Source organism: Vigna angularis, chromosome 11 (assembly GCF_016808095.1).
Source record: "Vigna angularis cultivar LongXiaoDou No.4 chromosome 11, ASM1680809v1, whole genome shotgun sequence".
In the NCBI taxonomy this organism is placed as follows: domain Eukaryota; kingdom Viridiplantae; phylum Streptophyta; class Magnoliopsida; order Fabales; family Fabaceae; genus Vigna; species Vigna angularis.
In genome coordinates, this window is record NC_068980.1 from 3,806,322 (window position 1) to 3,915,848 (window position 109,527).

A 109,527-nucleotide genomic window follows, 5' to 3' on the forward strand; every position below is an offset into this window, starting at 1 on the left:
GCCTGGGAAGAGAAACTTGAATTTCTGGAAAACTCTTCCCATTCCTCTGCACACTTCATCTCCTTCCTCAAACTCTCTGACCTCTCAAATTCTCTACCTTCTCTCTAGAACCTCCATTCTTCTCTCTACCATAACTCACGATTCTCCTTCTTCGATCCAGTTTCAGAAACCGTAGAGGAGATCCAGACGTCCTGAGCTTTCCATCAAACCGAACCATTTCCAGTTCTGGTAAGTTCACTTGGACGTTCGTTTCTGGAACCTCTGCAAACTTTGATCCAACTGCATGCATGGGCGTGAACTCAGTTCTTTCGTTTTCTTTTGTAAATTTTAGTTGAAGAGTTTAAGAGGAACGTTGAGAATAGAAAGTCACTTTGGACGAGTAGAAACCACTCATCTTAGAACGCGCACTACAATCCGGGTAAGGGAAGCTTATTAAATTTAATTCGTATGGTTGTCGTGTACTGTATGAACATTTTGTGTGTCGCATGAAGTATGAACTGTGTTATTTGATTGTTGGTATATGATCATAAGTATGAGTTGATATGAGTATTTGAAAATATGAAAAATATATGTATGCTGAGAAATGAGTGAATGTAAGTGAAACTTGAATATGAACTTTTCTATGATAACGTACGTCCGACATTAAACGGTTCTTGACTGTTTGGTGTTCTAGTAAAACTCTTTGAATTGAAATACTTTCATTCGGGAAGATTTCTGGTCGAGGTTGAGCTGTGTCGATTGATGAATCATTATTTTCTGCACTTCACTTAGTTTATTGTACTAGAATTAATCAGGAAATTGTGCTTAATTGTCCAGTATTTTCCCATTTCACTGAATTGTGCTTAATTCTATCAGAAATTCTTATTTTAATTAATTTGAATTATCTGAGGTAATTATTTACATTATTGATTGCAGGAAAAATTTTGGAAATAGAATTTGAGGATATTTAGAGATTAAATGAGAAATGAAAATGAGCACAAGAATTAATTTCTTTTAACACACAAGAAAGAGGCGCATTGGAGGCACGGAGGCACGCTTATTCCATGGAAGTAGAGAACAATTAATTTTTAGTGAAGTGCTTTCCAAATTACATGCCAACAAGGAGCTTGGAAATGCTGCAGCAGAATTTGGTCACGGCATAGAGAAAGAGCAAGCATGTATTGAATGGAAATCAAGGGGACCCACATGGAAGCAAATTCACGGTTTTGAAATGTTGGCATTGAATATTATTGAAAAGAAGCACATATGGATATGGACGTTGAGTGGAGTACCACGGCTGCACCTCATTGTTTACCTTATTGTTCAAGTGAAGAAAATTACACGGTTTGTGGTTGATGGCTTGGCAAAAGTAATGACCACATTTTGGCTTTAAATATGTCATGAAATGCTTAAAGGGTCCCATACTCATTTTATACGTCCAAAGATGGAAGAAAGTGGAAAAAGCTTTCTATAATATTCAACATACTTTGTTGGGGCAGCCATACTCTTTCTTGCAACGAGATTTCCAAAATCCCACAATCAATAAAGAAAAATGAAAGAGGGACCACCTTTGCCACATTCTCTCGTCCACATGCATATACAAAATGCAAGCATCAATTTAAATTGGAGAAGGGGATTCACGAAAGTCAATCATACAAAAAAGAATCTCCTTTCCTAAAGGGCCACCACCACTCACGGTTATGTCTACATGGCATACGGAAATCATTCTGAGAAAGTAGAAAACCATACTGCCCATCATTCTTTTTGGTTTGCACACACAGCAGCCCCACACTTGCGGTATTAAGAGGCAGCAGCAAGGACAATACAGTGGAAGAGCACGGTGAGGGCTGATTTCATTAGGATCTTTCACTCAACCAGCAGAGGCGGCAGCATCACGTCCAGCATGGAGGCAGCCCTTATGCACATCACGCTCCAGCTTCATCAACAAAAATCCAACATTGTGAAACAGCCTCTCATGGAAGCTCACGGCCCCTTTGGAGCAGCCCACATGGATGAAGGTAGCAATGAGGAAGTAACAACACCCAAGGAAGGCACTAGCTTGGCACAAGGGGTTCTGAATTGAAAGCACACAGCAGCTGAAGGCCCTCACAGAAGCAACACACGTTGATGAAGAGCTCCATCCAGCACCCTTGGAGAACATCACGGTCCAGCCACCAAAGAAGCACGATCAACCAGCAGCCAATTGAGAGAAGAAAAGAGAGAGATGTACGGTGAAGCAAAGAAAGACATGGCTGGAAGAGAAAGCTGGAGCACACCACCGTCCAGCAAGCTCACGGCTGATACAAGAAAGCAGTGATGGAGTTCCTCTTTTATTTGGTGCACACGGAGAAGTGAAGTAGACAGCACATCCAGCTGCCTTTGAAAGAAGCAATGGTCCAACATCAAGAGAAGGAGCTGTGAAGGGCTGGAACAGTCACGGTCCATCAAAGGAAATGGCTTCAAGCATCCAAAACAGAAACAAGCACCCGTGAGCAACAATAAAAAAAGAATGTGCAGGATAAATGAGGAAGAAGAGGACAAATATTAGTTGGCAAACTCACGGGTTCAGATTTTTGGTTATAAAACCAGCAGCAGCAGAAGAGAAGGGATACCAGAGATTTTAGGTAGTTAGTTTAGGATAACAGACGGTCTGGAGGAGGCTCTCGCCTCTTCCTCTTTGTTTTCCATTTTCCATTTCAAATAGTAAAATGATGTAGAACTTTATTTCTGAAGCATGTAATCTCTTGGAGCTTTTGATCGGTTTGATTTTTATTCAGTCATTTATTTTAATGTTGAATCTTTGATAAATTTCATTTTCAGTTAAGTGTTTTATTTTTATCTGTTGTATTTTACCGTTCATTATTTTCTGCACTGCTATATTTTGTTATTCTGTTTTACCGTGCGTTTTATTTTCAGATGTTTTCTATTTTTACCGTATTTTACCGTTTAGTTTTTACCGTGTTTAAAATTATTTCAACGTTTTAAATTCAGTTGTATTTAATTTCCAATTTCCAGTCAGTTTTAATTTATTTTACCGCATCAAAATCACAAAACCCCCCCACTTCGTGTAAAAAAATCTGAGACTAAACCACCAAAATTGGTCCTTGAGAGACGACCTAGGATTCACTTCCTAGTCCTGTACTGCATTAATTTTGTTGTATCAAATTTGTATGACCGCGACAGTCGTACCAAATTTTTGGCGCCGCTGCCGGGGATCAGACCCAGATAGAGCTCATAATGAGCAGTGTCGATCACCTTTGTAACTACAGATCTTCCATCTGTGTCGACCTACCGTGTCGATCACCTTTGTTATTACAGATCTTCCATCTGTGTCGACCTACCATGTCGACCACCTTTTTGACTACAGATCATCCATCTGTGTCGACCTACTGTGTCGATCACCCTTGTGACTACAGATCATCCATCTGTGTCGACCTACCGTGTCGATCACCTTTGTGACTACAGATCATCCATCTGTGTCGACCTACTGTGTCGATCACCCTTGTGAATACAGATCATCCATCTGTGTCGACCGACAGTGTCGATTAACCTTGATTAATACAGGTCGTTCATCTATTTGGTAATTGGTTCTATTCTGTTTTGGAACGGAGTAAATTCTTCTGTTTTGTCCTCCACGGTTGTCCTCATTATGAAGGGGGCTAAACGTCGTATTTTTAATAAAGTGGAACATAGAATGAAAATGTATTTAAGAGAATGAATTAAGATGTGCGAACACTATGAGAACTGAAATTGTGATTGTGGATTTGAACGAGCGTTCCAGGGTGGAACGACTCTTGAATAGGTATTGAGATTGTAAAGTATGAATGTGGCAAGCTTAGCTGGCGGGTCATCCTGATATTCCGTGAGTGCTCGTTCTCAAGTAGAGAGGAGTATGTCATGCGTGGGAATGGCAGGAGGTCTTAGTCCATAACTGTAACTTGGACAGAACGGACTAACCTCAGGTGGCTGCTGACGAGTATTCCAGCTATCACACCTGGGTGCATGGACGTCGTAGCTACACAGAATTCATACAGTCCGGACGGTCGTCTAGTATCAGGATTTTTGGATGACATTTACGTATGAATTGAATGAATATGTTGTGAACTTACTTGCAGTATTTAATATATATGAAATGTATGCATTGGCTTGAATTAAATTCAATAAGCTTACCCTGTGTCTCTTTCTTGTGTTGTTGTTCATCCTTGAACCTTCGTCTGGTCTATGCAATGATCATCCGTGTGGATGTGAGCAGATGGAGAGGCGTTACTGGAAGAAACACTGGAAGATGAAAATTTGGAGGACGCCAATCTCGTAGAAGTGGAAGTGAAGGCCGAACAGTAAAGGCGTTCGTTTTTTTTTTTGTTTAGATTAGCGAGCGGCTGTGAGAGAGCGCTCTTGTGTCGATTGTAATAGTCGGACGTTCGGTTTTTGTTTTGTAAACCGTTCGTCCTTATCTTTTTGAGAACGCTCTTTTAGTTATGTACAGCAACGGCCGTTCGGCCTTTTTCGTTAATTGTCGTTTCCCGTGTTTTAAAACTGCCTTGAATTATTAATATATGTGATTATTCTAAGTATATAGTTGATGACTGTATAATTTTGGGATGTTACATTATTGGTATCAGAGCAGTTTTGTTCTCTTAAGGACGCTGTAGGTTATGAGTGCACTGTGTTTTTGCTGTGTGCTTAATATGAGTTTGAATGAGTTTTTCTCTCAACTCTTTGCACGTTATTAACGTTCGTTTTCCGTTGTGTCCAGAAAACGAATGGCACCTAGACTCCCTCCTCCACCCCAACCTAACGAGTCCGATACGTCCAACAGTGCAAGATTGATGGAGGCTATGATTGATAGACTGCAGCAGCAAAATACCACTTTAATGGAGCAGAATGCCACGTTGATGCAACAGAATCAGAATGCCATGCAGAGCTTAGAGGCCGCTCGTGCCAGCTCTGAGACTACACAGCGGCAACTGATGGAGATTCTTGCTGCAACCAGGGGCACGCTGGGGGCGTCCTCTTCTAATGCTGCTCCACATACTGAGTGGAGTTTGGAAAGCTTTCTTCAACACCATCCGGCCAAATTTAGTGGGAAATGCCTTCCTGATGAGGCGGACCAGTGGCTGAGAGACATGGAACGTATCTACAATGCTAAGAGGTGTCCGGATGAAAGCCGCCTAGCTTTTACAGAATATTTGTTGACTGGTGAAGCTAGCCATTGGTGGACGAGTATGAAAGCCATCTTAACGGACGCTCAGAATCCCATCACCTGGGCTGTTTTCAGAGGCAAATTCTACGGAGAGTACTTCCCGGACAGCGTTCGTTACGCTAAGGAAGTAGAGTTTCTTCAGCTGGCGCAAGGGGCGAGGTCTGTGTCGGAGTATACCAATACTTTCAAACATCTTCTGAGGTTTAACACGATGGCCACCAGTGAGGAGTGGCAGTGTAGGAAATTCGAGAACGGACTGCGGAGTGATTTGAAGGTGTTGATTTCCAGCTTGTGCATCCGGTCGTTTCCAGCCATGGTCGAGAGGGCTAAAGTGTTAGAGAAAAATATGGTTGATGCGGAACAACAAAAGAAACAACAGACGTCAAGAGGGCCAATTATGTCGAGACCTACCATGAGTCGGAACAGGACCCCATACTCTCGTCCAGCTCAGTCGAGTGGTTCTCAAGCTATGGTAGTTGCTGGACAAGCAAATCAACCGGGACCGGTCAGATGTTTCCAGTGCGGAGGACCCCATTTCAAGTCAGCTTGTCCTCAACTGACAGGAGTAAAGTATTGCACTCGTTGTAGAAGACATGGCCACCTGGAGAACGAGTGTATTATGGGCGGTCGTGCAGTGATGAGACCGCCGAGCGCTGGAAGGACTCAGCAAGGAAGAGGTGGTCGAGCCCAAGCTGTGGGGCGTGTATATGCAATCATTGGTGCGGAAGCAGCAAGTTCAGGTACACTTATTACCAGCACGTGTTTGCTTTATGGAATGAAATGTTGTGTGCTGTTTGACTCGGGGGCGACACACTCCTTCATCTCGAAGGCGTGCGTTGATAAGCTAGGATTAGCTGAGAGTGAGATGCAGTTCGACTTGGTGGTGTCGACCCCAGCGGCTGGAGAGGTTAGGACATCTACAGTGTGTGTTAAATGTCCTCTAGAGGTTGAAGGGCGTAGATACAAGGTGAACCTCATATGTTTACCTCTCAAGGACTTAGAAGTGATTCTGGGAATGGATTGGCTGACTACCAATCACATTCTCATAGATTGTGGGGCTAAGGAACTAATTTTTCCTGAGGAATATGAAGAAGAGTTGGGTGTGACGCTCAGTCAAATTAAGGAAGATATAATGGAAGGCGCCAGTTGCTTTTTGATCATGACTCACGCGGATAACGAATCTGAAGGTTCTGAACGAACGAATTCTAAGTGGAGAGAAGCACGTTCAGTAGTAGAAGAGTTTCCTGAAGTCTTTCCAGACGAGATACCTGGACTGCCTCCTGTTCGTGAGGTTGAATTTACGATCGACCTGGTGACGACAGCAGCGCCAATATCGGTTCAACCATATAGAATGTCGCCTGCTGAGTTGGTTGAGCTCAAGAAGCAGATAGAAGAATTAATGGACAAGCAGTTCATCAGGCCGAGCGTATCGCCTTGGGGAGCGCCTGTATTGTTAGTGAAGAAGAAGGATGGCAGCTCCAGGCTTTGCATTGACTACCGACAGCTTAATAAGCTTACTATCAAGAACAAGTATCCACTTCCGCGTATTGACGATCTACTGGATCAGTTGCAGGGAGCGAGCGTATTCTCAAAGATTGACTTACGTTCGGGCTATCATCAAATACGTGTGAAGGAAGGTGACATTCAGAAGACAGCCTTTAGGTCTCGTTATGGGCATTATGAGTATGTGGTAATGCCGTTCGGAGTAACGAACACGCCAGCGATCTTCATGGATTACATGAACCGGATATTCCTACCCTACCTGGACAAGTTCGTAGTGGTCTTCATTGATGACATCCTGATTTACTCCAAGAGCCATGAAGAACATGAGGAACATTTGCGGGTCGTGCTTGGAGTGTTGAGGGAGAAGGAATTGTACGCCAAGTTGTCGAAGTGTGAATTTTGGACGAAGAGCGTGCAGTTCTTGGGGCATGTTGTGTCGGCCGAAGGAATTTCTGTGGACCCGGCAAAGATACGAGCGGTTTTGGAGTGGGCGAGTCCTCGTTCGGTTACAGAAGTGCGGAGCTTTGTTGGTCTTGCAGGTTACTATAGGCGTTTTATTGAAGGTTTTGCTAAGATAGTAGCACCCCTAACACAGCTCACACGCAAGGATCACCCGTTCGCTTGGACCGATCGGTGTGAAGAGAGTTTCCAGGAGCTTAAGCGGAAGTTGACGAGCGCTCCAGTTTTAGTAATTCCAGACACTGCCAAACCATTCGAAGTCTACTGCGATGCCTCTCATCAAGGTTTGGGTTGTGTGCTGATGCAAGAGAAACGAGCAGTGGCTTATGCCTCTCGACAACTAAAAATTCACGAGAGGAACTATCCGACACACGACCTAGAGCTGGCAGCGGTCGTTTTTGCTTTGAAAATTTGGAGACATCATCTGTACGGAGCGACCTTTCAGGTTTTCAGTGATCACAAGAGCCTCAAGTACCTCTTCGATCAAAAGGAATTAAACATGAGGCAAAGGAGGTGGCTTGAGTTTCTAAAAGATTATGAGTTTGAGTTGCTCTACCATCCGGGGAAGGCTAACGTAGTAGCTGACGCACTGAGCAGGAAGTCGGTTCATGTTTCAGCTATGATGGTGAAAGAACTCAATCTAGTGGAGAGCTTTAGAGACCTAAGGTTGCAGTTCGAGTTGGAGCCGAACAGTATTAAATGCTGCACCTTGCGGATAACGAGTGATGTGTTCGACCAAATCTGGATGAAACAACGAGAAGATGAAGAGCTAGTGAAGATTTTAAACGCGCTCGGTACGGATCAGGCCAAACATTTCAACGCTGGAACGGATGGCATGTTACGTTACATGGGTCGGACGTGCATTCCTAATGATGGCGAGCTGAAGAGGATTATCTTGGAGGAAGGACATCATAGTCGTCTTAGCATACACCCTGGGATGACTAAGATGTATCAAGACCTTCGACGTTCGTTCTGGTGGCCAGGAATGAAGAGTGATGTCGCTCGTTTTGTGGCATCCTTTTTGACTTGTCAACGTGCCAAAGCCGAATACCAAAGACCGGGTGGCTTACTACAACCTTTGGAGATTCCCGAATGGAAGTGGGACAGCATTTCAATGGACTTCGTGACTCATTTGCCCCGCACGGTCAAGAATCATGACTCAATTTGGGTGATCGTGGATCGACTGACGAAGAGCGCCCATTTCCTGGCAGTGAATTTGAAGATGTCGATGACCAATCTGGCCAAGCTGTACATTCAGGAAATTGTTCGTCTGCATGGAGTGCCGTCGAGCATAATTTCTGACCGAGACACGAGGTTCACATCTCGGTTTTGGCAATCCTTACAAGGTGAGTTGGGAAGCAAGTTGCAGATGAGTTCAGCTTATCACCCTCAGACGGACGGCCAATCGGAAAGGACCATCCAGACGCTTGAAGACTTACTGAGGACGTGTGTCCTAGATCACTTAGGTGTTTGGGATGAAGTCTTGCCACTGGTGGAATTCACGTATAATAATAGCTTTCAGACTAGCATTGGAATGACACCGTTTGAAGCTCTCTATGGTAGAAGGTGTTGAACGCCACTCTGTTGGTTCCAGGAAGGAGAGAACGTGCTAACCGGACCCGAACTTATCCAACAGACGATTGAGAAAGTGAAGTTAATCCAGGAGAGATTGAAGACGTCGAGGAGCAGGCAGAAGTCCTATGCCGACAAGAGAAGAAGACCGTTAGAGTTCCAAGCTGGCGATCACGTATTCCTTAGGCTTAATCCAACCACAGGAGTCGGCAGAGCCATGCGACCAAAGAAGTTGTCCCCGAAGTTTGTTGGACCCTATCAAATACTAAGGAAGATTGGCCCTGTAGCGTACGAGCTTGCTTTACCTCCTCAGTTATCCAACCTTCATCCTGTATTTCACGTCTCCCAACTCAGGAAGTATGTGTCTGATCCCTCGCACATATTGGAACTGGAGGACGTTCGTCTTCGACAAGATCGAACGCTAGAGATGAAGCCGGTTCGCGTTGAAGACGTTCGCACTAAGTTATACAAAGGGAAGGACGTTCGACTGGTAAAAGTGATATGGGACGACAAGACGGGCGACTCTACTTGGGAAGTTGAGGATGCCATGAGAGATTTATACCCTCATCTGATTCCTGGTAAGTCTTCAATTTTCGAGGACGAAAATTTTTGTAGATAGGGGGATTGTCACGCCCCAATAATTACTCCGCTGAGTCACCACTGTGCTCTCATTAATGCACCGTGACACGCACACCCTTCCATTTAAAACGCACTCACACTCACACTGCATGCATGCTGACAAGTGTCACTTTGGAGCGTTCTAAAACATTAGTGGGATCCAAGTGGCAGCCGGCTAGTGGACGTTCGTCCTGCCTGGGAAGAGAAACTTGAATTTCTGGAAAACTCTTCCCATTCCTCTGCACACTTCATCTCCTTCCTCAAACTCTCTGACCTCTCAAATTCTCTACCTTCTCTCTAGAACCTCCATTCTTCTCTCTACCATAACTCACGATTCTCCTTCTTCGATCCAGTTTCAGAAACCGTAGAGGAGATCCAGACGTCCTGAGCTTTCCATCAAACCGAACCATTTCCAGTTCTGGTAAGTTCACTTGGACGTTCGTTTCTGGAACCTCTGCAAACTTTGATCCAACTGCATGCATGGGCGTGAACTCAGTTCTTTCGTTTTCTTTTGTAAATTTTAGTTGAAGAGTTTAAGAGGAACGTTGAGAATAGAAAGTCACTTTGGACGAGTAGAAACCACTCATCTTAGAACGCGCACTACAATCCGGGTAAGGGAAGCTTATTAAATTTAATTCGTATGGTTGTCGTGTACTGTATGAACATTTTGTGTGTCGCATGAAGTATGAACTGTGTTATTTGATTGTTGGTATATGATCATAAGTATGAGTTGATATGAGTATTTGAAAATATGAAAAATATATGTATGCTGAGAAATGAGTGAATGTAAGTGAAACTTGAATATGAACTTTTCTATGATAACGTACGTCCGACATTAAACGGTTCTTGACTGTTTGGTGTTCTAGTAAAACTCTTTGAATTGAAATACTTTCATTCGGGAAGATTTCTGGTCGAGGTTGAGCTGTGTCGATCCTTTACTTAGAGCTCATAATGAGCAGTGTCGATCACCTTTGTAACTACAGATCTTCCATCTGTGTCGACCTACCGTGTCGATCACCTTTGTTATTACAGATCTTCCATCTGTGTCGACCTACCATGTCGACCACCTTTTTGACTACAGATCATCCATCTGTGTCGACCTACTGTGTCGATCACCCTTGTGACTACAGATCATCCATCTGTGTCGACCTACCGTGTCGATCACCTTTGTGACTACAGATCATCCATCTGTGTCGACCTACTGTGTCGATCACCCTTGTGAATACAGATCATCCATCTGTGTCGACCGACAGTGTCGATTAACCTTGATTAATACAGGTCGTCCATCTATTTGGTAATTGGTTCTATTCTGTTTTGGAACGGAGTAAATTCTTCTGTTTTGTCCTCCACGGTTGTCCTCATTATGAAGGGGGCTGAACGTCGTTTTTTTAATAAAGTGGAACATAGAATGAAAATGTATTTAAGAGAATGAATTAAGATGTGCGAACACTATGAGAACTGAAATTGTGATTGTGGATTTGAACGAGCGTTCCAGGGTGGAACGACTCTTGAATAGGTATTGAGATTGTAAAGTATGAATGTGGCAAGCTTAGCTGACGGGTCATCCTGATATTCCGTGAGTGCTCGTTCTCAAGTAGAGAGGAGTATGTCATGCGTGGGAATGGCAGGAGGTCTTAGTCCATAACTGTAACTTGGACAGAACGGACTAACCTCAGGTGGCTGCTGACGAGTATTCCAGCTATCACACCTGGGTGCATGGACGTCGTAGCTACACAGAATTCATACAGTCCGGACGGTCGTCTAGTATCAGGATTTTTGGATGACATTTACGTATGAATTGAATGAATATGTTGTGAACTTACTTGCAGTATTTAATATATATGAAATGTATGCATTGGCTTGAATTAAATTCAATAAGCTTACCCTGTGTCTCTTTCTTGTGTTGTTGTTCATCCTTGAACCTTCGTCTGGTCTATGCAATGATCATCCGTGTGGATGTGAGCAGATGGAGAGGCGTTACTGGAAGAAACACTGGAAGATGAAAATTTGGAGGACGCCAATCTCGTAGAAGTGGAAGTGAAGGCCGAACAGTAAAGGCGTTCGGTTTTTTTTTGTTTAGATTAGCGAGCGGCTGTGAGCGAGCGCTCTTGTGTCGATTGTAATAGTCGGACGTTCGGTTTTTGTTTTGTAAACCGTTCGTCCTTATCTTTTTGAGAACGCTCTTTTAGTTATGTACAGCAACGGCCGTTCGGCCTTTTTCGTTAATTGTCGTTTCCCGTGTTTTAAAACTGCCTTGAATTATTAATATATGTGATTATTCTAAGTATATAGTTGATGACTGTATAATTTTGGGATGTTACATTTACCCTTAAATTATCATTAAAAAATGTTTTATTTTTAAATTAAATAATAAATATTCGTTCAAACATGTTATAATAATCATATAAAACATCTTTCATAACAAATATAAATATTATATTATAATCCATTTATTTGAAAAATATAAAATCGAGTATTCAATAATACAACAAATTTAATAAAAAATCAATTGAAAATATCTCAAATTTTCAAAACTTTAAACTTAATTAAATCATATTTATATTATATATTACTCATATTTTAATTCTTTAGTATTAATATTTATTTTATCATAATTATATTATATATTATTATGATTTCATCTCATCTCATATCACTATATAAAGAATTATCTGTAATTTTTTTGGTTGTTTCTGTCATACATTTCCCTACCCCACATTCATATTCAAGCACACTAAACAAAAAGGAAATTCCAATAAAAACAAAACGAAGAGTTGTGAAGGAAACCACCATCTGACTCTGTATTCAAAGAATTTCTTGACAATCTACTAGTGCAATTATTCTAACAATTCTCTATGCAACATGAGGAAGAAATTAACACAGGGTAAAATACTCTCAGTAAAAGTGGAGAACACAGCAGTTACCAAACATGTCTGCTCTTTTTGTAGGTTTTCCTGAATCTCCTATGTTCATTCAACTCCCACTATCGTAGAACGTTCAAACAAGTTTGTTTTCTGTCCATTCATCAACCACCCCGGCGAATTTAAAGGATAATATCTAAAAAATCAAAGCAGATTAAGTTGACAGGAGAAAATTCTGCAAAATTGATACTCAACTTCACGGCAAAATAGCATTTAATTTGTTTCTAATTGTACAAAAGTGAATGATGTGGTGAGAGAAATTGCATGTTAACTACCCCAATTGACCAACTACAGCATGCATGGGAATTCAGGGGTAAGAGTACACGAAACTAGCTATCTTCAATTAATGACCTTCGATCACACAGGGGCCACTGAACGAAGGAGGCAAGTTGAAACACCAACAACCAAAGCAGCGAACAACGTTGGCAAGAAGAAATCTAGGTCGGACCTGCTCATAACCGCATGTTGGGGCAAACACACGATCTCTGTGGGAAAATCCAAAGGAATTCTCACAAACTGACCACCGACGCCGTTGCAAGGTTGTTTGGATGAGAAGGATGAAGGTGGAGATATAGCCAACAGAAAAGTCACCCCAGGAGCCACCGATGCCACCGTCACGGTGACGATTAAGAGAAGTGTCCACGTAACGGCGTTGAGCAACCGCGAGGGTAGCGTAGACGCCACTTGCCGGAAAAAGGAATGGAAGCAAAGAAGAGACATGGTCGCGGAGATGTGATAAGAAAACTCAGGAACAAGTCTTCGCTGGAAATAGGTTTGGATTTTAGAGAGGGAACACTGTTTTTGTTGGTTACTGATTGGCACTAAACTAACGTTTGACTTTGACTACAATAGAAGGTGATGTGGACGCACGTTTGCATAAGTTCATGTCTAATGACGAAAATGCCTTTGTGAGAATTGTTAAAAGGGTCGTGAAAATAGAAAAAGAAAAAAAAAACTTTTTTTTTATTATTTGTGTTTGGTTTAGCATACGTTGGCCGGAAACTAACGTGAATTGCAGGCCGTGAAGATCATCGTGGCACGGCACGACAGAGGAATTTAATGGAAAGAAAAATGTTTTTTTTTACACTCCAAATAATATTTGACAATTTATTTTTAGAGATACTATAATCATTAAAAAATATTTTTTTGAATTTATGAAAAATAAAAACAAAATAATGAGTATGAAAGGAGAATATATTTTTTAAATATTAAAGTATAGTATCTAATGAAAATTTTAAAACTAATTTGAAAACAGAAAGTGTTCTGTTACACAAGCCACAATGATGGACTTGGGGTAAATTTTAATAATGTTTTATTGTTTATTTATATAAAGGAGTTAAATTGCCAAATTGAGGAATGAAAAAACAATTGATGGGCTATTCCAAATTTCCAAAAGCTTTCTTTACCAAGAAAGGAAATTTCTTTCTGCACTTCCGTAAATTTTCCTTACACTTCTATTATAATAAAATTACATTTTTATCTTTTGAAGATTTTGTAATTAAAAAATTATTTTGGAAAGTAAAAAAAAAAATGATTTCTTATTGTACAGTTTAAGAGTTTTTTTTTTCTTAAAATAAATTCAATTTTTGAATTGTATAATTCAAAAAATAAATGATTTTTCAATTCAGAAACTACCTTTTTTAAACTTTTTGAATTTTTAGAAGTTCTTTTTTGTTTTCAAATTATACAATTCAAGTTTATTTTTTACTTTTAAATCACACAATTTGAAAAAAGACAAAAAATGATTTTTCTATTATATTGAAGGAGAGGAAAAGTTTATGAAAATACAGGAAAAAAAACTATCATGAAGAAAACTACTACTTAACTGTCTTGGACCCTGGTTTGCTTTTAAAATGGTGAAGCTTTCTTTTGTAAATTGATTGCGGAAATGATTAATCATGATTACTTTGATTTTTTATTTTGATTTCTTCTCATTTCATTGGTTTATAAAATCGAAAAAGTTGGATGAGTTTCCCTATAGGCTTCTAAAAAGTTTCTTTAGTTTAAAATGTAATGTTATCTTCATAATTAACGTGTACCTTTGATATTAATGTTGTTTAGAAAAGTTATATGTTTAATAACATGGGACAATTTTAAATCACATAGGTTCCTATTAGTGGGAGGTAATATTCCTTTTTTTTAGCTAAATATTCATAATTAGAATTACAAATTAAAATTTAAAAAAATTTCTTTTAATGTGAACATTTATTGTACAGATTATTGAAGTGAGATTTTAGGGTTCATTTGAAGATCATGATTTCATCTGATGAAATACAAGAATTTGATAGTAATAATAGAGTGAGATACAAATGAGTTATATTAACACAAAATAATAATAATAAGTTACAATTAAATAATTAAGCTAATAATAACGAAAAAAAAGGTAATAACAGGAATAATAATTGCGTGGTGCTGTTTTAATTAAATATTAATATCATTAACGTAAAAAATATAGAAAGTTTATATAAAAAAAAGTGGGTTTTTTACAACAATTTTTTTTATGAAAAAATAGATGTGATATGTCCCTCATATAACATGTTTTATATGGATTTGTCCAAACTAATTGTTTTTATGGACTTGAACTAAGTTTTATTTGTGTAAATATTTAATTTACAGTAAGTCAATAAAAATAAAAAATAAAAATAAAAAATAAAATAAAAATAATATTAATGGTGAGTAAAGAGAGAAAATAAAGAAAAAAATAAAATAAAATTTAAAGGATGTAAATGTATATAATTTATAAACTTTAATTTAGTCCCTTGAGAGTTATATATATATATATATATATATATATATATATATATATATATATATATATATATATATATATATATATATATATATATATATATATATATATATATATATATATATATATATATATATATATATAAAAGATATATGACTAAAAAATATTTTTGAAATATTGATTTTTATTTAAAGTTATGTTTTTAATATGGTAATAATTTGAATCAATATTATGCTAATAGTTATAAGTAATATTTTTGATGATTATTAGAAATAATATTTTGATATAATTTGCTAACTTAGTTTTTGTTTAGAAAAAAAAAAAAGATATGATCCTAAAAATTGATAAAATTTATGACAATAATTATAATGAATGTCTTAGATATTTTTTAATTTTGTTTTCAAATATATTGTAACCAAAAGCATTTTTTTTTCTATTTTGTTCGTTGTAAATTAATTCATAATTAAAATAAGATTATCATAATATTAAAATATATGTATATAAATATGCATCCTGTCATAGAAAAAAGAGAGACAAAGAAAGCGAGAGAGACACTCATAAGTAATAGAGATATAAAAACATAGAAAGAGAGGAAGAGGACATACAGAAGATAAGTTCTCATGCAAAAGGGATTTTCTCAGTGGCAACCAATGAAAAACTAGGGGAGTACCAAAAGTTAAGAAGGTATGTTACCTCCACATTTTTTCTTTTGAGCTGGGGTATTATATTATATTGTAGGCGCTTTTCTTTTACACTTAACCTAGACATTTTCTTACAAGGGCATTACTTTTATTATTCACAAATAACTTATTTTAAATCATAAGGAGAAGGTCTTCCTTTTCGTAATACCTATTTTCAATTTTCTTTTTTAATAAATAAATAAACAATTCCAAAATAAAAATATTTTCTTATGACATATTTTTTTAAATAATAAATCATAAAATAAGGGATAAATGTGTTTTCATGTTTATAAAATTTTCTTTCATTTTTCCTATTGTTAATAAAATACTAAAAAAAAAGTACAAAAATCTTTAAAACAAAAAATATGAACATTGTTAAACAATTTTTTTTAAAGAACTATCTAACCCTAATTTGTTATTCTCAATGAGATTACTTAAGAGCGAGGTCAATCTTTGTTAGACTCATAAAGTAAAAAAATATTTTTTTTTCTTTATAGTTTTATTTTTGGGAAACTTAAATATTTTGAAAACCAGGACAACTTTGTACCGTTAATTAAAGGACTACCTTTAGGCATACACAATAGGGTGTTAATACCTTTCTTATGAGTAACCGATTCCCGAACTCAAAATCCAATTTTCATATATCATGTTTTATTTTATGGTTTTCCACAGTTTTTCTAGAATAAATTATGATAGCGACTTCTAAAATCTTTTTTTATTAAACCCGTTTATTTTTGGATCGTCGTCCCATCGCGATCTCGATTGCGATAGATGGAGACTCCGCTGAGAACGCTAGAAAACCATGCCTCGTTAATTAAACGTGCAAATTCGTTTAGTTTCTCTTTATAATTTCCTTTTCCCTTCATTTGTCTATATGATTGGTCCTTTTTCATTTTGATAATTTATCTATATTCTTGTTTTGTTTAATTATTGGAAAAATTATTACTTTACATATCATGAGTGAGACTCTATACCTAGGTCTAAGTGTAACATAAAATTAGAGAGGTTGTGTAACATTGTCACTTGGAACTACATCCTGTTTGGCTATCATGAGAACCCCAACTAGAGTCTGTTTTCTTCACCTGCAATTTCACACCTAGTTGCGTCTCAAATGTTGTATAAAATGTTGTGGAAAGGACCATAGCTCTAGTGACTTTGATTTTAGGTTTATGAAGACATCCTTGTGAGATTTCATATACAATACTTAAACCTTAAAACATTAGACCTGCCTTTAAAGCACAAAAGAGAAAAAAATGTATGGCTTTTCTATTATTATTTGGCATATACATTATTTTACCTTTTTCGTCGGAACTTTAGGAGGTTCTCTAAAAAAAATCGCGAAAAAATAATTCCTAAAGTTGAGACTAAGAGGAATGTATGTCCCCCCCCTATGGCTATACCTTTAGGGAATAAGATGGTTCGCGACCCTACTCCACATTGTAGGGATACTATACATTCAGTTGGGAGTCTTTGCACTTAATGCGGTCTAACTCATACAAATGTCATGGTTGAAAAGGTTCCTATGACATTTTGTATGGGTTACTACCTGAACAGACATGCGCCGACTGTAGTGTACTCAATAGTATAAGGTGCGACCTTAGACGTAATATATTCTATTACGGTTAATAAAAGTCCTAGCTTTTTCCCGATTATGTAAAACACACACAATATCATGAGAAGGACCTTTATTACTAAGATTTATATGCTGAAGAAGCATGATTTCTTAGTTTTTGCAAGTAGTGTTCGATTGAAATATACTTCTGGCTGGATCCCTCATTTTGCTAAGACTTTATCTATGCCTGATTCCAAAAGCGATATTAAAGTAAAAATAGAAGATTTCTGGGTTGATGCTTTAAAGGATATTGAGGAGGATTCTTAAAATTATGTATATAATGTTCAGTACAGAGTTGAGGATTGTGTGAATCCAGATACAAGAACTATCAAAGTCCCTAAATCAGATTTTGTTGCAATATATAAAAAAAGAATCTTTTCTCTTCTAGATAAGCATAGAAATGATCATGATCAAGACATATTAGAATCGTTTCAGAGATAAATAGATGCATTACCAACATTTTTTTCACCGGTCCTAATGGAAATCACAGGGTTGTTTGATCTCGTAAAGGTTGAAACTTAACATGGAACCCGAAGCTATGCAACAAATTGATTCTGCCATGTTTGGAAGAAAGCCACACCTTAGAGTCTCCAATATGAATATGACAGATTGATGAAATTGGGAAAGTAATTGAAGACCATGAGGAGAGAAGCGTTCAAGAGGAAGTATGGAAATATGGTTATTCTGATGGAGGTGGGTGTACAATTACCCGTTATCACTGCCCTTTCCCAATATTATGACCCTCTACTCATATGTTTTACATTTCAAGATTTCCAATTGGCACTGACTATATAAGAGTTTGAACATATCTTAGGCTTGCCACTAGAAGGTACAACTTTGTACCAACACTTGGAGTATCATACTTCTATTACTACCTTCACTGCCATTATAAATTTACACCCTAGAGAGTTGTAAGACAGGTTGGTAACAAGAAACCACGTGCATGGACTTACTTAAGGGTATTTGGAGCAATACTTACATCATCTGACTAATAGTGAAAAATGTGAAGCCAGATGATGTATGTATTGCTCCAAATACCCTTAAGTAAGTCCCTGCACGTGGTTTCTTGTTACCAACCTGTCTTCCAACTCTCTATGGTGTAATTTCATAATGGCAACGAGGGTAGTAATAGAAGTATGATGCTCCAAGTGTTGGTACGGAGTTGTACCTTGTAGTGGCAAGCCCATGACATGCTCAAACTCTTCTATAGTCGGTGCCAACTGGAAATCTTGAAATGTAAAACATCTGAATGGAGAGTCATAATATTGGGAAAGTGTAGTGATAACGTGTAATTGTACATCCACCTCCATCAAACTGAGCATATTTCCATACTTCTTCCTGAACACTTCTCTCTTCATGGTCTTCGTTTGTTTTCTCAATTTTATGAACCCTGTTGTATTCATATTGGAGACTCTAAGATGTGACTTTTTCTCAACATGACAGAACCAGTTTATTGCATAATTTTGGGTTTCATGTTAAGTTTCAACCTTTACGAGATCAAACAATGTGATCTCCATTTGAAACATTCGATTAAACTTAAATTCCAAATTCTTAGGAATAATAATGATTTAAGGATAAGATATACATTATGAGATAAAATTAAAAAGAAAAAAGTACGTATAAAGTACACACAAAAAATGAAAAGAAAAAATTAATAAAAAAATACAATTGAAGTTTTACTATATTAGAATGAGAAAAATCTTGAGAAGTTCACTATATCATGAATTTGAATGATATACTCACAAAAGGTTTTGAATAAACTAAAGATAGAAGTGATTACATTTATGTACGTTGAGTTTTAATCAATACATTAGTTGAAATTAAATCGTGTAACAAGTTTATATCTAATCATGAAATAAAAATATTATTTATCTATTTTTTTGATAAATGAAATAAATTTATGTTTGGAATACAATCATCATATTATATTTATCACATACAATATTAGAATAAATATTTAATTTCGTATATTATTTACGAGAATGAATTATAAGTTTATTGAGTTTCTGGACAAAAACATATCTTTGTGTATTTTTGTAAATTATCAAAATGGATAGATTTAAAAAAAAATTAAGAAAATAAACCAATAATGTCAAGGTAGCTTGACTTTATTATAAATAAATCTAGAGCTGTCAAAATGGGTCACAACCCGCGAGTCAATCCGGCCCACCACGGGTTTGAACCGGGTTGGGTTAGAAAAAATTGTATTTTTTTTATGCGGGTCAGATTTCAACCCGACTCGTTTAAACCCGGCTCATGCGGGTTGAACCCGTGGTGGGCCGGGTTGGCCCACCAACCCACCTACCTAATTTTATTTTATTAAAAATTAATTTTAATTTTATAAAAATATTCATTATTTTGTTTTTGCTTGAAAAAATTATTTAAGTTTCTTATTTTCAAAATTAATTAAACACCCATGTTGGAAGTGAAATTTGGGAGTGAAATTTGTTTAGATTTGTATTATAGAAAGTTTGTAATTTTTTTTATTTAAAAAAAATTGTAATTAGTGAGCCAACCCGTTTACCCACCAATCCGGGTTCGAATTTTTCTGACTCGCTAATAAATGAGCCGGGTTGGATTGGCTCATTAAGTGACCAACCCGTGGTGGGCCGGGTCGGGTCGGACCGAGTGGCCCGTTTTGACAATTCTAAATAAATCACGTTAAGATAACCTGATTTTAATTTAAAGGAATTTTAAAATTAAAGTTATGCCATCTTAATATGATTTTATTTTAAAAATGTTGTCATTGTGACATAAATTTAATTTAAAAATGATTTACACTAAAATTATTGTCACTTTAATATATACAATTTTTTTCTTAAACAAATTGTGGAAAGATAACTAGACTTATCATATTTATAATCTTTTTATTAAGTTTGTGTCTTTATCTATTTTGAAGATTTTTTAAGTGAATTGTGAAGTATTTTTTTTTATTGATTACTATTATTTTAACATCCAACAAAAATTCAAATACATATTTTATATAAATTATTTTTCCTTTAATACATTTTTTATTTATAAATACAAAAGTTAATATTTTAATGAGTAAAATACCCTTAAAAGTGAGTTGTCAATTTAGTGTAAAAATATATTTTACATTTTTATTTTGGTTTGAAAGTAATTCATAATCTAGTATCCAACTAGCTATTCAGTTTAACATTGAACCTGGAAATCAAAATTGGAAATTAAGTACTTATAGTTTCATTTTATGAAGCCTGTGAATCCATAAAGAAAAAGAGTATCATTAAATTTTTTTCGTTAGGTATTATTATTATTATTATTATTATTATTATTATTATTATTATTATTATTATTATTATTATTATTATTATTATTATTATTATTATTATTATTATTATTATTATTATTATTATTATTATTATTATTATTATTATTATTATTATTATTATTATTATTATTATTATTATTATTATTATTATTATTATTATTATTATTATATTGTAGTCGTATCTACTTAATATTAATTTTTTAACATGGAATTTTTAATATTCTACTGCATATAAGATTAAAATTCCATGCATGCATAACAAAAAAAAAAGTAAAAATGAAATTCAAACAAAAATTACAAGTCATAATATATTTTAAAAGATCAATTCTATAAACGTTTATATAAGTTGTCGAGGGTTTTGTTTGTATGAAAATGGGTTAATTTGTTTTTTAAATTAATTTTTTGGATATTTTTTAAATTACCTAAAAGATTAAGTCGTGATTTATAAGTATGATTTTGTTTCACATTTGTTAGTATAAAATATGAGTTGTGACTTTTGAAGATGAAGTTACGAGAATAAAAGACGATTTTTGTTAGATTACATTTAATTAATCATGTACTTAATTTATAATAAAGGTGAAGTCACTAGGTTGATAAACTTCTTCAGTATAACCAAAGTTGTTAATGACAACTTTAGTTAAAAATAATTACAATTGAAGTTGTTATTGAATGTGACAACTTCTTTGAGAAATAATTACAATTGAAGTCTCAATTGGATTTGACAAGTTTTTTTAAACATAATTACAATTCAATTGTCATTGAGTGTGATGATTCCTGCCAAACTAAGTTAAATTGAACTGGTACATTGATACGACGACAACGTTAGTTGAATTCATTTTGAATTGAAGTCGTCCTTACATGTGACGATTGGTGCAATTAAATTTGAACTCAAATCATGCTTACATGTGACGACTACAATGTCATTAATTTTAGGATTTAGGGTTTTAGTGTAATTATTTTTGCTTTTGGAATTCTTAAGCAAATTTAGTGGCAAACTCTATTCATTGTTTTTAACTCACATGGTATAATTTTTGCATTTTTAACTTTTTACTCATTAATTCACAACTAACAATTAAATTTCCCAACATTTAAAAAAAATAAAAAAATGTTAAATTATGTCTTTGGTTTTCATTTTTTAAGGAAATATCAATTCCTTTTATCCTTTTATTTTTATTTAACTCATTTGGGTCCATATTTTGAAAAAAATTGATGCAATCAAACCATAATTATTAACTACATCAAACAACATCAAGGAAACAATGATTATACATGCATATGTTATCGTAATAGGAATTTGGTGATGTGTTTTTGATTTTTAAAACCTAAAAGGGAATATATGATAAAATAAGATTTTCTCATAATTTTAATTAACGACATTAGGCAATGAAATTAGAAATTTCATTTGTTCAACATCATTCAATGAACTTGGGATTAAAGAGTGAGGAAAGATTAAAACTAGAACTTTTCATCATCTTTGGAAGCTTGTTCATTGAAATCTCACCCCTTTCGTCAATCTTCACAATGGAACCACACATTTTTTCAAATTTCAGTCTCTTTTCTTCTATCTCATCTTCATTGTACCATTTGAAGTAATTGTACTCAGTAAATTCTTCACTTCCCGTCTATTAAAAAAAACACCAACAATGTCACCTTTAATATACTAACAATTACTTCTCTTTTCAAAAACATAAATAGAAAAACTATTGTGTACCAACCTAACCCAATAAATCGGTTAAAGAATGCGATCCAATAAACCTTATCGTCTTGGAATAGCCAAACTACATATATTAAAAAAAATATTCACATATTAATGATAATTATACTAATGATAATTGTGACTCTCACATTTGATATTATTATCATTGTTATTTAGTAAGGTATCAAATTATTATTATTTAATCGATGTATGCCTTAAAAACTATCAGCTTTATAATTATTCATTAATAAATGTACTTTTTAGTAAGGAGAATTTCATGGTTACTAATATTTGAAATTTACGAGATTTCACAGAATTAAATATGTAACTCTATAGAAGGAAAACCTAGATATAGAAACTTCACTTGAATATTTGCCTCCATAAAGTAAAATAAAATAAGCATTTAACTAGAAGCCCGATAACTTTTGATGGTTATCTCCTTGCTTTGTGATGTTTTCTTAGCAAAGCAGCATCTAACTTGAGAAAGAAAGAGAAAAGAAAAAAATAAAATTCTTCTGCTAGTCCTGATGTAAAGGCAAGACTTTTTAGAGAAATGGGAGGGAAAATGAAGTATGTAGTAACAAATTTAAAAAATGTGGAGGTTCACATCAAATACTAAAATAACTAATTGTAAGGAAACGCAACCAAATGAGTTAAATCTGAATGAAAGTTACACAAGAGAGTCAAGAACACTAGTATTAGAGATCACAAACAAGGTGTCCATCTGTATCCTAAAAAATATATCAGTGGCCAATTAATTGATTAAATATTTAAATAATTGAGTAAAATCTTGTTTAGATAAATTGCAATTTTGGTATTATAAAATGTAAGACATTGGCCATTAGATTGCAGTTGTTGGGTAGTGTTTTGTTTTCAGATCATGCCTATAGTGTGCATGGTGCAGCTCAGTCGTGTAGTGCAAATTGCGAGTCCTAGGTGATTGGTCCTTTGCAGATAAGAAACAGTTGAAAAAGTCCAAAATACAGTCCCTTATGGACGTTTGGAAGTGTATCGCAGGTATCCTTATATCCTCTCCGGACACCATCTGTGTCTAGCAACACGCTCTGTCTGGCAACCTTCGTTAGTGACTGCATGTCTGGTTTTCCTTTTCTTAATCTTTGTTTCTTTACTTCTCTTATCTTTTCCTTCTTTAGATTTTCGATTTCTGGTTGTTTAAAACCAATGTTATTTTTTTACTTCCCTAGTTCCCATTGTTATTTTAGTTCCCTAGCTGCTTTTGGTTTTACTATTTTTTAACTCTTTTTGCATTCAGTAATTCTTTTTTCTAAAATTTAGGCATTGCATTTGTTTTTCTCGACTTTATTATACTCTGCATATGTTCAAGTGTGAGGTTTTACTATAAATACTTTTGGATATTAATTATTCAATTTACAAAAAATATTATAATATCAGTGATCTCCCTATCCATTATCCTACTTATGAGGTTGGCTACTTTGCTCCACCATCCGGGAATGACAACCATGCTTTCAAATACTGCGCGCACATTTGAGAACAAAGTGATTTTGCCAATATCCTTTTCTTTTTCAGTTCTCTCAAAATAAAAGGAAAATAAATTATTAATAACCTGATGCAAACAAACTGCATGTAACAGTTGATTCACTTGTTTCCTCACACATAAAAGTTTGTTATTAATGATCATTATGCTTGAGACTAGACACATTAAAAAGATAGAAAAAAAAACAGTGGATTTTTTAATATATCAGAATAAACAAAATAGAACTTGTAATGTTTTCAAATTTAAAATTTGAAGTTAATATCTAAACTCCAAGTTGTTGGAAGTCCCACATCGACTAGATATAAGGTCAAATTATAATATATAAGTGAAATACAAACCTCACCTTTCAAGTCAATTTTGTGGGAATAAGTTAGGTACAAACTCACTTTCTAATATGGTATCAGAACCATGGTTAAAACCTATTCTAGCGCATTCTATGTGAGCATTCTATTCTTCTATTCCACCCGCTATCGGGCCGTTATCGGACCACCCAATTTCTACTATTACGCATGACTCTGATGCAAAGACTCTCCAATGCTGAAATCAATAAGAGAATGAAATCAAATGTGTAAGCAAGTATATTTAGGATTGTGAATTGAGTATCCTTAAAGAATGCTAATTATTTTTATAGGATTAGTCATGCATCATAAACCTATTTTATAGTAAAATAGTACTTACCTGAAAATATAATAATCAGGTAATAAATAATAACAACATAATAAATAATAACTAATGGGTCAAACTACAGAGATTTATAAGTGTTTCTCACGATGTACTATTGTTCATTGTTTGAAGACAAAGCATAAGAAACCCAGGAGCCATGAACATAAAAAGAGAAAAAAAAACACGAGGAGCCTTGATTATTGATCAAGTTTTACCCTAGGTACGATGAAAACAGAAAAGATTAGTTCATGGACGAGTATGAGGCAGGGTCTTCCCAGATCATTTATCGCCGGCAGGTTCAACCAAAAGCAGCCTTCCATCAACAATCTACACCACGCAGGAAACGAGAATAACATATTGAAGTAAACAAAAAAAAAAATCCATCTTGCAGTATGAATTTATTGACAGATCCATTCCTGTTACAGATTCTTTTTATTAGTGGGTGCAGTGATGAAATCAAGAAAGCGAGATAACTAAAAAGAAATCAAAGATACAACTAGACGGCTTAATTTGTTCATGCTTAAGAATTTCCATGTCCTATCCATGAAATTCTCACCCATCACCAAGGCTAGATAAAAAAAATTATACAATCTTGATGTGCATATGTGCAAACATGACAATTAATTATCAAATTAGCGTAAACCACGGATGTATGCAGGAGCATTTGGATTTATAATAAGAATTTGACATGCCCAGGACATTTCCAACAAGAAGTCACAACATAGTTTTCCATGCATAGTAGTAGACTGTGTATATACACACAATATACAAGTTAGAATTATAAACATGATAAATACAACTCTCAGTATTTGAATCTCATTAATGCTTAGAGAGAGCAGTAAGTAACTGTTGAAAAGAACAAATAAAAAACCGAAATCAACATCACGAGAGGATAACTTTTTAGGTGCATTCCAAAACTTGGTGGATGTATCAAAAGGCATTCAATACAACTTTATGTGTAGTACAGTAATGTTTATGTTGACCAACAAAAGCCAACAAGGACACTGAGACAGCTAGACAACTTGTTCATTGAAATACTTTAATATTTCCAATCAGCAATCATTCAGGTATTTAAACAAACACCTTCAATGCGTAGTCACTTGCACCAGAAATATAGTCAATCCAAGTATACAGATAGGGTGCCTGGTATGATATTGGTAAAAGGAAACAACAGTGGATACAGATGAGACAAAATTACCCTGCCATTCATGGCTTTCAGAGCCTTTTCCGCTTCAATTTCAGTGTTGTAGGAGACAAACCCATACCCTTTGGGTCTTTTAGTTCTAGGATCAAACACGAGATTAACTGAATAACACAAATGAACAAGGGGTGAGAAAAATGGGAAAGGGAGTAAAATTGAAACAGAGAAAAGGCCGAACACAAACACAAACAAAGCAAAACACACCACTAGCAAGTTGTCCGAACGGAGCGAACAACTTCTGCAGCTTGTCCTGTGTAATGTAAAAAGATAATCCTGAAAAACAAAATGAAGCAATGGTGAGGATTTGGGCCTTGATTTGATCAAAGAGAGGAAAGAAAGAAGAACCCTAACTGGTGACTATGAGTTTTCTCCCCATTCTCTACAACATTTATCCTTTATTGTTCTACTCATCTCCATTTTATATTTACTTCTTCATTGATTTAAAAAAAAAAAATTGGATTTCAAATCATGAATTGGGTCTTTCAATTAAGTTCGTATGTTAATTAATAATTAAAAAAAAATATTTTAATTAAATCTTTATTATTTAATATCTTTTTTTTATTATCTGATTACCAGTAAGTGGATGAATGTTATCATATTATTTATGATGTGAAGTGAAATTTTGTATTTAACAAAAATAATATTGTGATAGTTAGTTAACATAAAAATGCTATTTTGATTAATGTAAAATAACGAGTCATTTTTATTGATTATATAACGAAATCAATTATCATATTTTCTGATAACTTTGAGATTGCGCTTCTTATGCAGACTCAATGTTTTCAATAAGAAAAAAATGTAGCTCATATTTTTACATTAATTATAAAATAATTTTATAATATTCATATAATTAAAAAAAAACTTAATTGAAAATATTTAAAATTGAATTAAATTAATAATTTTTTATAAAAGTAAATTTTATTCAATAATTAATTAATTGTTCTACATAATCTCGTGTTATGTTTTAAATTACTTTAAAAAAATTATGGTGTAACTTCAGTTTTTATTACTATCACGTGGATAGTTATTATAATCCAAAAATTTAGAGATAACCAAAAAATAAATTACTCTTAGAGATATTGAATTCAGTTATATCATTTAATCCTTAGATAATAGTTAGGTGTGACATATCTGCATAAGATAATCAAGTGTAACTCATGAAATATCGATATTTGCACGTACCACATTATTTATATATAAACAAAATCAAGAAAAATTAAAACATATTAAGACTGACATGATCAATGATGACAAATACTTAAATAGTGTAATATCTGTGCATTCAGAGTTGCAGATGTGACGATCAACTTGAAATCACGGCGTGCTACAAATTGTTCAATATTCAGTATTAATGATCTTTCATAGGCTTCATCCATGACAATAACCCTGAAACAGTTTCAAACAAACAATAATGCGTGAACATGGGTGTAAATTTGTTAATGTTTCCATACCGATATTTGTCTAGATCAAAGTCTTTGAGTGTTTTTCGTTCTGTCATAAAATTTAACACAAGTTTAGAGCATATCACACTCTTCGTAATTAATGTAATTACATTATATGCCCACAACATCATGCAGTATGAAGACACCCTATGCCAATTAAAGAATATATATAATGATATGAAGACACCCTATGCCAATTAAGAATATATATAATGAAAAGAACCTACACAAGCATTGTAATATGATGCATAATATTTACTTGTAATAAATATCTTTTCATGTTACTTGTAGTCGTGTTACCCATATCTTTCGTAGATTATGTAGGTAGACGAGATTAAAGTAAACATAACTAAATGAAAGAATCACAACAAACAAATTTTTCCATTCAACCATCTATAAACTACGGTATACAAATGATAAGATGTAGAACATTTTCTCATGGAAGCTTTTCCATTTCATTAAATATTTTTATGTAGTTCATCTACTTAACTAGTAGCAGAAAGCTAAATGCAAAAAGAAAATGTTAAAGCTTAAGATTGTTGGATCTATCATAGAGGAGGTTATCCGTGGGTTACACAGACACCAATAACATTGGAGTCAACTATATAAGAGATTGACACCACTCTTTACCTAAAATCTTAAGACAATGAGTTAATGGATCTTTCATCTTTATATACTGTTCTACTTTCTCAATTCTGTTCAATATGAAACTTGGACTCACACTTGAATTACCAACAAAAAAGTTATGAGCTTTCGTCTTCAATCAATATGCTACCTTCTTATCTGTCATTAGTTTATAATATAATTATAATTAGATTAAAAACTATAATACAATTTAAATACAACTCCATCTGTATCACCACTAAGGTAAACTTGCACGATGAGTACCTTTTTCAATAAATATATATATATATATATATATATATATTCAACTCTAGGAGGCCCTGAAACCCTCACCCATGCCATCTTTCACCCTCTTCTTAAATTCTCTTGCTTTTGTTTTGGGGTTCATTCAATTCACATGCATAGCCAGAATACTGAACCAATCTTTATAAAAGTATATAACTCTTAAATCTAGCGTTAGATTTCATTTTCGTTGCAGGAAATATCAATTTGCATGGACATATTCAGATCCATTTCTAAGATTTTTTTTTAAATAAACATTTTGTAAGACACAAAAAAATAATGAATTTTTTTAAGTAAAAACTAAATTATGCATAAATTAAATTTTTTAAAGAACATGCACGAACTATCTTTAATAAAATAGCTTAAAGAAAACTCATTTAACTTCTTTTTCTATCCTATAACTATTTATGTAAAATTTTGTTCAAACCATATCTATTAGTTCTACTTTTTTTTGTGTTCAGCTGAATTCAGAAAAAATAACTTCCAATTACATGCAAAACAATTGCTGATATTACATATATTTTATTTAATTTGAATCTTACAAATTTTTTTCATAAAAAGATTTGATGATTTAAAAAAGAAAAAGACTCAAATCTAATGGCATTATTATGAGTACTTTTTTGCTTTCGTGCTTGTTATTACTTTATTTTTGTTTAAAATATATTTAAAAAAAATAAAGATATTTATAAAACAAGCTTGACAACTAGATAACATGAGATTATTTTGATGCATATTTTAATAGAGGATAAGAAATTAGAGAATGTCAATTTTTATATGACCTATGCTTTTTTGGTCTTCATATTTCGAGCATAATACTAATTTAAAATTTGATGCTTTGAGATTAAATTAGAAAACTATAAAGCATATATTGATTATTTATATTAATTAAGAAATTCATATAAAGCTGTTGACAGTTAATTAACGGTTAACACAGATATTCCAAGAGTAGCTGGCAATGCTAAGGCACAGAACAAAGCAAGTACTTTAACGCCACCTATACCCAACATATTTAACATTATTTTATTGGACAAATTTGGAATATAAATTAAATTTTCAGCCTATATGCTATTTGAAAATTACAAAATACAAATCTTTGTAGTTGGCTTTTTCATTAGAATCTTGCAGCTGTTCTCACCAGGCCATTTTTTGAAGTGTATTTATTTATTTATTTATTCAATGAGGAAAGAAATGTACTCAATAAAAGAAATCGTGTTTGAAAAATAAAGCAATATCCTTTTAAAGATGTTATTTTCTATAATTAAGATGTTGTTTTATTTGTCAGTGGCCCATTTGAAATTAATTAAAATCTTTGATTTTTTCATTCAACTTGTATAGAATAGTTGTGAGTTATGTATTTTTATACATAATTAAAAAAATAATTACAATAAAAAATTGGGTGCCACTATAGTCGGGAAGGCTCCGAAGTTGAAGGTTGTAAAAAAGAACTCCAGGTTGTATCCTAATCCTTGTGTTCTGGTCAATAAAAAATTCCCAAACTTTTTATTATAAAATAAATACAACAAAATTAAACATCGCTCTTCTTCTTTCTCTCTCTCTCTCTCTCTCTCTCTCTCTCTCTCTCTCTCTCTCTCTAAAAATCTCCGCGGTCCTTCCGTTGAACTTTGGAGATCCCTCTCCCTCCCATTTTTCCTTTCCATTTCGGATCTGGTACTCTCTCTCTTGCATTTCATTTTCATTTTTTGATTTCTCATTATTTTCTCATTTTTCTTTAATTTTATTTGGGGATTGAATGCAGATACTTGGGAATACGAACTATAGTTTTGAAATCGTGAGAGATTCATCGATCGAAGTTGATGGCGGCTCCACCGGCAAGGGCTCGTGCGGATTACGACTATCTCATAAAGCTTCTCTTGATCGGCGATAGTGGTAGGTTGCTCACCTTCTCGCCTATTTTTTTTTTTTCGTTTTTTCTCGATTTTTTTTCGGTGTTTGTATGTAATGAGAAAACATAAATAACGTTGCAATTCTCTGCGAACAAATGAGGTGATTCTCTGCGTAGCTTTTTCTTTTTAACTGGATTTGTTGAATTGGATTTTCATGATAGTGTATTTAATTTTAGAGATTGTATATTTTCGTGATCTAGCTTGTGCGAGTGTTTGAATCATTGTTTCTGTTACTACGATACGTTCACGATGTTGAGTTGCAAATTCTGTTTGATCGTGGTATGTATTTGTTGGACAAATTCTCTTTATTATTGTATGTAGTCAGGCCTCTCTGTACCTTGACAATTATTTGTTTCATTGCAACATGTACTAAATTTGGACGCGTGTTTGGGTTATTCTACAGAATAGTAGCCTTTTTTCTTCAGCTTCGTGAGAGAGTTTTTTCTTTTTTTTAGTGGTTATTTAGTGGGAAAAAACAGACCGAAAGCGTGGTATCGGAAGTTGCTTTTTAGCTTTGTTTTTTTGCACACTTATAATCTGCTTGCTCCTCATGAACGAAGCGATATGACTTCAGTCGGCGTTTCACACGAACTTTTTTCCTGTGCCTTGATTGCTTACTGCGTTATATATGCAATAGATATAGATCCTTCCACCCTCTCTGTTTAGTTTGTCAGAGGATGAATGAATGGAATAAAAGTAATTGCATAAATAAATGAAAAATAATGTGGACATAGAAATTCCAAGAGGGGTGCACTGTGTACAAATTCCTTAATTTTTTTTTTCACGAACCCTTTTCTGTTATTGGTTTCAGGTGTGGGAAAGAGTTGCCTTCTTCTACGATTCTCCGATGGTTCTTTCACAACTAGTTTCATCACAACCATAGGGTGAGTTTTCACAATTTCGGACTAAAATTGTAGAATCTTGTGTGCCAGAAGTTTCCTTAACATCACTAGGTCTACCCTCCCGGTGCAGCATTGATTTTAAGATAAGAACCATTGAGCAGGATGGAAAACGGATCAAGCTCCAAATTTGGGATACTGCTGGTCAGGAGCGGTTCCGAACAATTACAACTGGTAAGATTTATGATCCTTGTAGATTATAGGTACAAGTGTCATTGAAAAGTAAAGAACCCCAACCATTTTAAGGATAATGTAGTTTAGGAGTTAGAATGTAGTTATACTCTGATTAAAAAAATCAATAGTTGAGATTTTAACAACTACTGTTGTTGTTATTGTGTTATAAATGGGCATGCATTTTATTATAATTTCAACTGTTGATGTGCTCCTCCTCACTTGTTTAAAGCCAAATCCCAAAAAGGATGGGACTGACTATAATGGGAAGTTCAGAGTTCAAATTCTAAGATAATTCTTAAACCAACAATTAAGCCCAAAATAGCATATGCCTAATAACACAAAAGTCTTATTCCACTAATTGAAGTTAGTTACATGGATCACGCAGCACCATTCAATATGCTTAAAGGCGAAATGTTCATATATATTATTTACCATGAGATCTCCCTTAACAATTTTCTCCAGTGTCCTTCTTGGTCTCCCTCTCTTCCTTTCCACAAACTATAAACATGCAATCTACTATCTTTATTGGTGCTTCTACGAATGTATAATTCACCTTAACCGATTTTGCGTCATCTTTTCCTTGACTGGTGCAATCATTTCATATTATCCTTTATTGACATACCACACATCCATCTTAACATTCTCATTTTGGTATTCTCACATTTTTTTTCTTGTTCTCCTTTTAAAGTTTAACAAAAACTATCCATAAATTATATGGAATCTATAAAACTTGTCTGTGGTTGGTAGATACTTTGCTATAAATAATAACCCTCAACCGTTTTCTCCAATTGATCATCCCGCATGTATCTTGTGGGCTACATTTTCATTAATTTCGTAATCATGTTGATGTATTGATCCTGGATATTTAAACATAGATACCTCTGGTATTAGTATTACATCTCTCTCTTTTACTTCCGAGTCATATTCTCCATATCTTGCTAAAATCCTAATTCATATATACTCTATCTTGTGCCTACTTAAATAAATGCTGCGTGTCAAAAGTTTGTAACAAAAGCTGACGTTTAAAGTACTGTTTTACTTAATTTCTCAATCAAAACTTTGTCCTTCTTGGTAAGCACATCAAAGAAACGAATATGTAACTAAGGATTTAAGGCTTAACCTTGATGTAATCTTACTTTCAAGGGAAGTCCTTAGTGTCTCCTCTTGAAATTCTAATAGTCACCTCATTATATTCTAATAGTCACCTCATTATAGAGGTCTTGTATATGGTTCGGATATAAGTCATGCAAACGTCTTCCTTTTCCAAACTCTTTCACAACACTTCTCTTGATCATCCGTAAGCTTTTTCCGAGTTTATAAAAATCATACGTAAGTTTTTCCTTTCCTTCAATTCTCATAAAATGATATTTAGTCTTAAGTTGTAAATTTCCAGTCTCTTTTATTAATTTGTCTATGCTTAATCACCTTTCTTTCATAATTTCATAGTATGAGTATAAGTTTTATATTTATGTAAATTGTGGTTAATAAAACTCTGAAATATATATCTCGTTCTTAAGTATAGGAATCAAAGTGCTTCCTCCACTGACGTTTCATTTTCTTATACCTTACACTCTTATTCATTAAATAACCCAGTGACTTAAATGTTCTCGTACACACTTTCTAACATAATAGGGCCTATCGTCTAGTCAACAACTTTATCACTATTCATCTTCTTAGGGAACACTTGTGTGTTTCCAATCCAAAGAATTTGATAATAAGCCAAATTATGTCTCTACTTTTGGATTTTTAGTCCTTTATTATGAGGTGATTCCTGTCCTGTACATCATTGAAAAACTAATTCTCTCACCTCTTTTTGATATTCTGATCTATGATTAAACTTTCTCCTTTTCATCCTTGATACATCTCACGATACAAATGTCTTGTTTTCCTTTATTTTTGACAAACTTATAGGTCTTATGTTCTCCATATTTTGTACTGAAATATTCGTAAAACACTTCAAAAGCTTTAGATCGTGCTTCATTCACAGCTTCTCTCCCCTCATTTGTATAGTTTTGATACATTTTCCACTTTTCAAAGTTATTGCACTCGTGTAAAGCTTTAAAGCGTATACTTTTGTTTGTTTGGATCCCACCACAGATTTCTTATCTTTTAGACCTAAAACCTTTTGACAGTTTAAATCCTGTAGCATATAACTCTGTAGCTTTTTCTACAACACATTTGATTGATTTCTCGTATGCATGTTTGATGTTAGTCAAAATTCAAGCACTTTTGAACTAGTTTCTTTACCCACATCTGTCTAGAAAACGTGAGAATCTTTGTTCATTTAAATCTGGATGGCTTTAACCATGCGACACATTGGATCTGGGAAATGACCTAGCATGAGCAAAACTCTGTTGTGAGTGACCTAACTCGACCCTCTTCCACTACCGAGCCTGGAATTGGCTACAAAACCATACATAGACAAAATTATTCCATGCCCAAGTCTTAAAATAAAACAGTCTTTTCTTGCTGTTTGGGTTCCACTTTCTTGATTGCCAACCATGTGAAACATGCCAGTAAAATAGTTTTTGGGAACGTGTCCCTGTGGATATCAGTGATTAATGTGAATATGTGATTCAATACTGGGGTACACTTCCAGCTTTTCTGTCGGGTGTGTTAAATTACTCATCCATTTGAATGGGTACTGTTTCATTGCTGTAACTCTAGAATTCTTTTATTCTTTGTTGATTTCCAATGTTTATGCCAGTTTGAGTATCTGTCAATGTGCCAACCCTTTGTTAAATTTCCTATTTTTTCAGCTTACTATCGTGGTGCTATGGGCATATTGCTTGTGTATGACGTTACAGATGAGTCTTCGTTTAACAGTAAGTTCCCTCCTGTTTTTTGGTTCAAAATTTCAAGGTGTCTTTTTCTCTTCAAAGGGTTTCTCATGGAATATGACCCAGCTTATACCAATTTCAGATATCGGGAATTGGATTCGTAACATTGAGCAGCATGCCTCAGACAATGTTAACAAGATACTTGTGGGGAACAAAGCCGACATGGATGAAAGCAAAAGGGTACGCAAACATCTGGAACCTTTCTCCTTCAGTTATTTTGGAACTTCGATGCACCTATTTTGACCAGATCCAACTCAATGGAACTAAAGAAATGATATATTATTATCTTAAAATATACATTTTTCTCACTAGTATGCAAGAGTTGGTTGCTTCATAATGCAGCATGTTTGTTTGAGATTTAACCCACATACCAGTCATCTGAGCATCTGTTTGCCAATCCAAAAGTTTTAACAAATATGTTTCATGGTGTTGTGTTAGAGGAACCGCGTCTTAGACAAGTAGGGAGTAAAACATTTTTTTTTGAGGTTGAGCGCATAAGAGATGACTTCTTATTGACGCCATTAGTATCAGTAACGTCTTCCTGTCCACTCTACTATTTGTCAAATATTAGATTTTTGGATTCATACATATCTGCTTTTATTTCTAGGCTGTGCCTACCTCCAAGGGACAAGCACTGGCCGATGAGTATGGAATCAAATTCTTTGAAACAGTAAGTATTGCACACATTAAAATGTGGAAACTTCCTTAATTTTTGTTACTATCACCTACTGAAAAAAAAAATTCTATTCCAGAGTGCAAAGACAAATCTAAACGTGGAGGAAGTTTTCTTCTCGATTGCAAAAGATATAAAACAAAGGCTTGCTGACACTGACTCTAAGTCAGAGGTATTTGAATTTCTTATTCCTTGAATTCAAAGAAAAATATATTTATATTGATATCTTTTTCTCCATCATGTTGAATGTGTCGCAATATATATTCAATGCAGCCAGCAGGAATTAAAATCAACCAACAGGATCAAGCAACGGCTGGGGAAGTTGCACAAAAGTCAGCTTGCTGTGGTTGAGGAGGCAGCGTTATTGTCCAAGAACAAGAAGGAAGGAGGAAAATACATGTATGATGATGATAAATTGATGATGATTCGTGCTTTGCATTTCACGCTGTCATTCTTTTATAGTTTCTTTCCTAGATGTTATTATATATTAATTCAAAGCTAGATATGATTGTCTTTGCGCCTTGTGTTTGGTTGGGCCACAAATCCAATGATCATTGATATTTTGAATGGTTAATTGCATTTATATTCTTTAAAACGTAATAAATTATATTGACACAATTTCTAGTTTAAATAATTATACCAGTTATTTCATGTTAAATATTACGAAGAAAATATTTTCTTGCTCATTTATATTTTAGGTACTTGTGAATATATATACTCTGAACAAAGTTTTGTATTCCATGAATACAAATTAATGGCGAACTCATTTATGAAATCTAAAGGGGGGATTGATTATTTGCTACATAAGAGTTTCCTGATTTTATTACTTTATTATTTTATCCATCAAGTAATCACCGATATATTTGTCATCAAACAAGAAATTTGTAGAAAAAACTATCTGTATAAGAATATTTTTGTTTTGTTTTGTATTGTAAAAAAGAATATGTTCTATTAGCAACAAAAAAAAAATTTATGCTGCAAATAACTATATGTTTAGCAACAAAGGTATTTTTCTTAAAACCAAGAGTAAGCTGTCAGAACAGTTTATTCAGTCTGTCAGTTCAATAGAGAAATTTTGCTTGTATATTAATTTCTTAAGACCGAAACTAAGTGCTTTTTGTGTTGATTTTCAACATCAACTTCTCATTAAAAAATAAGCACTATTTAATTGGTTATAGGTTGCGTTCCGTTCCTTGAGTCGAGCTAATTATTTTTACCGGGTAATTTGGCATTCAGTTTTTAATTGTGTCTTTATCATAAAAGACCTGTTTATAAGCTTATATATAACCAAAAACAATCAAGTTGGAAGAGCCATTCCATGTTTTTTGTAAAGTATGAAAAATAAAGACAGACATAAGTGTATCCTACCCAAGCTGGATCTCTTAAGTAAACTACCTAAAATTCCAGGTTGAAGATAAAAAGAAGGCTGTATCTTCCTGCACTCCATCAAAGCTTCGGAAATTTTTGATCTGGAATAAAAGTGATTTAGTGTGTTTCAGAAAATAAAAATCCAGAATGATGGGATGCAAATAGAAATTTGATAGGGGTGCAGGAATAAAGAACCTAACAAGAAACATAGTCTTATTCTGACCAAGACTGCTTTCCCTAAAATATGCGAATTAAAAACCCAATTAGTTGTAAAAGGGTTGTGCTTCAAACTTCAATATGTGTGGTTGAAGAGAGAAGTTAGGTGATGACCTATATTTATTAGGTGAGGGGAATCAATCCTCTTAGATTTAACTTTTACATCTTTATCTTTCTCTTCAATTGTAGGTATTATACATGTAAAATTTTATTAAAATGAATTTATTTCAATTTCCCACTCAATTGCAACAATTCACATTCAAATTTCAATTGCTTGTAATATATATAATATGTCCTGATTGTTTTTCTTTATTCAGAATTTAGTGACACATCTTATATGTAAGTGAGCATAGATGCAATTAATAAACTTTTAATTTACTCAAAAGTTACGATATTTTGAAATTAGAAAAACAATAAATAGTTTTTAAAATTAATTTTATTAGTTAGTCTTTTCTAGTAATCACTCATTAACTTTGTAGGTATCTAATGCAACATGTTGTTTGTTACTTTCACAACTTCATGTCAAAGTTTGTTATCAGAAATTAAGATATAAAAAATAATATACAAAGAAATATAATCACAAATTTATTATCTTAAATTTGGATTGAATATAATATAATATCAATTCCTTGTATAACCTCCCTTGGAATCAATAGATAAAGAATGCACAAGTTCTCACCTAATGGATTGACTAATGATTTTTTGTTTTTAAATTTCAGTTATTACTATGATAACATTTCACAATTTTAACTAAAATTTAGGATTTGATGCAGAATCATGACCTTTTAAATACCACAATAATTATAATATATGAAAACAAGTAATATATTTTAACAATATTTCTAAAACACTATATATTTTTTTTCTTGTAACTCTTTTCATCTCATATTATCTCACTTTTTTACTTCTCTTCTTGGGCTGTTGAAAAGGAGGATAATTATATTAGACACTTGCTTATATATTTGGGGTGAATCGTGTTCAGAAATGTTTTTCACAGACATAGTGGAAAAATAGATTATGATACCTAAAACATGACACACTCTACTTTAAAATAAAAAACTATTAGAATAAAAAACTATTAAAAAAAATTCTTCTTTAATTTTTTTCTAAATATTTTAGCTAATAGAGGAATTATTTTTGTAACTATTTTTTAGTATAAATATTATTCTATTTAAATCTTCACGTTTTTCATGATTATTATGATAATTAATTTTCAATTGTATTAATTGTTATTTATAATTAGAAAAGAAATGCGGCAAACACAAAAATTATGTACCTGTGTTACCCTATTATGTTATAATCACATTAGTATTTGTAGTAATCTATGGTCTCCTATGGACAAAAAGATAATTGCCTTGGTGTAATAACAATATAATAACAATACAATTTCACTCCTCGTCAAAGGGTGATTTACTTTTGACCAGTGTATTCAGACTTTATTCCTTCATATTTTACATTTCATAAAATAGGTATTAACATTTCTAAATTCAATTAAACAAGTCTATAAATATTTTGCTACAGTTGAAGATTATTTCCAAACCCTTTACTCTTTTTAAAAAATATATATATATATAAAATAAAATATTAATAATTCTTGATTTATATGGAAAATTGCTTTATCTTTAATTGATGTGGTATTTTTGATATATTTTCTTATGTCCAACTCATGACTTTGATATATATTAAAAAGTCTTATAAATTTATAAGATGACACTCATTTATATATTTTGTAAAATTATATTATATGTTTTACGGAGGTAAGATCTCTGTGATAGCTTAATTATAAATAAGGATCCCTAAAAATAAAAGGATTGTGAATGATTAGATTACAACATTGTTCGGATAAAGCTTAACAAAAACATTTCCCAGACAAAAACGATTACGTGTTTGGGACGTACTCTCAAATGATCTGCATAATTGATACTAATAAATTTCATATAAACACGATACGACTACAAAATGAACTACAAGTAGGTTCATATGCATATAATAAATTACGAAAAAACACACAAGAACTGTGTAAGGAAAAAAAGAATCTGGTTAAGTACAAAATTTCCAATCAAATGAAACAATTGAGAACGGGTGTTCTTAGATTGAGCTTAAGATCATCATCCTCCAATGGCATCAAGTTCAAGTCCAAACACAAATTCAACCTTCCACCATTTTTAGATTTCTTCAGAATGGACAAAGAATCCGAATCTCTCCGATTATTCAACAGACCATCATTAATGGCAGTTCTATGTTTCCTCATGTGCCCTCCCAATGCTTGTCCAATGGCAAACTGAAGCCCACAAATGGGACACGGGTGCATCCGAGGTTGTTGTTTGGTGGTTGGAGTACAAGGTAACTGGTGACGGCACGAAAGATCAGTGATCATGAGCTTTGGTTTCTTGTGACTTGCTCTGTGCCCACCAAGTGCTTGAAAAGAAGAAAACCTTCTATTGCAAGTTTTGCACTTGAAATCACCAATTTCACCATCCCTTATATCTCTACCCTTAGATGTTGCGTTGGCTTCACTCTCACCAACTTTGGTCAATAGCATCAGACAGTTAGCCATGTTGTCTAACTCACCCTCTTCTCTGTCTCTCTTCATGGTGTACCAAAAAAGAATGAGAATATGAGAATTTGAAGACACTACACTCTTAAATATATACTTAACAGAAGTGTGGGAATGTGTGAGGAAGGTGCATGTTATGTTGGTGTGACTGTGATTGATGTTCGGAATTACGCGGAGAGAGTGGCATAACTACCCTTGTTTTTCCTTTGCAATTAAGAATCGATAGACGAAAACATTCTTAATTTGTACAAGGTTGGTTACTTGGTCGTTGGTAGCTAAGTTTGCGTGAACGCGTGTCGAAAGGGGCAAGACCTCTTTTCCTTAATCAAACAGATCATTAGTGAAGTATACACTTATTTGTCTGTGCTGAATAACCAAGAGTGGAGCTGGAACTACTATTCTCATCTATAATATGCAATGTTCCCATTATATTCTCTGTAACTTTTCAACGAAACTAACACCAACTTCGTCACAGTGGTCTTGTTTGGGTCCCAGAGCTTGTTGTTTATTATGATTGCCTCTTTTCTTTTATATTCCAACTTGGTTTTCATGTTAAGAAACTAAACCAAATGCGGTCTGAAATGGAGAAAGAATATATATTCTTTGGAGTGAAATTATGTATCAATTTCAATAATGAAAATTAAGTTTTTCAAATGGAACAAAGAATAATATGAGAGATAGCGTGTGGGCCTAAATTTTTTTGATCAGTATGAAAGGAAGAAAAAGGAAAGTATAATAGTGTGTATATTAAGCAGCAACATATAATAGTGTGTATAATATAGAAAATACTGCATCGGGTTTATCATTTTCTTCATCGGACTATCATCTACTCTCACGTTATATATATATATATATATATATATATATATATATATATATATATATATATATATATAGAGAGAGAGAGAGAGAGAGAGAGATAAATACACCATTGTGATTTTCTTTTTTACATGAGATTTAATTTCTTACTAAAAATCTATTTTATAATATTGATTTAAACTTTAAAATTTATTTCTTAAAACAATGTGAATTTTTTAAATAAATTTGATTTAAATATTCAACAAAGAAAAAAAAGACAGTTAAAATTAATCATCATACATTTAAAATATGGACCTTATAAAATATCTCAAAAAAGAAAGAAATATTTAAAGTTTCTTAAATTTTTACTCTTAAGTAATATATAATTATTGACGTGTATTCTTAATTAAGAATTTAAAAAACTGATGATTTATCATATAATCTCATTATCGATTTCATGGTAGATTTAATATTTTGATTTCAAGTTGGTCATTTTCAATAAAAAATTTAAGAAACGAATAATTTATTTCAGAACGATATTATCAGTCAGTCTCGCAATGAATATCAATGTTTCAATTTCAAATTCAATGTCGTTAAGGTTAATCACCATATAAACTTAAAATTTTATCACAATTTTTACTTTTAAAAAACATCTTAAAGAGTAAAAAGAATATTTAATCTGTGTTGACTCTAAACAATATAAAGTTATTGGTTTTAATAGAATCATAGTGATATTTTCTTTCTATAAATAAACTTTTAATTATAATATAAAAGCATAGACGCACACGAATGTTTCGCGATGGATTTTCGAAAGACTTTATCTACAACAATAAGAAATAAGATTCGTTTGTAGAAGAAACTTACATCACATATATTTTAATGATAACTTTTTTGGTAAACATCCTCATTTAATTTGAACCAACTTTGTTAAACAGCTCTATTAACGAAAATCTCAAATATAAATAAGGAACTCCAAATATTGCTACTGGTAATTAACAATTTTATTTTTATAAATAGTATTAACTCTCGTAATTTTAAAAATTTTCTACCACATCACATTTTTTATTATAATTACACTTCTTTTATTTCCCACCTTATAAATGTTCGTAGATTGTAGAGAGTCCAAAAAATCATTTTGCAATATAAAACAATTAAGGGTGTAGCTGTTAATAGATCGAATGTTTGGAATAAGACAAATTAGAAGGGAAACGTGTGTGACATGTATGCAAACGTAAGACACTGTGCATCAATCTAATCAAACACCGTAGGCGGTGCGCCCGGCCATACTTTTACGCGTGATTTCTTGTAGGATATGTATGGAAAGAAGGAAAAAAACATACAATGATCACAATAAATAAATAAATAATATTTAAATATTTTCATTTAAGAGAAATATATATCTTTTTTATTTTTCTCTATAAGTAAGGACTAAGATAATTTAGTCAAGACAATTTCACTATAGGGACTAATGAATTTAAATCATTGTGTTTAACATCATTTTTAAAATTTTATTTTTTATGATTTAGTCGTAATTAAGATATATAGCTTAGATCCTATAATTTCCATATAATCAGTCCATGTAATTTAGTCTAAAGAATTAAATATTTTCAAACAATTTTAAAAATTTACTCTTAAGAACTAAAATAACTTGGTTCTTATAATTTTAAGTTTTGAAATTTAAAAAAAAATAGAAAAGTCTATTTTATTTTTGAAAAAATATATTTAAACACAATTTTAACAATCAACAAGCGTGTTAAGACATTTTACATTATTGAACTAAATTTGACATAATAATATAGATTTTGTGACTGTTTTGCATTATTTCGTAGGATATAAGTCAACCGATTAATAATGTCTTTCTTAAATTAAAAGACATATATATATATATATATATATATATTCCCTTCTATGTTGGATTTTTGGACAATCTGCGTATGGTGACCGAAAACCTATATTTTACACTATTATTTCAATCATTTTAAACAAGATTTCATCAATTCTAGCAACATCCAATATTAGTACAAGCCAATTATACTATTAATATAATAACAATTTCCCAAGAGAATACCCGTTTCACGATTGTATGCAAAACAAAAATTTCTCCAAAACTAGAAATGTAATTCTAAGTAAGAATATTTACCTAAGTTCTGATTTATTGTCAAAAGAACTTTGGTCCTAATTTTCTCAATTATTCTCAGCATGCACGGGTAAAGTATAAAATAAATTAAGATAAATTAAATAAAATTAAAATAAAATAAAATATTTTATTAAATGTCGAAAAAGTATAAAAATATTGAAAGGTATATGTCCACAATTTTCTTTTTTATAAAGTACTTTTGAGAAAACAAAATTAAAAATATTCTCGAAGAACAATGTTTCTTTAGATTTGTTATAGTTGCAATTTGCAAACAATACAAGAAACTAAAATCTTGGATATTTGAGAAACAATTTCTTTCTCCATAAACGTCCTCTTACGAATAATGTCATGGCTGACGCAACTTGGTTGGAATTGATGAAGTTAGGTATATTCCATGAATTTTCTTTTCAGTTTTTTTTAGCTACTTGTAAGGAATGAGGTGCCACTGTACCTTTTTCCAAGCAAATTTCTTTTCTGAAAAAAAAGAATGACATAAACTGTAGCTTATAGTTTGAGAGTATAAAATAAAAATAAACTAAACAAAATCGACCAAACACTGATGATTGTTATATTGATGTTTACTTCTTTTTTTTCAACGACTAAGATAAGCATTAATGCAAACTCGGAGAAAGGTAAATATATATTTGGTTAATATCAATATTTGTTTATTATACATTTTAAAAGTTAGAGTGAAAACAATGATTTAAAATAAAGTATAATATGAATAATTAATTAAATTAAAACTATATTTATAAGCAAACAAAGTAAAAAAAAATTGTATTATTATTGTAATTTATTTATAATATATATATTAGAAATTATAGACTACGATTATCAAGTTCAAAATTTTTGTTTTAGACTATGGTTTTTAATCATAGCTTGACGTCCAAAATAACGGTTGTTGAAGTGAATAATTAAACTGTGTTGGTGTTATTTGTGTTTGGTGATAGGAGTATTAAAGAATTAGGGTTTGTTGAATGAAGCAATGGTTTTTATAAGTGAGATGTGGGTGATAGGACTTTACCTATGTGAGTGTGTGCTTGTCTACTTCTCCCGACATGTGGGAAGTCTTTGGTTTGAATAGGAAGAGAAAGAGAAACAAATATTCTACACCTTCTTGGATTCACTTTATGGATATATAAGAAACATGTGAATTTATCATTTGATAACTTTTTGGGTTAACAATATACTAATAATGTAAGTGTGAGTTTATATTTCACTTGAAATAGAAATGAAAAAGAATTAATAAATAACATTATAATAAAAATTAGGGTTAAATAAAATTTTAGTTTTAATTCAATTGTCCTACAATTTTAAAAATAATAAATATTGTTATTTTAATTCAATTGTATTACTAATTTTTATTGTCAAACATAAGAATAACGTTTAGTTGTTTTACTATTATGACATAACTTAAATGTATTTCTGAAACACATATACCAAGTTAATTAACGTCACTAGATTAAAAAGAATATATTCATTCATTTTTAAAGTTTAGATCCATAATGTATCAAAATTTTGGATAAAATTCTAAATTTATATTAAAGTTTATGAACTAAAAACATATTTGAACCTAAAATTTATAAATTCATCATTTTAAAGTTTTAAGTTAAAAATAATATTAATTTTAAAATAACACAATCTTGTTTACTTAAGTAAATATCTCATGTTTCTTTATATATGGTAATAATTACAACATCTCATTTTAATAGTATATATACAACTACTAAAAGACATCATCTAAAAAGAAATGAGAGGACAATTTTCTCAGATAGAATATTAGTAAGTGTGATTAATACTTATTAATCATGCTTATTTCTTATATTAAATTTGTATTTATTAATGTATTTGGTGTTTTTTTTTGTAATATTTTTTTTGTTTAGCTCAAGTTAAATATTATTTTGTCTTTTTGTAGAATATTGTGTGGAAAAATGAAGATTTGAGGAGTTTTGGAGTTTGTTGTTAAGATCCTTTTTGCTCAGCTACCGTCTATTCGCTCAATGAAAAATAAATTATAATTTCTTGTGCTATATAATTTCATCTTGTTCATATGTTCTATCTAGATTATAATTGTGTATGATGGAATATCATGATATTAGAAAATATCTAATCATTGGAAAATATATTAGAATTTGTACAAAGATAGAACAACCGTGTGATTTAGGATCTAAGGATAGACTCAATCATTTGGTCATTCTAAACACCTAATCTTAATGCAAATTGTATGTTAACTCGACTAATGGAATAACAATTTGACATATTGATTTAGAACTAGTTGCTAAAGGATTATGGCTAATATGCTTTAGGTGTGAATGTATGGAGGAGATTAAGATATATTGTATAGAGTTTCTGCATAATTTAATATGTGAAATTCAATCCTCATGAAGCCTTAATTAAATTAAATCATAAATTTACAATTTAATTGGTAAATAGGCATAATTAGACAAACAAACATAAATCCATTAAGAAAACGATGCTTGAAACTTCAATTTAATATTTGCAATGAATTGGTACACTTGTCAAATTGTTAATTTTTTGTGTCGTTGTTGGTGATTTGTTCGTTGTGTTTAGTCCAAATTGTGTTGTTTACCAATTTCAACTTTTCATTCAATTGTATATCCATTTTGTGTTTAGTTGTGTTTTGTAAAACTTTGTTATCTCTTTTCATATAACTTTGCAATTTCATGGATTATTTGTTTTCTATTTTGAAATTATTCAATTTGTGAATGTGAGAAATTATTCAATTTGTGAATGTGGCGGCATTTTTGTGAGTTTTTCAACTTTTGCTTGAATATGACTCAAATATCTTTGAGTGTTTGAGAGAATGTGTTAGAATTTGAGAGATATTTTGGAAGTTGTCTTTGATATGGAATTAACTTATGCATGATTCTTTGAATGCATGCATACACAGGGTTATGGATGAAAAAAACATTTGTTTTTTATTGTACTAAGCTTCTTGGTGAAATAGCCTACCTTTGTGCATATAGGAGTATTCATTTGTGACCCTTTTGAGTCTGGTTGAATTTTTCTTCTACCCTGAACCTTTGAACTATTATCTTACCTAATCCCTTGGAAGAAGAAAACAAATATTATGCTTTGAATATGTGTTTGGTTGACATAAGTTTTGGGAAAAATTGATTAAGAGAATTAGGAGAAAAATTCTGAAAAATAAATTAATCATTTATGTTTTTATCTTTCTATGCCCTTGCAAAAAAAAAAAGGAAAGAAAGAAGAAAGTAAAATGCAAAATAGTTAAAAAGGGGCATATATTGAAATTAAAGGTTGAGAAATAAAAGGAGTATTGTTAATTGGATTGTATAAACGTAGGGGTTATCATCTTACTACTCACGAGATTAATCTTTTATACCTAGGATAAAAACCTCCTACCATTTTCTCCCTATCTCATTATCTTCAAATGAGTTTAATGGTTAGTGGTATATTAGGATATCAAACTTTCAAAATTTTCGTATGTTAAAGCACATACTATAACACATCATCAGCAATTTCCCTTGAATTGGTTCCAACAATCTCAATTCCACAACATAACTTATAAGAAACACATACGAAAAGTTGTATTAAATTGTGTTACTCTCACTTAAAGAGACCATCTTATTCGCTTAACAAGTATCATGTGCAAGTATACTCGCTTAATCAATGAACAACTCGCCCGACAAGCTCAACACTAGAGCTCCCAAACTTAAAACACAAACATAATTCGTCCATTCGAATCTCACTCGCCTAGCGACTGAAAAATAAGGATATTTTGATCTTAAACTCGCCCAGCGACCATAGACTCGCCTAACAAAGGTAAAGTCAGTGAGTTCACTGACTTTGTTTTCGCACGACGAGAAAACTCCCTCATCGACAACAAAGCTAGTAGCTCTCTGACTTTAAGCTCGCCCAACACGATTATGCTTGTCCAACGAGTCTGCATAATTATTCAAAAGAAACAGTTCTGCAGAATTATGACTTGTCAGTCTTTGCAACACAATCTAATACTCATTCCAGATGCACAACCAACCAAAATTCTTAACTTATATATAATCAAATCATAAAATCCAATACAAATATAAAATAGATCATTCAATCATTTCAAAGATTCAAAACACATAATTCAATGACCAATTCCAACATTTATAATCCAACTTAATAGGTCAAAAATCATCTAACAAAATCACCATACAAGCGTACAAACATAGATTACAACTTGCTCATAAACTAAAATTGGACTAACTAGTTTCCCTTACCTTACAGATGACGAAATCACTCTAACAAGCTTAAAATAATACCAAATGCACAAGAATCTCTATCTACTCTTACTAACAAGAAACAAGATCAGGATACACCATTAGAACCACTAATTAGTAGAGAGTCTTATAGAAGACTCAAATGTCACATGCATCCACAACAGACTCACATACAAAAAAAGATAAAACAGACCAAAAAAGAGAAGTAAAAAATGAACTTACTCTATATGAAAAACTGATTGGTTCAAATTAAAGAGCTCGTCACAATGATCAATCCTACAGTCTCAATTCTTCAATAAGATGAATACTACGAGAATTCCGGGAAAAAAGTCAAATAACTATAAAAAATAGTTTCTAGAGAGATAATGTGTTTTAAAATTATGAAACTCCTTCATAACAAAATTATTTATATTAAAACTCTTTAATATTAAAATAATCAAGTTTTATTATTTTAAACCACTCTCACTTTTAAAATGCAATTTTCTAATTTTTTTTACCATATTCATAATCTACCTATTTATATAAGCATCTCAAATTACTTCCTAGTATATAATACATTTAAGGTATTCAATATCTCTAACTTCTATATATTCTAGCAATTTAAAATATCAAAATACAATTAATATAAATTTACATCAATTCACTATATCTATAACTAATTTCAACTAAAAATCAATTTACTAAACATCAATTTCTACTAAAATTTTGTTTAAATCATTCTTAACTGATGACTCTCCTTACTTGTAAACAAATAATAATTATAAAAAGTCAAATAATAAAAAAAAACACACACATGTAAAATATTATAAAACAATTGTAAAGTTTAATTAAAGAGTAAAAAACACATTTCTAAATTAAAGTTTACAGTAAAAATGACAATCTATAGTACACAGATTCTCAAAATCTGCTGAAAAGCAAAGATGGAAGAAAATTTGCGATACTAAGTTAAAACTTGAATGGAGATTTTCAATAATGTTTTTTTAAAATAAGACAAACAAAATTGTGGTTGAAGATAGAAATTTTAATTTAATTTTTTATAAACTCAACAAAATGAAAGTAATTAGTGAGAGTCCCGATTGTCACGCTCAATCAATAAATTTGATGACACCTTTCTTTCTCCATATTTGACTCTCTTATATCTTTGCCACATAAGTCCTTCTTTTTCCTATTTATTGCCAAGTGTTCAACTAATTCATTAGTTAATTTTTCTTTTTTTTAATTTTTTGTTTAATAGACCCAAAAGCATTGAGTCTGGCATAGTTGATTTATTGTTATTAAAGGTGAGATAAAATTATTGGTTGTGTCTGCATGAGTTGTCGCTAATGCTTTTAACTTTATTGTTGAAATATGTCACAGTGGTCCTCCCCTTTCATTACGAGAGTATTCAGACTCGGTTTAACCTAATTGGACCTCACTATTTTCAGTTTTTTTTTCTTTATGTATATACTATACTTATATAAATTGTATTTTTTAATTAAATTGTATAAATTAAACTAATGAAATCCAGCATAATTATATTTTAATATTTTTTTAAATAAATTAATTTTTTGAAGCCTTTATTTTCAACTCCATCTATTAAAAAAAATCTAAATTGCAAACCAACTCATCTGAAGTAGTTTTAACTGCTGTATTGGTATAACCTTAATTATGTGAAAATGTTATACATGATTTGAAATAGATGAAAATAAACAAAAGGTATTTTTAAAAATAAAATATTAATTATGAAAAGAATCAAAAGTGTTGCACCCGTGATCTTGGTTTTCTGTGTGCCGCACACAGGTCTTAATCTGTGCATGCTGTACACAGTTTTTCATTTTGTTACATTCTACAAACGGTTGTTGATTTCTCTTACAATTAATATCCTGACACACAAGGTGGTCCTTTTTATTTATTCCTTTCTGAAATGGTTTCTTGTATTTATTTAGCATAATAAAATTTTGCACACAGAACAATGTTATGAACAGTTGTGGGCTCCACAAATTTGTTTACTCAAAAAAATTCAAATAATAATTCTGTATTCTCTTGTCTATTATTATCCAGGTGTCCAAAAAGTAGAAAGTAAATTTTTACCGTTATAATTTAGAATATTCTCTTATATGTTAATTTGATTTAAGAATAGTTTAAGAAAGCTAAATTAGGAGAATTATCTTCGTAAACTCTTTGACAATAAGTATTGAGAGTAAGACAAATAGTGACGTGATATAATTAAAAAAGTAATATATTAATAATTTATAATATGATAATAAATTATAATGGAATAACTTTTAAATGAGCTTACTGAAAAAGTATTTGAGATAATTATTGTGTTAAAAAAACAGTTTTTAAATAAAATATACTTTTGAAATTGGAAAAAAGGAACTACAAAAAACATCATAAATTACAAATTTTCACACCAGCACAACTTTTCAATTTGGTATATAAGTTTAATAATTGTATTTATTTTTTATTTTGCTTGTCACATGTCTATAAAAAGGGTTTTATATGGATTTTATGTGACAAAAGAATGGTATGTTAATACTCTGACTTGATAATATATCATTTTGACTGAAGTGTTGATTTTTTTTTATCTTATCCTGATCTCATAATAGATAATTTTGTTTAAGTGTTAGATGTTTATGGTTCAATGAACCACGTATATATTACATATTAGTTATATCTATTAAAGTTATAATATGTTATACATATGTTACAATATAGTTAGTTATATCTATTAAAGTTATAATATGTTATCTATGTTAATCACTCCTATTTTCAACATAACATTATTCAATTCTTTTATGTGGATTTGAAGAAAAATATATGTTGAAGGCACAATACTACATAGACCACACTTATTTTAGGACTTACTTATGTAGTCATGAAATCATATTCTATTATTCTTTTATAATCATTTTTAAAATTTGTCTCATTTTAATTTATATGTTCCTAATTAAGCAACTTGTACAGAGATAGAACTAATACTCCAACCAATGTATGGTTCACTCCATGCAACAACTTAATCTCAACATCAAAAAAAGCTAAATTTGTACATACAATAAACTAATTATAGAAAAATTATACTAAACAAAATATTCTAATAACAAATAATACAAATAACACATAATAATTCAAATAATAAAAAAATCTTGTTATATACAATTTTTTTTAAAACATGAAAGTAAGTGAAGAAATGATAAAAAAATCTTGTTATATACAATTTTTTTTTAAACATGAAAGTAAGTGAAGAAATGAATGTAAATTTTGAAGTATTATTGAATGAGAATGTAAATAACATCAATATGGATAAAAACACAGTTACACACAAGGACAGCAAAGATGCAGGTGGTCACTGTAGTGCAAGTAGCCAAACATAAACATGAATTAAGGGTTTACAATCAGCAAAAAGAGAAAAATAAATGAAAGAAGAAGAAAATGAAAAGATAAAAGAAACAAACCTGAACGAAGACAATGAAAATGATATCAAGCTAAAGAAAAAAGAAGAAGAGAAGAGAAACTCGTCTTTCGTTAAAAAGAAAGAAAAGTTTGTCCTTTTATAATGACAGGAGAACCATAGTAAAAACGAAAAAGTTTAAACTATTTATAACGATATAAACTATAATTTCAATTTAACCATAACTTTTTTTTATCAATAATTTAAAATATAATTGCTTTAATATAAGTTATGTTTTTTTAAATAATCATAGTTTATCTAATAATTTCATAGTGAAATGAGTATAAACGGCAATTGTTTTTTATTTAGTATCATACATTGTTTTGTTAAATATTATAATCAAAGTCTTGTTCATTCATCAACAATAAGTATTGTTAGTGAATAAATGTTTTTATCTTCAAATGGTGTATCTGTTATTAACAAAATTGTAGGTATTTTTCTTTTACAAGAGTATAAAACACAACGAATTTTGTATTTTGTCCACCATATATAAGGACTACTAATGTATTGTATTAAGGACACTTATAGAAATATCATTGTATGATTTTTCTTAAACTCTAAATGCTACTTTGTTTTTTTATTAGAATATATATATATATATATATATATATATATATATATGAAAAAAATGAAAAAAATATACAAAATACTCTCAACTTGCATCCTTCTAAATCATAGCATGGTAAAAATAATAATAATAATATATTACAAAACCGTTCCAACTAATTAAATATGTAATATATTAAGTCATTTCCACAGACATGTACTATGTAGTAAGAATCTGAGTGCTAAGCATGACTTGTTTACCTATCTATATTTTTCTGAACATCATACAATATTTAAATATTCATAACAACTTTTTATTTATAAGTACAGTCAAATTTTTTTATAGGAATAAAATGATTTATTTTGAACAATTTAAAAATAATTATAATAATTTGAATTAAGTCTAATTTAAGAAATCAAGCATGACAAATCTGAATTTTTTTTATCTCTTACTAATTTTAGAGTTTAATAAATAATATACTATTTTTAAAAAGCCTACCTTTCACTCTAGCATAGATGATCTACATCCATGATCTAATATATAAGGAAGTACATTTTGTTCTTCATCCTCACTAAAGTGCACAATATCTTTTATAATATAAGTTATTTTCTAATAGTCATTAAACGATCACTAACTTAAACCGTCTCCAACTTTATATGATTCTTCCTAGTTTTCAAATCCCATGATAAATGTTTTTTTCTTTTTATCTATCTATGCTTTTCTTTTAGTGCATTGACAACCATTGCCATAATATATAATGAACAACATTGTAACCTTTTACTGTATATCTTCACTCATGGTTGATATGAGAAAGTGCATATATCTTAGTTTCTTTCTCACTAAAAAATCAAATAGACTATCTTTAATAATTATATATTCAATTTTAATAATTCTTTAAATATGTGAAAGATGTTCATCTTCTGTGTAGAGATCAAAAGTAAATACTCAGAGTTGTAAATTTACTACAACTTTAAAGTACAGGTCAATATTTTAACTTTCTAAGATAAACCTAAACCCTAATCACATTGATTAACATGAAAACACACTGTTATGACAAACTTATAGAATATAAAATATGAAATATGAAATATGAAATATAAAATATAAAATATGAAACATAAAATATAAACTATAAACTATAAAATATAAAATAAATAACAAATAATAAAAAATGAAAAATGAAAAATATAAAATATAAAAAATTATATTACATATGTTTTATTTTTAATTTGAAAATAATTTTAAATGAAAAAAATCCTAATCTAAAATTATTATTGCAGTTAAAAGGCAGAATTACACACTAGGGGACTAGGAAAAGTTACAAATAAAAAATATCTAATTTAGTAACATAACAATAACATCATTTATTCCCATGATCAAAATGGTAACATTATATATTATCTACTTTCATAATCAAAATAATTTCTTTTAGTTAATAACATTGTTAATTTGAAAATTATTTTAAATGAGAAAAAATAATTATCCTAATCTAAAATTATTATTGTAGTTAAAAGGCAGAAATTTAGGAACATAACAATAAAAATCAACAATAACATTATATAGAATCTTAAAAAATTTAATTAACTAATTAATAAATTAAATTTTCTCAAAATTTAACTCCTCCCATACCCTAAACTTTCAATTACCATTCAAGACGTTCAATTACCATTCAAGACGCGTCAACGCAAGAAGTTTACACGTAACAAGCAGGATAGTTTTGGAAATTAGAAATACTGTGTGTGAGATGTAAGAGGGTACATACGCCGATCAAAATGCAATATAATTCCCTCTGCTGTTGGCATTAGCAAAGCACACACACCACGCTTCAATGGCGTGGGAACCCTCTCTGCCAATGCTAAACCCATACCAAGATCGGCCGCAAAACATTGTCAACGCTCTTCGAAACCCTCAGAAGACTCGCAAACCCATCCTTTCACCGGAACTGCAGAATGGTAGTTCCTCAAAGTTTAATCTTCCTGAGGGTTGGATTGTGGAGGAAAGACCCCGTCGCTCTAACCCTACGCATGTCGATAGGGTATACTTTCATCTTTTCATTCATCAATCATCGTTTATTCATGCATGCATGCATACTATATCACTCTCATGTACTCACAATGTTACTGCTAAGTTTTGCATCCACTCAAACCAGCACATCTAAAGGGGAATGACACAGTTCAAGAAGGATTTTTTTATCTTTTTTCTTACTGTAAATATCTCTTTTCATAGTCTTTGTTGCTGCAGATGATGCTATCGACTGAGACACTCATACTGTGTTTTGTGGTTGATACAAAATCATGTTGTTTTGACACTTGCGCACTTTATGTGTGTGTATGAAAATACTTTTTGTGCTTTTATAAAAAGTTAATTCCTTGAGTGAATATTAAACTATGAAAAATTAGTTTTTGACCCTAGATTGGGGATTAATCTGAAGTTTTCTCCTTCCTGGATTGCTATTTTGTGTAAATATTTTCTTTGATTAAAACATGGTGGTATATAGTTGGTAAAAAGAATCATGAAGATCAAAGTGTGTGGTTAAGATCTTCAAGTTTATGTGTAAGAAGAAAAAAAAATCTATTTGGGGAGAAATCAATTCCTTAAATTTACACGGATTACTTAGAGTTCACAGAAAAAAATTATGATTTTAAGTCTCTTATTGACCATGTATGACAATCAACACACTGAAGATAGGAAAACTATTTGTTTTCTTTTTCTTTTTTTTCTATGTGATTCTTTTCTTCACTAAGCACATTTGATGTTTAGAACTGAGTATCTTCCCATTTTTGCAAGGATTTGATTTTAATGTCTTTTTTCTTTTATTATTTTGTTTGATCAGTATTACTATGAGCCGCATACCACAAAGCAGTTTCGTTCTTTGTCATCTGTTCATAAATATCTAGCAGGAGAACCTGTTACTCGTAGTAGAAAAGGGAAATCCAAGAAGGTAGACACTGTGAGTTCTAATTTTATATTTTATACACAATTTTGTTGTAAATGTGCATTTAATCAGTTTGAAAATAAAATAGAGAAATTCCTGTAACACTGACAGTTTTCTCCTCTTATTAGCAAGGCTTTAGGAGTGATCCTGAACATCTTTTTGGTATCATATTCCAGTTTGGTTACCTCACACAAGTGTGATTGTGCCACTCTTTCTATCTTTTTGGGTTGATGCAGAAGTATGAGTGTCAAATGGGATGGATATTATACACAACTGTGATTCACAGTCTCATGTTAGCCTAATTAAAGTGTCTACATTCAAGGTTTATGGTTGGATATGAGGATTATGTAGAATCTTATTTAACAATTTTCTTTTTCAACTTACTTCCCTTTGATGTAATTGATCAATATTTGACAATAATGATTTTCTGTGAAGGGTTAAACTATGCTATTCTTTTGAAGTTGAAGTTGTTGATATCTTTGTTGTATGGCTAAACTAGCCTCCACTAATCTATGAAAAAATGCCTAGATCTCTAATTATGATTGCATATACATATTCCATCCCTTTCTTTTGAACTTCTAATTGCTCATGTGCTGCTTTTGGTTTGAAACTACAACATACTTCTTTTGGCAATTTTATCTTCTATTAGGGTATGACACCTGTCCCACTATCCCATACTGCTGTTTGCTCTTTCACTGTACCAAAATAAATGTAAAAACCTCTGGAGGTGTAAGGCTGTATGATCCAGATTAGTGGCTTAAAGTTCTCTTACTGTTTTTGATCTAAAGCTAATACTTTTCTGCAGAATCTTACTGAGTCTGGGGAAGCACAGCAATCTAGTTCCATGAGAGCTGTTTCTGATTTCTTATTAGAAGAAAATACAAGCTCAACAGCACCGAAGGTGAACAAAAAAGACAAATAACAAGTTATCTTTTGCTTGACAATTAGTGGTGTGGTGGTTTCAACATACTAAATTTAATTCATGGTTCCTGTTCAGTCCCCAATGAAATCAGGAGCTCGAGAGAAAAGAGTTTGTGGTACAAGATATGACGGAGAATCTGTCTACAGACCCTCTTCATTAACAAAAGAAGAGTTGTCATGGAAATACTACATTCCCTCTAGGGTGAGTTTCAAAACTACAAAGACTTTGATTAAAAAAAAAGAACATGTTTTTAATGCAGCTAACTGAATGTCTTGTGAAGAAATCTATGAAGCTGGATTATCAGAAGAAAACCATCTCAGAAAGCAGCGGAACCTCTGAGCATAACCTAACTTCATCACCACCAGCAAAAGTAAGCTGGGTTTTGTCTGGTCGCACAGGAAACTGGAACCCTAAGGTTGATGGTTCTCCTGTGCCACCATCAGAACAGGTCAACTGGTCCGAAGTATTCGAACAATCCATCCGCCGTAATGATGGACCCAACAACTGAAGTAAGTTTCAAATAAATCAATACTTTTTTTCATATGTGTTCATATGATTTTCAAAGTTTTCAAAAGTACTGAAAGAGTTGTTTTTCACTCCACTTTGCAGGGTTCAGAGCTGATATATTAATGAGAATATACTGCCACCATAGAGTGCCGAGAATGAGATTATCTGTGGAACCTTATCTTAAACTATATGCAGACATTATTCTATTTCAACCATGTAGTTTGTACCATGCTGTTGTTATTAGATTGCTTAGCAACTTCTAAACTGTGTAATGTTGTAGTTCTTGCATCTTTATTCTCTTCAATTGTACTGTATAGTAACTGGTCTATCCTATATGCATGTGTTGGTATTAATAACTTTTTCAAGAATAGATCACGTTTTTTTCTGCATTCCTTTACTATCTAAACAAAAGTTTTTTCTTTTTTTTCAAATTTCATTTCAATAATATCCGCTTACACATGGATTAATTCAACATTTCTGAGATTATATTTTTGTAAATATGTAGATTTTTATAATTAAATTTACAGAAGTTTGTAGTTATTTTTTAGAATTAAGTGGGAGGAAATATTTTTAATCAGTACCACATTGCCTTTGCAACTTTTTTTCTCCAGTCGATCCAAAGAATCATTTTTCATAGTGTTTTCTTTAAGCTTTCCTTTGGCAATTCACTCTGATATCTGAAACTCATGAGATCAGAGTCACTTAAGAGATCAATGTTAACTTATATTATAGAAATGTTAACTCGTTTTTACATTCATTAAACACATTATTTATTATTTTTTCATTATAAAAAACACTTCTCCATTATCATTTGTTATGTAGTGAGAGTTTCTGTAACACATTTGAATAATAGAGAAAAAATACAAAAAATTTACTAAAGAAATTCCTAAAAGAATATATGTTATACGTTGCCACCGGTTTTTCATCAAAATCATTTACTGATAAAAAAAATCATCACCTTTTATGAATAAATAAAGAAAATGTTTTATATATATTGAAGGAAAATAACAATATATTGTTTATTAGAAGTCTTCTCTTCCATCATGTTGGACTCCTCTTCTTGTGCATTCTCTTCTGTCAATACTCTTTTCTCATCTCTCAAGGTACTATCTAGTTATATATATATATATATATATATATATATATATATATATATATATATATATATATATATATATATATATTATTTATCACTAATACAGTTAAGTTTTGTTGGTTATCTTAGATATTTAGAATCATATGCAGTGTATCATACTAAATATGATATATGATATTTTGTTATTTGTCTGGACTGTTAATTGTTAGCTTCAAAGATTTGTATTTTTTTGTTATGGATATGCATATATATATATATATATATATATATATATATATATATATATATATATATATATATATATATATATATATATATATATATATATATATGTATGTATGTATTATGGATTGATCTTGTGCATTATATAAATTAGCATATCCATGTTATTATATGTAAAAGAGTCCCAAGAAGAAATGGGGTTTTGTCAGACTATATTAGATTCCTGAAATCCCAATTCATTCAAAATAATCAAAATATTATTATTTTTAGATTAAGTGGGAAAATGTCAAATTCTTTTAAAATTGCGTGATAAAAAGAAATACAGAAGATTTTATCAAAATATGATTTTTTTTATGATTATTAAAATATTACTTTGGACTTATTTTTATAAAAAAAAATCAAGTATTTTTATTCAATAAAATATAAAATATAAAATGTAAATTTAGTTTTCAAAAACATTTTTTAAACATTAAAATTATATTATACAAAATTAGATGGAGGATACAGATGACAATGCAGCCTATCGATCCCATCTTGATCCGTAAAAAGTGAATTGATTTATCCCATCTCCATAAAAAAATATGGACTAATTTTCTAGTTTGTTTCGCATAACATTTTCTGTGTATAAAAATTTTAATAACTTTATTTTTATTTAATTAAATTAGTAGAAATAATAATTTATATAGCTTATTTTTCTTAAAATAGTTATATTCATAATTTTATATTTTATAATTTTAAATACAAGTCTATTAAAAATAAAAATGGATTTGAAATGAATTTAAACAAGAAAAAAAAATGTGAATGAGAAAACTTTTAGACTAAACACAACGAATTATTTTTTGGAGCTTGTCATTAGCTAGTATAAGTTACGAAATATGTAAGAACGGACTTAAGCATGTGAACAAATTAAAATATTTCATAATCATTTTATTTTAAGTATGTGGATATGTATTAATGTATGATTAGCCCTAAGATCCTTATACATTTGGTTACTATAGTAGTTATTCAATATTACACTTTTTAGTACTAATTGAATTCTGATTTATTTGAGGTGAAAATATATATAAGAATGCTTTAAATAACAATTTTTAGCTGAGTGTGTGGAGCTAAAGAATGAGAGGTACAAAGGGTTCAAACTCTATACAACCTAGTTAAGATACTGAAGAAAGGAAGGAAGGAAGGTTTGTAATTTGTTTGGATTTATAATTATATAGATATTTATATACTTGTAAACTTTTTCTTGCTGATGAAAAAAACCTAATAACTTATTTAAGCCCAACATAATTCAAAAGAAACATATTTTAAAGAAAAAAAAAAGACATTCTTTCCCTATAATTTTATAATAATAAAAATAATAATGATAATATTTTTACTAACTTATAATATTAATATCTGATGATTAATAATTGAACATCACCCATATACATTTTATGTTTATCAATAAATATTAGTTTGTGTGTTATAAGAAATATATCATGTAAGAACAAGTGAATGACTATTAATAAAAGTTAATCTGAACTGAATATGAACATTAAGTCATTGGGCCCTAGCCTGATCTACTCAATGATTTCATATTTTGAGACAATATATCAATTTAATAAACCAACCATACTCATTGTCATAAAATCAACATACTTTTGAATTAAAGATTTTCTTTTATTATTTAATGTGACATTATTGTACTGTAGTACATATTATAAATTTATTTAGGACACCTATTGAAATAAATTAAATAAATATATAAATAAATTTCAGCAACAAACTTAATAATAAACTAAAACAAAAAAAAGTTTTTCAATCTCTGATAAGTTTCATAGAGACTCTTCTAAGTTGCATTGTTTCAGTCAAATCTACTTATATCGATCTCTTTTATATTGTATAATCATGAGTACTCAAAATTTAAAAGTGTTTGATAAGTTTCATTACCTTGTTTCACAGTCAAAAGGTTTTGCAAGAATCTGTTCATCATAGTTTTCAACTAACAGTAATCATCATATCCCTTTATTCCAGTAAAAATAACTATGTCCAGAGAAGGATTTAGATGTGAATTTACCACTCACTCACCTTATCCTCAGTCACAATTTGGTAACCCTGCAATTTCCCTGTCATGCACCATCAAATCATTTGCAGTCTAGAAATTGAGGAGGTGCCACTATACCATAAGATATGCTTTCTTAGAAACTACAATAGTTTAGTAAATTCATTTGAGCAACCAAAAGAAAATCAAAGACAAAATTTATGAAGGCAATCTTCCAGTCAAGTAGTGAGACAAACTGTCTCTTAGTGCAACTCCCTTCTCATCTACAGCTCCACAAACCAATTGATGGTAACCAGAGTCATGATCATGAGATAAAGACAGTTCATCTTGCACTTCATCGTTCAAATCAATAACAATGTTGTGAAGTACACAACAAACAAGAATAATCCTTGGCAAACGGTGTTTGTCTGGTCTCCACATCATTCCATGAATGATTCTCCACATCTCCTTCAGCCTTGTCAGTGCTCTTTGTGCCACCACTCTTGTTGCTAAGTGCTGCTTGTTAAACTGTGCTTTTGGTTCTGAGAGTTCTTTCCCTTCATAGGGGACAACAAGGTAAGGTAACAGAGGATAACCTGAATCACCAATTATATATTCTCTTATTTCTGATTCTCCAGAGAGCTGTAATTTGCTTCCATTCAACCTCTCACCCTTTTCACAAAGTTTGTTGAAATTTGAACTCTCAAATATCAACCAGTCCTCCATTTTACCAGGCCAGCCAGTGACTATGTCCCTGAACTTCATGTCAGGATCCACTATTGCTTGCAAGACCATACTATGATTCTTTTTGTGATCAAGCCACACATTACAGGAAGGTTCAGATGCAGGTAAACACATTGTGATGTGAGTAGCATCAATTACACCACAGCAATTGGGGAGACCTCGCATTTTCTCAAATTTGGATTTTATTGCATTCATTTCCATTTCTGTTGAAGGCCATCGCAAGTGGTGAATACCCCTTTCTTCCATGGATTCCACAAACCTCCAGGTGACTTGTGAAACAGTTGAGTGGTTTAGTCCAAATGAATCACCAATTGTGACAAGTGATTCACCTGATCCCAGTCTTCTCAGTGCCACTGCTACTTGTTCACATAAAGACAATGGTTTGCCATTTGTAAAGACGAAATGTGCATTTTTCGTCATCATGTCATCCTTAACAAGAGAACATATGTACTCAAATGTCTTTCTGGAGATCTTGAAAACAGACTGGAAGTTATCCAAACATTTTGATGGAGACTGCGGAAGACCTGCCAATTAACATGAGTTATATATATATATATATATATATATATATATATATATTCTTAAACTGAATGTTCATAATGTATGCTTTTGTATATGATGAATTTCCTTCGCTATACTGAAAGGACAAGGGTCAGGGAGGGATCCAATGCTAAGTGAGAAAAATCACAATCCTTCAGGTTGTTGGAAAAATCAGTGAGATTCCTTTGTTAAGAGGAGCAAAAACTCAACAAAGAAAATGAAAAAACTATACATTATGTTTTTTATTACTGAGACAAGATGCCAGATAAACAGCTACACATTTATTTTATAGTTAAGCAATAGACTAACTTAGAAGTAATTTACTTTAGTGTATATAATACCAAACTGATGCATATCAGTTGAACACGGAAATCACATAGAAATGACTAATGATTTACTGCATCTGGTTCATGCATGAACGTAAATATAATACAGTTAACAAAAAACATGTAGAGTAAGAAAATTATTATCTGAGGTGTAGGACAATAATATACCTAAGTTCGAACAAGAATGCATTACATTTATACTAAAACTACTAGTTAGATTAGAGATTGGATGTGAATAAATATGTCCTGGACTTCTGTAAATGGTATTAATGTAAGTCATGTCTTAGCAATTCTAGATCAGAGCATTTCATATCTGTCATTGTAAAATACGTAGTTCTGGGTGCTGAAACAAACTAGACAGTATGAATATCTATTGATAAGTATATCAACCTAAAGAAGAACATGAAAAAGTGATATCACTAGTGGAGTGAAAAACACCAAACTTGATGAAATATCCTGGTTCAAGCTTAATGTAAATCAAACTAAATAAAAATTGTATTAGCCATATTTCTATCCCCCCATAATCATGTTTGATTCTTATTCCACTTTTTCACTTAAAGATATGGGGGGCAGAAGATTTTTCTGTTTCTCTGAAATTACGGCAATCATCAACCCGCTCATTTATAACCCTAGGTTAACTGTCTTACTTAAAAAAGACAATCTCTGCAAAGTCATATTATCATGTACAGGAGTTGCTACTACTTTCCAAATGTAAGTATTTAAACCTTTTGGCAAATTCAGTTCAAGATAAAAACTAATTACTTACAAAACTGAAAGATTCTCAATGTTCATTGAAATGTTGCAATTTAAGAAATTAATCGATTAAAGGCCAAAACCAGCTCATCAAACATAAACATAAAACATTGGTTAAAAGAAATTTAAGCTAAGAGCAATATAATGCTGGATTTCACATACTCAAGCATAATAGATTGAACAAATTCAAGAAATTCTATTTCAAAATTTAAAAAGGGTTTCAGTAAATGTGGTCTGGTTACACTAGATGGTTGATTAAATTCCCCACATCATTACACATCAGAAAGGTGAACCATTTCAAAACTATACACATATGAGCAGATACAATTTATTTAAGTGTGCTATACAAAAAGAGCATAAAACATAATATAGACAGGGTTATACTTGTAAGCAGATATCAAGCTTGTCAGGAATAATTTATCTCATACTACAGCAAAATGACTACTCAGCATACCTTATAAAAAACTTTGATGGTCATTGCAAATAATGTTCTAATCCTACAAACCACTAGATTTGTTTATCTTAAAGTATGAAATAAACAGAAACCCACCTCCGGTAGCAAAAGTACACAAAGCTCAACATCTTGAAACTAACCAATCAGATCAGGGCTGTAAAACTTAAAACACAAAGCAGATGATCTGCTGTTCTGCTTGCAAAAGTTGTACCATAAATAAGTCTGACATTGTTGGCTTATGAACAACAAATACTCGTGCATGATAAACTTACAATTTAAAACATAAATCCACTCCACTTAAAGTATTATCTGTATAAAGTCTAAGAACACATCTCATATATTGCTTGCTGATTGCCTTCCCTTTTCCCTTGAGAAAACTAATAACTGAGAAATTTTCTCGAAACCTACTTTTGCAAAACCTCTTTTTTGTTTTTCTTCAGCTGCAGGATATGATGAAAAAATAATCTACTTTCTTCCTCACTTTTAGCTTATTTTCACATGTAAAGGTAAAACTAAACAAAATGATCCTTTCCGTACCTTCCTCATTTTGATTCCCCTTATTTTCCATCCTTTCATTTTCTTTTCCTCCTTATTTATTTTTCAAACAAATGCTTAGGAAGTAAGGAGTCAATAAAAATCTTTAAAAAACAAAGCAAAAGCAAAGATATAGCATTGAAGCATCATTAACCCTTTTGAAGAAACAGTCCAGAGAAGCATTAATGCTAATAGAAGATACAGTAAAGATAAAGTCTGTTCTCTTATTTTTCCTGCATAATTCAAAACCCCTTTTCTTTCACTCAGGAATCTAATAAGAGTATAAGCATGCCAACTGCAAGCATCAGGATGCAATAATTAGGTGTTTAATTAATCACTTGAGTAGAACAAAAAATAATACAATAAACAAGCAAGGAAGCTTTAGGAATCAAAACATTGAATTTGAAGTACTATGTTGATTAAATTATTTTGTTGCAACTTTCTAAAAGAATTTCTAGAAAACCATGTTCACAGTTAACGAAATTCAGGTCACTTCCTTACAAGAAGTCTAGTGAATGGAGCAGAACTGCAATAAAGCAATGCCCAAAATATTTTGCATGAACTACAACTTAACACCAATAGAAACATTTTCATTTGCCAGCAAAATATTTATGACAGAGGTTACCCATACCAAGGCCAGAAGTAGTAACTTTGTTTTTGCTTTAATGAAAATTTGAAGCTCAAATTAATAATGAAGTCGTAAAGCACCCTAAATGAGAAGGTAAAGGAATACATACATATCTGATAAGTCTGGAAAACCAAACTACAAGTAGCACGAATAAGTTACAAAATATTAAGTCCAGTATATAACTCCGGACTGACATAAAACTGAAAGCACAGACAAACCAGATTGTGTTTTTGGACACACGCTCGACACACGTGTATTCTGAAAAAACTATGTCAAATTGGGTCAATTATGCAGAAGCTATACCTTATTGTTTCTGATGGACCCTCCTAAAACCTATGAGGCTATGAAGATGTGGAAACAAAAACGCTGTGCCCAACACCAAGAAGAAAGTACCATTCTTCCTTGGAATTTCTCATACACCCATAATGTACTACATGATACACAAAGCTGTGCAAGGTTTATTATAATGCTATTATATAATGTGATTAACCATTCCTTGATTAGTAAGATAAGATAACACGATAAGAATGACAAACGACTTGAAAGTCAAATTAGGGATCCTTAACATATACACCAAAATGCATTTGAGAGACACAGTGTGCAAAGAATTCCCATGACAAAAGGAGCAAAACTGTTATTGTGTAAAATAGAGAAGAAAAGCAAGGCATTGAGCATAGCAGGCGACGATTCATAAGCAAAAGCAACAGCAAAGATAAAAAACGAAGAGCAAGCACGAAAGGAATTATTGAACACAGTGAAAGACAGAAAGAAATCTACCATTCATCCTCTTTGACAAGTCATCCCACCAATCTACAGGACCCTCTCCCTCGGGTGACCCAGAAGCAGCGGAACCATTCCTGTCATGCTTCTTCTCTGGCTTTCTTTTCTTCTTCAATCCTCTCACAGGACCCATGACCAGTCAATCGAATCACCAATACTCTCGAGATTCGGGGAGACAAAGCCTGCAAGAATTCACAGGGTTAAGAGAAAACAAAAAGCAAAACAAACAAAGAGAAGATTCATTATCATGATGAAAGAGCAGCAACACTCACCAGAGAATGATGATGGCAACAAGTTGTGAGAGCAGGAATAATGGTTAGTTTTGGAGCAAAGAGTGGTGTATGAGTGTCTGTTTAAAGCATGCAAGAAAGGAGTGAAAAAAAGGGAAGAGAGGGCAGTTAAAAGTATGCTAAATGCAAAACAAGGGGTAAGATTAAGATTAAGGTTAAGGTTAAGGTTAATGTAAGTGATGCAAAATCCAACCAACACCAAAAACAACACCAACACATGTGGGTTGGTTTAAGACAATGTGTCAACACTTTCTCAGGAGAGAAGGGACACCCAGACACAGATATGATATGGTGTTGTGGTATGGGGCACTCAGAAAACCAAAAAAAAAAAAAAACATCACCAATTCACCATTTTCGTTCCTATGTTTATTAAAATACACACACAACACAACTCAGATGCCTCATCATGAAAATCAAAAAGCTACTTCTCTTGATTTCATAACTATGTGCATAACAAAACAAAAGGAATAAATGACAAGCATAAAACCAATTTATTATATCATTGAATTATTCTTCTATCAAAAAAAAATTATAAGTAAGAGATTAATCACAATTATGTACATAACATGTTATAAATAAATAAGATATACACTCTTGGCAAAAAAACAAGGAAATCATTATAAATTATAACTCTTTTTATTTTTGTGACACAATTGAAAATCTTAAAACACATACAAAAATGAATATTTCTCTTCCAACATAGGTTTTTTTATATATTTAAAGTGGTCCGTTTTGTATGTTGAAATGCACTTAGATATAATAAAGTATTAACTTTTAGAAAAAAATATTTTTAAAATGATATTAATTATAAATTTTAGTTAATGATGTATGAATTAATTTTATAATAGTTACCTTCAAAACTAACTGTTGGTGGAGAGTATAAAACTTCTACGCTGGTTCTGTATGTTACTCGAAATTGTATATTCATTAAATTTATAAAAGAATTAATAATAAAATTATTATTGTAACAGAAAATATTTTCAAAATTGCGAAAATGCCCGGAACTTAGTTTGTAATGAGAGGCTTTCGTCACTAATTTTTTTCAAACATCTAAATTAATGTATAAATATTTTTCTTTTCTTTTAGTATATTTCATATATCACATCTCAAAATTATAATACATATATTTCGACACTCAGAATATATATTCTAGATCCGCCACTACTTCTAAAATTTATTGAAATTGTATGTAATTCATTGTTTTTTAATGTTTATTATTGTTTTTTTTATAAGATCCACGATGTATTTTTTAAAATAATTAAAGATTATTAGTATAAAATGTTGCAAACAATAAAAAAAAGCAGTGTAACAATAGAAAAATAAGCAGTACTAAAATATGACTAAACTTCTATTAAGTAAGAGTCTATATATTTCACTGAAAATGTTAAATTAACCAGGAGAATGCATCCCAAATAAAATAAATATTAATATTTTTACATTAAATGTTTACTTGATGTTGATGTAATAATAGACCAATAGTTTCTTTACTTTGCGCGGTTATCTTCTATATGTGATTATTTAAATACAGTATGGCTATTGTTAAAAATAATAAATATTAAATACAGGACAAATATATAGATTATTTGATTAAAAACAAAGTAAAAAGTAACTATTTTAAGATTATTGCGCGGTTTAAAAGTATTATGATTTATTATAATAAATTAGTATTATTTTTATGTTCGCTATAAGTTTTTGTTTATTTAATAATAATCAGGTTAAATTAATTTTCTAGTTTCTTATAAATTTATTTATTTTTAATTAAAAAATTGTGTACCTTAAAATTTCTATATTTGTCTATTAGTTTTTGTTATTTATATATATTTTTCTTAATTGAGCACTATTACCTTATTTATCATTTTGTTTAATTGTCTTCAATCATTGTTAATGTTTTTTTATTATTTTTATTAAAAACATATTAAATAATAAGATAACATCACTTACATTAATGACACTAACAATAATAACTTATTAGTTATTATAAGTAAAATTTCTCATTTAAAATAATAAATATTATTTATTATTTTATATTAACCATAATAATATCTTAAATTTAATCTTAAAACTTCATACTTGAATGCAAATAAACATAACGATAAAACAACCTGAGTAAAAAAAATTAAATGATAAAAATTAAGTACTTAATATAAAAGATATTAATTAAAATTTAATCAAAATTACTTATCATAAATAATTAGTAATATATTATTTTTATATTTAATAATATTAAAAAAATATCTACTTAAATATGTTTTAAATCCTTAAAAATATTTTTTAATTATAGTGTATATGAAAATTTTTGCTACTTTTAGATATTCACATTCTTTTAGAATTCTTTATTAGTTATTATTACTATTAGGTATAATTATTTTAACTCTAAAAGAGAAAAATACTAATTTAGATAATAAAGGGCATTGCAAATCAAGATAATTATATTATTAAATTCATATTTTTATTAAGTAATTTATATTTTCATATGTAAGGGCATCGCATGTCATTTACTTTTCTAACTTTTACATGTTTACAATATGAAAAAATTATGTTTTCAAAATAATTATTACTTTTCTGCTGACAAAATATCATTTTTAAAATATATTATATATAAATTTTATGTATTTATCATTTTTTACGTAAAGAAAGATCAACAGTAAAATATATTTAATATAAATTACCTTTTTATATAAATTTTGAATCGCGTAAGGATAAAAAAATTATTTTTTGTTATACTATATTTTTAATAGATTGCAATCATTAATTTAAAAAATATAAAACATATTTAAGAATTTTATTATTTTTATCTTTGAAAATAGAACTACTATTGTGATGCATATTAAGAAAAGGAAATTATATATATAATCGTTCAACAATTTATATATAGAACTACAATTAATCCATACTTTAATTAAGAAAGGTGAAACCAAGTCTATTTGAAATAGTGAGTGACCTATTATTGATGTTAATTTTATATATTAAAATGGTCAATAAATATTAAAAATATAAATTAAATGTCTGTTTTTGCAATATTAAAAAAATAAAAACTGACACTTGTTAATTGTAAAAAATAATTTGATGTGTTACTATAACATTTTTTATTTTAACAGAGGATTTTTTTTTAACTTGTTTCTGAACAACTAGCCTTATACTTTTACCTATTGAAATATGGGAATTGCTCACCTCTCGTTTTTCTTGCTCCACCCTAATAATTTTGGAATTTATTTTTTGAAATATAAAAATAATTCTGAAACAACGTGGCATTGTAATGTATTTATAATTTCAGTATAGCACCTTCAGCCTTAATCTTTTACCTTCTTTTAAAATTTAACTGTTTATTTTTAATTCTAGATGCATGTAATCTATTTTAACAGAATCTATTTTTTAGTTGTTATATGCCTTTAAATCTATATAGTTTATTATGTTGTGATTTTATTTTGATGAAATATGTTTAGTTTTTTCATAGTGTTCCTTATATTATTTTATAAGTTAAATAATTAAGATTCAATTTAAATAAATAAAAAATGATGTTTGAGTAAATAAAAAATTATGTTTGAGTAAATTTTAGATTGTAGTAATAATTTTGAATAAGAGAGTTGAATTTGTTGGATTAATTTTGGATAAGATTATCTAGTGTGATGAATTATTATTTTTTTAAATAGTTCGTTCAAGTAAACATAAAATCTGTAATATCTTAGTCTTGATCATATTTTCACTTAAAATTGCAACCGAACTTCTAATTTGGTTAAATTTTTCATTTAAGTTGAAAATTTTTACTCATGTTAAAAACATAAAATAAAATAAAATTTGAAAATTGGAAAAGAAAGTTAAAAGAATAATGTGATTTTGAGGAATGATAAAATTTTGTTTTTGAAAAAAATAAGAAGAGAGGTTCTTCTTCTTTTCGTATTTCAATGGTGACTTTTTATTTAATAAGCTCAAATCCATTTTCTTCCTTTTACCTCTAAAATATACTTTTCCTTCCCAATCCTATTTCAAATCCAAATTAAAGCTCAAATTTAATCATCTTATACTATTTGCACTCTCCCTTTAAATTCGAATATCATATATTAAATAGAGTAACATGCAAATTAATGTAACCAATTAATGAATATGTAGAAAAGTAAGATGGCACAATTAGTAATTTTCATAGATATTATATTTTATCATACAATCCTAATATAATATATGGATTACTGTTCCAATTTTATTTAACACCTAATATACTTTTTAAAATATGTAATTCATATGCTATTAGATTAAATATCTTAACTGTGTGCAAACTACTATTTCTAAAATTATATTATGATAAAATATATTATATAAGACTTACTAAAAATAATTGTCACTTTCCAAATAAACTTATGTTAGACATATATATATATATATATATATATATATATATATATATATATATATATATATAGAGAGAGAGAGAGAGAGAGAGAGAGAGAGGGTCGTACTAATAATAAAAATTATATTTCACGAAATATATATTATAAAAAAGTTAAATAAATATATAAAGTTAAAACATCTAATGTTCTTAAAGAAAAAAATAGCTAATTTATGAGCATTATAATTTCCTTCGAGAAACTATGAATTATGTATATTTATACAAACACATGTGTCATCTTATTTAAAATTCTATTTTATTAATCAAAGAAATCATAACAAACTAAAATAGAATTATTCTTGAATTAATTTTTGATGTCTCAAAACATAGATAATTATCATAAACTCAATATTAATAAAAATTTACACCCCTAAAAAAATTTAAAAACTACTCAAATATTTATCCCAATTTTCATTTAAAAATACCAACACTGAATCAGAAAAACTTTTACATATATCATAAATATTCACTTTCAAGACTATCAAACTTATTATAAATAAAACTATCGTATATTCTCAAGTTTGAATATTAAATTTTCTAACTTATGTCAATTTATAAAAGATGATTTCCATGAAAATTGTTTGTGTGGATTCATTTTTATCCGCAACAATTCGTTGTACTGTTTTCTTATCAAAAGTGAATTACATTATACTAATTAGATAATATAAGTTTTCTCTTCTCCTACATAAGTATAATATTTATTTTTAAATTTAAATTATAGGAGCCATTACAATATAAAGAAAGATATAAAAAATTAAATTAAAAAGTCAAAATTTAAAAAGGTATATATAATTTTAATAAAAGTTTATTATTCGAATTTAACTTATATTATATTATAATGTTCTTTAGTTTTTATTTTTTATATATTATTTTATCATATTTTAATTTTATCAGATTATTTTTGTATTCTATTATGTCATGTTTGACATTAGAGAATTTAGCTTCATAATACCGTGTTATTGCAGCGTGGCATCTTTAGAGTAAAATAAGTGGTTTTTTGGCTGGTTGTTGTAACATAACATCTAATGTCTATTATTTGTATTCTTTCCTTTTTAATGTTACTATGGGTCGAATTTCCTTTTGGTGCATATTTATTGTAACAAGCTCATTTAATAAATGCTGTGCTTGTCTGTATCACGCGTCTTAGCCAAGTCTAATGCAAGTTGTTAATAGGTTTTTCCAAGTTTTGGCACAGATAACGACAAATAATTTGATACTCCCAAATGGGCCGTAATCAAGCCCCAGTAGTGTCCTCTTATCTTTTTTTCTCTTTTTTGGACTGATTTTGCAGTGCCTGTTACTTTCTACACTTCCACAATTACTAAGTGCACCTTATAATAATAATAATAATAATAAAACTCAAACACTCTTCATTACTGTAACATACCATCATTATCCCTGTGTCAATGCAGCCGCTTCTATCATCACCAGCTGCAGTGCAGAGGAAAAATAAAGAATATATATATATTTGCTAACATACATAAATTCTTTTTTCAATTGATATATTTTAATAAAATATATCATATTTTAGTATACAAAAATATCTATTTTAAGTATTATATTTGTTTCAGAAAGATTATTCTAATGTTCTAGAAAAAAAAAATTCGAAATACATTTCATACATTCTGAAAATTCTATTTCAGAATTTTATTTTAAAAATCTTGTTTCCAATTTTTGAAAAACTTGCTTCTAGACCATGTAATACAAAAAATCACTTTTACAGGAAGTAAAATATTATTTTGAAAATTGAAGGGGTGCAGGAAGTAAAATTCTTTTGCTGTCTTTTAACACCATCCCATTTAATTTTAGCTTTTGCTTCCAGCACTATCATAATTACTACCAGCATTCTCATAAACTTTAAAATGATTATTCTGTATTTTTGTTATATATTTCAATAGGGACTTTTAAATTATAATTTTTTGAAAACACAATTTCAAGATATCTTTTAGAACTAATTTTTCATAATAAACTTTCTGAAATAAGATTTTGATAACATGTAAAACATTTCCCAGAACAAATTGAGCAATTAGGAAATATTATAGATTTCGCAGAGAAGATACGGGTGACAAAAAGACTGTGGTGCAATTAGAGAACATATTTTATTCTTTTTACTAGGTGCAAGTAGTAGTCATGGGAGTGTAGCAAGAAAAAACATTAATTCGCTGCTGGGTACACCTCAACATTCTTGGATCATCCAAAAACAATCAAAGCCCAAGCTTATTCTTTGCAAAAAGTTTATTTTATGTTATTTATTTTAATACAATAACATGATGAAATAAACTATACAGTTATTATTTTTTTAAAAAAACTAAGTTTTTTTTTCATAGTATGAAAATTATTTTTGTGTTGATTTGGTGCAAATGTTGAATCCTGAAACATGGTAAAAATGTACATGTTGGTCACAAATGCAAGCCACATGTTGGACTTTAGATAAGAATAATGACATGCATGACTTTATAAATCATATAAACGGTTCTTATTTTCTTCTGCGAAGTGCTAATGTTGAACTGCCTCGTCACAACAACTGTCCCACATCGTTTCCTCTCCAACCAAACCCTTCCTTTGTGACCATTCTTATCAACACTTGCCACTAATAAAAACAGATATTTATATTCATTATACAAAATCAAATAAAAAATATTAATACGATTCAAACTAAATATTTCTTATTTTATAAATTGATCATATCCAACACTAATAAAAACGTTATTTTCCAAAATAAATAATAATAATAATAATATTTGGACGAGATTAGTGAAATACGGTAAGATTGGTTGATGCAAATTGCGAAATGAGTTGGTATAGGTTCGGTCAACGGAGATATTGGAAATATAAAAAATAATTTCATAAAATACATTACATAATTAGATATTTGCTATTTAATAAATATACGTTGTCCTACTCATTCATAACTAGATTACAAGTAGATTCACTCAATCTTATCACGAATCAACAGTTTCTTCTGATGTTTTTTTTAAGAGATTAAATATGTAATTAGTTTTAATAAACATACTGATTTAATTTATATCACACTTTGGTTTTACTTGAAGTAATTTGTTCTGTAAATATTTTTTGAACTTATTATCATTAAATTAAACTCGTTTGAAAAACAAAAATAAACAAAATTAGTTGTTTTGAGGTTATGGTTATAAACATGGTCAGGAAAGTATTAGATTCCTGGAAAGAAGGGTTGAATTCGGTGAGGATCTTCGAAGAATATTTTAGGAATATCAAAATCTTTATATAACATTAAATATGTAAAAAACATTAAAATTACTGCATTTGTCTTAAAAGATAATGATATTAAGAAGATGTTAAAAGAATATTGACATAATTAAAAGAAAGAAAAAAAGGAAAAGGCGAACAGGAATCTTTATATTGAGAATCCAATTACCCAAAGAGACTAACATATCTAATTACTCTAATTAGCTAATTAAGTTATAGTCACTTCATGAGTGGGGCCAAAAGCAGAGAAGCTTATGAATTATGTTTTGTTGTGATGGAAACTTTTCCAACTTTATCTTTTGAGACTCATCACAATATTCTTCATCATGGTGGAAAGCCTTCAACTTTATAAGCATTTTCTTCTCACCAGAAAGCTTTGTTTTTTTATCGAATACAGATCTTTCTTTCTTCAAGTACAATTCCAGAAGCACATATTCGTGTATGATAGAATCATGGCAGAATTTGAAGCATAGATTGAGAGCATCATAGATACAACACGACAACATTTGTAAGATTTGGTGTTGGTTTTTCAAGTGTTGAGGTTAAAATTTGGAATGAGATTTGGTGTGAATGTTTAATAAGTACGTGGAATCCACGAACGAAGAGCAATAGAGAATATGGTTATGTGGTGATGGTATATCCATTAATTAATAATCATTGTAAGATACCATATTCAGCAGTCACATCCAAGCTCAAGGAGGAAGATGACATCACAGTGAGTCTTCTCTTTTTCATCAAATGAACGGTGGACGCGACATCTTGCTTCTTCTTCACCTTTCATAGTAATACTATATATATATATATATATATATATATATATATATATATATATATATATATATATATATATATATATATATATATATATATATATATATATATATATATATATATATATATATATATATATATATATATATATATATATATATATATATGATGCTGTGGAAATCACATTAGTTCATCATAAAAACGTTGGAAATCGGCACTATTAGGGAACCAGATGCTTGTTTTCAAGTTGTAGACGTTGGTGGCCCACCACACGTCAACTCTTACAATTAATGGAATACACAACACAACTATTTATAAGCACCGATGCATATCTCATACATATTAACTATATAATGGTATATATTTATATTTATTTGATACATATTAAATTTTTGTATTTTTCTTTTTTTTAAAATAATATAAAAAATTAATCAAATCAGAATCTGGTTCCATATGAGTCAAATTCTAAATTGATTTTTTAACTTTGTTTCTTTTTCATCTAAATCAAGAGAAAGAGATTTTCAGATTTTTTTTTATGAAAAGTAACACAATTTAGAATTTCTCCAGATACCTCGTAAAAGAAATCATGCAAGTATTTAAAAAATAAATAAATTCAAGTATTCTATTTAGATGAAAAAAAATAATCTAAATCTGTCTCTAGAACAATGAAAAGAGAATAGAAAACATGGATTCCTAAACCGTAGTAAAAAAATATAGCATTTCGAATTAAAATAATGAACAGCTTGAATCTTGTAACTTTTTCTTATGTTTGAGAATTCACATGGAAACACTAATGTTCATTCCATTCTGGTGTAGTGTGAACAGAAAGGTTGAATAAATGATAAGAAGAAAAAGAAAGTGAATCAAAATTCATGTGATGAAAAGAAATACACATATTCTATGCAAATTTTCCAATAATTTTAAGAACTGAATTATAGTTTCCTTTGTCCCTTCCTTTTATTTCTCTAATTCCTCATGTATGATTTATTTTTTCTTAGATTCATTCATTTTGGGATTTTCTTAAGAAAAAATTGCTTCTCAAGTAAAAAAGTCCATACTAGAAAAGGAGAGACAGCACAAATGGGAAATCAAAGTTGGTTTTAGAAACACTTTTAAGTATAATGATCCATCAAACAAAGCTGATATGCCCTCTCACATATCAGTAATGAGTGCTCAAATAAAAGGTGAGACTCAATGAATGAAAAAATAACATCATATATTTTATATATGTGTACTTGTTTTGCAATCCAATAAAGTTAAACTATAAAACATCTAGCTGTAAGGAGTTTTAATTACTTAATTACTAAATGGACACGAAACATTGAATAGAACAAAAAAACAGTAGAAGGATGCATGCATGTGTCATGTGTCATGTGTAGCAAGTGCATACCATCCTAAAACCTCAACTGGTTAATTATTATCTTATATTCATCTCTACCATTAATAATATTTTACTTTTCTTTTTCTCATCCAACCCAAATAGATTCACACAGTTCATCTTTTTCCTGCATCTGACACATAACGTGCTTCTTTCTTTCCCCACAACCAGAAATACTATTTCTATAATAGGTATACATGTATACTTCATACAAATTATGAATAGCACAATAAGAGTAGGAATAACCAACAATCCATCAAATCATGAAATAAGTTGTTAGAAGTTTCACCTCGATTAAAGATAAGACCAAATTATAATATATATAGGTGGAGTGTAAATCTCACCATCCAAGCCGGTTTGGTGGGATTGAGTTAGGCTTAAAACCACTTCTTAACATGGTATCAGAACTATGGTTAGAATCTATTCTAGAGAGATCTATGTGAACATTTTGTTCCATCCGTTGTCGGGTCACTACAAGACTAAAACACTCTGATAATTATCTTAATTGTAATCAATTGCCTAATGTAAACTTTAAATTTGCCAAAAAAGAGAGACACATATAGAGGTGGGGGTTGTTGCTTAGTTTTCTGCATGAAAAGACCAAAATTGAGTCGTTTTCTTCATCGATATTAGAGAAAGCCAAAAACAGAAACATTATCTTGTCATATTTTATATGTATGTGTGGTGTGATTGAATTAATCAAGGTAATATGAGAATGGTTGGTGTATATATATATATATATATATATATATATATATATATATATATATATATATATATATATATATATATATATATATATATATATATATATATATATATATATATATATATATATATATGAAATGTATATGTACATGGCATCTTGCTATTGCTACAACGTCAGAATATCCAAGTCTAGGTCACATGCAAATAAAAAAAAGAAAGAGGGTGATAATCTGGGACCATTAACTAAGCAAACAGTTTGCAGAAAAAATGATCATCTAGAATGCAACAATGACACTAGCAATATCATGTTGAATTGTGGTTTAGTTTATTGATATAGAAGAAGAGACGTAGGGGACCATTTCCATTATCTTGTAATAAACCCTAAGACAGAGAATGTTGAAGATAATATTAAGTGGTGAGTCCACAAAAATGGTGACATCCACGTCACTGGCAGATCTTTTTGGCAACTCTGAACGTTCAAGTTATTAAAGAAAGGCAAACAGAATAATGTTTATTATAGGAATCCCATGCTCCAAATTGTGTACTTGTTCCAATGGAAATAAAAATGAGAGGTTTGAATCTAAGGAAAATGTTAATTTATTGTGGTGTGTATTTCGAATGAGGTGGCAAGTATGGATAATTATTTATGATATAATGTTATCTTTATGTTAAAAAAAGGATGCGAAGAACATTGAAGACCACAAATAGAGTGAGTGGTGTTAGTATAAATGCAGACAAATGATGTAATATTCCACTCTGCATATCTACTTATCATCAGGTATTGTGGTTCACCAATATTAAATCTGTAGCACTTTTCCAATCACAGAGAAGAAGGCAGGCAGGCCTGAGTTCAACAGCCAATTACAATTCAATCATTTCCATGTTAGTTAGTTTTCTTCTCCACTCACACTCTCATATCTATTTTTCGATTCTTCCTTTTCCCTCCAATACTCTCACTAAAGCCAAAATCTCATCACTTCTTACTGTTCCTTATATCATTCATTAGCAATGCTCAAATGCCAAAATCATTCTTCTCTTTTCGTCTCCCTCTCTGTTTATATCTACCATCAAAATCATTACGTAAGTTTTAAACATTAAACACAGATATTATCTGTATAAATTAATTCAACACTACACACCAATATTTCCTATTGATTATAATTCATAGATTTCTTATCGATTCAAACCTTGAAATGTTTTGAGAAGACTATATATTTCAATCAAAATATTTCTTTTGTGTTTTTGGTATTCCTATGTTATGTACTGAAAATAATATAACTTTGAATAACAATTAAAAGAAAGTTTTAAACATAGTTTTACATTCATCTATATCAATAAATAAATATAAAGAAGATTTACTTTTTTGTGTGTTCATATTTATTTCCCAATTTAATGATATTTTTTGTTTTTTCAACAAAGTTAATATTTTTATTTTTAAAAGATATATATATATATATATATATATATATATATATATATATATATACAACTAAATATTATTTACACTTTTCTTATAATAAGTATAAATTTATTTCATATATTAATTTAGTTAAATTATAATATAATTACCTATTAATATTATATTATATTATAGATATTTAAAAAACTACAAACTCACATATATGTGTTTTCATTATTAGTATATATAAGGATGATTTTATTTTTGTTGTTCACATTTGATTTTCAGTTTTATCTATCAAACATTTTTAAAAAATAAAATAATTATTTTATCAATATTATTTTTTATTTATAAAGAAGATAAAATTTCTGTGGAGAATCTAAATTTTAATGGGACAGTGTTATACATAGGGAAGAAAGATAATAATAAATCATCAATATATAGTAATGCAGATATTTGATTAATTAGTTAATTATTTATATAATATTTATCAGTTGATTTGGCCATTCATTAAAAATGATGTAACCGTGTTTCATTATTTGTCGGTGATGATGGATTGGATTCTGAAAGGTGAAAAAGATGAGACGAAGAATACGCAATTTTTTTAAAGTAAGATTTTCTGAAACTTAATTTGTCGTCCCTACCAATATCACAACTTGGCCAATTTCTTTTTTAAGATATATCATCACCACAGCCTTGTGTATGGTTTGCACTCTTAAAACTCAATAATTAAAAATATTTTCTTTAAACAAACAATAATTTCGCTAAGAAAAAAGCCATTTTGTTATAAAATGACAACTTTCCGTTTTATCTCTTGTAAAATCAATATAAGGATAAATGAACCGAGGAATATGTAATTAATGAATAAAAGAAAATAAGTTTTTGGATATATTTGGATAAATCTCTTTTTAAGTTTTATTGGAGAAAAAAAATATATTAAATGTAACTTTAAGTCTATTTTTGATATTTAAAATTTAAGATAATCAAATTTTAATATAATTTCTACCGGTTTGAATAAATTACTCATTAAGATTATAATTTTATAATTATATAGAGTCTATTCCTAATATCTAAAAATAAGAGAAGAATCAATTAAATCATAATTTTGATTATTTTTCCACTCAATTCCAAACTAGTAAAATAAGATGAATGATCAATTCATCTAACAACAAACATAAATTAATTCACAAACGTATAAGCAAGATCATACTTTAATAAATAAATTGTCCATAATTGTTGAAATTTCATCTATTATTTTTTCATTTTAACTTTTTTTTGGTGTTGAAAATTACAAAAACAAACTAAATTAAGATAAATTTAACTGAAAATTAACATAATCAAAATAAAATAAACATCTAATTCATTTCAAAATTAGTTTAAATTAAACACTTATCAAATTAAATTAGAAATAGTCTAAGATTTTGATTTTGAGACAATTTAAAAATCCTTTATTATCAAGTTATAGATGCGACATATATGTATTCGAGTTAAATGTACTCAAGAAATTAAATTGAAGATGTTTCATGATGAACAAATAAAAGTCATACATCAAATTATACAAATATAGACAAGTTGTCAAGCACAAGTCAATCTTGACAAGAAAGGATTTTTTTTTTCAACTTGTTCTTCTTTACCTAAAACTTAGTGTTTGCATCCATATGGGGATATAAAGGATTCGTGTGAAATTTGTTTATATAAAAATTTAATTATAAGGTGTGGGTGCGTCCACATCTGTGTGAGAAATGCGCTCATACAAGACAAAATTTGACTAAATAAGTATAATTAGGTGTTAAATAAACCATATTAGACTTTGTCCTCCTAAATGTAAAAAATATATGAAAAAAATAACACTTTAGATTCATTTATAAAATTTTACAGCTAAGGTTCTATTACAGGAAGTAAAAAATAAATTGGTAAATTTGGTGGAGAAGATTTTTTACTGATTTAAAAACTAAAAACATGTAAAATCCGCGTTTTACCTTGAAACTATCAGTCTCATCCAAAACGGTCCAAAGGAAAGAATTTGGATTTTACTTTAACCTTCAATTTTCTATTTGTTCGTTATATATTACTCATTCATACAAGATTATTTTTGTATTTTGTTTTTTTTACTAATTTCTTTAAACTTAAACAATTTTTTTAAAAAATATTTATCGTCAATTAATTTTCAATTAAATAATTCAAAATTTTAGTTTATTTCTTATATATATTTCTATCAGAATATTTATGTGGTCTATTTATTGCATCTACTCAAAATATGATGTTGTGTAATTTTTGAAAACTAATAAAGTTCATTTGCCTTTTATTTTCAAAAAACTGTTTTTAGTTTTCAATATAAAATAGGAAAAGCTGCTTATATATATAGTTGGTGATGAAGGGCTGTACAAAAAATATAGCAGATCGTAAAATTGAAGGAGAAGTTAAAAATAAAGATGGAAAGTAGAAGAAGATTTGGTACTTGTTTTTGCTTTTATTTTTATTTTAAAACACCTGTTTGTTGGAATTAAGCCGAGTTTGGTAGTTAGTTGGTCGTTATTAATTAACTGTCCAGTTGCTTTTCATTTTATAAATCATGAACCTCTGTTCTTGTAAAGTATCCTTTTTGAGATCAGTATGAATAATACATTTTCTGTGTGTTTGAGTTTTACTCTTTCTTTCTCTATTCATCTCCTTGATCGTTCGGTGTAAAGGTCTTAAACCGATCGGTGGTGTTCGTGTTCTTGCTAGGTCATTCGGTCATCTACGTTACAGTACTGTGTGTTCGTAGTGTTCGGCTAGGGACGTTCGTTCTCTAGTCGCATACGACACTCATACCGTTCGGCTGTGACGCTAGGTGCAAACCCTTGGTTTTCCTTCTATTCCTAACAGTGGTATCCAGAGCTTCATGTTCGTGATTGGGAGCTTCGTATTCATCTAGGGCTTGGCGGAAGCTTGTCAGAAAAGTGATTGAAGCATAAAGAAGATCAAGACTGTGTTTCTTGGTGAAAGATCGAGGGTGTAAAGAATGGCCAGTAGAGATATGTCTGTTAATCTACCTGTTCTCACAGACAAGAACTGGGGCAGATGGAGCACACAAATGCGTATCTTGTTTTGTGTTCAAGATGTCAATAGCGTAATGGAGGGAGCAGTTTCTGCGTCTGATTTGCGCGGCATTGAGAAAGAGGAGTTTAAGAGGAAAGATGATAGAGCCTTGTTGATTATCCATCAGTGTGTGGAGGATAAGCATTTTGAGAAGATACAAAATGCGGCTTCAGCAAGAGAAGCATGGAACATCTTGGTGGGCTATCATGCCGGAGGGGAAAAAGTGAAGAAAGTAAAGCTTCAGTCGTTGAGGAGACAGTACGAGCACCTACTGATGGAGGATGGTGATAAGGTGAGTGAGTTTTTCAGTAAAATACTCTCAATTGTTAACCAGATGAAAAGCTGTGGTGACACTGTTACTGATCTCATGGTGATTGAGAAAATCATGCGGTCACTGCCCTCAACATTTGATCATATTGTGGTGGCAATAAAGGAGTCGAGAGACCTTGGAAAACTCAAAATAGAGGAACTACAAAGCTCTTTGGAGGCGTATGAAATGAGGATGCGTGAAAGAAATCCCATCAAACGCGAGGAGCAGGTTTTGAAGGCTCAACATGTAGAGAAGAAGACATTCAAGAAATGGAAAGGGAAAAATGGTAAAGGGAAGTGGAGAAAAGATAGGAACAAAGATGATCAGAATGAGTCTTCAACAGAGGATGAAGGCAAATCTGAGAAGAATTTCCAGAAGAAAGACAAACGGGATATTGAGTGTTTTAATTGTCATAGGTATGGGCATTACGCTACTGAGTGTTATGCTGAAAAGAAAGAGTAGAAAAAGGGTCAAGGAAAGGAGGCCTATGCAGCTCAAGTGGAGTATGATTCAGAACCAATCATATTGATGACAACTACATCTGAAGTAAGTTCACCCTCTCAAGACAAATCGTGGTATTTGGATTCGGGATGTTCGAATCATATGACCTGCAACAGAGATTGGTTAGTAAATTTTGCTGAGTCCGAGAGGAGCATGGTGAAATTTGCTGATGAGAGCACCTCGAAGGTAGATGGAGTTGGTGATGTGGTTATCAAAAGGAAGAATGGCTCGCGTATCATTCTAACTGGTGTACTGTTTGTGCCTGCGATAAGGTACAATCTTCTGAGTATTGGCCAGTTAATTCAAAAAGGTTTTACGGTAGTAATGGGATATTTCAATAAGGTTGAAGTGTTTGACAAAAAGAAGAACTTGATCTTGAGGAGCAAGATCTCGAAGGATAAAACTTTTCAGATCAACCTAGTGAAGTCTGCAATGAGTGAAGAATCTGGCGAGATCACTACTGATACACGGACTGGTGACGAGGAAGGTTTGGTGCATGTAGCTATGCTTGCATGCACAAACTCGATCGGTCAAACAGAGGATGAAGATATGTTTGCATGCGCAGAACCGATCGGTCAAACCGAGGCCTTGAAGAAGTCCGTGTGGAAGGAGGAAATCGTTGAAGTGAATGCTACCAAAAAAGCATGGGGAGTCGGTGTCACTGGTGAAACGAGACATGGAGAACACCGTTCGGTCACGTCTTTCAGTCAGGGAGTCATGGGAGAACCAAGACATTACGAACACCGTTCGGTCAAGTCATTCAACCACACCCGACCTCAGCATTCATTCAACCGGTGTCACACAAGAGCGTCAAAATGACAACCACACTCAAACCGGTCGGTCATGTCACTCAGTCGCTCTTTCGAACCGTTCGGCCTTGTCTGCACAGCTCACACAAGTTGGCGTCCGCCTTCGTCACGTGACTGGCAAGATCACACCGTTCGCTCACACATCGATCGGTCAAAACCGTTCGGTTGTCTCAACGTGATGCACGGGATAGGCTGGAAAGAATGGTTGCTTCCCCGCTAAGTGCTCGGCTTAGAGGGGAGTGTTGGAATTAAGCCGAGTTTGGTAGTTAGTTGGTCAGGACAGTTATTGATTAACTGTCCAGTTGCTTTTCATTTTATAAATACTGAACCTCTGTTCTTGTAAAGTATCCTTTTTTAGATCAGTGTGAATAATACATTTTCTGTGCGTTTGAGTTTTACTCTTTCTTTCTCTGTTCATCTCCTTGATTGTTCGGTGTAAAGGTCTTAAACCGATCGGTGCTGTTCGTGTTCTTGCTGGGTCGTTCGGTCATCTACGTTGCAGTACTGTGTGTTCGTAGTGTTCGGCTAGGGACGTTCGTTCTCCAGTCGCATACGACACTCATACTGTTCGGCTGTGACGCTAGGTGCAAACCCTTGGTTTTCTTTCTATTCCTAACACTGTTTAATTAGAAAATAATTTTCAAAACTCAATATATTTTGAATGATAAATTGATTGTTTGTGAAAATTGTTTCTATTTTTAGAAAATAACTTTTAAAACTTACAAAAATGAAAAGTGAATCAAACAAGCCCTTCTGTTTCTTTGAATTTCAGGTGTATATATTCATAAACTCCCTTGTAAGTCATGGTTTGATGGTTCAGTACATAAGAAATATTCTAATTATTTTAAAAAGATTGAATTAAGTTATAAAATTATTCTTCAATAATAATTAGAACGGATCTTAGCTACAAAAAGCAAAATTTGAAAATTGAAATCATAGACTTTTTAAACCTTTATCTGAGGCATGCACATCAAGTTGGAAAAATCGTATTATTTAATATAACCTAAACTGGCCCGACATATAGTGCCACACTCTCTCTGCTGAGGGCACCACACACAAACTTTGGATGCTACATTTATCTAACAATAGTTTTTAGAATAATATCTCTATCCATTTTCAATATTATATATTTCTGAGAAAACATATTAACCATTTCTGCCTATATTCTTCACTTTTTTTGTCTTCTTCCGCTTTCTCTTTTCTTTCTGTGCTGCCCTTTGCAGAAGTCAAGAGCCGTAATATCCATCACACTCTTCATCAAGCAGCATGGCTTCTCTGTCAACTGAATCCGTTCAAGTTTTCAATTTTCTCACACACCATTCTTTCTGCAATCCTACTTCTAAAAAATCAAGCTTTTTTATTTTTCTTCATATTTCTGTTTTCCGGATGTTGAGAGTAGATGTTAGCTAGCCAACTGTTCAACATTCCCAATGAAAGGCGAATCAAAGAACACCCAAAAAAAGTCTTTACTATGTGATTATATATTAATGCTTTAGACTATTCATAAAGGATTCAAAAGGGTATATATATATATGCTATAAAAACAATAAAATGTACAATATTGCAGAGTGTTAGTTAATCTTGTCTTTGTGTTTGAGGAACCTATAAGGCAAATCCATGCATATGATTAGAAGATATGATAAATTAATCAGAAATTTGGGCTTGAAAATGCATAGGGGAAGGTGGAACTGGGGGAGAAAAACATCTGTCAGATAAGTTCAACATGAATAATAAAGTGGTGTGTATGGGTAGAGGAAAGAACAAAAGAAAAAGAAAAATGGTGAAAGTTACATGAACATATTGATCTATTACTCTGATTATTTCCACGTAGCAGGTGATGTCATCATGAAAAAACGACCAAACGAACGGTGGATATGCAAAATGGCTTATAAAAAATAAGGAGTGAGTACGACAAGGCGTATATATAAATGTTGGTAATGGTTGCATAGGAGGCAGCAAGCGATAGATAAAGAAAGAAAGAACCCTGGAGAGAAAAGATTCCATTTACAGAAGTAGTGGTGTGTGAAAATGGTTCAACAGGAAGTGCGTAAAGGTCCATGGACAGAACAGGAAGATTTCAAACTGGTGTCGTTTGTTGGCTTGTTTGGAGACCGTAGATGGGACTTTATTGCTAAGGTATCAGGTTTGAAGGTGGCGGGAGACAGTAAAATAGGCATTAGGCATACATTATGGAAGAACCACCCTAGCTTTAACCACCTCACTTTGTTGTAGGTTTGAATAGAACAGGTAAAAGTTGCAGATTACGATGGGTTAATTACCTTCATCCTGGTCTCAAACGTGGAAAGATGACACCCCAGGAAGAAAGACTCGTGCTTGAGCTTCACTCAAAATGGGGAAATAGGTTTGATGATCATAACCAAACATATTATATATGCTCAACTTCACTACTTTCTTAGTTCCTTTGTCTTTTTTTCTTATGTTGTTTCAAACCAAAACTTATATACATGTATATATAATTAGTATTTCTGCAAATTGTTCAGGTAAAACTTCGAATCAACAGTCTGAAACCATTATAACTGAGTTTTATGCTTTGTATCATTGACCCTTTGACTCAAAATCTAATGATATCCAGGTGGTCAAGGATCGCTCGCAAGTTACCAGGGCGCACTGACAACGAGATCAAGAACTACTGGAGGACTCTGATGAGGAAAAAGGCTCAGGACAAAAAAAGAGGAGAAGCTGCATCATCATCAACACCGACAAAACCTTCTTCCAGTGTTCATTCCTCAATATCAGTATCCTCAAAGAAGCATGAAGTGGATCCACACGCTTCAAAAAAGGCAGGAGAAGAGAGCTTTTACGACACAGGAGGAGCTTCAACTCAAGATGAAGGTGAAGGTGAGTTCTCAATGGATGATATATGGAAAGATATTGACATGTCAGAAGAGAACAACAGTTTTGTTTATGGAGAGAGTGAAGAGGGTTGCAACCCATCTGCATCATCGTGGGAGTATTGTTATGACCATCTGTGGGTGATGATGGATGAGGAACCATATTTTTATGCATTAAGCGGCTAATAGTATGATATTCTATTCTTTTTTCCAACCAATATTTTGTTGATAGCGTATGTGTGGCAGTGGCATGCAGCTAAAGTCTAACCTGTATAGCATTGTTGCGTCTTTAAGCTTTTGGAAGGGTTCGGTTTCACAGTAGGTAGTAGTAGTAGTGAGTGTGACCCAGCTGTAATAATTTTCAGATTAGGCATAACTCTAGTTTATATCTCAATGTTGGTTTCAGTGCTTCTACTTTCTAAAAACATCCAATAGGATAGCTAGTTGGCCCTTCTCATTGTAAAATATCAAGCACTTGTTTGCATCTCAATTTCAGTTTTAATTTCAGTCTCATCTACACTTCTCCCACATCTCACATGCTCCTTTTATTCACAACTGTATCAATAGTATAAAGCTATGCGATCGACATGCAGATGTCAACACAAACATATGTGCTCATTTCGATCCAAAAGGGTCTCATAAACAAGCTTTAAAATGAACCTTAATATCGAGGAAACACTGCTATGATTCACTGCCGATGAATCTTAATTTTCACGAAAACACACAGTAGGAAAAACAATAAAAAAATAAGAAAGTTTTATCTTCTTAAAAAAATAATAAATATTTATAAGTTTATAATTAAGTCTTGAATCATTCTTAAAATTAATTTATAAGTTTAAAAGGTTAACATGTATATAAAAATATAAATAATAGATTTTGTAAAAATATAAGAAACATCACATTTATAAAAAAGGGTCTGATAAACAAGCTTTAAATGAAGCTTAATATATTGGAAACAGACCCAAGATTCACTCCCATGAATCTTAATTTTCAGAAAACACAAAGTTTTATCTTCATTAAAAAAATAATAAATAATTTTAAGTTTAGAATAAAGTATTGAATATAATCATTCTTAAAATTAATTTTTAAATTTTAAAGTTGATATGTTTACAAAAATATAAATAATAAACTTTTGTAAAATAAAATAAAACATTTATAAAAATACAATAAACTTTGTAAAACTAATTGTTGAACTCGTCTAATTAAAATATTAACAAAATTATTTAATATATTTGTTTAAACTAGTTGAAATATATATTATTTAATATGGACAAACTTGCATAACTTTGTCTAATCATATAAAACAAATAAAATCATTGTATTACTAAATTTATTTCATATATATTAATTGATTTATTTAATATTTATAAGACTGGTCTCATATTATAATATATAATAAATATCTTTTGAATTACTTGTCAATAAAATAAATAGATAATAAGATTAATTTGCTAGTATTTATTTTTATAATAGATAACTTTTTCTTATAGTACAATAGATGTCAACTATTAAATAAAGTGTTTCAGGATGAAAAAAAAATGTTTTTGTTAGCTAAAATTTTATATAGAGTCAAGGAACTATATATATGTTTTCAGAGTTAAAACTGTCAACTATAGGAACATACAGTTTATGATTTTTAAACCTCATGAATCTGTCTCAAATCACCTATAAAATAAATATATAATTAAAATATGAACTACATATGTTTAATTAACACATTATAATTTTTACTTTTTTCCTCAGTATTTTATTTTAAAATATTTAAAAACTTTGAAAACATTTTGATGTTCATTTAAAATATACACAATTTGATAATATTAAATAACTCAATTTAAAAAAAAAATCAATATCCGCATGATAAAAAAGCTTGATATATACCACTGAAAGATAGCATTTCATATAAAAGGAAAATGATAATGGAGTGTAATGCATACTTTTTTTCACCTCACTTTCTCCCCAATGTCAATACAGAAGAAAGAAAAAACATTTTTTTTTACATTCGTTTTGTCCTTTTAAAAAAAATTCAAATATCTTATTCTCTATAGTCGATGATCTTCCTGTTTTAATTTATTCAGTTGATTTGTTTTTCATTTATCTCTTTCACGTCCAAACAAAAGGGCGCCATTAAATATTTAGTTAAATTAAGATTCGAGTCCTGAAAATAAAAATTTAAACTGGCAATGAAGTTTGCTAACAGCAATATATAAGATGAAATGAACATTACATAATGAAAGAAAGAGAGATGTTCTTATGTTACAGAGTTCAAAGGAATGAACAACAGAAACACAAGCAAATGCTAGAGAAAGAACAGAGGAATGAGAAGAAACATAAGCAGAGAGAAAGGCATCCCAGTTCAATTAATAATCAGTGACGGGGAGCTGTTCATGAGTGTTTTGGGTGATGAACAAAATCTCGTAGACAACAGCAGCAATGGCAGCACCGGCGAATGGGCCGACCCAATAAACCCAATGGTTAGCCCAAGTCCAACTGACAACAGCAGGCCCAAAAGATACAGCAGGGTTCATGGATGCACCGTCAAAAGCACCACCGGCTAAGATGTTAGCACCAACTATGAAACCAATAGCAATGGGAGCAATTATGCCAATGTCACCCTTCTTTGGATCCACTGCAGTTGCGTACACCGTGTAAACCAAACCAAAAGTCATCACAATCTCAAACACCAGAGCGTTCCCTGCTCCAACACCGGAAGAAAGTGCAAATGCAGATGTTTCCTACAATGTAACACACAAAACATAAATTTAACACAAGTACGAATGATGTTGAGGAAAGTGAGGTTGTTTATGTTATGTTATGGTGTGTACCATTCCACCAGTGGCAAATTTAAGGAGCAAGCAAGCAACCACAGAGCCAAGCAACTGAGCAATCCAGTACAAAATGCTTCTGAAGAGAGTAATGTGGCCTCCGACAAAGGCACCGAAAGTGACAGCAGGGTTCACATGACCACCAGAAATGTTTGCACCAACTGAGACAGCAACAAAAAGTGCAAATGCATGTGACAGTGACGCTGCCACTAACCCTGCTGGTGTTGCTGAACCATTGTTTGTCAGCTTATCTGCCAAACCATAACAACTTAGGTCTTAGAAGATAACCACCAAATATATATAAACTATGATACTGTTATATTGTTCTTACTGCTACATGCATGTTCAAAGCAACACAAAGTTTAATAACCAAAGAGAAGGTGCTTACTAAAAGCCATGCCAGAGCCTTCCCCGGCAAAAACGAAAATGAGCATTGAGATGAACTCGGCAAGAGCAGCCTTAAGCGCGTCCGCATGGCTCAACTCCGAAGAATTTCCAACGGCAATTCTAGAAATCGGCATTTTCTTCTTCTTCTCTCTGATTCTATGTTTTTGTGAGTTTGGAATGGAAGAGAAGAGAATGAATGCCTTAACTTGAATGATGTAGTTCGTTGTGAATTTTTGTGGAGTGGTCAAGGTTGTTTTATAGTACTACAAAACACAGTGTTAGCGAAGTTTAAGGCACGAGGAACAAAATGTTAAGGTAAAAGAAGGAAATTCAAAGTTTTGCCACCTGTCTATTGTCTAGGGTGGCGGAGGGAGGAGCCTCCCGGTTGCTCTTGTGATGACACGTGTACAAGATGATTTGGACCGGTCACTGGACACCGACCAATTGCGTATGCGTTGTGGGCCCTTCAATCAATTGGCAGCTTTTGGACCAAACCTACCCTTTGAATTTTTACTGGGCGGTGATGTGGACCGGCCCAATAATGTTGGATTCATTATTATTCATCATTATTAGCTCACTCTCTAAAGTAACCTTGTCAACTGATTTGTTTTGCAAACAAAAAACTTGATTATTATTAATACCTGTAATGGGTGTGTGAAATTCAGTCAATGAATTTATTTAGGTGGATTGGTTCATACGCATACAATTATTTCTTCTTTTCAAGAATGGGAAATGAGTCAAATACAAGTGTAATTGATTTATCTAGCAACTTGTTGTGAAGTTGGAGTTGTGCCAGATTGGTTTCAAGCTGTGGGATGGAAAAATTGATTAGGTTGAACATTATTAAGAGCTGAAATATTGCTCTGAAGAGGCAAATATGAAGGGAGTATTCAATTATATGTGAGCCTACCAATATGATGCATGAGGAGCCACAAGTATTTTCAAACATTCCTGACCTACAGCCTTTAAATTATCTTAATTTTTTAGCTTATCTCATTCTTTCTTTATTGTTATGGTCGGCTTAAAGGACCAAACTTTGAAACCAAGCTTGCATTTTCTTTTTCTGGTCTGCCAATACTGAGAGAAGAAAACTATTACAAAATTATGTCGCAACTTGGAGGCAGCCAGCAACTCCCCTAACGTATGTATATGTATGTACGAATTATCTCTAAGGATTAAAGTAGATTTGTATTTTAGGATGAACGGTCTCAAAAGTATCTAATGTTTTATTTTTAATTAATCACAGTTTTCTGTGATGATCATAAATAGGTTTTCGTTGATATACTACTGTATATTTATAGTATAATGTTGTAAATTATTTAGAAAAATAGTAAACTGTTCATTTAGTATTTAGAATTTACTCGATATTAATTTAATTATTAGTAATTTTATCATATCAAATAAGTCCATCAAAGAATTGTTTAAATGTCTAAAGCTAATTTTTCAATATATAAGCATGACCTTTCAGTTAAGTTACTTATAATTAAAATGGCTGTGAGTAATACTCATGATAGCTTTAGAGACGAAAACGTATAGACAAGGGAAATGTAAAACTTACCTTTCTTTCACTCCATATATTTTCACATATCATAGAACTAAAGCCGTATTCATGATAGCTAGTGAGTGGTCATACTTGATTAAGCTTAAACTAACCTTACGCATGAAGATAATTGGAAATTTCCGAACGAGTTTGTAAATTCAAATGCAGACTTCCATTATACATTTAAAAATATAATTAAGAACTAAAAAAACAATTAGGCTTAATCTCTCAATTTCGAAAAATAATTTGAACATTCAAATTATATTAAAAGCTAACAACAATAATAAAAAACAATAATTTGATTTTCTCGAATTTATTGTTTAAAGATTAAAAACAGTTTTTGAAAACCATAATTTTAAGAATCATAACCTAATTCGCAGATTAAAACATAATTTATTCAAATTCGCACGTCCTTAATTTGGATTCTACATCCCAGATAGATACCCCGCCAAGGGATTCATCCTAACAGATAATAAGAAGACGAACAAAGAACTAAGTGAAAAAATCAGAATTGAATGCACAGCATGTTTTTCAGATAAAGGCTGCTGAGTATTTCATAATTGCTTAGTATGGATTCCTCAATCACATTAAGTAAATAACTGAAATGGAAATGTATACAACGTCTTCATTTATTACAATTTGTAAAACTTAAACAAGAAAAGCTCTCTTCAGACATCTAATACGATGTGCAAAGGCGGTGCAAATCTTCCATTCCGAAATCACCTGGAAATATTACAAACAGCATAAATTTTCCATGCAAAGACTTCGTGAAAATTTTAGAGCAGAGTATGTTCAGAACATGATCTCCTGACATAAATGGTTTGGGAAAACTACGGTATAGTATTAAAAGCTGCTGAAAAGCAAACTACAGAAAGTCCCAAAAACATACACGATTGATAAAACTATTTTCCCTTAGGTGTTAGCAATCGAGCATCATTGTAAGAACAAAAACTCCAAGGTCCCAATAATTATCACATTAAAGTAATCATAGAGTGCATCCATTCATCAGAACTGCTTGTTATGAACTACTCAAGCACGTTTAAGTAAACAACCAAAATGAAAATAGGAACACGGAGAGAGTGTGCAACATCTCTTTTATTACAATTTGTAAAACTAAAACAAACAAAGCTCACTGAACACATCCAATACAATGTGCAAATCTTCCATTCCAAAGTCACCTGAAAAGATAGGTATAGCATGGCATCCTATTAATTGAATCTACAAATTTATGTGTGAATATGATTAAGAGATAACACGACAAACAATTGCCAAGATTGCAAGAAGTGGTTCAAACATCAAAGTCCATTGCAAAATAAGATAAAAAATATTTGTAGAGATGTTTAACATTCGGTTCCTCGGTAAGGTTAGCAACAACTAAGCAAACCCAATATCATGAAAAACCATTCATATTATTGAAATTAATTCTTAGATCATCGCCTGAAATTCCAAACCTAAAACACCTCATGATCTTTCAAAAAAATATAATATCACACTTTGATCTTCACCGGAATCATGTTTCAGTAACAACTCATTAAATAAACCGCGCATTAAATAATTCACATCCATCAACTTGAAAATTGCATACACTTAGGCACATCCACAATATAAGATTTGAATTTTGAATGACAGTCAAGTTTAAGGGCCATCACACTTTTAGTACATCAACAGAGCCACATCAATGAAACTAAAGCAGAGGATAGACAGTAATGAGCAGAGGATAGACAGTAATGCAACATATAAAGAAATGGGACTAAGAAAGAGGATGAAAATGAGTATGAGAAGCTTTGAACTGCTGTAATAGTTCATAACGTGTTTTATATCAAATCAACCACGTCAATTGAACAAATATCATGACTGCGTGGGCCAGATTATGCATACTTTAAACCACAGATGCTCTCATTTTACCAGAATTCATGAACATTTTTACCAAACTGATTGGTCGGGAAAAAAATTATAGCTAAAAAACTAGAATGTCCAATTTCCGGCACACGAAGAATCTGGTATATTGCATCAGATATGTGCATTGAACTCCAACGAGTTAAAATTAAATATCAAAAATCGAATACACGAGAAGCGCATTTGTATAAAAAGAAGAAAATAAAAAAGGGCAAAACGTGTGAGAAAAAATCTAGGGTTTGGTGGGAGGAGCGTTACCTCTTGTGTGCCTGGACGAATTTTGAATTTTTGGCGTCCTCCTCTGCGGAAAATGAAACCATGGGAAATAAGATTCAAAACAAAAATCAAATTTCAGGGAAAAAAAAAAGAGGATTGGGGATGAGAAAAGAAGAAAGTGGATTTACCAGTTAGGCCAAGAGAAAATTTGGTGATCACAGTTCCGGTGACGGCGAATCCGACCAGGAAGGGCCAATTTCGCTTCCATTCCCGCTTGAAGAAAACAGACCAAGGATCGAACAGACGCATTTTTTCTTCGCTTCTCTTTCTCTTCCTTTCACTCTCTGCTCCACTCCAACATCTAATACCTGCTATTCTCTTCCGCTATTGCCTCACCCTCAAACCCAACGGGCTTTGCTAGGCCCAACACTCTTTAGTGGGCTTGTTATCGGGACCAATCAAAATTACCTGTTTTAGAAATTTTCCTTAATAAACTTACTATAATTTCTGGAATATGATTTCTGGAACAAATTACCAAAATAAGATTTCTAAAGTAGGGTTTTCCAAATGAAATTTCCGACATGAAATGCATTCAAAATAAGTTTACTACAATAGGATTTCCAACTCTTTTTGAAATGGAATTTTCTGAAATGATCTTTTTTCTACAACACTTCCCTCTCTTAGGGTGTGTTTAGTTGGAGGTAATGGGGGAAGAGTGATTGGAGGAGAGTGATTGAGTGGATTTGAGAGGATTTGAGGGTGATTTTTTTGTGTGTTTATTTGAGTGGATTTGAAGGTAATTGAGAGTGAATTTTGGGTTGAAGTTTGTGAGAATTAGTGTAGGATTTGATTGATGTGACAATTTTAAAAAATTAGTTTAATTAATAAAAATTGAAGATTACCAAAATACCCCTAATTATTAAAATAATATAAAATGTTATATTTAATTATAAAAATATTTATAAAGAAAAAAAATTTAACATTAATTTTGAAAATATACAAAAATTATAACTTAGTAAATAAGCTCTTCTTTTCCATGGCAACCAGAAAAGACAAAGCCATAGGCATTAAATTAAAAACCACATGTAGCTGCGTGGCAGTGTGGAAACACAATCGCATCACATACAGGGATGAAGAGAAGAAGCGGAAGAGATATCTTCCATGGTGCTGTTTAAGATGAAGGAGGTTGCCGAAACCTATCTGGGTTCAAGCGATGATCACTGTCCCTGCTTATTTTAGCAACATGCAGAGACAAGTAAGGACACATATGACATTTCACATAAAATCCCTCCAAATCTTCGCAATACAGCGAGATGATTGAAATTGGCATATCCCGCAAATCAGCACAATCTCTTCCTCGCATATCCATCAAAACGAACACCTTCCATCTCGCAAATCATTCCTCACAATCTCTCTTCAACAGTGTTTACTCCTCATCCGAACACAGCCTTATTTTTGTATCCTCAAATATTGTTTATAATTGTAATTTTAAAAATATACTGTCTAATACAAATGACAAGAAAATTGATTTCATTTAAATGAAGTATCGAATATATTAATTAATTAGACTTGATATATAAAGATTAACTCTTATATTACATACTGATATTAGACTCCTAATGATCCATATTATACTTAGAAACAAATCAAGAAGAGTGTAACAAAGAAGATTAATTACTTAAATTTTATGAGAAAAAGAAAAGTGATCCCAACTACTATTTAATTATTGTAAGACACAAATAAGGCATCATGGTTATAAAAAAAACAGTGAAGAACATCTTTAGCTCTCTTGTTCCGCTGTAATCATTAATCTTCCTCGTGGTCTTAATTCCACCGTTTGTAGTTTAACTAATAATCATACTTCTTTACAATTGAAAAATTTGTCCCGAATTCCATAAGAATATTCAAAGGCTGAATAATGATTAATGAGGGGAACAAAAGTGTCTATTTATCTCATCCTCCAAGATTATGATCTACCTTGTTCGTTGCTGTCTTTCTTTTCTTGGTTTTGTCTCCCTTGATTCCATTTTTTACCTTTACAAAACATTGCGAATAATCATCCCCATGCAATCGCACACTTGTTGAAATGATTATGACGGAGCTTTTGTTCAAACTCCTCCACTCAATAACGATTTTCATTAAATAGTGTAGATTTTGACTAATGAAGCGCCTGAAATCATTACAATTGAAATTACTCTCCACTTGTTGGTTCATCATTGACTTCTGCTAATTATTTCTTCACCGGAGCCCTCTTCACCCTTTTTACAAATCCCTTCTCTATACATAGAGAGAGGAAGAAGAAAAAAACTCAGTTTGTCTTATCCAATTACATGATAATATTTTATAGATAAAGAAATCTTATAATATGAAAGTTTGTTCAGTATGAGAATCTTAGTCTATGATTAAAAAAAAACGATAGGATAGTTGAGTAGTGAAACTAAAATAGAGTTAACATTAAAAATGATTAGGTTAAGCTTAAGTTAGATCATTATCAACTAGGTCGTAAATAGTATAATACTAACTTGAAATTTATTTTGAAATCTATAAATACAGATATTTATGATATTGTGGTAGCTTGGTTACATTCATTGCATATTTATTGTTAACACAGTTGAACTCTTACTAACTTAACATGAGAGTATCTTTTACATGTAACTCTTCAATTCAACCAAATAGTGATTAATATAAAATGAAGAAAAAACTTTAATCTGTACTTAAAGTTTGAAAATTATTATAAAAAAAAGACTTAATCTCGATTTATAAACCGAAAGAGAAATTATTATTTTTATCAAACAAATGATATTTGTTAATATTTTGTTACTGTAAAAGAGTTTAAATCAATTACTTTTTATTCCTTTTTCAAACTCTTCAAAGTAACATTATCTCCCAAATTTTATAAGAGAAAGTTAAACTCCATACTTGTCCTATTTTTCTTTTTAAATTGTTATTAAGTCAACCATATAACTCCTATAACATATGTGTACGTGTAGAGTATGATGGAACTCAGATATATTCTTCTGCCTATATAGCGAACGTATCAGGTAAAGAAATTTTTATTAATTATGATTGAAGAAGAGAAGAATATACAGTTAAAAGTAAAATAATGTAATCATTAGTTAGCAATTATTCACGTGCAACTATAGTTCAGATTTACTGATTTCATTCTCTATTAAACACTCTTCTGAGTCTGCACATTCCATGTATAGAAAGACAAGAGTTTGACTCCATTTTGAACCACCATCATACACATATTATCTCATTTCTTCTTTCATTTGAAAATCTGTCCCCTTTTCTTTTTCAGTGAATGCCTACTAAATCAATGCTTCTATACGTAATATTTTTGTTTTCTTCAGAAAAGGGCTTTATGTATTCGTTTTCATACTGAATTACTTGATGAGAAGGGAAGACCACCATATTAAAATCTCGGCTCTTTTTCTGCCGCCACCCACCTACTCATTCGCCATCAGTGATTAGTGGTTACTCATCAAGAAGATAAACACATTTCATCATTCTGTGAGTGTGATGTTTAAAATTTGGACTCTGCAAGCCCTTTTAAGCCTTTTTGATATCGGTAGCTTTTTCCTCCTTTCTTGGGGGTTCAGTCAAACCGAACTCCAACCACCTTTTCGTATGTGTATAAATATGGTCAAATAAATGTTGAAAACGAAGGTTTGCTTTTTGACAAAGACATTCACTGTTAATCGTTTCCTGTTACCTTTTCAGGATCCAATGTTAAAGTAATCGTTTCTGATGCTCCATTGGTTGGTGCCATTATCACACTTTCGGCATCTTAATCAACTTTCTCCGCCAAGCTCCACTCACCAAATGTGTTCTAGTCTGGGAGACAAATATTCTAATTCTAGCCATAGTCTTTGTAGACTGATCACAAAACAACTCTTACGATTCCATGGTAAAAACTCTACTACATATGCTTTACATATATAAATTCAACTGAAACCTTTTTTTCATACCACGTCTCTCTCATTTCTTAAAAGCAAATATAACTAATGGCTGCAGGCCACAACTTCAAGTTATACATTTATAGTGTTACACAACACTGTTGAAGTCATGTTTTTATATCAGCACTGTCACATCTGATAGGATTTCTACAGTGTTCGCTCTCTCTCACTCTCTTTTTCTATCCAGTTTGGCATAATCACGTCATTATGAACATGCAAAACCGATGTAACAGACAGTTGGAGAGAAAAACACGAGGCCAAAGGCAAGTAAACTATATGGTTCAACGGGTCAGCCAAAATTTCGTGGTAGTTTTAATTAGATTTCCAATTTAAAAGTAGACTGTTATTAAACATTTAAATCATATTTAATTGTCATATAATTTATTGTTCAAGACAGGAGCTGAATACAAAGGCTAAATTAAACAAAACCATGGTACCTTGAAGTCAAGGAGTTGGTCGCAGCCACGTGGTTGATCCTACCGAGGTGAATGGGCATATACGATAATAGCACAGCACTTTCGCACATGTCCCGTGGCGTGCACAACGAACACGCGCCAAGCGTCGAGCCAGAATTAGAAGGGCAATGCGAGGCTCGCGTGTTTGTGTGAGTTCGCAGGTTTTTGCTTTTGCTGACTCGGTTTTCCCTAAACGTGTCTCAACCTGGGGGCTCCCACGTGACTTATACCTAATTGCCATGTGCACTTCTCCCATCAATAGTCACCACTGCTCCTCCAATAGTTTTAGTTGCATGCAAAACATTGTACCAACAACACCATCCATAATACACACTGTACATGAACGGCTGACCGAATCATCTACGGCAATAACACATTTGAGTTTGAATCAATAGCTTAGTTGGATTCTAATCATGACGCACCGTTATAAATTTTTAAACACTATAAATATTATCAATAATTAATTTTATAAATAAAATATGTTTATCAAGTATTAAGTCATAATTAAGTTTATGTTAATTATAATCATGATTAAAATTTTATTGTATTAATCAAATTGTTGTAATATTGACTTGAACTTCATAATATATTTGTTACATACACTCTCTCACAACTTAAAAACAGAGTAGATTTGACAACACTTTATGATTGAGACTAAAATTAACGTGAGACTTGAATAAAAAAATGTTTTGATTATGGTAAACCGACCTCCAAAACATACACAATATACAAACACAAATTTGTGGAACAATATTATATATCACTGTTAATCTTAATCTTATACTTTTAAAGCAATCCAACTTCACGTACTAAAGTGACAATGTACCATACGACAGGTAAAGTGGTTACCCCCGTTACTGGTAACCCAATAACTTCACGTACTAAATAAATTTATCACATTTCGTTACATTTATAATTCGTCAACTACATAACGTCAGTTCCAGAAATCAATATCTAAAAATTATTAGCACAGTTGAGGTCGAATATATATAACTTATTATGAAAGATAAATATATATAACACGAAATTACTAATCATAAAAAAACTTTTAACTTATAATAAAAAAAGGTACTTTCGGTGAGCAATATCTTCACTATACCACATATTCCTAATAAGTGTTATATAACCAGTTAATTCGTCTTATTTATTTAAAAGTTTTTGGATGCCTTGGTTTTAGGCAAGTAGAATTGTAGTACAAAATTCCAATCAAGAGTTAGGAAAATAATTTTTCTCGACTATAAATAATTATTTAAAGATACATTAATGGCATAAATAGTGTCTAGTCAATTTCTAGTATCTATAAACGTGTTTTCAACCTAATGTCTTGAAAAGTAACAATTTTTATCATACATTCATCTCATTTTGTTTTTCATTCTTGCTACCACTTTAATTTCGACTTTCCTACCACCCACACTTTCCTAGTTTTAATCCTCCTATATATTAATTACTACATATATATTTAACTTAGGAAAAGTTCAGACCTGGCTTATTACATCATCAATTTTAAATATATTATCCAACAACATTGTGCATAATTATTAAACAATTAAGTAAAGTTAATCAATGACCCAGATTTTTAATGGTCATTCAACTCTTCTAACTCATTCTCTGATATATTTTTTCATTTCCTCACTTCTGCTTTTACATATGCTAATTATTTCACTAATATTGTTACTTTATTACAAAACATAAGTCTTGTGGTATAGCCTAAAATTTTATTGTTGGCACAAGGTTATGAATGTTGGGCAAAATCATATCTACCTTGTAGATCTTCCTAAAGGAAAAATTCATTTTGATTGCAAAATGAATGTACAAAATTAAGCATTATGTTAAAAGTATTGGTCAAAACTTACAAATAGATGGAAAGAGTGGATTAATTTGATACTTTTTTACTTGTTGCAAAGCTTAACATTGTTTGAGTTTTATTTGTTTTATTTGTCATTAAAAGATTATTTTGAAACAACTAGATAATATTTTTTTCTCCACGGAGATTACGCGAGAAGGTATATGTTGCTCCTCTTGATATTAAAGTTCAAGGTTTTTTGGTTTAACGGATTTATTTATGTCATAAAATAAGATAATAGAAAGTGATATTCGATATTATTCATTGTTCTTTTGTCTTTCAATTATAAGCAATTATTTACTATATGTGAACATCTTTTACAATATCATTGACTTATGTTGATGATGTGGTATTGAGAGAATATGCAACAAATTACTAGTTTTAAGAAATTCCTAGATAGTAGTTTAGGGATTATTTTGATCGTCTAATATATTTTCTTAGTCTTAGATGTGTTATATAAGGAAGAAGTATTCTTAATAAAAGGAAATACACACTCGAATTATTGAAGGATAATAATGATCGATAAACTAGTTCAGACACTTTTTGAACCTAACCAAATTACAATCTAATAATAAAGAGAATTCATAAATCTCTTCTGATTGACTTATATAAAGTTGTATGCACTGAAGAGTATACATTCATGCGACGACATGTATTTATTTGTAGCGTATGAATCGTGAATTAGAATGTGTTAAAGATATTTTATACGCCGCAGAATTGTGTGAGGTAAACCTTTGTATGTGCTAAACACAATTGACAAAACATAACCGCTTAGATTGCATGCACATGTGATCACTTACAATGCATGTGATGACTCTCAGGTAGATACATTGAATTCAGAATATGTCACTTTTAATTAAGCACCTTTGTCTTATGCAACTTTATTATAGAATTAATCTGATTTTGGACTTTTCTTGCTTTCAACCCCAAACTCAAACAACCAAAATGTTTTCACTCATATTTTAATTGCCTCCTCAAATTCTATGAGTATAGATTGAGTTATACAACATTAATTAAAATGACACTACGTGAGTTTGATTATTATATCTATTTTCTATTATAGATGATACCTAAAGTGGGTTTCTTCATTGTATTAAAATTTAGAAACAAATAAATAAATAAATATTTATGTGTGTACTATTTTGAGTGTTGGTTTTAACTGAAACGACAGAACATGTGCCGATGTGCGGTTTGTCTGGAACTAAAATAAAATATTTGTAGTTTTTGAACAAAACTCTTCATCCACGTTTGTTGACGTTGTTATAACTCAGAACACGGTTGTCTTTTTTCGTGTTTGTTTCGTAGTGACTATAAATTAGAAAATTAAATGGAAAATTAATAATACTGAAAATAATTTTTTGCCGACAATACTGCTGGGTCTGCCCAGATGATAATTCTAAAATAATGTTATTTTGAGGGGGGTTTCTTTTATAGTATGAAAATAAGCTTTGGTGTTTTCACTGCAGGTATATGAGATGGAGTTTTCTTTTAGTAAATAGCAATAGCTTTTATTTGTTTTTTTAACAGTAACACATATGAACCATAATGGTTGTCGAATCGAAGCTTTCTGTTTATAGTATAGCAGTTTGCGACAAATCCAACAGGGTGTCCATGTCGCTTAGATAATAAGTATTTTCATATTTTCTTTTAAATTATTTATGTACTCGACAATTTTCGTTATTTCTAATTTAATTAGATAATAAAGTCACAAAAATATAAGTAAACTTTTTGACATTTTTAACCAGTGTAAAAAAAAATAACGTAAAATATTTATAATTTATCAAAATTAGACTTCATTCACTTCATTACATGTATCCACAATTATTCTATATTAAAGTTAACAGACAATTATATTTAAATCTTATTTTTAAAGACTTTCAGTCTAACTAATTCAAGATTTCAATTTCTTGAATCTAAAAAAAATTGGAATCATGAGAGTTAAAAAAAGTATAAGATTAGTAATGAATTAAGTTTTTTATTTACATACAAACATTTATTAGGTGTTCAATTTCATAGGTTCAAATCATATTTTCTAATACATTAATAACCACAAATCAAACATAGGACAATCCACATCAAGCATTAAGTATGAAAATTACACACTAACAATGAATTGGATAAGCATATATTATTATTAACACAAAATTACACAAAAGTTTAATGTTTTACAACTAATAGCAACAAATAAGAATAGTCCTCTACGGTAGAGAATTTAGAGTTTTACAAAATTAGAGAGACAAGGAAGAAATTGAAACTATAAATGTATGCACACCCTTCTAGCAATTCTTGACAATTGCTCCAAACTCCAATTGTGTTTCTCATTAGCATCGACACCTTCAATTTCGTAGTCATTCCTCCTATTTTAAAACCACCATGGATGATGAAGACCTAGGAGGGTTAGGAAAGCTTCCTGAGCACCTATGTACCTCCAAGAGCTTCTCCCCAACATCCTAGGCAAGCTACTAAAAAAAAAAGGAGGGATTGGTCTGAGATGAGTTAAGACCCTTTCTCTTTGTCAAGACATAAAAAATAGACAATTTTGTGTATCAAGATTAACATTTTTCACCCAACAACTAAAATTTTCGTCCAACGAACTAGTAAACTCACCCAAAAGTGAATGGTGTCGCCTAGCAAGTGAATAATAAATAGCGTCGCCCAATGAATTAATAGTGTCACCCAACAAGTGAATAATAAATAGTGTCACATGAATAATACTACCAGAAATAATTTTGTTTACTTGTTATGTTTGAACGTGATTCTTATGATATACAGTGTAGGTATTCACCTAAAATTTATCTTTTTATTATTCAGTCATGTTTCCTTAAACTCAATTTGTTTTCCTCCACTAAAATCAATTTCTATGCACTTATTTCAAATACTTAAACATATATCATAATAAAACAAAAACATATTAATTAAAACAAAAAAATATAAAAACACATTAAACTTTAGAATAAAAATAAAAACTATGTAAAAGTTTATTTATTCACAAAATTAAAAAAAAACTTTTAAAACCAACTATTATCATTATAAGGCCATTTTAATACACGTGACATAGAACTTGTTTGGTTGCTTTATGTTTGAAAAATTATTAAGCATTTTGTTTGAGTCAAGAGACCTTATATTATATTAAATGGAATGAAAATTTAAGATGCTCAAATGTTTTATTATGTAAAAGATTCTCAAACATGTTAAAATCCCACCATTAATTTCTTTGCATTTCTTTTTTATATTAAACTTTATTGAAAACTGTTAATTAGGATTTCATTTACTATGATTTTTTTTTTTTAAATTTGAACTACATAGAAAAATAACTTAAACATAATCGATAATTATCTCATAAAATTGAAATAAATAATAATAGATAAAAAAATAAAAAATATATATTAAAATGTAAAAAATAAATAAATTATAAATTACAAATTAAAAGTTAATTGAAGTAATTTATAATATAAATTAAATTTTATAATAAATTACTTTAGAGTATTTATGAAAGAGTTTCATAATTTTCTGTTGATAAATTAGCTTAAAACTAAATAAATAAATTAGTAATTAATTTTCAGAGGTATTTATGTTATCATAGATTAAACTCGTAACTTATACTGTCACAAACTTAGTATATACTGATGTGTTAATCACACTTGTAAATTTGTTTTGTTTTATATTTATTACAATTAACTGTAAATAAAAGATAAATTAATTGAAATTTAGAATCGATTAAGAATTCAAAGAAAAAGTAAAAAAAAAATTAAAACAAAGATACATAAAATTGAAATTATATATAGAAATATATATGAAAACTTTTAAAGTTCAGTTTCACACTCAAACCTGTTATTAATTTAATCCAAGACTCTAATATTTTTGTATTCTCTTTATTTTAAACTTAATGTTCTCTTAGTAGTTATGTATAATTTAACGTATTATGTTCTTTGATAATTTATTAATTCACCAAATCACAAAATCTGAAAATTTCAAATAAAACGTACAAGATTTATATAAATAACACATTTTTATTGTATTAGTTCAGAATTTCATTACTTAAAAATTGAATTCTGAATATATTTGTTACTGATCAGTGATCAGTACACAAAAACATGATTTTTTAGGACAGAATATTAACTAATATAATAAATATTGTTTACGTAGATAAAATTTGCATTATATTGTTTGAGTAAAAAAAAATAGACAATGTAATTGTGTGAAAAATTCAATTAAATCTATAAGACGATTTCAATAGATCCTTTTTCAAGTCATATACTACAATCCAGAATAAAGAGAGTTATTAAATATAACTATAAAGAGTAACAAATAACACATAAAATAGAAATAAAATACCCGATAAAAATTAACAAACTAAGTCTATAACTCTTTTCTAACTATCAATTCTCTCAACTTCAAAATGACTAATATTAGAAAGTGTTTATTTAAAGTTTACCAACTCAACATTATGCACGCACTAAAATAAAATAAATCACTGAAACTCTACTTGAGACAAACATTAGTGCATCCATTCATCAATTATGATTTCACTCCATCTAAACATTTTCCACATGAAAACATGAAAAAATGTGATATACTTGATACAAGAGTATAAAAAATAAATAAATAAAAATATGCAAAATTTAAACAAAATATTATATTATTAATCTTAAAAATAAAAAATACTGAATAGAAAATTAAAATGTTTCAGATCAAATATCCGAAAAAAATAACTATGATATATAAGGTAATTATATATCTACCTAACAAGAAAATATGACTGAGTTAATTATCCAATTAACAAAAACAAAATGGTATGAGTACACTAATTATCTACATTGTAAGTACAAATATTTAATTGCCCCATTTGATCATGTGTGTATTCCAAAATTCGTAAGAGAGAATTTCAATTGAGATTCGAGAATAAGGTAGAAAATATGAACACTATATCTAATTTTTCTCCTTATTGTAAAGTTAAAAAGAAGAAGGAGGGGATAAAATAAAAAAGTTGTGTTTGGACTTTTCTTCCAAAATAAATTCGTTTTAGTAAATTCTATATTAATCATCCCTAGTAATTCTTTCACAAATATCTCTTATTTTCTCTTTCCTAATATTTATTTCCACTAATTTTTTAAAAGATTACATTAATACTTTTTCTAGAGGAAATACGAGTGCATACATGTCAATATTTTCGTTATAATAATATATTTTATATATATATATATATATATATATATATATATATATATATATATATATATATATATTGGGATGATTTATGAAAGTTTATACGATATATAAATTATTTTATACAACGTTTGTTTATTTATTTTCAGAAGATTCTCACAACATCTTTCAATAAGGTCTAGAAAAATACAGACGAGAAGGTCTATAAATTATCTATACTGATTTGTTTTAACTTTTTGGCTTGACCAAAATCTTAAATTAGCAATAATATATATTAAATAATTTATTCTTAATCAAGGATGAATATTACTTTTTATATAAAATGATTATATTAAAAAATACTTAAAGTCTTTAAATGGTAATTATTATTTCTGACAATGAATGATTTATATCCATTCTCATATTATATAGTTTAAAAAAATATTAAGCACTTTAGCAACAAAATGTTAATATATAGAAAAACATAAATAAAGAGAGACAGAAAACATTGGTGTTTTTGTTTTGGTTTTGTATTATATAAAAGGAGTGCAAAAGGGACAGGGAAGCTTAGACGGTCCTAAAAGAGATGGAGAATTTTGGGGATTTTCAAATGATATTTAGCTGAGAGAAAAATATCAGAAAGTGAAAACTGTGATTTATTTATTCATTTTTTTGCATTCTTTAATTTTCAATGATATGGTCAAGTTCTGTGGATAGTGTGGTAAGTCCCCACTTTCTGTGAGTATACTCTTCTCCCATGCCATCCCTTTGTTTTGTCTTATGTACCCTTTCTCTCTCTATAAATAACCCTTTTCCTTCTTTCCTCAGACTCCCCTACCAACATACTACTGCTATTCTTCTTCCCTTCTCTCTGCTCCTTTTCTTTCACACCATAACCATGGAAGATCCCTTCGCTTCCATTCTCAATTTTCAAGAGGTGGGTCATTGCATATTTTCCTTATCCTTCACTACTTCTAATCTTTAATCTTAATCACACATGTTTCTGTCTTTCTTTCATGCTTTTCAACTTTCAAGAGGGTTTAATCATTTCTTCAACGTTATTTCATGATTCATTGTGTTCTTTCTCTTCTTTATTATTCTCGCGTCTTTTATTGTTTTTACAGTTTTTACCAGATTGCTTTTCTCTTTTTTCATTCGTACATGATTAAGAGTGTAGGTGAAGTTGGTTCTTTCTGGATAGGATATGTTTCGTGTTGGTTCAATCTTGCAAGGATGAGACATGTCACGAGAAAAAATTGTGGCGACTAATTTTCCCGCATTAATTTTCAGGGCCCAAGATTATATTTTTACATTAAAGACTTATTATTTTTTTAATAATTTTCTGTTCCTTGATTTGTTCTGCACAAATATCTTCATTAATAATATATGTTTTTAAATATTTTCTTACCTTCTTGTATAAGGAAACATCCATCGTTGACCCCTTTTTCCTGTAACTTTGTTTTTCATTATTATTTTACAGTAAGTATGCATATTTTCTGGCTGTTTCTAAAAACTTCTCTTTTGGGTGTTGATTTTTCTTTCACCAAAAAAAAAAGGTCGTGAACTTTATTTCTTCTTCTTTTGGCGATTATTGAGAATTTTCTGGCTCGTAATTAGAATCTACGATTAATCCAAAAGTAAGGCAGGTGTCGATTGTCTTTTTTTTCTTGCCAAAGGGTTTTCACATCAAAGTTGTCACTTTCTTTCTGTAGTCTTTTTACCTGTGTTAGGTCTGCACAAAAATCTCACACTAACATGGTTGCAGTCAATAATCTCGGTTTGCATGAGACATGCGTGTGAGAACCGAACGTTAAAAGTAGTTACGGTTCATTGACTTCATTATTCAAGACACGATTTTTCCAAACCCCACCAACATTTTTTTTTCTCCTTGCAGAGTTGCGATGGGTTGAGGCAAAATCTCTTGGCCACCACACTGGAACTGGAGACGATGAAGAACGCGAACAGGGAACTTATGAATCACTTGAAGATGGCTTGCAAAGAGAGAGACGAAGCAAGACAAGAACTTCATAAACTGTTCAAAAAACTAACACCCTCCACTCTGCTTGAAATCCCTTCCTCCATGATGATTCCAACACCAACCAAATCCAGCATCACAGAATCCAACAGCCCCTCGCACGTTTCCTCCCCCGTAGATTCCCTTCTCGAGGCAGCTTCTCCTCGGGAATTCTCCAACATGATTGTCGACTCACACAACAACATGGCTTATCATCTCAAACAATCTTTGGTTACGAGGGTGTCGCAGAAGCGCACGTGCGATGTTGGGGACGAAGTGATAGAACACCTTGCCAAGAGAAGAACGTTGCCCCAAAAGGGTATGCTCCTTAAGGCTGTGGTCGATGCGGGTCCCTTGCTTAAGACACTCCTTGTTGCGGGCCCACTTCCCACGTGGCGCAACCCCCCTTCTTCGCAGACCATAGAGACTCCATGCCTCAATGTTCAAGACTTTGGTTGCAGCAATGTTAATACCTTCAATTCACTGCAGAAACCAACGCTTGCATTTGCATCTTCTCGTTCTTTGCAGCCTTCTGTGTTCAATGTTTCTGCTGCGAACAACAGTACCTTGCAGATGAGTTCAAATACTTCTTGCAAGAATCTCGCTCCGTCGAGGATTCCACAGAGCCATCAGTATCTTCTATGAAATTGAATCGCGCTCACAATTATTTTTATTCTGTAAAGTGAGTTAGAAATTTTGGTGTAAATGGCATACCCCGGCTCTGATTTAATTGTCAAGCTGACCTATTTTGGTTCTAGTTGAAACGGAGTACTTATCTCCAAACATGACAATTTATTGGAAGATTTGATTCAGATTATGTCTTCTTGCTGTTTTTACCTGTAACTATCATTTCTATCTGTTCATAAATATTTGTGTTTTAATAGGTAGTCTCTTTCAGGCCTAATTTTCTTGGTGATACCCAAGATAGTATTATCCTAGATCACTTGTTTAAGGGGCAGAGTAACTTGTTAATCATAGTTAGTTTTATACTTAATATCAGCTTTAAAAGTTGATTAGCTATTTTCAATAAATAAAATTGTATTATTATTTCACTATTTTTTTTTAATGATGTTAGTTTTGGGCATGCTCTGTTTGCAGTTTTTTCTCCATAGAGAAAATAACATTTATACATGCGAATGACTTGGTATAATTTGAGAATTTGGAATTAATCCTGCTTCTGCAGGACATACGAATACATGAGATTCTTTTTAACATGTAAAGGAAAGGATAACGAAGTAGGAAACAAATACAAAGCAAAAACCCTTAAAATAATCTCCAACAGTGCGTATGTATGTGGCAGAACTTTTATTTCAATGTTTTACAAGATTATGCGATTTTCTTATATAAACAAACAATCAAATTGAAAACTTTTACATATTTTGAGTAATCTTACATTTTCATAAATCTGATTAAATTTTTGTACTATATACATTGTTCCTTACAGTGAGTTAGAGCAACAATCTTGTGCAATTATTTCATGAACTCAGTCGTAGAAACAAGACTGTAGAAGAATAATTCTTATTAAGTTTGGGATTGCATTGATAGATTTACATCTTAATGATAAATATAAATATAAATCGACAGGTAAAATAAAATTTATTAGATACTGAATGTTGTCATAAGTCTTGACAATTTCAACATTAAAGAAATTTGCACTCGTGATGAAAAGTGAAGTTCTGTCAAGTATGATGACGATTTCTTTAAAAATACATTTGAACTGAAGTCATTTGAAATCGTGAAGAATTCCAATTGAATTCTAAAAATTGAAAAACAAAAAAAAAAATTGTAGTGACTTATTTGAAAATAAATTTAAACTGAAGTGATTAGAAATCATAGAGACTTTCAATTGAAGTCATAGGACTTGTTACGACTTTAGATATTAATGTTCATCAATATAAAATCGTTAGAAAGGTAAGTTGACAATTTCTATTGTAGTTTTTCTTTTAATTGATGTATTGTTGTAACACTTATTTAAACAATATAACAACACATTAATTTAAAAAAACTACAATAGAAATCAACACTTTTTTTGTAACTTTTATACCAGTGAACATTTGTCACAAGTCCTAATAACTTTAATTAAAAGAGTTGTGTTGTGAGATTAAGTTTAATTAAGATGAACCAATTGTTGCAAACTTGGTTATATCAAGTGGATTTGCTGCGTGATAAATCATTGAGTATTATTATGAAATTAGAATGGCTTGGAGTGCAATAATTGCTATAACATGGGTTTCTCGTTTACTTGGTGAGTTGGGAACTTAGGATATTATTGTGAAGTGATGGAGTGGGAGTGGCAAATAAATGTAAATGACCAAAGCAGCCAGCCAGTTGAGGAATTCACCATAAATGTAAATACGTGAAGAAGTAGGATCACGACCATACTGACACAATCCAGACGCTAAACGACCACTTGAACAAACGTTTTAATTTCACCAACCTCGTATGTTTTAGCAGGAATTATTAGGCAACGTAAGTAGGAGCATCGAACGTCATTTTTTAAAAATTGATGACAGTTGATAGCATAATGTGGGAAGATTAATTTGGATAAATGATTTCTAATAGTTTCTCCTATTTTAGTCTTATTAATTTATTCATTCTGACACTGTTTTACGTCTAATATATACATGACACTACGATATTTTTTTCAAACAAAATGTTTACGCAAGTTGGGAGTTTATCAGAATTAATACAAGCTATAGAATTAAAAAAAAACTACAATAACATTTACACGTTATCAAATGAGAAAGTACTTGCAATCATACAAAACTTAAACAATTATATCATGTGAGTCATAAGCCTAATATATCTTAGGATTTGTCCGTGTGAACTTTATTATATAGTAATACGTTTGATGAACAAATTTCCTAATGTGTACTGCTAAAATTGACTTATACAATGCATTCAATATATTCCGAAAACAAATTCATACGCCACGCAGTCATAAAAGTACATTGTAAAAATAAACTTTCAAAATGTTAACCCACTTGCACTTAATCTTTAATAAACTGATGGAAGAGATCAGCTAGGATTGGGGCTAAGGGAGATTGTAGGGCAGGAAGAAAGAGACATGTAAATGAAAAGTATAACAAACAGAACTTCATTTCACCTTTAGCAAATTAACTACCATTCATGTGGCATTTACCCAACACAACCAGGTTTATTCTAATTATTTTAAAATGATATCCTTAAGATTCGAATAGTAAATCAAAGTAGATAAAATAATCGGGAAAAATCAACTGGTTCAGGGACCTGTTGCTACCGATCACAGAATCATCCCACGGGTTAATGTTTGGAATTGCAACATGCACATTTTCTAACCCACTTAACCTTTCACAACAATGTCATCAAATAAGATATCAAATCAACCAGATCATTTTCAACAATTTTCTTCTAAAAGAAACAATTATGTTCAAACAATGTACTATTACAAAATAGTCTACATAACATTCCCACAAAAAAATAGCACAACTTCTATAAATTTATACTTAGCAATTCAAAAAAATAGGTAAACATTTGTTATTTCACCTTCTAAAGACGTAAATCAAATAAGAAATTTTAAAACTTGATATTTCCATTCATACAAGTGCCTTATCCGTGTTAATGGTACATCAAAATTAAATTCAGTATACCCTGTGATACGTCAATCATTGAAAAAGTTGCTCAAACAACTGGAGAATGAATCATGATAACTCATTTACTCATCAAACTGGAAATTGTAACAAAGACAAGTTTAATTCCAATTGAACTAAAATACACCAGATAACAACCACAAAACTTAGAACTTAATTTTCTTTGAAATGTCTACCCACCACAAAACAAACTACCATCTAAACAGAAATTGAATTCGGTGATTCCTGGAAGTAGTTTAGATAATTCCAATCTTGTTGGCCACGTCCAGGGCATCATAGTCAGGTGTCAATCTGACATAAGCCTTCTTAGTCCCATCAGGCCTGTAACAGAATAATTAAAATTCAGAATACATTTTATATATGGCATGAATGCAATTTTTCCACGCAAATTCCTTTCTTTCATTTTCATATTATTGCTTCTTTGGATAATGTTAAACAGATCCAATACATGTCAAATTGCAAAGTTTCACAGTGCACAACACGTCAGGCTGCCACAAGCCAAAAAAACAGAGCATGAATGTCTCGGTATAGTTAATGGTTGGAAGCCAGACCGCAATATCAAATCCAATGCAAACATACTATTGCGACAAGCAATTATGAACGGCCAAACAAATTCTAAAAACATAACTGCATAGAGGCTCACCTGATCAAGGTGTTAACTTTCTTCGCCTGAATATCATACATCTTCTTCACTGCGTCCTTGATCTTCTTCTTGTCAGCCCGCAGGTCAACAATGAATACCAAAGTGTTGTTGTCTTCGATCTTCTTCATTGCGGACTCAGTTGTTAGAGGATACTTCAGTATCTGATAGTGATCAAGCTTATTCCTGGGTGGAGCACTGTTGCGTGGGTATTTGGGGTTCCTATCCTTTTTCAAAGTCTTTGGCCGATGGAAGGTTACAGAAGTTCGGATCTTTTTGGCCTTCTTCTTAAATGTAGCACCTGACTTAACTGCTTTAGCAGTTTTCAAGGCTTGTGCCTTAGGATCGGCCTTCTTTGAACTATCAGCTGCATTAAACAATTTATCAAAGTCACACATCACATTGAATAGAAAAGCTAACTTACTTTTATACAGCATAATCTTAAATACAATGCAGGGAATTCACCGATTCAATTACAGTAATACTGAGAACAAACAATACAACACACACAGAATTAGTACTAAATCTCAATGCCTACAACATTCATGAAATCCCTAATTTTCATTTTCCGACAGTGAGCCAGAGGTTTGAAATATCAAAACCAAGAGATTAACGAGTATTTAATCATTGGGGACAAAATTTGATGAGGTAGATTTCGAAATACAAAATAATACCTTTGGGAGCCATGAGTCGCGAAAGGGGAAGAACCCTAGTTCTTAAATCTTCGAAAACCCTAAGAGAAAAAACAAAATAGAGATAAGGTTTCTGAAATGTATATAACTAAACGGAGAGAAGGCGGGGAGTAGGGCGGAGCACAACCTGCGAGTGAGAAGCAGTGCCAACCTTAGGATTAGGGTTTAGTTCCAAATTATATACGGGCTACCTATGAAAGGGTTTAGATCATGACCCATGGGCCTAGGCCCATTTACAAGCGTGGGCGTCCAAACATAAGACCATGAATATTATTTTTCGCTGTATTAAAAGATATTTAAATACTTGTTTAACTTAATTCGAATGTTTTATATTTTTATTAATAATATATTTTTGTTTTTTTATATACAAAAACATTAATAAACAATAAAAATATACACACTAATATTTTTACAGTGATAAACTTTGGCATATATATTAAATTCGATATCTGTATTTTTAATTTGGAGGATGAAAATTTGGATAAATTTTGGACAATTTTTTTTTTAAACAAAGATATAAGTAGTATTAAGCTACAATCATACAAGTTACAAAAAATTGTAAAACAATTATAGAAGTTTAGACATGTTTATTTATAAGAGATAACTTTGGAGATCAAGGAAGTAATAAATAAGAAAAGAAAACATGAAGTAGAAGAAGAAAAACATGACGTGGAATTTAAAGTTAGATATATGATGTTGGTTGAACTTCAATCTTATAAACAAAATTCAATCCGGTTTAGAAATTTATTAGATCTCGAAATCAATCAAATTTTAAAATTTGATTTAAAAATTCACTAGATTTTAAAATTTGATTTTGGAACTCCCTAGTTGGTGGAACATGTGAAGAGTTCGGTAGAGCATGAAATCAAATCGGTTAACTAAATAAGACATTTACGTAATTGGATTAAGTGGTAGAGGGAGTGGAATGCCTATGTTGTTCGGTGGAGCAAGTGAATGTTTTGAAAACTCAAAAGGGAGTTTAGGTAGCTTGGTAGAGCATGTAGATAGTTCCACCAAACTCTTTTCATGTTCCATTGAGCTCTACTCATGCTCCACTGAGTTTTCTATGAGTTCCATCGAGCTCTTTTTATGTTTTAGTGAGTTCTCCACGAAACTATTCATTCTATAATATTATGTTGGTTAAATTATGCATTTTTTGCTCATAAAAATGTTATTGCTATTAATTGTTAATTTTGTTATACCTTTTAAAGTGCAACCATTAAGTTTTTTTGCATAGGAATCTTTGTTGCATATGAATCCCATAAAGTGTAGCTAATTGTAAAACCACTACATATTACAATTTCAACTATATTATCATAATCAAACATGCATTAAACAATATAATTACAATATAATTCAAACGAATGATATTACATTAGACATATCAAAGACAATATTTGTAGAGTTTGGATTGTTTTTTACATTGTGCACAATTCCAATTACATTTAAATGGATAAGCTAAACAATTAGCATCAACATAAGACATTTGAACAATAACAAAAAAAAAAGTAAACTTCATATACCAATCAAGACCCCAACATAAAAGTCACCATCATGATTTCTTTGATGCTTTTAAAATTAAATGCTTTCATAGAAATATTGGAAAGTGGTTATACTTTAACAATGGTAGTATTAATAAACAATAGCTTAAAGACATATGGTCACATACTTGATATTGTGTCTGGTTCTTCGGAATTTTAAAATTATGCATGACATAAGTCTCATTCTCTATCAACCTATCATCCCACACAATTATATCTTATTTATTAAGGATAACTGATATAAGGTCACCCTACAACACATTCAATCATGTAAAATTTTCAATGAAGCACACGTAAATAACTCGTGAGTTGGGTTATAAACTAGTAAGCTAGCCTAGCCTAACCTGATCTTGAAATTGGCAAATTAGTTAATAAAGTATATAGTAAATATTATCTAAAAAAGAGGATTGAAAGACACCACCAATAATTAAACAACATTTTAAACAACACTTCAACATTTTAATAACTACTTAACCCTCGGTCTTTATTATGAAAGAAGATAAATATGATTAATCTATATCAAACCCAAAAAGCCAAAAAAGAAATTAATTTCTTTTAGGTGGACGTATCAGGATGCTAACACATTCTTTTGGACTCTCAGACTAAAAATCTGCTTTTTAAAAATCATGTATTGCTGTATAATTTTTCATATTTTTTCTATAATAAACTATAATAATAGTAACTCCAAAATCTCCTTTCAAAACTAATTTCCTCTTTGGTTTGCCATCCCATTAGGATCGACGTCGATTGTGATAAATGTTAACTTCACTAGACATTATACTAGAT

General features: G+C 30.9%; 11 protein-coding genes across 21 annotated transcripts; 4 read left to right on the plus strand and 7 right to left on the minus strand.

Moving 5' to 3' along the window:
- Nucleotides 1–12,612: 12,612 nt before the first annotated feature.
- On the minus strand, nt 12,613–12,975 carry LOC108333764 (uncharacterized). Its single transcript, XM_017569238.2, has one exon. It carries the CDS (start codon nt 12,973–12,975, stop codon nt 12,613–12,615), a length of 363 nt encoding a protein of 120 aa, XP_017424727.1.
- An 11,520-nt stretch (nt 12,976–24,495) lies between these two features.
- Nucleotides 24,496–26,049, minus strand: LOC108333440 (organelle RRM domain-containing protein 6, chloroplastic). The gene is given in 4 exon segments (XM_017568883.2): nt 24,496–24,787; nt 25,659–25,765; nt 25,866–25,934; nt 26,013–26,049. Coding segments are annotated over 4 exon segments (261 nt in total). The 3' UTR covers nt 24,496–24,739.
- A 3,467-nt stretch (nt 26,050–29,516) lies between these two features.
- On the plus strand, nt 29,517–35,073 carry LOC108334245 (ras-related protein RABE1c). The gene is made up of 9 exons (XM_017569981.2): nt 29,517–29,677; nt 29,766–29,896; nt 30,725–30,797; nt 30,886–30,986; nt 33,746–33,811; nt 33,909–34,006; nt 34,434–34,496; nt 34,579–34,671; nt 34,773–35,073. Exons 2-9 carry the CDS (start codon nt 29,824–29,826, stop codon nt 34,848–34,850), a joined length of 645 nt encoding a protein of 214 aa, XP_017425470.2. The 5' UTR covers nt 29,517–29,677; nt 29,766–29,823; the 3' UTR covers nt 34,851–35,073.
- A 2,906-nt stretch (nt 35,074–37,979) lies between these two features.
- LOC108333489 (zinc finger protein ZAT12) lies at nt 37,980–39,359 on the minus strand. The gene has a single exon (XM_017568955.2). The coding sequence runs from the start codon at nt 38,674–38,676 to the stop codon at nt 38,143–38,145; it is 534 nt and encodes a 177-aa protein (XP_017424444.1). The 5' UTR covers nt 38,677–39,359; the 3' UTR covers nt 37,980–38,142.
- A 12,194-nt stretch (nt 39,360–51,553) lies between these two features.
- On the plus strand, nt 51,554–54,552 carry LOC108332517 (methyl-CpG-binding domain-containing protein 7). Of its 3 annotated transcripts, none has more exons than XM_017567815.2 (6): nt 51,556–51,834; nt 52,633–52,749; nt 53,540–53,635; nt 53,732–53,857; nt 53,937–54,165; nt 54,266–54,552. In XM_017567815.2, exons 1-5 carry the CDS (start codon nt 51,628–51,630, stop codon nt 54,162–54,164), a joined length of 774 nt encoding a protein of 257 aa, XP_017423304.1. In that variant the 5' UTR covers nt 51,556–51,627; the 3' UTR covers nt 54,165; nt 54,266–54,552. The 3 variants fall into 3 exon arrangements, with proteins under 3 accessions (XP_052726586.1, XP_017423304.1, XP_017423305.1); XM_017567816.2 differs by having other exon boundaries at nt 52,633–52,740; XM_052870626.1 differs by lacking the exon at nt 52,633–52,749 and having other exon boundaries at nt 51,554–51,834.
- A 2,900-nt stretch (nt 54,553–57,452) lies between these two features.
- On the minus strand, nt 57,453–62,969 carry LOC108334350 (protein ALP1-like). The gene is made up of 3 exons (XM_052871143.1): nt 62,530–62,969; nt 62,255–62,439; nt 57,453–58,766 (listed from the first exon to the last, which is right to left on the minus strand). The coding sequence occupies exons 2-3, from the start codon at nt 62,388–62,390 to the stop codon at nt 57,718–57,720; spliced, it is 1,185 nt and encodes a 394-aa protein (XP_052727103.1). The 5' UTR covers nt 62,391–62,439; nt 62,530–62,969; the 3' UTR covers nt 57,453–57,717.
- Nucleotides 62,970–73,754: 10,785 nt separating this feature from the next.
- Nucleotides 73,755–82,475, plus strand: LOC108334426 (transcription factor MYB48). 5 transcript variants are annotated; one of them, XM_052870835.1, is made up of 4 exons: nt 73,770–73,892; nt 80,945–81,253; nt 81,343–81,472; nt 81,704–82,475. In XM_052870835.1, the coding sequence occupies exons 2-4, from the start codon at nt 81,139–81,141 to the stop codon at nt 82,146–82,148; spliced, it is 690 nt and encodes a 229-aa protein (XP_052726795.1). In that variant the 5' UTR covers nt 73,770–73,892; nt 80,945–81,138; the 3' UTR covers nt 82,149–82,475. The 5 variants fall into 5 exon arrangements, with proteins under 5 accessions (XP_052726792.1, XP_052726793.1, XP_052726795.1 ...); XM_052870834.1 differs by having other exon boundaries at nt 73,776–73,892; nt 80,334–81,253; XM_017570265.2 differs by lacking the exon at nt 73,770–73,892 and having other exon boundaries at nt 76,611–81,253.
- A 1,689-nt stretch (nt 82,476–84,164) lies between these two features.
- LOC108333315 (aquaporin TIP1-2) lies at nt 84,165–85,407 on the minus strand. Its single transcript, XM_017568722.2, has 3 exons — nt 85,173–85,407; nt 84,785–85,035; nt 84,165–84,694 (listed from the first exon to the last, which is right to left on the minus strand). Exons 1-3 carry the CDS (start codon nt 85,303–85,305, stop codon nt 84,320–84,322), a joined length of 759 nt encoding a protein of 252 aa, XP_017424211.1. The 5' UTR covers nt 85,306–85,407; the 3' UTR covers nt 84,165–84,319.
- Nucleotides 85,408–87,204: 1,797 nt separating this feature from the next.
- On the minus strand, nt 87,205–89,195 carry LOC108333198 (ATP synthase small subunit 6-A, mitochondrial). Of its 2 annotated transcripts, XR_001832540.2 has the most exons (3): nt 89,012–89,108; nt 88,866–88,908; nt 87,205–87,434 (listed from the first exon to the last, which is right to left on the minus strand). XR_001832540.2 is itself a non-coding variant. In XM_017568570.2 (2 exons), the coding sequence occupies exons 1-2, from the start codon at nt 89,130–89,132 to the stop codon at nt 88,862–88,864; spliced, it is 168 nt and encodes a 55-aa protein (XP_017424059.1). In that variant the 5' UTR covers nt 89,133–89,195. The 2 variants fall into 2 exon arrangements, 1 of the variants encoding a protein (XP_017424059.1); XM_017568570.2 differs by lacking the exon at nt 87,205–87,434 and having other exon boundaries at nt 88,862–88,908; nt 89,012–89,195.
- Nucleotides 89,196–101,008: 11,813 nt separating this feature from the next.
- On the plus strand, nt 101,009–103,051 carry LOC108333588 (uncharacterized). Of its 4 annotated transcripts, none has more exons than XM_017569057.2 (2): nt 101,009–101,162; nt 102,120–103,051. In XM_017569057.2, the coding sequence occupies exons 1-2, from the start codon at nt 101,124–101,126 to the stop codon at nt 102,882–102,884; spliced, it is 804 nt and encodes a 267-aa protein (XP_017424546.1). In that variant the 5' UTR covers nt 101,009–101,123; the 3' UTR covers nt 102,885–103,051. The 4 variants fall into 4 exon arrangements, with proteins under 4 accessions (XP_017424546.1, XP_052727045.1, XP_052727043.1 ...); XM_052871085.1 differs by lacking the exon at nt 101,009–101,162 and adding an exon at nt 101,195–101,862; XM_052871083.1 differs by lacking the exon at nt 101,009–101,162 and adding an exon at nt 101,879–102,041.
- Nucleotides 103,052–105,908: 2,857 nt separating this feature from the next.
- LOC108333148 (60S ribosomal protein L23A) lies at nt 105,909–107,416 on the minus strand. The gene is made up of 4 exons (XM_017568495.2): nt 107,328–107,416; nt 107,183–107,241; nt 106,512–106,875; nt 105,909–106,189 (listed from the first exon to the last, which is right to left on the minus strand). Exons 2-4 carry the CDS (start codon nt 107,193–107,195, stop codon nt 106,105–106,107), a joined length of 462 nt encoding a protein of 153 aa, XP_017423984.1. The 5' UTR covers nt 107,196–107,241; nt 107,328–107,416; the 3' UTR covers nt 105,909–106,104.
- Nucleotides 107,417–109,527: the final 2,111 nt, after the last annotated feature.

Coding starts and splice junctions, on each gene's coding strand:
- LOC108334426 (XM_052870832.1), top strand. CDS start 77,414: ATGGCCAGTAGAGATATGTCTGTTAATCTACCTGTTCTCACAGACAAG.
- LOC108333489 (XM_017568955.2), bottom strand. CDS start 38,676: ATGAAGAGAGACAGAGAAGAGGGTGAGTTAGACAACATGGCTAACTGT.
- LOC108334350 (XM_052871143.1), bottom strand. CDS start 62,390: ATGGGTCCTGTGAGAGGATTGAAGAAGAAAAGAAAGCCAGAGAAGAAG. Junction 58,767..62,254: donor CTTGTCAAAGAGGATGAATG/GTAGATTTCTTT, acceptor GTTAATTGGCAG/GTCTTCCGCAGTCTCCATCA.
- LOC108333148 (XM_017568495.2), bottom strand. Junction 106,190..106,511: donor AAAGTTAACACCTTGATCAG/GTGAGCCTCTAT, acceptor ATTCTGTTACAG/GCCTGATGGGACTAAGAAGG.
- LOC108332517 (XM_017567815.2), top strand. CDS start 51,628: ATGGCGTGGGAACCCTCTCTGCCAATGCTAAACCCATACCAAGATCGG. Junction 51,835..52,632: donor ACCCTACGCATGTCGATAGG/GTATACTTTCAT, acceptor TTGTTTGATCAG/TATTACTATGAGCCGCATAC. Junction 53,858..53,936: donor AATACTACATTCCCTCTAGG/GTGAGTTTCAAA, acceptor TGTCTTGTGAAG/AAATCTATGAAGCTGGATTA.
- LOC108333315 (XM_017568722.2), bottom strand. CDS start 85,305: ATGCCGATTTCTAGAATTGCCGTTGGAAATTCTTCGGAGTTGAGCCAT. Junction 85,036..85,172: donor AGGCTCTGGCATGGCTTTTA/GTAAGCACCTTC, acceptor ATGGTTTGGCAG/ATAAGCTGACAAACAATGGT. Junction 84,695..84,784: donor AATTTGCCACTGGTGGAATG/GTACACACCATA, acceptor GTTACATTGTAG/GAAACATCTGCATTTGCACT.
- LOC108333588 (XM_017569057.2), top strand. CDS start 101,124: ATGGAAGATCCCTTCGCTTCCATTCTCAATTTTCAAGAG. Junction 101,163..102,119: donor CCATTCTCAATTTTCAAGAG/GTGGGTCATTGC, acceptor TTCTCCTTGCAG/AGTTGCGATGGGTTGAGGCA.
- LOC108333764 (XM_017569238.2), bottom strand. CDS start 12,975: ATGTCTCTTCTTTGCTTCCATTCCTTTTTCCGGCAAGTGGCGTCTACG.
- LOC108333198 (XM_017568570.2), bottom strand. CDS start 89,132: ATGCGTCTGTTCGATCCTTGGTCTGTTTTCTTCAAGCGGGAATGGAAG. Junction 88,909..89,011: donor ATTTTCTCTTGGCCTAACTG/GTAAATCCACTT, acceptor CATTTTCCGCAG/AGGAGGACGCCAAAAATTCA.
- LOC108334245 (XM_017569981.2), top strand. CDS start 29,824: ATGGCGGCTCCACCGGCAAGGGCTCGTGCGGATTACGACTATCTCATA. Junction 30,987..33,745: donor GTTCCGAACAATTACAACTG/GTAAGATTTATG, acceptor CTATTTTTTCAG/CTTACTATCGTGGTGCTATG. Junction 34,497..34,578: donor GAATCAAATTCTTTGAAACA/GTAAGTATTGCA, acceptor ATTCTATTCCAG/AGTGCAAAGACAAATCTAAA.